The 116,500-nt window shown below is 38.4% G+C and overlaps 9 protein-coding genes and 1 pseudogene across 10 annotated transcripts; 3 read left to right on the top strand and 7 right to left on the bottom strand.

The window, feature by feature from the left end:
- Positions 1–2,162: 2,162 nt before the first annotated feature.
- On the bottom strand, positions 2,163–4,760 carry LOC144632780 (kelch-like protein 40). The gene has a single exon (XM_078491505.1). The coding sequence runs from the start codon at positions 4,489–4,491 to the stop codon at positions 2,554–2,556; it is 1,938 nt and encodes a 645-aa protein (XP_078347631.1). The 5' UTR covers positions 4,492–4,760; the 3' UTR covers positions 2,163–2,553.
- Positions 4,761–11,176: 6,416 nt separating this feature from the next.
- LOC144632072 (kelch-like protein 17) lies at positions 11,177–12,674 on the top strand. The gene has a single exon (XM_078490677.1). It carries the CDS (start codon positions 11,379–11,381, stop codon positions 12,651–12,653), a length of 1,275 nt encoding a protein of 424 aa, XP_078346803.1. The 5' UTR covers positions 11,177–11,378; the 3' UTR covers positions 12,654–12,674.
- Positions 12,675–16,361: 3,687 nt separating this feature from the next.
- LOC144632954 (E3 ubiquitin-protein ligase TRIM71-like) lies at positions 16,362–19,532 on the bottom strand. The gene has a single exon (XM_078491709.1). It carries the CDS (start codon positions 18,443–18,445, stop codon positions 16,859–16,861), a length of 1,587 nt encoding a protein of 528 aa, XP_078347835.1. The 5' UTR covers positions 18,446–19,532; the 3' UTR covers positions 16,362–16,858.
- A 1,285-nt stretch (positions 19,533–20,817) lies between these two features.
- On the bottom strand, positions 20,818–24,479 carry LOC144632228 (kelch-like protein 25). The gene has a single exon (XM_078490823.1). It carries the CDS (start codon positions 24,348–24,350, stop codon positions 21,828–21,830), a length of 2,523 nt encoding a protein of 840 aa, XP_078346949.1. The 5' UTR covers positions 24,351–24,479; the 3' UTR covers positions 20,818–21,827.
- A 6,301-nt stretch (positions 24,480–30,780) lies between these two features.
- Positions 30,781–33,215, bottom strand: LOC144633524 (kelch-like protein 40). The gene has a single exon (XM_078492374.1). The coding sequence runs from the start codon at positions 32,716–32,718 to the stop codon at positions 30,781–30,783; it is 1,938 nt and encodes a 645-aa protein (XP_078348500.1). The 5' UTR covers positions 32,719–33,215.
- Positions 33,216–41,118: 7,903 nt separating this feature from the next.
- LOC144632201 (kelch-like protein 28) lies at positions 41,119–43,120 on the bottom strand. The gene has a single exon (XM_078490796.1). It carries the CDS (start codon positions 43,069–43,071, stop codon positions 41,119–41,121), a length of 1,953 nt encoding a protein of 650 aa, XP_078346922.1. The 5' UTR covers positions 43,072–43,120.
- A 9,902-nt stretch (positions 43,121–53,022) lies between these two features.
- Positions 53,023–55,188, bottom strand: LOC144632200 (kelch-like protein 40; annotated as a pseudogene).
- A 5,417-nt stretch (positions 55,189–60,605) lies between these two features.
- Positions 60,606–66,452, bottom strand: LOC144632198 (kelch-like protein 40). Its single transcript, XM_078490795.1, has 2 exons — positions 66,434–66,452; positions 60,606–63,069 (listed from the first exon to the last, which is right to left on the bottom strand). The coding sequence occupies exons 1-2, from the start codon at positions 66,450–66,452 to the stop codon at positions 60,890–60,892; spliced, it is 2,199 nt and encodes a 732-aa protein (XP_078346921.1). The 3' UTR covers positions 60,606–60,889.
- Positions 66,453–68,535: 2,083 nt separating this feature from the next.
- Positions 68,536–69,772, top strand: LOC144631275 (galanin receptor 2a-like). The gene has a single exon (XM_078489667.1). The coding sequence runs from the start codon at positions 68,536–68,538 to the stop codon at positions 69,469–69,471; it is 936 nt and encodes a 311-aa protein (XP_078345793.1). The 3' UTR covers positions 69,472–69,772.
- Positions 69,773–71,888: 2,116 nt separating this feature from the next.
- Positions 71,889–112,187, top strand: LOC144633912 (allatostatin-A receptor-like). 2 transcript variants are annotated; one of them, XM_078492841.1, is made up of 2 exons: positions 71,889–71,962; positions 111,171–112,187. In XM_078492841.1, the coding sequence occupies exon 2, from the start codon at positions 111,193–111,195 to the stop codon at positions 112,180–112,182; it is 990 nt and encodes a 329-aa protein (XP_078348967.1). In that variant the 5' UTR covers positions 71,889–71,962; positions 111,171–111,192; the 3' UTR covers positions 112,183–112,187. The 2 variants fall into 2 exon arrangements, with proteins under 2 accessions (XP_078348967.1, XP_078348965.1); XM_078492839.1 differs by lacking the exon at positions 71,889–71,962 and adding an exon at positions 74,398–74,468.
- The last annotated feature ends 4,313 nt before the right edge of the window (positions 112,188–116,500 follow it).

Below are 116,500 nucleotides of genomic sequence, written 5' to 3'. Positions count from 1 at the left end.
ATACGGTGTCATTGGTCGTGTAAACAGCAAAACCCCATCAATTTGAAAACGGTCAAGTATTTTGCCACAAATTGACTGGATCGCGAAGAGTAAACATGACGAGCCTCGCACAGAGTGCAGCGCTTGCTTATACAATCACGTTCAAAAACATTTGTAAAACGGTAGGATATGTTTCTTATAAACACTTCGAAACCGTGTCGTTTTCGATGCGGTTTCGAGGTCATGAAACCGTGTTGATTTGATAACCGCGTCCGTGTAAACGATGCTTTTTTTTTATTTGTTTCTTTCGGAGTAAATGAGCAACACCCATCGAATTAACCCTATTCAGACCAGGCTTTTTTGGACCTTCTCAGACCGGGGGGGGGGGCGGTAAGACCCCCCCTCCATGTAGCTTCCAGAATATTTAAGCAATCACCATGAAACTTATAGGATGTATAGTACGTCCGCCGCCATCTTGGATTTCATTTTTTTTTTCCAAGATGCCAGAAAACCATCCAAAATAACTGAAAGTACTCAAAATGAATAAAAATGTGCTTTAAACCCGTAAAAATATAAAACCGATTCCATTTAAGTTGATTTTTAGTAACAGAAACACACAAAATTAAAAATTTGGGAAAACATGCCTGTCAGGCAGCGTTTGGATTAATCTTAAAAAAAGTTATAAAAGTTCAAAATCAGCGCGGGCCTCAAAAGTCCCCCCCCCCCGGTCTGAATAGGGTTAAAGGGGATTTTATTTGTCTGTATGTTTTATTTTTGATAAGCTGTTATGCTCAAGAAAGTCACAAGTATCATTGAGTATTACGCACAATAGAAACGTTCTGATTGATAATGATTTTGCTAAACACAAACGTGAAAATAAGCGAAAATAACCGACGTTTCAGGGTCTTCATGACGCCATTGTCAAGAAATGTTAATGACAAATTGAAGAAAAAATCACACTTGTAATATACCATTGTCTATGCAAGGTATTCGAAAGGATTACTTTTCTGTCAGAAATGGTATATAAAAGGGTAAATGTTTGGACATTAGCTACTCGTATGATTACAGACCGAATTGGACTCCACTCAGTCCTATTACCATTATAAATAGGCGCGCGCAGAACAATGCGGCTGATCAATGTCAATGTCTAGCAGAGTAGCAACATGTCTGTAGTAATGTTGGAAATCTGATAAAAAAACACATCAAACTCTTATCAAATATTAATCATTAATAATAAAAATTAGAAAGTTTAAAATCTTAAAGTTGAAAATTTAAAAAGGTGAAAAAGCTACATAAAATATCAAAAGTGAACAAATTATTGCTTTACTCGAAATTAGTTTTTTTAAGGAAGTCATCGAGTCCCCTTCCTTTAATTAATTTGGACGTTCCTCCAAATATAAATCAGGGTGTAGCTACAGAATAAACCCTTTTTCTGAAAGTGTCTGCGTGGGATCTAGGATAGAGAGACGTCGTTGAACGTGCCAATGTATGGTTTGGATGAAACAGATCGAGTAAGTGAAATAACTATATAGATGGCTCCGCAAATCCGTGGAGTCGTATGTGGCGACAACATAAGAGTAACATTACTTGATAGGGAACTAGTCGATAGCACCAGGTTACCAGGTGACCAGGTTAGGGAGACAATTTAACGTGTTGGTACTAATCGTGCAGCTGAAATAGGTATGTCGGTGCAATGAGCCCGTTGAGTAGTATTGGACGACTACCTAGAAGTAACATTATATATAATTACTTTCCTGGATGGGGAGCCAGTCCAAATTCATCAGGATGTTTGACAGGTTAGGGAGACACTTCAATTTGTTGTTGGCATCAATTCATACTATTGGAACACAGTTTATATATATCCTGGGGTTCAGTCCCTGGGTTCCAGTCTCGGGCAAGATTGAGAAAAATGTCCAGGGTACACGTTATAAGGACCGTGGGCTAAAACGCTGCAAACGAAATAGGCCGATGAATCTTTGCCAGTGACCTAGAATTTCGGACACTAACTGCAACCTAGCTAGAATTTCGTGCTTTAGTTACTTTTAGTGGTGCCGCGCTCTATAGGGAAAACAGCTTTCAAATGAAACTGTCTAAAAGTGAACGAAATATTTCAAACTTGTGTGCTTGCGGTTAGTTTCACCCCGGTTTGCTTGCGGCTGGCTTTTATTTGTTTAGCAAGGGCAGCATTTTTTCAAAATAAATAACTGTGGACCACTCGCATAGTACTTCTTTTGTTTTCGCCATTTTGCGCGTGCATTTAGACAGTTGTTTTCCCTATATAGCGCGGCACCACTAAAAGTAACTAAAGCCGAATTTCGGACACTAACTGCAATACGAAAACCGTTAGGTTACAACGTCTCACACAATGTATAAAGTTCATGATGAATTACCGCGCTAGTTAATAACATACTGAGCAGCATTTGATTCGTCCTCTAAATATCAATATTAGGACTCGACTCACTGAAAGTGGTCGCTGATTGTCAGTGTCATTACTCAGATGCTCAAGATGCGACCTTTGTGAGATGGGTGTCCAAGAAACGCATACGGAATCATGATCGCAGGCTGCAAGCTTGATCACAAGATGAAGCAATTCTGTTGTCTTATCTTCTTTAGAGAGGCATGTTTTCTATTGTCTTGTAAGGGCGATGAAGACAAGTCGTGCGAAGATTGAGCAAAAGGAGATGTCAATTCCTGTGTGTCCTCTTTCTCTGGTTCATTATTGAGAAATCCTTTGAAGATTTTTATTGAACAATAGTTAAGGAAATGATCCATCAAAACGAGAGGAATTTCAGTTTTCTGGTCCCATTCATCTTCTTCAGGATCATAGCAATCGACCTTTCTCCGAACTGGTTCCATGCCAGAAATGCTTGCCATTTTGGCCAGAACATAGAGTCTGTCGTCAACTGACAGAAGTTTGGGTTTCGATCTAAGATGTACGCCAATTATTGTAGTAAACTGCCATTCATTTGTTGTTTCAATAAACATTTCACAATGGAATAGTTCCGGCCTGTTTCCATTAAGATTAGTGCCACCAGCAATGAAAATTTTTCCGTGCGCCACAGCACCGGTAGCACAGCTCCTCGCAATTTGAATGCCAGCTACTTTGTCCCACTGGTTTTTGCGAAGATCATACCTATCAACATCAGTGTGGAATTTGTAACCTGGATCAAGCCATTCTTTGCCGCCAATAAAGTAAATAAAATTGCCTTTGGCTACAATGCAAACATCTTGCCTTAAATTCAAATGATCAAAAGATGAAATGTCTTCCCATGAGTTTGATTCGGGTTTGTACTTTATGATAAAGGAAACATGTTTCTCCTTGCCACAGAGCTCTATCTCTGTCTCTACCGACCGCAGTCCACGACACTTACATGCCCGTCCAGTTACTAAAGCATACATTTCGTCTTCATTTGCAGCAAATATTTGTTTTAAGTCTCTTTGTTCTTTGTATGGTAATCTCATCCAATTGTTAGTGTATGGATTGAAACTCACCATTCGGTGATTACGTTTATAACGAGTCTGTATACCGTAGATTTTCCCACGACAAGAGACAAGATTGCTAACCTTGAAAGAAAGTGGCATCTCGCCTAAAGTATACCACCGATCCTCACGAGGAAAATAACACCGAATCGGTTGACCCATTAATAGACTACTGGCCACTATAACGGGGACCTCAAGGCACTTTCTAGGGGTGACAGGGAGATTATCGTAGTTTCTAGACTCAAACAACCTCATAGCTTCCTCCACAAGTGCCAGACTGTCCTCATTGTCATTCACGAGGTCATTTGTCGAGATATCATTGCACAGAAAGTCACGCGATACATAAACCAGCCGAACTTGACGAAATAACTCGGCAAAATATTTCTTTCGATTGTCTTTGTCATGATCAATCCATGCAAGGATGATCTTGAACACATCTTCTTCGGTGTTAACATTTATTTCATCTGTTGAAATCCACATTTGGATTTGTTTGCTCGTCATATTCAAAACCTTGAATATGTCGCATACGTCGCTGAAATTTTCATGGATGAATTCTGTGGTCTTGGAAAAAAGTTCTGTACATTGATATCTATCGGATAAGTAGTAAGTAGAAATACAATTCGAAATTTCCAACTTCTGTAGTAAAACTCCCTCAGCGAGAGTTTTTAAGTTTTGTAGGAATAAATAATCGGCCATAATGATTAGTTCCCAGGCACTGTCCTCGGTCAATATCTGAACATTACCAGCGTAAATAAACTCCAGTGTATTTCCCATAACGGACTCGGAAAACATCTCCAGCCGAACAATTCCTTCTTTAGATTCTTTCATGTCGCTGTTCAGCAGCTTTTGGAAGAAAGGACTTGCCTCTGAAAGAACTTGTCTGTGCGCTCTGAATTCTTTACCATCTTCGACAACCAAAACAACGTCGCATGGCTGATGGAGTGTGTCTTTCGGGAAAAAGATTGTGCTGGAAACTTCTTTGCTTGGAGTAGCATGCTTAGCAGTGTCTGCAGGTTTTGGCATTGTAGCCATCTTTTGGTCAAAATGATATTTGTTTAGTTCTGGCGACAACGTTTATGGCGTTGCTGCCACAGAGAGCCAAGAGCTAGCGGAACCACACAACACCATAATATTGTTCGACTACCAAAATAACGTCGCATCTTTTAGCAAGAAGACCACTGAATCTTCTTTACTTGTCGAAAGATGACCATAATCTTGAAAAGGCACTAGGAGGGCTGTCATCTCTGTTTGCCAAATGATTTGGTTTACAGTCCTCAGTTTTCTGATGACGAAGTCTTTTATTTTGCTGCTACCAAACAGAGGCTAAAACAGTAGTCACACGATCGATAAGTCATGAGTAGAAAGTTAGAGAAATGAACCATGAAATCCCAGTTGTTTGATTGTCTCTGGGTTACTGAACCTTAAAGTTTTCTTGAATTGAAGAGACGATACAGCGTAAATTAAATTGATTTCTTTAAGTAAAGAATTCCCAATCTTTACACGATAGGAAATGAGTAACTCACTGAGTTGTTCTTCTCTATTTTAGAGAATCTGAGCGGTTTTGCCGAAAACAGAAAAACCAGACAAACAGATGGCCAATTTAGAATTTTATCAAATAGTTTTAATGAGGCTGCCATGTAAATGTCTAAGGACCAATATAGTTGTTTTGATTATGACTCCGATTGCTGACTCATGATGTGCGTCAGAAATAACCCTGAAGTATCTGCTGTCGAGTCATTGGATTGGTACGAATGGGAAAGCAGTAGTTAGCATATTAGTTCCTTCCAATATATACATTTTGCTTTTCTGAAGCGAAAATATACGTTTCTTTAAATGTGCGCAAGGAAATAGCGAAGGGTATTTTTTAATTTCCCCTGCTGTTAGAATGTTCTTCTGGCGGATAAATTTCTTGTATTAATATGTTGAGAATTATCAGCAATCTTTAATAAGGCTGCGACTCGTAATGCCAAAATTATTTATATTTAGTTCTGAAAATTTAATGACGCACTTCAGAGTCATGGTCAGAACTGATATGATGCTTATAATTGTGTTCTTTCTCCGTATGTTGGTCGCTACTTTCAGACATGTTCGGAGGTTTGTTTCCTTTGGAGGCTCGCTACTTTAGTATTACGGCGGCTGTTCAGTCGCCAATTTTTATTTTTATGCAAAATATAAAGGACGAGTTTGCTTGCAGTGCTGTAAAAACGTGGAAGTTATAATTAACCATGAACCACACACGTCTGTTGAAGGCAGTGGTGGATGTGGTTTCGGTCCCAGATTCCCCAAGAATAGATCACGCGACGAACCTTGGCAGCGTTCAAATAGACCGTATTCACGACAGCCGCCATTATGGTTTTCATGTTTGAATGCAAATTAGCCACGTTCCCTTTGAGGCAGCCAACACTGAAATGATGTTTTTTTTTTTTTTCGGAAAATGGGCTGTAGTGAGCTATCTGCGCTACAATCACATTTGCGAACCATGTTTCGACAAAGTCTTGAAAACTCATCAAACGTTAGTCTCAATGCGTGTAACAAATAAAACATTAGTTCAAAATTGAAATGTTTAAAATGTAAAAAATCTAAATCGTAAAAAGGTGACAAAAAGCTATATACAATATACAACGTTAACCAAATTATTGGCCATATTGAAAAACTTCAGCTTTACACGCAATGAATTACTTAATGGAAATTATTTTTGTTCAAAATATAAATCGAGGTGAAGCTACAGAATATGCCCTGCCCCCGAAACTGTCAGCCAGGGTTTGATTTTCGGATGGAGAGAAGTTCGTTTATTCAGTGTATAGCTTGTATAGTATACACCTATACACTGTAAAGTTAGTATAATATAGTATACATTTTATTGATACAATATATACTTTGGATGATGCAAGCGACTGACTGAATAAGTATGTTGGCGCTGCAAGTCTGATGAGTAGTATGAGGCGTCAACCTAGGAGTAACACTACTTTCCCTGGATGAGGAGCTAGTCTATAGCATCCGTAGTTTTTACACGCAGGTTAGCGAGGCAGTTAAATGTGCTGGTACCAATTTATCCTCTTGAAACACAGTCTATACCCTGGGTGCCGAAGGCTTGTCTTACGCAGCTTCCAGTCTCGGTGAAGTTTGATTGACAAAAAAAACCCAAACAAATAAAAACAAACAAACAACAGAAGAAAAGCTGACCGTAGGATGCATAGTATAAGGATTGTGGGCTAAAACGTCTGCAAACGAAGTAGGCCGACTAATCTTAGTCAGGCTCCAACCCAGAATTTTTAACTGCAATGCAATGTATCACAAAATGTAAAACTGAACGTTTACTGTGATTTATCACGCTAGTCCGTAACACACTAAGCAGGGTCTGATTTGTCCTCATATCAATATTAGGATGCAGCTCACTGAATCATTCAATACACCACCTCCCTTTGAAATACCACCTATCACCAGGAATATTATAGAACAGGACCTCAGAAAGGTCTCACTCAACAAAGCAACTGGTCTGGATGAAATAAGTATCCGCCTACTAAAGTCAGCCTTGCCAGCGATATCTCCAAGTCTTGAAAACATCTATAATGCAAGTATTTCAAGTGGTATCTTCTCGGATGCTTTTAAAAAAGCCAAAGTAACTCCTGTTCACAAAAAAGATTCAGCTCACCAAAGAGGCAACTTTCGTCCAATCTCGGTCCTGCCGATACTCTCGAAACCTCTCGAAAGACATGTATCACTAGCATTCCACGAACACTTGAAAACCAATAAGCTGCTTTACATCAACCAATCAGCTTATAGAGCCAATCACTCCTGTGAAACTGCTCTTCTTAACATCACCGACAAATGGCTCAAAGAAATGGATAATAGTAAACTTGTTGAAACTGTCTTTATGGACCTTAAAGTAAGGCCTTTGACCTAGTTAATCACGATATTCTTCGATCCAAGCTTGCTAAATACCATATAAGCTCTAAAGCCCTAGAATGGTTCACTTCATACCTCTGTAACCGCTCACAGCAATGCTCCATGTCATTCATTGTCCAGCCCTCTAGAACTCAAACTAGGGGTCCCACAAGGGTCCATATTAGGGCCTTCTCTCTTCTCCATCTACATCAACGACCTACCACTATCACTTAAGAAAGCCGAAGTAGATATCTACGCAGACGACACAACAATCTGGTCAAGTGGTAATACTTGTGAGGAGATCCAACAGAAATTACAGGATACATTGGATAGTGCAGGAAAGTGGTTCAAAGCTAATGGTATGATGCCAAACACAACAAAGACCAAACAGCTACTAATTGGTACAGCCCAGAAGGTCTGTCATGCAGACAAAGACTCTTTGGATCTGTTCCTGAACAACACCAGGCTAGACGAAGCCTACTGATGAAAAGATTCCTGGAGTAAAGATTGATAAACATTTAAAATTGGACAAACACATTGACTATCTAATTAGTAAACTAAAGTCCAGAATTTGTCTCTTAAAGTGTGCAAGATGTTATTTAACAACTCATTGTAGGAAGTTGCTTCATTGTAGGAAGTTGCTTTATAATGCATAATCAAGCCTATCCTAGAGTACTGTTGCACTGTCTGGGGTTATTGCTCTAATGAGAATTTAATAAGACTACTAAGAATCCAAAAACGGTGTGCGCGATTAATACTTGATGCTAAGTTCTCTGATGACTCTGTGAAATTATTTACTAAATTAGGATGGCTCCCCATAGACAATATTATACGTAGCAGAAAGCTTTATCTATTACATAAGATTAGCTTTGGTCACTGTCCAGATTATTTCATTCCATATATACATTATCTAAAGGACACTCATAGCTACAACACTAAAGCTACAACAAAGAATAACCTAGTTCTTTCTAAATACAAAAGAATTTCGGGTTGCAGAACCTTTCACACTAGCGCAACCCGCCTCTGGAACAATGTTGAGGTTTCCATTCGTAATGCTACATCGCGCAAACAGTTTACAAGAAAACTACACCAAAGGCTACTAAAACAAAATGCTGGACTAAAACATTTTAAAATCAGCAGCACTTTTTAGTTCTTATTGTATTAAATTAAGTTCAAATTTTTATTACTTAAGTATATAATATGTAGTTAGGTTTATATAATATGTAGTTAAGTATATAATATGTAGTTAATTAGGGAGGGCCATATTGTAAACTACTGGGTCACCAGTAAACTATGTTACCTTCGTTAAATATAGTCTTATTATTATTATTATTATTATTATTATTATTATTATTATTATTATTATTATTATTATTATTATTGTTATTATTATTATGAAAGTGGTCGCTGATTGTCAATGTCTTCACCTTGGATGCGGCCTTTGCGAGGCGGGTGTTCACGAAACGCATACGGATTCCATGCAAGCAGGCTACCAGCTTGGTCACAAGATGAAGCATTTGCGCTGCTTTCTCTTCTTTAGACAGGCTTGTTTTCAATTCTCCTTTAAGGGCGACGATGACAAGACGCGCGCAGACCGGGCGGAAGGAGATGTCGAATCCCGCGTGCCCTCTTCCTCTCCTTCATTATAGAGGAATCCTTTGAAAATCCTCATTGAACAAGAATTAAATGCAGATCTCATTTTGGCAGGTATTTTAGTTTTCTGGTTCCATTTATTTTTGTCAGGGTCATAGCATTTGACATTTTTCTGGTATTGATCTGATTTGCTGATGGCATAAATGTTTGCCCACTTGGCCAGAACATACAGCCTGTCGTCAACGGACACGAGTTTGGGTCTCGACTTAGGATGTAGACCAAACGTTGGAATAAACTGCCATTCATTTGTTGTTTCAATGAACACTTCACATTGCCATTTTTCCGGACAGCATCCCGTGAGATTTGCGTCACCACCAGCAATGAAAATTTTTCCGTTCGCCGCAGCACCGGTAGCAGAGCTCCTTGCAATTTGAATGTCAGCTATTTTGTCCCACTTCTCATGTGAATTAAGGCATGGTTCTTGTTTTCATGCGACGTCTTGGTCAATTCTTCTTGATTTGTTCTTTTCCTTAAAAACGTTGCTTCTTTTTGTTTGATTATATATAAAATGAAATTTTCTAATGATTGGCTCAGCTCTAAGTGGTCACGTGACTGACCACGCCCACAATTGTAAAAAATATGTGCATTTAAGTTACGGGAAGTAAATGTACAAGAAAACTCTCGTGTTTTCTCTCAAAACCTTTACCTCACCTAGTCAAACGTCCGGCTAAACGGGGATTCTGAAAAATGTTTATTATTTCTTCAATATTTCCTATTTTTGCCTAGTCCCAGTCCCTCTCCAAAGAAAAGACGTTGTAATTGAAACAAAAGAATTGAATTTGTAAATCCCCGATTATTTCTCTATACTTGGTAGTTACAGCCATTCGCAGAAATCAAAATTAGTCAATCGTTATATTTGCAAGTTCTCGTAAATTTGGTTTGAAATTTATATCAATAATTGGGTGTCGTATGTCACGTGACCAAGCAGGAATAACTTTTAAACCAAAAACTGAAACATTTCGTACAAACATTTCACTTTATGCAAGTTTATAAGCGAAAACTTAAATAACTTTTAGATTAGACCACCCCTCCTCCAAAATTTAGCTTGACCCATTCCTTAATTCACTTGAGTTGTTTTTGCGAAGATCATACCTCTCAACATCAGTGAGGAAGGTGTACCTTGTGCCACGCCATTCTGTACCGCCAATAAAGTAAATAAAATTGTCCTTGGCTACAATGCAAACATTTTTCCTTAAATTCATGTGATCAAATGATGAAATGTCTTCCCATGAGTTTGATTCGGGTTTGTACTTCGTGATAAAGGAAACATGTTTCTCCTTGCCACAGAACTCTATCTCGTGTCGAAAGGGCGGCCCAGGCCCGGCCGCCGTCCATGGTACTCACATGGTTCAGACACAAAGGCGTACATTTCATCTTCATTTGCAACAAATATTTGATTTAAGTCTCTGTCTTCTTTGCATGGTAATAACATCCAATTTCTAGTGTATGGATTGAAAAGAACTATTCGGCATCGGTGGTAAGGAGATGTATTGTGTATACCGTAGATTTTCCCATGACAAGAGACAAGATAGCTACCCTCGAAAGAGAGTTGCATCTCGCCTAAACTGTACCACCGATCCTCGCGAGGAAAATAACAGTGAATATGCTGACCATTTAATGGACTACAGGCTACAATAACAGGGACTTCAAGGCACTTTCTAGGGATGACTGGGAGATTGTCGTAGTTTCTAGACTCAATCAACCTCATAGCGTCCTGATCCTCCACAAGACCCAAACAACCTTCATTGTCTTTCACGTGATCATTTGTCACGACATCACTGCAAAGAAAATCACGCGATACATAAATCAGTCGAACGTGACGAAATGACTCGGGGAAATATTTATCGAGTGTGTCTTTAACATAAAGAAGTCACTTAAAACTATTTACTTTGTCTTAACATGCCACAAGCATGCTCATTGTCACGTTAGAAGTTATGGGTGAACCAGATACTTTTCCATGGCGTTAGATGTTGTTTAAGAAATTTTCCAGTGGAACGAACCGTGTTCCATTTACGTTTATATCCCAACCTGACTTAACGGTATTGGTATTTTTTTGTAAATGGAAAACAGCCAACATCTGACGCCATGTAAAAGTATCTGGTAGACACAGATCCAGTTCCAATGTGCACGCATGCAGTCACCCATAACTTCCTAACGTGACAATGAGCATGCTTCTGGCATGTTTCGACATAGTAAATAATTTTCAGTGACGTCTTTATGTTAAAAGACACACTCGATTACTCATGCCATGTTATTTTCGCGCTCGAAGAATATTTTGTTCATCAGCGTGTATTTTCGCACACAGCCCTGTGTAGTGGCGAAGCCATGAACGTTTTAATCAAAAGACTTTGAGAGCAAAGATCATTTTGGCATATATAAACATGGCAACTTTGCTTCAACCTGCTACTGAGCATGCTTCTCCAAGTAAAGATGCTTTCAGTGAAGTCAATGAAGTCTTTATGCCAAAAGACACACTCGATCAGCCATGCGACGTTGTTTTGGTAGTCAAAGGTGGCAAAGAATTCAAAGCTCACAGACAAGTTCTTTCAGAGGCAAGTCCTTTCTTCGAAAAGCTGCTGAGCAGCGACATGAAAGAGTCAAAAGAGGGAGTAGTTCGGCTGGAGACGTTTTCCGAGTCCGTTGTGGGAAATACACTGGAGTTTATCTACACCGGTAATGTTCAGATATTGACTGAAGACAATGCCCGAGATCTGATCGTCATGGCCGATTATTTGTTTCTTAAAAACTTAAAAACTCTCGCTGACGGAGTTTTAGTACAGAAGTTAAACACTTTAAATTGCATTTCTATTCACTACTTTTCCAAAAGATATCAGTGCACAGAACTTTTCTCCAACACCACAAAGTTCATCCTGGCCAATTTCAGCGCCGTATACGAAGCCAGCCGCGAAGAAATTCTGCAAATGTCGAGTAAAGAAATCCGAATGTGGATTTCAAGTGATGAGATTAATGTTACCGCCGAAGAAGACGTGTTCAACATCATTCTAGCATGGACTGATCATGACAAACGTAAGCGAAAGAAATACTTCCCCGAGTTATTTCGTCAAGTTCGACTGGTTTATGTATCGCGTGACTTTCTATGGAGTAATATCGCGACAAATGACCTTGTGAATGACGATGAGGATTGTTTGGCTCTTGTACGCGTGGCGGACGCGGCTATGAGTTTAATGATGGAGTCTTCAAACTACGGCAATCTCCCAGTCACCCCTAGAAAGTGCCTTTGGATCCCCGTTATAGTAGCCTGTAGGCCATACAAGGGTCATCCTATTCACTGTTATTTTCCTCGCGAGGATCGGTGTGGCACTTTAGGCGAGATGGCATTTGATTTCGTGAATAGCCATTTTATCCCTTGTCATGGTAAAATCTACGGTTTGAGGCCTGGATCCTCTTTCGACCGATGCGAAATGGCGAGTTTCGATCCATACACCAACAATTGGATGCCATTACAATGCAAAGAAGACAGAGTCTTGGAGCAAATATTTGTTGTGAATGGAAATGAAATGTACGCTTACGTATCTTTAGCATGCGCGTACCACGCAGTGAGACCATGGACAGTGGAGATGGATTTCGTGTTTCCCTGCGACAGGGTAAAACATGTTTCCTTAATCACGAAGTACAAACCGGAATCAAACTCATGAGAAGACATTGCATCAATTGATCACATGAATTTAAGGGAAAATGTTTGCATTGTAGCCAAGGACAATTTTGTTTACTTTATTGGCGGCGCAGAATGGCATCGCCGGCGTGGTTGGGATTCAGGATACAACCAGTACAACTACCTCACTATTGTTGAGAGGTATGATCTTCGCAAATACCAGTGGGACAAAGTAGCTGACATTCAGATTGCAAGGGATAATATTACCGGTGCTGTAGCGCATGGAAAAATTTTCATTGCTGGTGGCACCTTTTTCAAATGTGAAGTGTTTATTGAAACAACAAATGAATGGCAGTTTGTATCAACGCCTGATGGTTTTAATCCTAATTCGGAACGCAAACTCCTGTCAGTTGACGACAGGCTATATGTTTTGGCGAAAGTGGTAAACGTAAAAGTTCGTGAAAGAAAAGTTCAACACCGAATAAAAGTCAAATGCTATGACCCTGACAAAAATGAATGGAACCAGAAAACTGAAATACCTGTCACCTTGGTGGATAGTTTTTATAACAATTGGACCTATTGTTCAATAAAAGTTCTCAAAGGATTCTTCAATAATGAACCAAAGAAAGAGGCCACGCGAGAAACGACATCTCCTTCCGCCCAGTCTTCGCGCCACTTGTCCTCGTCGCGCTTACAAGCAGAGAATACAAAACAGGCGGAAATGACATCTCCTTCCACTCAATCTTCGCGCGACTTGTCTTCGTTGCGCTTACAAGCAGAGAATACAAAACAGGCGAAAATGACATCTCCTTCCGTTCAATCTTCGCGCGACGTGTCCTCGTTGCGCTTACAAGCAGAGAATAAAAAACAGGCGGAAATAACATCTTCTTCTGCCCAATGTTCGCTCGACTTGTCCTCGTTGCGCTTAGAAGCAGAGAATACAAAACAGGCATCTTTGAAGGTGCGAAGGCAACGCAAATGCTACAAATGTTTTATCTTGTGACTACACTGGTAGGCTACGAACAGGGATCTGTTTGCATACCTTGGATTCCCGCCATGCAAAGGCCGTATCCGAGGTGAAGACACTGGCAACCAGCGACCACTTTCAGTGAGCTGCGTTCTATTATTGATATGAGGACAAATATGCTGCCCAGTCTGTTATGGACTAGCTTGGTAATTCACCATGAACTTTATACTTTGTGTGAGACGTTGTAGCCTAACGATTTTTGCATTTCAGTAAGTGTCCCAAATTCTAAGTTCGACCCTGGCTAAGATAAGTCGGCCTATTTCGTTTGCAGACGTTTTAGCTCACGTTGCTTATATTGTGTAACTTGAACTTTTTTGTCAAACTTGACAGAGACTTGAACCCAGGGTCTGGAACCCAGGATATAAACTGCGTTCCAAGAGAATGAATTGATACCAACAGAAAAGAATTGTCTTGTCAACCTGTAATTACTCCTGATGCTATCGACTAGCTCCCCATCCAGGGAAGCAATGTTAATCCTAGGTAGTCGTCCAATACTTTAAGGTGCGCATAATTCGCGACACGTAAATTTCGCGATTTTGCGTAAGACAAAATTTACTTTTCCTTGGCTACATTATTTAACATGCCGAATGAACATGCCCTTGAATTAAATAAAACGACTTCATCAAAGGAACCGTAACGTCAAATTAACAACACAACTGTCGCAATAGCAACAACAGAGCAGTTCTCACAATGTCTACAAGTAGCCGTCATGCTTGTACGTGCATGAGTTGAATACGTTGAAAATTCCTTCCTTCATGGGTAGTAAACTTATTTTTCTTGATCAGTTGATTTAATGTAAGTCATTCAATTTTCGCGTTATGTTATGTTCGCGACATTTATTGTTCCCGTCACTTTAATTTCGCGATTTTTTTGGAATCGCGAAATTCGCGAAATTAACGTGTCGCGAAAATTTCATGTAATAAGGTACACGATAAATACCAACACATTAAATTGTCTCGGTAACTTGTCAAAAGTCCTGATGCTTTCGACTAGCTCTCATCCAGGGGAGGTAACTAGATAGGTGCCTTATACTACTTAACGAGCAAACGGGTTTTTGCCCTTGAAAATAAGTATGATAATAAATATATGCGCTGTACGTAAAATCAACTCTAACCCACGTATATACTTCATATTATCTTGTAAAACGCTTCTTTTAGACGTACTTTGTATAGTCTTCAGTTACTGTTTGTTGTAATTTTTTTTTGGCGCGGGGGGGTTTTTTTTTTTTTTGTGGGGGGGGGTTGGGGGGGGTTTTATTTTAAAAAAAAAAAAAAAAAAAAAAAAAAAAAAAAAAAAAAAATTTTTTTAAATTTTAAAAAAAAAATAAAAAAAAAAAAACCAATTTTGGAGGGGGGGGGGGGGGGGCTATCGAGGGGGGGGTTAAAATTTTCTTACCTTCAGGGTGGGCGCTTATTCGAGGGGGGCGCTTATTCGAGGTTGGGCGCTTAATCGAATAAATACGTACTAACACTAATAAAGTATTTAATAAAAAAACTTTACGGGAAAACGGCGCCAACATACTTATTTCGTTAACACGATTAGTAACCTAACCAACACATTAAATTGTCTCGCTTACCTGTCAACTTTGCTGATGACATCAACTAGCTCTTCATCCAGAAGAAGTAACGTTACTCCTTGCATTAGTTGTCGCCACATACAACTCAACGCACTCGCGCAGCCATCTATATAGTTATCTCAGTAACTCGATTTGCTTCATCCAAACCGTACATTGACACGTTCAATGAACGTTTCTCCGTCCCAAGATGAAACAGACACTTTCGGAGGCAGAGCTTATTCTCTAGCTACACCCTGATTTAAATTTGGAAAAACGTCCAGATAAGTTCAAGGAAGGAAAGGGACTCAATGACTCATTGGCAGTAAAACAATAATTTCTTCACTTTTGTTATTTTATATAGCTTTTTCAGTGTCACCTTTAAAATGTTGAACTTTGAGATTTTAAACTTCTTAATTTTTCTAATTTATACAATACTATTTTGTAAGGGCATCGAGACCGTAGTTTGATGCGCTTTTTAGATTTGTTTTCGCAGTTATTTGCATCATACGATATGCATTTCTACGGTACAGAATTTGAAAAATCGTCGCCACCTGATCACGTTTTTTGGAATCCGTGACCGAAACCTACAGTGCGAGATACGGCCTAAAAAAGCCACTCTAGCAGACGGCTGTGATAAACAGTAGGCCATACAAACTTCCACGTTTCTTAGCCTGCAGAATAGGCGGTTTATTTTGCAGGTCGCACGAAGCGCGAAGGAAAAATAAACCGCCTGTTCTGCAGGCTAACCTTTCTAGACTGCAAGCCATATATTATTTTCTTTAATATAGCGGAGGCAAGAAAGCGACTAAACAGGTAACATAAAAAATAAATAATGTTACGTTGGCATTACGAGCAGCAGCCGTGTCACAAATCGCTGATTATTCAGAGTATATTAATCCAAATAAAGACCTGTTTTAAGGAAATTCCTCTGTATTGCATTGCGCATCCCGTACTGCGTATAATTCTACGCGTGATTTGCGTGTGCACATCAAGAAAATGTTGGCTTTTTCTATACGGCTTAGCTCGCAAGAGAGATAAATCAACGTTTTCCCGTTAAGTACCGGGACCTTTCATTTTTTCTACTCTTCTGAACCACCTCCTTTCTATAAAATAAATATGAACAAATTTTTATTGTAGAAAAATGAATAATAAACGGAAATGTGAACTTTAACTTAGAGGTTTAATTTATTTAGGAATTAACACTTATAACCCTTTTTTAGCCTGAATTAACACTTATTACACACTCTGAATGGGCGGCTACCTTTTAATCTTGAAAATTTAGTCTTATTCTGCAAGGCAATAACCTCTTGGAGTTTCTATATTTAGAATATTTGTTAAAGCAATATGTATGTATATGTTTACTAAATTAATTTTACAGCTAATGGCTTTCTACTTCACACACTCTTGGCAGCTGGTGACAGGAAATAATTGTTCTTTGTCTAATTGCAAAAAGACGCCACACAATAAATAATCAAATATATTCGAGTTAAGCGTCCTAGAAACGGAGAAGTTCTGAATACAAGATTTGTTTCCTACTTTGCAGGTAATTTACTGAATTGAACAAAGAAGTTTGTAATGATTTATCACACTTGTTTTGTGAGAAACATACTAGCTGCTTTTCACATAATTTTAACGTTCGACAACGTTCTCTTTCATATTTTGCCAGTTATTTTAGCACATATATTTTTTTCGCTTTGCAATCTGAAACCAAAATGCGACCATCTGGTGTTGTAGCTATGTATAATGGATCTTGTAGACCAGATACAGTTTTGCCAGTAAAACAACCTTCCACTGTAAACTGTTGAATGCGACCATTGTCTCTGTCACATACAAGAAGATTCCGACGGTTGCCATACTTCTCAGCACAAAAACCCCAGGGATTGAAGAACTGTCCGTCAGCCTTGCCTTCTTCTCCAATCTTGTACAAAAACTTTCCTGAACTGTCAAAGACTTTCAAACAATGGTTCAAGTTGTCAGATACAATGAACATGTTTTTGTGAAAAATGCATCCAGTGGGATGGTTGAGTTTTTCTAGGCCGCTGTCTTCAAATTTCATCACAGGTTTGCCATTCTTTGTTAACACCTGGATTCTGTTGTTGCAGAGGTCGGCTACAACAACATGTCCTTCGTAATCCATACAAACGCTTAATGGATTTTTAAACTCGCCCTTTCCTGTCCCGAAATTTCCATAGCTTTTCACAAAGTTCCCTGTCTGTACATTGAACTGTTGAATGCGGTGATTGAGTTCATCGGCCACTAGAATCTCGTCATCATTCAGGTATGTGACGCCCTGTGGAATGTTTAACTGTCCAGGATTCCTTCCATAGCAACCAAGTTTGCGCACAAACTTTCCTTCCCTGTCAAATGTTAAAATGCAGTGTCTGGCACGGTCAGCTACAGCGATCAGCCCTTTCCTATTAACAGCAATCCCATGTGGCTGTTGGGGAATTTCTCCTTTTAAATCTAACTCGCCCACAACATCAAGGCGTAGCTCCCTTACCTGGGCAATGAAAGGACTGTTAGCAAGTTTGTTGCCATTTATCTTTACTGTGATGTTGTAGGTACCTGGTACTTTTGGTATAAATTTCACCTGGAAATTTCCATCTTCTTTTTCACAAATAATCAAACTTTGCACTTTATCAGTGGGTTCAACGAGCACTTCAACGTGAAATTGATGTTGAGCTTCACTATTTAGTTCTTCTTTCGATATTTTAGGACAGATCACAAACTCTGATTCTAAACCAGCTTGGAAATTTTTAGTCAGTCCTTCTACTGTAGACAGACGTACATCTGTTTCGCTGGTCGCTATGAAACCCAGGTTTAAAGTCTCAGGTGTAACAGTGGCGAAAAACTTCACAAATGAACTAACCGGAAGTGCTGGGATTGGGGTCTTGTTAAGTTCTTCAAATCGCTGTTCCAAATACCCCTTGCTTTGCATAAAATCTAGGCTTGAGCTTCCTTGAACCAGGTCAATAGCAAACTCAACTGCTTGTTCGATCCGCTTGGTCGAGGACTCTACTTGTTCCTTGGCACAGTCTAATTTCTCCGTTCTCGATCCGCGTGTATTCTTGAGGGCGGTAATGGCCTCCAGCTCGCTTTCTCGAATCTTAGCGATAATTTGTTCAGCTGCTTGCGAAACTTCACGAATAGCGGTGGTGACATTATCTTCCAGCATGGAATCTGTTTCTTCAAGTTGACGCATCACATCACTGTAAACTTTTCTCCTTTCTTTCATCAACTCAACGCGCGCCATGATGTTAATGATAATGCTTTCTTCCTTTATCTGCTGCTTTTTCACACCTGATCAACATTGTGATCCTGGTGATCCATGTTTATGCAAATAGTGTGTGGGTTCACAAACACAAGTTTGACAAACTAAGACAGAAAATGGGACCTCATTACTTCTTTCTCGTGGTACTGCTGAGAGCAAAGACATTGTCGCTTTAGAAGGACCTCGTAGTCTTGGGCTTGAAACTGTTTAACTGGCGTGATTTTGTGACCTTCGAATGCCATGGCTGCAGCTTGGAACACTTTATGTGCGTTTACACAGTCAGGGCACAACAATTTTTCGCAATCAAAGCAATAGCTGATCTCAGCGCTCTTTTTCTTACAAACACCGCAACTGATCTCTCTTCCATCTCACCATTTACACACTTTGTCGAACAGCGAGAAGACGCAACAAACTGTTGTGAAGAAAACTGGTCGGCAAATTATCAAAACGATTTCCTTCAGGGATGCCAACTTCTTCCTGACAGTCAGGGCAACGAAATTTTCCTTGTCTTTGGCTGGTTGATGCGCATTTCTCCAAGCAGGCACAGCAGAAGGTATGAAGACAAGTTATTGTCTTAGGATTGGTATAAGTATCCAAACAGATCGAACAAGTAACTTGTTTTTTGAGGTTTTTCAAGAGAGACTCCATCGTTAAATACAGATTGCGAAACGACAGTGAAATCGAACACACCCGTCTATTGTGTTTGTGATTCCGAGAAACTTTAGTCTAAGTAAATATAATCCTCTCTTCATTCTATTTTCAGCAACAAACCAGACAGATCGAACCCTCTGACCTCGCGTCAGAGCGGAAGTTGTGTATACATGACAAACATCAGGTGCTAGTTTATGGGAAGTCACGAGTTGTATGGATAAAAACATTTCGGGTGCTCAGTTCATGGAGTTAGTACATTTACAAATCACCTCATTGAAAACATGGTCACGTTTTTCTATACATTTAATATATTTTGCACCAGAGGATCCGGAAAACCAAGTCTTGTGGATGCCTTGCGTTACGACTCATATTTATCTTTTAAAAGGCTCAACTCAAAGAGCAGTCAACTAAATCTACCATACCACAATATACAGTTTATCAATTTATACAGGATAATAACATTATAATCATATTTTTTTATAATTATAAACTACCCAACGGTAGAACCTAATAGAATCAAAGATATTGTTTTGTGTTCTCGCTGTGATTAGAATTACCTCCCCCCCCCCCCCCCCCACAGTCATCATGCTCCACCACAGTTCAATATTAGGATTCTTCTTACTTTTAATTTACAAGTCGCCATTTTGAAAGCCTTCTACCGGAAGTTATACTTTTTAAACACAGCCAATCAGAGCACCACTCTTTCTCTAGGATATTGTTCTTAAACCAATCATAGCCTTCCCGTTGATGACAATAGGAGCGAACTTAGCCTCATTCTTAACAAAGTAGACACGCATCTCTTTACATTTGCTTTCGTTCAATAGGCTTCTTTCGATATATTAAAATTCAGCTTGGTAGCGAGGCCTAGAGGACACACACAAAAGAAATGAATAAACATGCTTGTAAAATTTCTTTTGTTTGTGTCCTGTAGGCCTCGCTAGCAAGTTGAATTTTAATACATCGAAAGGAGCTCGAGCCTATTGAAACTTGTTCTCATCGGACTTGGCGACCAGACCGTTCACCTAGTCCTGAGTCGTACTTGCTTAGTTGTTGGCCACAGACTCGGCGATGGTTGTGTCGTCCAAGCCACGTACTTCGATATTTCTGAATTGCTGTTGTTAACGTCATCAATCTTTAAAATGAACAACCAACAATGGGCCCCAAAAACCTTGAGACAGTTGGTTGAAATTAATACTAAATTAACATTCCCGTTTTTCCACCTTTAATCTTGTGCAGCTTGTGAACCACTCCCCCTCCCCCTTTTCGATGTTGTACACAAACGAGGCAAGTCTTTCAGATAGCAAATCCAACATTGTTTTGGGGGGGAGGGGGTGATATCGAAGGGGTGAGGGGTAAAATTTGTCGAAGGTACTCAAAAAGTGCCGAGTGTCTCGACACTTTTGGCGCCTATTGAAGGTCCAAACTTGGTCCCTTGTAAAAATAATAAAAAAAAAAATATAAAACAGGGCGTAGCTAGAGAATAAGCCCGGCCTCCGAAAGTGTCTGTTTCATCTTGGGATGGAGAGACGTTCGTTGAACATGTCAATGTATGGTTTGTATGAAGCAAATCGAGTAACTGAGATAACTATATAGATAGCTCAGCGAGTCCGTTGCAGTAAGTAGTGTTTGCCGACAACCTAGGAGTAAAACTACTTCTCTTGTATGGGAGAGCTAGTCGATAGCATCAGAAGTTTTGCTAAGTTAGCGAGAAAATTTAATGTACTGGCACTAATCGTGTTACTGAAATAGGTATGTTGGCGCCGTTTGCCCGTTGTTAGTGTTAGTATTTACAACAAACAGTAACTGTAAACTATACAAGGTACGTCTAACAGAAGCGTTTTACAAGATAATATGAAGTATATACGTGAGTTACAATTGATGTTACGTACAGCGCATATATTTATTATCATACTTATTTTCAAGGGAAAAACCCCGTTTGCTCGTTAAGTAGTATAAGGCACCTATCTAGGAGTAACATTACCTCCCCTTGATGGGGAGCTAGTCGATAGCATCAGGAGTGTTGACAAGTTAGCGAGACAATTTAATGTGTTGGTACTAATCATGCAACTGAAATAAGTATGTCGGTGCCATGGGCCCGAGAGTAGTATTGGATGACCACTTAGGAGTAACATTACTTCCCAGAATGGGGAGCTAGTTTATAGCATCAGGTACAGGTTAACGAGACAATTTAATTTGTTGGTATCAATTCACTCTCTTGAAACGCAGTCTTTATTCTGGGTTTCCGAGCCTGGGTTCTAGTCTCTGTAAAGTTTGAGAAAAATTCCAGGCCGGGTCCACAATATAAGCACCTTAAGCTAAAACGCCTACAAACGAAGAGAGCCGACTTGTTTTAGCTAGGGTTGAACCTAGAATTTGGGACACTTTCTGCAATGCAAAAACCGTTAGGCTGCAACGCCTCACACAAAGTATTCAGTTCACTGTGAAATACCACACCAGTCTGTAACACACTGGGCAGCATATTTGTCCTCATGTCAGTATTAGAACGCAGCTCACTGAAAGTGGTCGTTGATTGTCAGTGTCTACACCACGGATACAGCCTTTGCATGGCGGGAATCCAAGGAATGCATACGGATTCCTGTTCGTAGCCTACCAGTGTAGTCACAAGATTAAGCATTTGCAGCATTTGCGTTGCCTTCGCACCTTCAAAGATGCCTGTTTTGTATTCTCTGCTTCCCCGTAAGCGCAACGAGGACTAGTCGCGCGAGGATTGGGCGGAAGGAGATATCATTTCCGCCTGTTTTGTATTCTGTGCTTGTAAGCGCAACGAGGACAAGTCGCGCGAAGATTGGACGGAATGAGATGTCATTTCTGCCTGTTTTGTATTCTCTGCTTGTAAGCCCAACGAAGAAAAGTCGCTCGATGAATGGTTAGAAGGAGATGTCATTTCCGCCTGTTTTGTATTCTCTGCTTGTAAGCGCAACGAAGACAAATCGCGCGAAGATTGGGCGGAAGGACATGCCATTTCCGCCTGTTTTGAATTCTCTGCTTGTAAGCGGAACGAAGGCAAGTCGCGCGAAGATTGGGCGGAAGAAAATGCCATTTCTGCCTGTTTTGTATTCTCTGCTTGTAAGCGCAACGAGGACAAGTCGCGCGGAGATTGGGCGAAAGGAGATGTCATTTCCGCCTGTTTTGTATTCTCTGCTTGTAAGCGCAACGAAGACAAATCGCGCGAAGATTGGGCGGAAGGAGATGTTATTTCCGCCTGTTTTGAATTCTCTGCTTGTAAGCGCAACGAAAACAAGTCGCGCAAAGAATGGGCGGAAGGAGATGTCATTTCTGCCTGTTTTGTATTCTCTGCTTGTAAGCGCAACGAGGACAAGCTGCGCGAAGATTGGGCGGAAGGAGATTTCGTTTCCCGCGTGTCCTCTTTCTCTGGTTCATTATTAAGGAATCCTTTGAAAAGGTTTATTGAACAATAGGTCCAATTGTAATAAAAGAAATCCACGTAGGTGATAGGTATTTCAGTTTTCTGGCTCCATTCATTTTTGTCAGGGTCATAGCACTCGACCTTTATCCGGTGTTGAACTTTTCCTTCATAAACTTTAAAGTTTACCACTTTGGCCAACATATACAGCCTGTCGTCAATTGACAGAAGTCTGCATTCCGCGTTAAGATTAAAAACATCAGGCGTTGAAACAAATTGCCATTCATTTGTTGTTTCAATAAACACTTCACAGAAAAGGCCGTCAGCAATGAAAATTTTTTCATGGGCCGCAGCACCGGTTATATGATTCCTTGCATCTATGTGAATGTCAGCTACTTTATCCCACCGGTTTTTGCAAAGATCATACCTCTCAACATCAGTCAGGTAGCTGTATCTTGAACCCCAGCCACTGTGACGATATACTGCACCGCCAATAAAGTAAACAAAATTGTCATTGACTACAATGCAGACATTTTCCCTTAAATTCATGTGATCAAAAGATGAAATTTCTTCCCATGAGTTTGATTCCGGTTTGTACTTCGTGATAAAGGAAACATGTTTTTCCTTGTCGCAGAACTCTATCATTAGATCAAACAGATCTCTCGCCGCCGCTGTCCATTCTCTCACTGCGTGGTACGCACATGGTTCAGATACCAAAGCGCACATTTCATTTTCATTCACAACAAATATTTGCTCCAAGACTCTGTCTTCTTTGCATTGTAATGGCATCCAATATTTAGAGTATGGATCGAAACTCGCCATTTCGCATCGGTCGAGAGAGGATCCCGGTCTTAAACCGTATATTTTACCATGACAAGAGATAAGATGGCTATTCACGAAATCAAATGACATCTCGCCTAAAGTGCCACACCAATCCTCACGAGGAAAATAACAGTGAATAGGATGACCCTTGAATGGCCTACAGGCTACTATAACGGGGACCCAAAGGCACTTTCTAGGGGTGACAGGAAGATTGTCGTAGTTTCTAGACTCAATCAACCTCATAGCGTCTTCCACAAGACTCAAACAGTCCTCATCGTCGTTCACAAGGTCATTTGTCGCGATATTACTCCATAGAAAGTCACGCGATACATAAACCAGTCGAACTTGACGAAATAACTCGGGGAAGTATTTCTTGCGCTTACGTGTGCCATGATCAATCCATGCTAGAATGATGTTGAACACGTCTTCTTCGGCGGTAACATTTATTTCATCACTTGAAATCCACATTTGGATCTCTTTACTCGACATATTCAGAATTTCTTCGCGGCTGGCTGCGTATACGGCGCTGAAATTGGCCAGGATGAATTTTGTGGCGTTGGAGAAAAGTTCTGTGCACTGATATCTTTCGGAAAAGTAGTGAATAGAAATGCAATTTGAAGTGTTTAACTTCTGTACTAAAACTTCCTCAGCGAGAGTTTTTAAGTTTTTAACAAATAAATAATCGGCCATGACGATCAGATCTCGGGCATTGTCTTCAGTTAATATCTGAACATTACCGTTGTAGATAAACTCCAGTGTATTTCCCACAACGGACTCGGAGAACGTCTCCAACCGAACTATTCCCTCTTTTGACTCTTTCATGTCGCTGTTGAGCAGCTTTTCGAAGAAAGGACTTGCCTCTGAAAGAACTTGTCTGTGAGCTTTGAATTCTTTGCCATCTTTGACTACCAAAACAACGTTGCATGGCTGATCGAGTGTGTCTTTGGGCATAAAGACTTCATTGACTTCACTGAAAGCATCTTTACTTGGAGAAGCATGCTCAGTAGCAGGTTTAAGCAAAGTTGCCATCTTTATGCCAAAATGATCTTTGCTCTCAGTCTTGTGATGAAAACGTTCATGGCTTTGCCACTACACAGAGCTGTGTGCAAAAAAACACGCCGGTGAACAAAAATACTCTTCAACCGCCAAAATAACATGGCATGAGTAATAGAGTGTGTCCTTTTATAGCACGAAGACGTCACTGAAAATTCGTCAATGCGGAACATGCTCATTTTCACGTTAGGAAGGTATGCGTGACCGCACGCGTGCACATTGGAACTGATCTGTCATGACCTTTGGTCTTGTTCGTAAGACGCTAATATATCGACAAGATACTTTTACATGGCGTAAGATGTTTTAACATCTGACAGGTTTTAAAAAACCTGGATAGTTTTCACAAACGTAGTGCCATCAGAGAAAGAAATGTTGGCTCTTGTTTTGGTTGCGAACGCTTTCACGCTTTTAGATCGGTTTCTCAGTTTTCGCCCCTTAAAATTGCGGTTTTTCCGTTTTGGTGTTTTATGCAGATTGTAGGTTTTTCTTCTTTATATGGCATTTGGTTTTCGGTTTTCGGCAAAAATTCAAGCGCTTTTTCGGATTTGGTATTTGTTGTGGTTTTCGGTTTTTCCATTTGGTTTTTTGTTCACAATGCTAGTTTGAATAGTTTGATTTAGCTTGTAAATGAACAGAAATGTCACAAGATATAAGGAAAACCTTTTTTAAAAAATGGCACGCAATGCATGCAAAAGCGATGACGTTTTACTAAGGGTTTTATATATTTTTAGGAAATTTGTCAAAAATTAACGTAAATTAAAGTTCAGTGGAACACCGCTTTACGGCACCCACTTAATACGAACAGTTTTGTTTGTCCATACATTTTCTCTAACATTACGCTAATAAGAGGGTGCTAATGGGGTTAACAGTTAACTGACAATTGGCCAAAAAAATAGTAGTATTTGGCCAATAAATTAGTAGTTAACTGATAAATGAAACGTTAACAGTTAACTGACATTCTATTAACTTTTCTGAATACGATTGTTGTTGTCAATAAAAATCCCAAGTTTTTCCTGATAGGAAGGCTATTTTTGTGACATTTACCTGTCCCGCTGTGTTACCAGGTGAAATATTAACAGATTTTACATGCGAAAGGTAGCAGGGTCGTACCAGGCACATGTTGATCTCCGTGATGGCGTCGAGTGGGGCGTGGTCAAAGTAATTCTGAGTATTTATCGAGATGATGACAAACGATCGGCAATCGAACGACAAAGAGGTCGCGCACCGTTTAACATGGCAAAGCACAATTCAATGGACATGGCTTGTAAACATTTGATGGATTTGAATTCATGGAAATCGAACGACAAGCGGAAAAGTTTGATCTCAGTGCAAACACACCGAGCTGCCATAGGCACTAAAATGGCGGTCAAATTATACGAATAAGTGCTTGACATACGCACCGATTACAAGCCCACTGAAACATTTCAATATACTTATTACTCCTCGTGTCAACCCCCGGGAGTTCATCAAAGGTGAGGCCTTAAGACTGCATGCTGCTTACAGATGTAGGTATCTCAAAGATATACTCGTGAGACCGAAACTATGAATCGAAAATGGCTAATACACGTGCACGAGAGTCGTGCATGCCTGTCATTCTATTTTTTATCACTGACGTGCTGAAGTAAAGAAAATCCAGGTTATGGCGCAATAATTTTCGCTGTAAGAAAATGAAAGTTACTAGATAACTAAAATTAGTAGTTAACTGACAATTGGCCTAAAAATTAGTAGTTAACTGACAATTGGGTACCCCCATTAGCAACCTGTAATAACGGACAACAGACACTTTCTACTGTGAACCAAGTGAAACGCTCTCATACAAAGTTTACCTCGCTTTACGGGTACTTTTCGGTCACTGCTTATATTATCTTTGCACCATACATTTTTCCATTTGTAACGATTGTGTGCTTATTGCACCTCGTTAGATAACCGGCACGCATACATGCATGCACAGGCGATGAAGCTTTACAATGTTGATCCCAGAAATTGCATTTTTTTATTTATTTTAATTTTTGATTTGCTTTAACTACAAAACGAACTTTCAATACATTTCATACGTACATTATAATAAAATAAGCACATTTAATTATTATGAACTTCATTATTTGGCAACAGAAAGGCCCAGGATTGATTTCCACACAAAGTCGATACTGAAGATTGTGTGACATTTTTTCGTATTGAAATGTAATCAAGTCAACACCGCTAACAAGAATCACTTACATGTATTTATGCAACTTATCAAACAAAACATTTTAGATCAGCTAAATCAGCAATTGGGTAGAAATTCTTTTCGAATTCTGGCTTCTCATACAAATAGGAATACGGATACCGTCACTGTTTTGTTTTTAATGGCTTGAGATAAAACAGAAAAAAGAATGGCGAGTCGCGAAGGAAAGGGGAAATAACATTAACCTAAACTGCCTAAACTTACATTATTATCGATAACAATGCACGCCAAAACAAACAAAGAGCAGATAGCTCACCTTTGCAATCTAATCAAGATTATTACTGCTATCGGTTGGCCGGCCTTTTTAAACTGGAACGGTCTCAAAAGTTATGACACTAAACGGCTTTCACTCGTCAAATTCTTATCGCGTATGCCGATTTTGATGAATACACATACAACGGTTAAAAAGTTCTGTAAGCGAGCTCACAATTATCCAGTACATCATTCTCTCCTGACCCCATACCTCCGTTCCACTGTAGAAATCAAATGCCTTTTGCATGATTTATACTCATGACAATCAAAGATGGCGTACCGAAACTGAGTAAACAATCAAAGTGCATAGTTCCCAGTGCTACTCGGTTGGAGTAATCGTAACATTGCCCGTCCACGGGCGACAACATATAGGCGTGCGTCACCGCCTAAAAAATGAAAACTTTCTTCAAGCTATGCGTTTTATTCTAGTTGCGTTACCTTATAGCGTGACATCAAATCTACGATACACGATACCTTTCGCGAGCGACCGGACATGCAAGGTCAAGTTCTGTCTCTGACCGGACCACACAGACCCATTGTATAATTTCGAGCGACTGCGTAGCGCATATAAACAGTGATTTTATATGCTGGTTTTAAATGGTGAACATGGCGCCAGATAAAAGAAATATGTTCCATACGTTTCGGGGTTTCTGTCCCTTCTTTGGTGGAAAAAATCAACTTGCATTTCAATTTATTTCACAGAAGAAGGGGCAGTAACCCCGAAACAAAAGCAACATATTTCTTCTATCTGGCGCATTATTCTCCTTTACACAGGTCAATTGTACATATGTCTGTTTACTGAATCTAATAGAATTTGTCAAATATAATTTGTCTCTTTCGTTCATATCTTTTATTAGTCCTTTTTAACTTCCCATGAGTATTTTGCTTTGTGTTCTTCGCGGCGATTTCTTGTTGTGCTAAACTTAATCTTTGTTCTCCCGTAGTTAGTTCCCAGTCCTATTCGGTTGTTCGAACGAGAACGACAGAACATTTCCAAGGGCATAAAGCTCGACTACGTCATCGCTTAAAAAAATGATAAAAAATCTCTATTTGTCAATAGGTCAAGGTTAGGGTTTGGAAATTTGAATTTTTTGTGTGTGGTTTTCAGTTTTGGTTACCGAATTAGGTAGACTGTTTTTTCGGAGACGCGCGAAACAGTTGCCGTTGTCGAGACAGGTCTTTGAGTTCAGTAAGCCCACGTGATTTACAACTAACGCCACATTGGGATGCACACGTGATCACATTCCCTTACATTCCTGAGGCAGGAGAGATGGCGGGCTTATCCGTTAATAGCAAGGGAAGGTCTTTTATCCGTGGAAAAAATATAGACGACAGCCTACGAGGCAGCATAGTCGATTGCATTATAGCTGAAGGAGGGGATCCTGCATCGGGTTATTTTCGAGGGCTGTTTAAGGAAGTAGCCGATCGGTACCGAGTCACGGGTAGGCTCTAACCGAAAGTGCTAGCACTTTTTTTGGCATTATTTGGCTTTGCGAGCATATTTTTTTTACATTTTATCCCAAAAAGCACTGCTAGCATTATTTTGGATTTTCGACTGACTATTTGTCTAATTTTGTGTTAAAAAGCACAATCTGACTTTATTTATGACGTCCAAAGATGCATTAGCCCTCATTTTAGTCAAAGGAGCCGTGGAGGCCTGGGGAATAGGTTTGATACGTCAGTGGTTGCCTTCTAGAAACCCAGTCCATCACACTCGTTCCAAGATGACGTCATCCACGTTGTCATCGAGGAACAATGGAAGACAGCCAGCCAAGGCAGAGGTAGCTCGAGAGCGTACTCTGACATCAAACATTGATCGTTACATCACAGGGAGACCACAACAGTAAAAATAAATAAATAAATAAAAGAATATTATTCACGTGGTTTCGTTCGTTTTCTGCGTTGTTTTTCTTTATGCGTAGTCGATAGACACGACAGCACTGTTGTCGTATGCTGAGCTGTCTTGTGCGCGAGCGGATTTCAGATATGCAAATTTTCTCTTTTCTTAATAATAATTGACAAGGGTGGCAACTCTTTCACCAAACGATTTGAACACGCTTTACGAAATCGCTTTGAACTCTTTTCTTTCTCGCCTTTTTGCGACCAAAATCGACACCAAAGAATGCTGGATAAATTTTGAATACGCTCACCTGTCTGTTTCCTAAAAAGAAGCGTTTTCCAGAGAGAATTTGAGCTCCCTTTTAGATGTTTTCCTCGGTGTTTTTTTTTCGTCATAGCTGCGGCCAGTTACCTTGGCACATTCGTCAGCGATTTACGCGCCATCAAGTGCGAATCAACTACGCTCCCTCCCTCGCAGAGATTTTTTGCGCGAACACTTACTTTTCCCGCTCGGTTCAAAATTTTACACGATCGAACAAACAATCTATTTAATCGTTTGTTTTGTCCATTGGTAAAATAAATATATAAAAAATAAAAGCTTTGACCGTGTAGTTCTTAAGTTATTAGCCTCGAATGGTTCGCGCAAAAAATCTCTGCGAGGGAGGGAGCGTAGTTGATTCGCACTAGATGGCACGTAAATCGCTGACGAATGTGCCAAGGTAACTGGCCGCAGCTATAACGAAAAAAAAACCCGAGGAAAACATCTAAAAGGGAGCTCAAATTCTCTCTGGAAAACGCTTCTTTTCAGGAAACAGACAGGTGAGCGTATTCAAAATTTATCCAGCATTCTTTTGTGTCGATTTTTGTCGCTAAAAGGCGAGAAAGGAAAGAGTTCAAAGTGATTTTGTAAAGCGTGTTCAAATCGTTTGGTGAAAGAGTTGCCACCCTTGTCAATTATTATTAAGAAAAGAGGAAATTTGCATATCTGAAATCCGCTCGCGCACAAGACAGCTCAGCATACGACAACAGTGCTGTCGTGTCTATCGACTACGCATAAAGAAAAACAACACAGAAAACGAACGAAACCACGTGAATAATATTCTTTTATTTATTTATTTAATTTTTTTTACTGTTGTGGTCTCCCTGTGGTTACATTTTATTGTTGAAAAATGTAACTGAAAATCTGAAAAATTTAATATTCAATGTTTAAAAAATCGGAAAAAAGGGAGCATTTTTATGTTACCCACGAGCAGTTTTTTTTTAAAAAAATAGCATTATTTGAGCACTTTTTGGCAAAAAACCTGCACTTCTTTTAGCATTTAATGCTTTTTTTTCACGAGCTTTTTCGGTAAGAGCCTAGTCACGGGTCCGTTCGTTTCAAAATTGTAGAAAACGTTTTGAGCAAAGGAATGTGCTCACGTGCGTTTACCTTTTCATTTGACAGCTGTTAAAAATTTATATTTTCTAGTCGTCTAGTTCAATCGTTTATTTGTATTGTGCGAAATATATTTATAAATTGAGACCATTATGTCATTAAGTAATAATGCAATCTTGAAAACAATCCAGATATTATGTTCTACACACTAATACTCATGCAGACTGTGACTTACGCAAACCTCCGACTGAGTGCTACCTAAGTGACTGTTTTTCCAGTGATTTTTTCTGTACTGTATCCTGCCTTTCAAGTCAAAGCAGATATTAATTATTAAGCTTCTCAAGCTTCTTGTTTACACTCTTGAAACACAGTCTATACTCCGGGTGCGGAGATTTGTCTTACCCAGCTTCAGGTTTCAGTCAAGTTTGTTAAAGAAAATTAAAGAAAAGACTGAAGAGTGTAGCTAGTATCGTCTGCAAACATTTTCAGAATTTCCGACAGTACCTGCAAAGCACTAAGCAAGCTATAGGCAACAACGGCGCCTCACACAAGTGGCGGCCAGGCTAGTCCGTAACACACTGGGCAGCATCTGAATAGGACGCAGGTCACTTAAAAGTGTTCGCTGATTGTTCATGTCTTAAATTCGATTGCGTTAGTTGCGAGGCGAGTTAACAAGAAATACAGGTACGGATTCCTGTTCGAGGCCACCTGCTTGGTCACAGAATGAAGCATTTGCGTTGCCTTCTCTCGTTCATAGAGGCTTGTTTTCTATTCTTTGCGTGTAAGCGCGACGAAGACAAATTGCACGAAGAATGGACGGAAAGAGATGCCGTTTCCCGCGTGTCGAGGAATCCTTTGAAAATTCTCATTGAACAAAAAGTAATTACTTGATCCACTTTGGTCAGTGGTATGCAAGTGTTTTGGTGCCATTCATCGTTGTCAGGATCATAGCATTCGACCTTTCTTTGGTATAAAACTGACTCCTGAGGTTCTGTGGCCACAACAAACAGCCTGTCATCAACGGACAGGAGTTTGGGTGTAAACTGAGGATGTATACCAAAATTACTAATAAAGTGCCACTCATTTGTTGTTTCATTAAACACTTCACATCGCAACCCTGTTGCGCTCCTTCCCATGTCATAAACTCCACCAGCAATGACAATTTTTCCGTTCGCCGCAGCACCAGTAGCCCAGCTCCTTGCAATTTGAATGTCAGCTACTTTGTCCCATTGGTTTTTTCGAAGATCATACCTCTCAACATCAGTGAGGAATTTGAAATCTGTGCCACTCTTTTCTTCGCCACCAATAAAGTAGATAGAACTGTCATTGGCTACAATGCAAACATTTTCCCTTAAATTCATGTGATCAAAAGAAGAAATGTCTTCCCATGAGTTTGATTCCGGTTTGTACTTCGTGATAAATGAAATATGTTTCTCCTTGCCACAGAATTCTATCTCTTTGTCGAGAGGGCGGCGCATGCTCGATCGCATTCCATGGTACTTATATGGTTCAGTTACTAAAGCATACATTTCATTTTCATTTGCAACAAATATTTGCTTTACGTCTCTGTCTTCTATGCATGGTAATAACGTCCAATTGTTAGTATATGGACTGAAACTTACCATTCGGCATTCTCGGTTAGGAGAGGCAGTCTGTAAAGCGTAGATCTTACCATGACAAGGGGCAAGATAGCTATGGAAGAAATCAGATGGCATCTTACCTAAATCGTACCACCGATCCTCTCGAAGAAAATAACACTGAATAGGACGACCCTTCAATTGACTACAGGCTACGATAACTGGGACATCAAGCCACTTTCTAGGTGCGACCGGGAGATTGTGGTAGTTGCCAGACTCAATCAACCTCATAGCTTTCTCCACAAGAGCCAAACAGTCTTCATTGTCATTCACAAGGTCATTTGTCGCGATATTACTGCATAGAAAGTCAAGCGATACATAAACCAGTCGAACTTCACGAAATAACTCGGCGAAATATTTCTTTCGCTTGCTATTGTCATGATCAATCCATGTTAGGATGATCGTGAACACATCTTCTTCGGCGGCAACATTTATTTCATCACTTGAAATCCACATTTGGACTTGTTTGCTCGACATATTCAAACCCTCTTTCCTGTCGCCTGCGAACAAAGTAGTGAAATTTGCAAGGATGATTTTTTTGGCCTTATAAACAAGTTCATGGGATTGATATCTTTCGGAAAAGTAGAAAATAGAAATGCAATTTGAAGCGTTCAATTTTTGTAGTAGAACTCCCTCAGCAAGAGTTTTTAAGTTTTCAAGGAATAAAAAATCGGCAATAACGATCAAGTCTCGGGCATTGTCTTCAGTCAATATCTGAACATTACTGGTGTAGATAAACTCCAGTGTATTACCCATAACAGACTCAGAAAACATTTCAAGCCGAACAATTCCCTCTCGAGACTCTTTCATGTCGCTGTTCAGCAGCTTTTCAAAGAAAGGACTTGCCTCTGAAAGAACTTGTCTGTGAGCTCTGAATTCGTTTCCATCTTCGACAACCAAAACAACGTCGAATGGCTGATCGATTGTGTCTTTCGGCATAAAGACTTCACTGGAAACGTCTTTACTTGGAGTAGTATGCTCGGCAGTGTTTGCAGGTTTAAGCAAGCTCGCGATCATAATGCCAAAATGATCTTTGTTTAGTTCTCAAAGTCTTGTGATGACAACGTTCATGGCGTTTCTACCACACAGAGGCGAGAGCGGAAAAAACACGAACACATAATATTCTTCGACTACCAAAATAACGTCGCATCTTTAAGCAAGAGGACTTAACTGAAAATTCTTTACTCGTTGAAAGATGCTCACAATCATGAAAAGGTGTCTTTAAAGAGGGTTCCCATCTTTATGAAAAAAACGTGATGCTAAATGATTTCTTTTAAGTCCTCAGTTTTCTGATGATGTTGTTGCTACCAAACAGTGGCGTAAACGGAAATCACATGAATAAACCGCGAGTAGGAAGTTGGAGAAATGAACCATGAAATCCCAGTTGATTGATTACCTCTGGGTAACTGAACCTTGAAAATTTCTTAAATTTAAGGCACGAAACAGCGTAAATTAAATCCATGACCTGAAAGAAATTCCAATCTTTACTCGATAGGTAATGAGTTGTTCACTATTTTACAGCATCTGAGCCCGGGGGGGGGGGGGGGTACTCAAAAAAGTTTTATACGGGGAGGCTCCGCCCCGAGTTCTAACCCCTTACCCTTTTATATACCATTTATGACAGAAATAGTACCCCTTTCGTATACTTTTAACTGAAAAAAGATACCCCTTTCATATACCTTAAAGACGTGGCGTGGACTTAAAACAGAACGTTTTCTTGTCATTTTCATGTAGCGCTTAATAAATTAAAATAATACAGCCATAAATTGCGTCTGTTCGAAATATTTTAATTAAAGGCCCTTTTAAATACCTAAGTGACAGATTTCCATACCCTTTCATATACCTAAACTCGTGAAATCCCTACCCTTTTATATACCTGAAGCCTTAAAAAGGTACCCCCTTTCGGGCGGAGCCTCCCCGTATAGGCCATTATAGGGAGTATCCCCCCGGGCATCTGAGCGGTTTTGCCGAAAACAGACAAACGGATGAACCAACTTAGAATTTTATCGAATGGTTCAAATGATCGAGGCTGCCATGTACGAGGACCAATATAGTTGTTTTGATTATGACTCCGATTGCTGACTCATGATGTGCGTCAGAAATTATCTTGAAGTGTTTGCTGACGAGTTATTTTGTTGGTTGGTTGGTTGCAGTATTGAGCATTTTTGTTCCTTTCAATTGATATTTTTCTTTCGGAAGCGAAACTATGCGTTTCCTTGAGTGTGGGTGAGGAAAAAGCGAAACGTTCTGTTTAATTTCCACTGCCGCATGATCGAATGTTCTTTTGGGAAAAATTCTTTATTAAAACAGGTCTTTACTTGGATTTATATGGTCTGAATAATCAGACATTTGTGATACTGCGGCTCGTTATGCTAACATTATTTATATTTAGTTCTGAAAATTTTCTGACGTACTGCTGAGTCATAGTCAGAACTGGTTATTTATGTACTTTCTGAGTATGTGGTCGCTACTTAAGGACATATTCGGAGGGTCGCCACTTTATGTTACCTGTTGAGTCGCTTTCTTGCCTTTGCTATATTAGCAAAAAACAATATATGGCTTGCAGTCTTGAAACTTGGAAGTTTTGGGCTAAACTGTTTATCACAGCCGTCTGTTGGAGTGGCTTTTTTTAGCCCGTATCTCGCACTGTGGGTTTCGGTCGCGGATTCCAAAAATGTGATGACGTGGCGACGATTTTGCAGCGTTCAAATTCTGTACCGTAAAAATAGATATCGTATGATGCAAATAACTGCGAAAATAACTCATCAAATTTGTAGTGTGAAGCATCTTGGACGTCAGTCCTATGAATTGGCTCGAAAGAGTGGCCCTTGGCGCATTGAATTCCGGACAAATTCTTGAGGTTTCATCGGTCACACGATCATCAAGTTCATCATCACGTCTAGATTGAGTGAAGGTTTATTTAGGAATAAAAATATATAAACTGTTTATTGTGGCTGGTTGATTTAGGTGAATGCTCTTTCATTTGAGCCTTTTAAAAGATGAACTGATGAGTCATAACGCAAGGCCTAGCATCCACAAGATTAGGTTTCCCAGATTCTCTGGTGCAAAATATAATGTATAGAAAAACGTGACCATATGCATGTTTCTATCAGGTGATTTTTAAATGTACTTTCTCTATGAACTAAGTATCCGAAATGTTTTTATCCATTCAACCTGCCACTTTCCATAAACTAGCACCTGATGTTTGTCATGTATACACAACTTCCGCTCCGACGCAAGGTCAGAGGGTTCGATCTGTCTGGTTTGCTGCTGAAAATAGAATGAAGAGAGGAGGATTATATTTATTCAAGATGGCCGCCACTTACGGTCATCTACTGGTAACTAGTAACCAAGGACGATTTAAATTATATTTATTTTTACTGGGCTCTACCAGAGAAATTTGTTTTTGCTTCCGGCAAATATCTTTCTCTCTTACGGCTTCCAAATGTGCTCTCAGTCTACGAAAAAGCGTTGATATTTTAAGTGTAAAAAACAATGCATTGAGGGGGTACTTCAAGTTAAAAATCATTAAAAAATGGATCGTGCAGTCTTTTTACGGTAGGTTTGTGAGAGGGATACCACTATTTATACCATGCCATAAAAAATACATCCAATCAGAGTTAAGGAAAGCCGTTGTATATTCGACAGTTTTCAACCTAACCTTGCCATCGTGCGCTGCGATCTTATTCTCGTCGAAATTTAGTAAGCGTATTTTCTAGGGCATGGTAGAAAATAGTTACACAACACTTTCTCGTGGTATACTATGGAATATCCCACTTGTCACTTGTATTATCTTCGTATACACACTCGCCTAAAGGCTAGTGTATATACCGAGAAAATACAAGTGACTCGTAGGATATTCCGTAGTATACCACTCGAAAGCGTTGCATAACTAGTATCTCTGTAAGGGTTAGTGTTTGGACTCGTGGGTGAAGCTTCGCCGTATAAAAATTTCTTGAGTAATCCTGTGGTCGTGTGGGACTGAAAGGGCGGTGCGATTTCCATGATATGGCCTGAATTCGCCGCGTTCATCTTTCCCCCATCTCTCCACCTCCCACCCTGAAAAGCAAATGGGGGGATAGTCCGGCCCCTTTTCCTTGTTTTGAGAAGGGTGGGGTAGGCGGTGTACATTGGCTGGGGATGAGGCCGGGATGGGACACATGATGAACAATCTCTCAGTTTTTGTTTCCATGCAACTTAACATGGATCACTGTTAGACGATAGACACATACACATGCATATTTTCAAGATGGTGGATAAAGGGCTTGAGGGAGTCTCCTTATGTCACACTGGCCCGGTGGCCTGCGAGAGCGGCCGGTTTTTCGAGCCGAAAAAACCGGCTGCTCTAGTTGGCTACTGGCCAGGTTGCTCAGCTGGTTTGGTACTACTTAGGGTGTGAACGATAAAGTTTCTAAGCAAAGGAAAGGCAGCGACTCTATAGTCTTGAGATGGCGAGGAAATAGATATTAGATCCTTCTGCAGTAACCGGACGAGCCTGTAGGGTGTGTCGTAAGCAAGCTAAAGAGTAAAACTGTGCAGCGGTACATTAATAAGAGATTTATTATCCAACGTTTTTATGTTTTGAAATCCTGAAATGAACTGGGGCCGTGTTTCTCGTCCTCACGCGATCTAAACGAATACAAGGACAACAGGTGAACTGGTCTTCCGGAGTATAGTAAAAAAAACCGCGAGACATTTGTTCTTTCTTCGCACGTTATTTGTGCTCTACTGATAGCCTTTCTCAAAGTCGTTTGTCATTCAAAATTTGTTGTTTCAATAAACACTTCACAGAAAAGGCCGTCAGCAATGAAAATTTTTTCATGGGCCGCAGCACCGGTTATATGATTCCTTGCATCTATGTGAATGTCAGCTACTTTATCCCACCGGTTTTTGCAAAGATCATACTTCTCAACATCGGTCAGGTAGCTGTATCTTGAACCCCAACCACTGTGACGATATACTGCACCGCCAATAAAGTAAACAAAATTGTCCTTGACTACAATGCAGACATTTTCCCTTAAATTCATGTGATCAAAAGATGAAATTTCTTCCCATGAGTTTGATTCCGGTTTGTACTTCGTGATAAAGGAAACATGTTTTTCCTTGTCGCAGAACTCTACCATTATATCAAACAGATCTCTCGCCGCTGTCCATTCTCTCACTGCGTGGTACGCACATGGTTCAGATACCAAAGCGCACATTTCATTTTCATTCACAACAAATATTTGCTTCAAGACTCTGTCTTCTTTGCATTGCAATGGCATCCAATATTTAGTGTATGGATCGAAACTCGCCATTTGGCATCGGTCGAAAGAGGATCCAGGCCTCAAACCGTAGATTTTACCATGACAAGGGATAAGATGGCTATTCACGAAATGAAATGGCATCTCGCCTAAAGTGCCACACCGATCCTCACGAGGAAAATAACAGTGAATAGGATGACCCTTGTATGGGCTACAGGCTACTATAACGGGGACCCAAAGGCATTTTCTAGGGGTGAGTGGGAGATTGCCGTAGTTTTTAGACTCAATCATTAAACTCATAGCCGCGTCCGCCACTCGTACAAGAGCCAAACAATCCTCATCGTCATTCACAAAGTCATTTGTCGCGATATTTAACAATTAGATTATGAGCTCGAGATTTCTATTTAACAATTAGACGGCAAGCTCGAGGTTTCTATCGGCTGATAGTTGGCGAGGGGCAAAGCCCCGAGCCAACTATCAAAGGCCGGTAGAAACCGAGAGCGAGCCGTCTTATTGTGTTAGCATAACCCACTGACCGATCTATTAAACTCATAATATCGCTAGAATTGATTTATTGAAGGTTTTGATTGATAAAATTAAGCGAAAATTAAGCGCGCGCTCCGAGAGCCGTCTACGGATCGATAGTAGGAACCTGTGTAGCCAATCAGATTGTGCGATTACCAATAGTAGGTCAGTGTGGTTATGCTAATTTAACAATAGAGTGTTCCTGTCGAGGAACTATCGGCTGATAGTTGCCCCGCGGAAATTTGATGTTCTTAAAACAAATATTTGCCCGAGAAGCGAAGCTTCGAGGGCAAATATGCTAGTTTTAAGAACATCAAATTTCCAAGGGGCAACTATCAGACCGATAGTTCCGAGACAGAAACGCTCTATTGTCTTTATTGTTCACCACTAAGTTTTCTTCCGCGCGCACATACAAAAACAAGCATCGTGAATTATTTTTACTTTTGAGGATAAAAAACTCAATTGAAAACCGAAATTTAACAAACGAAACAAAACCAGACGAGAAACCCACTAAAAGCAGTGAATTTGGTTGGGTTTTTTTGTCTGCAGGCAGCTTGTTTACAAAAAACAGTCACGGGCGGGCACTATCGATCCGGGCATTTTTCACGGGAGGGCACTATGGGCTGATAGTGCCCTCCGGCGGACGGGCACTATCGCGTCACGTGTTCAATTCAAACCAATCAGAATCGGAGAAAATTTAGTGGTGAACTATAACGTGTGATAGTCCACACATAGAAATCGAGAGCGAATAATCTAATTGTTTTAGTATAAATCTACTAGACGTTCAAAACTTATCAACAAGACAGGCTCTCGTTTTTATTGAATAATGATGTAAATAAGTCACACAACACGCGGATAATTGACAACTGCACCACATTGCATTGGCTTCTGTGTGCGCGTTTGCATTTCATTCACGATTTATTGAAACCGTTATATGCCCGAAACGGAAGGAAAAGCCAAGTTTTTTATTGTAAAATGACGATTGAAAGCTGTACTGACATACAAGGGCCCTTGGAAGTCAAGTTTTTTTAAAATTCGAAAACGTAAAAGATTAAAAAAAAGTTAAGCGAGTTGTTCGCAAGGAAGAAACCACATTGCACTGTTTAGCTTCTGTGCGCGCCTTTGCATTTCATTCACGATTTATTTAAACCGTCGTTTGCTCGAAATTGAACTAAAAGCCGGATTTTCATTGTAAAATGACAATTTAAAGATAGACTGACTTACAAAGGCCCTTTGGAAGTCAAGATGTTTTAAATGTAGGAAACGTGAACGATAAGAAATTTATGAAAAGTTGAACGAGTCGCCCGCAACCTTGAATTCGCTTTCAATTTTGTTGTTTTATTTAAGTCTTATTGATGTACAAAAAAACTTGCAGGTCGAATTTGTTTAGCCTTTCTTTTACTGCTCCTCGATGGGACGATGAAACTGTGTTAGTTTGCAAAGACATTTTAAACTTTATTTCCACAAAATGTCTCGGTGAAACGCTTCTCTGAATGTTATAAAATTATAGATTCGCCCGCTTTTAAAAGCGTAAATGATTAATTGCTTTTCTTACCGTGTAAAATCTTCATTACATATTTCGGTACAGTCTTTATCTTCTCCAACATCGCCTGGAATAGTAAATAATCCAAGTCCTTCTCTACGGTCAATTTAAAAGCGAAAAAGCGGCGACCATTCTGTTGACAACCGCACGCTGTTTCGCTACTCACCTTCTACAACAGAATAGATAGTGAGTAGCGTAGCCAATCAGAGAACAGCATTCGTGATAGAACGCTAGTAGATTTATACTAATACTGCATAGAAAGTCATGCGATACATAAACCAGTCGAACTTGACGAAATAACTCGGCGAAATATTTCTTTCGCTTACGTTTGTCATGATCAATCCATGCTAGAATGATGTTGAACACGTCTTCTTCGGCGGTAACATTAATTTCATCACTTGAAATCCACATTTGGATTTCTTTACTCGACATTTGCAGAATTTCTTCGCGGCTGGCTGCGTATACGGCGCTGAAATTGGCCAGGATGAATTTTGTAGCGTTGGAGAAAAGTTTTGTGCACTGATATCTTTCGAAATACTCGCTCGAGCATCTGACCCAACGGTGAGCCTGCTCGCAGGCTACTCTACTGGCTTCACCACCTGTAACCGGGCGGATGATCAATGTATGTTAAAAAATTTAAAAACGCATCAAACTGTAGTCTCGATGCTCTTAACAAGTATTATTATATTAATTGTAAAAATTAGGAAAGTTAAAATCTTAAAATTCAAAATTCAAAAAGGCGACAAAATATCAAAAGTGAACAAACTATTTTTTTTACACACGCAATGTTTTTTTTGTAAAGGAATGTCACTTTTTATCTGGACTTTTTTTCCAAATATAAATCAGGCTGTAGCTACAGAATAAGCTATGCCTCTAAAAGTGTCTGTGTGGGAACTTGGATGGAGAGACGTTCGTTAAACATGACAGTGTATCGTTTGGATGAAGCAAATCGAGTAACTCAGTTAACTGTATAGTTGGCTCCGCGAGTCCGTTGAGTAAGTAGTATGTGCCGACAACCTAGGAGCAACACTATTTCCCGTGTATGGGGAGCTAGTCGATAGCACCAGGAGTTTTGACAAGTTAGCGAGAAAATGTAATGTGTTGTAACTAATTGTGTTACTGAAATAAGTATGTTGGCACCGTTTGCCCGTTACGTTTTTTTTCATTAAATGTTTTATTAGTGTTAGTACTTACAACAAACAGTAACTGTAAACTATACAAAGAACGTCTAACAGAACCGTTTTACAAGATATTATGAAGTATTGTGTGAGTTACAATTGATGTTACGTACAGTGCATATATATATTATCATTCTCATTTTCAAGGGAAAAACCTGTTTGCTCGTTGTAGTATAATGCACCTATCTAGGAGTTACATTACCTCCCCTGGATGGGGAGCTAGTCGAAAGCATCAGGAGTAATTACAGGTTAACGTGACAATTAAATTTGTCTCTATCAACTCATTCTCTTGGAACGCAGTCTATATCCTGGGTTCCAGACCATGGGTTCCAGTCTCTGTCAAGTTTTAGAAAAAAATCCAGGGTACACACACAATGTATAAAGTTCATGGTGAATTACCACGCCAGTCCGTAACACACTGGACAGCATATTTGTCCTCATATCAATATTAGAACGCAGCTTACTAAAAGTGGTCGCTGGTTGCCAGTGTCTGCACCTCGGACACGGCCTTTGCATGGCGGGAATCCAAGGAATGCATACGGATTCCTGTTCGTAGCCTACCAGTGTAGTCACAAGATTAAGCATTTGCAGCATTTGGGTTGCCTTCGCATCTTCAAAGATGCCTCTTTTGTATTCTCTGCTTGAAAGCGCAACGAAGAAAAGTCGCGCGATGAATGGAGAGAAAATGTCATTTCCGCCTGTTTTGAATTCTCTGCTTGTAAGCGCAACGAAGACAAGCTCAAGTCGCGCGAAGATTGGGCGGAAGGAGATGCCATTTCCGCCTGTTTTGTATTTTCTGCTTGTAAGCGCAAGGAAGACAAGTCGCGCGAAGATTGGGCGGAAGGAGATGTTATTTCCGCCTGTTTTGTATTCTCTGCTTGTAAGCCCAACGAAGACAAGTCGCGCGAAGATTGGGCAGAAGGAAATGTCATTTCCGCCTGTTTTGTATTCTCTGCTTGTAAGCGCAACGAAGACAAGCTGCGCGAAGAATGGGCGTTTCCCGCTTGTCCTCTTTCTCTGGTTCATTATTGAGGAATCCTTTGAAAAGGTGTATTGAACAATAGGTCCGATTGTCATAAAAGAAATCCACCTTGGTGACATTTATTTCAGTTTTATGGCTCCATTCATTTTTGTCAGGGTCATAGCACTTGACCTCTATCCGGTGTTGAATTTTCCCTTCATGAACTTTAAAGATTTCCACTTTGGCCAGAATATACAGCCTGTCGTCAATTGACAGGAGTTTTCTTTCCGATTGAGGATAAAAACTATAAGGCGTTGAAACAAACTGCCATTCATTTGTTGTTTCAATGAACACCTCACAGAAACGGCCGCCAGCAATGAAAATTTTTTCATGCGCCGCAGCACTGGTAATATGATTCCTTGCATCTATGTGAATGTCAGCTACTTTGTCCCACTGGTTTTTGCGAAGGTCATACCTCTCAACATCAGTCAGGTAGTTGTATCGTGAATCCCGATTACAACATTCTGCACAACAACAACATTCTGCACCGCCAATAAAGTAAACAAAATTGTCCTTGGCTACAATGCAAACATTTTCCCTTAAATGCATGTGATCAAATGATGAAATGTCTTCCCATGAGTTTGATTCCGGTTTGTACTTCGTGATGAAGGAAATATGTTTTTCCTTGCGGCAGGACCATTCGTAAAAAAACTGCCCTCCCTCCTCCTCCGTGACACGTTGCACACGTCTTGTGGTGTGACACGTCGCACATGCTTCAGATACCAAAGCGTACATTTCATTTTCATTCACAACAAATATTTGCTTCAAGATTCTGTCTTCTTTGCATTGTAATGGCATCCAATTGTTAGTGTATGGAGCGAAACTCGCCATTTGGCATCGGTCGAAAGAGGATCCAGGCCTCAAACCGTAGATTTTACCATGACAAGGGATAAGATGGCTATTCAAGAAATGAAATGGCATCTCGCCTAAAGTGCCACACCGATCCTCACGAGGAAAATAACAGTGAATAGGATGACCCTTGTATGGGCTACAGGCTACTATAACGGGGACCAAAAGGCACTTTCTGGGGGTGACTGGGAGATTGTCGTAGTTTCTAGACTCAATCAACCTCATAGCTTCCTCCACAAGAGCCAAACGGTCCTCATTGTCATTCACAAGGTCATTTGTTGAGATATTACTGCATAGAAAGTCACGCGATACATAAACCAGTCGAACTTGACGAAATAACTCGGGAAAGTATTTCTTTCGCTTACGTTTGTCATGATCAATCCATGCTAGAATGATGTTGAACACGTCTTCTTCGACGGTAACATTTATTTCATCACTTGAAATCCACATTTGGATTTCTTTACTCGACATATTCAGAATTTCTTCCTGGCTGGCTGCGTATACAACGCTGAAATTGGCCAGGATGAATTTTGTGGCGTTGAAGAAAAGTTCTGTGCACTGATATCTTTCGGAAAAGTAGTGAATAGAAATGCAATTTGAAGTGTTTAACTTCTGTACTAAAACTTCCTTAGCGAGATTTTTTAAGTTTTCAACAAATAAATAATCGGCCATAACGATCAGATCTCGGGAATTGTCTTCAGTCAATACATGAACATTACCGGTGTAAATAAACGTCAGTGTATTTCCCACAACGGACTCGGAAAACGTCTCCAACCGAACTATTCCCTCTTTTGACTCTTTCATGTCATTGTTCAGCAGCTTTTCGAAGAAAGGACTTGCCTCTGAAAGAACTTGTCGGTGAGCTTTGAATTTTTTGCCATCTTTGACTACCAAAACAACGTCGCATGGCTGATCGAGTGTGTCTTTGGGCATAAAGAATTCACTGACTTCACTGAAAACGTCTTTACTTGGAGAAGCATGCTCAGTAGCAGGTTTAAGTAAAGTTGCCATCTTTATGCCAAAATGATCTTTGCTCTCAAAGTCTTTTGATTAGAACGTTCATGGCCTTTGACACTACACAGAGCTGTGTGCGAAAAAACACGCTGATGAACGAAAATATTCTTCGACCGCCAAAGTAACATGGCATGATTAATCGAGTGCGTCTTTTCATAGCATGAAGACGTCACTGTAAATTCTTCAATGCCAAACATGCTCATTTTCACGTTAGGAAGGTATGCGTGACCGCACGCGTGCACATGTCATGAACTTTGGTCTTGTTCGTAAGACACTAATATATTGTAACGCCATAAATTCTCCGATAAACTCAGCGTTATAACTTTGTTTAATCACAACAACTCGAATCTACAACTGAACACATGGTATTGCACCATCAACGGGTCACGTGACTAAATAGTTCTCTAGGGGGGTACCCTAAGGCGCTAGCCTAACATTACACCACTCCCCCTATGAGCACTGTCGCAGTGCGTGTCCACTATGAAAGTCACTTCCGAGTGTTTTGAACCAATTTGAATGTAACACAACAAACTAAAAGTCTCTAACGACTGTTCATGAACATGACAAATGTCCACAGTTCTCAGGCAAACATTAAAACACCTGAACTTGTCAATTTGCTTTATCTGTTTCATAAAGTCTATCAGTTCTTAGTCATCACTGGAAAAATCAGTTAACCAGCCACCGAAGTCCCGTACCAATTTGGTGGCTTTCGCTGTCTTGAGGGTCTTCCATGAGCACTGGAATCTGCCTCAGGTACAACTTGTCCAGTTGGCTCCACGGTTTGACGACTGAAATCCTCTGGATTACTGTTATCTGCACTAGCCATTGGCAATTCCACTTGAGGTTCGGGTTCCCTCACATCATCAGGCTGGTCACGGTTATCACCCCCATTGCAATCACTCTGAGGTCTCGGGGTAGCATCATCATTCTCAGGTCTCAGAGTGGCACCAGTTTCCTCTCCTCCCAACGTTGACTCCGTTTCAACAAGCTCAACTCCCTCTCCATCACTAACTGGAGCTGACTGTCTATCTTCGACAAAAACCGGAGAATCAACATCCGATGCTTCTTTACTCTTCTCTTGCTGATTCGATAACTCTGTCTGCCTTTCTGTAATCCATCCCTCCAGTAGAGGCCCAAGGTAAGGCTTTAATCGGTCTGAGTGAACAACCTTTGGCTTTGCCTTCTTGCTCTTCTGGATTCGGTAAACAACATCTGATAGCACTGATATCACCAGGTAAGGTCCCTCCCAAGGACAGTCAAGTTTAGGGTTTCTCCCTCTCTTTCTCTTCACATTGTGTAGCCAAACAGAATCACCAGTACTGAATGGTCTTCCAGCAAGTCGTTTGTCATAGTTTCTCTTCTGGCGCATGGCTGCCTTGTTCAAATGTCGCCTAGCCAAATCATGTGCACTGGCCAACCTCTTTTGAACAGCCTGGGCATAGTCCATCTTGAGCGGCGACGCATCAGGAGGTGCCTCTGTTATGGCATCCAAGGGAACTTCCAGTTCTCGACCCAGCATTAACAGATTAGGCGAAACCCCTGTCGACTCGTGTACAGCAACTCGATATGCCATCATGCAAGCTGGAAGCTGAAGATCCCAGTCCTTTTGGTCCTCGTTAATCTTTCCACGCAGCATTTCAACAAGAGTCCGGTTAAAACGTTCCACTTGCCCATCAGATTGGGGATGCAGTGGAGTGGTGCGAGTCTTCTCAATGTCTAACAGCTTGCAAATTTCAGCAAACACCTTCGATTCAAAGTTAGTCCCTTGGTCGCTATGAAGTTGACGGGGTACACCGAAGCGACAAATGAACTCGTCCACTAACTTCTCAGCAACAGTAGTGGCCTCCTGGTTTGGTATTGGGTAGCTTTCAGTCCATTTAGTGAAATAATCACTAACCACCAGTATGAACTTGTTCTTCCGTGGAGTTTCTGGCAGTGGGCCAAGAATGTCAATCGCAATACGTTCCATGGGAGCTCCCACCACGTACTGTTTCAACGGAGCACGACGTTTCTTTCCCCATGTTTTCTTTGAAGCGCAGACATGGCACCTGGTAACCAGTGAGTGAACTGCTGAAGTAAGTCCTGGCCAATAATAACGAGACTGAAGAGTACCCATGGTCTTTCGTACACCGCGATGACTAGCTGTCGTGTGACTATGATGAGCTTCAAAAGCAGTCTCTCGGAGACTCTCTGGAAGAACAACCTGGTTAGTCGTCTGATCTCCTGCGTCACTTTCCCATTTCCGACAAAGTACACCATTTCTGAAGAGCAGCCTGTCCCATTGTGCCCACAAGGCCTTTACCCCACGACTCTGAGGTGACACATCCTCCCACAATGGTTTCCTTTCACTGGCTTTCTTCCATCCAATAATGACCTTGAGATCAGAATCTGCTTCCTGCTGCTCCCTCAAGAAGGTGGAAGCCCACGTTGGTTCTAACTTTACGGTCCCACAACGATCACCAACAGGACCCTCACAGTTTGCAGGCTGTTCATTGTCCTGGTTTGGGGCATGTACCTCAGTCTGAACACCCACGTGAACAAAAGTCACTTGCTTCTGTGACTTCCAACCTACACACCACTTACAACGGTCATCACAAGGTCGACGGGAGAGCACATCAGCATTCTGGTGTTGCTGTCCTGATCGATATTGGATCTCAAAGTCAAAAGTACTTAAGAATTCAATCCAACGTGCCAGTTGTCCTTCAGGATCTTTTGCCCTAATGACGGAACGCAAAGGGGCATGGTCAGTTCTTACGCAGAATCTTGCACCCTGTAAGTAATGCCGATGTTGCTTTACAAATTCAACAATTGCCAATAGCTCACGACGAGTCACACAATAGTTCCTTTCAGACTTGGACAATGTCCGGCTCGCAAACGCAATAGGTTTCTCCACCCCATCCTGAAGCTGCGATAACACTGCACCAATTCCATGGTCCGATGCGTCGGTGTCTAACACAAACTTCCCCTCTCTGGTCGGATAGGCCAGGACTCTATCGGACGTAAGTAAACCTTTTAGGCTGTCGAAGGCCAGCTGACATTGTCCTGTCCAAACAAACTCTGTCTTAGCTTCTGTTAGCTTATGCAGTGGTTGAGCTACGGCTGCAAAATTAGGGATGAACCGGCGGTAATACGAGGCGAGTCCAAGGAAACTTTTGACCTCTGTGCTGTTCTCTGGAATGGGCCATGTACGAACTTGTTCCACCTTTCCAGGGTCTGCAGTAATGCCTTCTTCTGTGACCACATGTCCAAGGTACGATACCCTTTTCTGAAAGAGGAAACACTTCTTCGGCTTAAGCTTAAGTCCTGCACACGCTAGTCGCTCAAACACCTGCTTCAACCGCTCTAACTCTTCTTCAAACGTGCGTCCCATAACAATCACATCATCAACAAGCAGATCTTCCAATGAAGGCCCTTCAACGCAAGTTCCATCAATCTGGCAAATGTACTTGGTGCATTGCACAGTCCAAATGGCACGACATTCCACTCATACAACCCGCTTGGAATAACAAATGCTGCCTGTTCCTGTGTGTTCGCATCCATGGCCACTTGCCAGTAGCCAGAAGCAAGATCTAGTGTGGAGAACCATCTTGAGCCGCTTAAAGCAGCGAGTGAATCGTCAACTCGTGGCAAAGGAAAGGCATCCTTTACAGTTGCTGCATTTAATTGGCGGTAGTCGACGCACAGCCTTTGGCTACCATCCTTTTTACTGACCAGCACAACCGGAGAGGACCAAGGACTTGACGATTCTTTCACCTTCCCTTTCTGCAGAAGGTCAGCAACTTGTCGTTTGATTTCATCATGTTTCCAAGGAGAGGTGCGTCGAGGCTGTTGTCGGATTGGGGGCACATTGCCTGTTTCAATTCTGTGCTGTGCCAGATGTGTGGTGCCCAAATCCCCATCTGAGAGAGAGAACACATGTTGGTAATTGTACAACAACTCCTGTAGTCTCTCAGTTTCACTGTTAATCAAGTTCTCAGTACTCCTTTCAAGAAGTTCCTGTAAGGTCTCTGGTAAAGTCGAAGACGTCACTGTAAATTCTTCAATGCCAAACATGCTCATTTTCACGTTAGGAAGGTATGCGTGACCGCACGCGTGCACATGTCATGAACTTTGGTCTTGTTCGTAAGACACTAATATATTGTAACGCCATAAATTCTCCGATAAACTCAGCGTTATAACTTTGTTTAATCACAACAACTCGAATCTACAACTGAACACATGGTATTGCACCATCAACGGGTCACGTGACTAAATAGTTCTCTAGGGGGGTACCCTAAGGCGCTAGCCTAACATTACAATATCGACAAGATACTTTTACGAGGTTAATAAATTTTTTGCATGCAAAAATTTGGTCAAATTTTAGATTTTCCGCATGAAAATACACATTTCACGATTTGTGTGGGGCATAATCTTCAATTTCAAGTCTTCTGCCTTTGTAAGCCGTATGAAACTGGATGGTTTACCCATCCTTATGTAAAATTGATTTTAATCGAAGCCGACGCGACGCGACAGGGAAAATTTGTCAAGACAACATGTTTACGGCTCGCTGAACATCAAATGTTTTGAACCTTTTATATGTTTTTATATTTTATTTTTATGACATTGGTTTCCAACAGTTTAGCGTAGCAAAATCCTTTTTAATAACATAATTACAGAAGATTTTTTAAAATATGCACCAGTTTAAAACAATGCAAGGTTTCTATTGATGTTGGTTTATTTTTTCAAAGTTGAGCTGCAAGAGTCGCTAGGATATTGACACTGTTACCTTGTTTCCTTTAAAATTATCGAGTTCAGATCGCCATGCAGTATTTCTTGTTTCTCCTCAGCTAGCAAACTTGTGAAGTTTAATCGAGCCGAAGTTGGGAACTTTGTATCGACTGTTCGCAATTTGATTCGCAAACTCGCAACGAAATTGACAACTTCGTATCGAAGTTTACAATTTCCCAACGAACTTCGCAAAGTAGGCGGCCAAAGAAAACTGAAATCAACTGTAAATTTTTGCTTGTTTCGGTGATTTCGTTTCATCCTGACTCGAAAATCCTTACTCAAAAATCCAACTCGAAATCCTAACTCGAAAATCCAACTCAAAAATCCAACTCGAAATCCCAACTCGAAATCCAACTCGAAATCCCAACTCGGGAGTAAAGTTTGTCTCTACTTTTACATGGCGTAAGATGTTTTAACATCTGACAGGTTTTAAAACCCTGGATAGTTTTCACAAACGTAGTGTCATCAGAGAAAGAAATGTTGGCTCTTGTTTTGGTTGTGAACGCTTTCACTCTTTTAGATCGGTTTCTCAGTTTTCGCCCCGGAAAATTGCGGTTTTTCGGTTTTGGTGTTTTATGCGGATTGTAGCTTGATCTTCTTATGGCATTTGGTTTTCGGTTTTCGGCAAAAATTCAAGCGCTTTCTCGGATTTGGTATTTGTTGTGGTTTTCGGTTTTTCCATTTGGTTTTCTGTTCCAAATGCTAGTTTGAATAGTTTGATTTAGCTTGTAAATGAACAGAAATGTCAAAATGTATAAGGAAAACTTTTTTTTAAAAAAAAACTTTATTTGTTAATAGGTCAAGGTTAGACTTTGTAAATTTGAATTTTCTGCGTGCGGTTTTCAGTTTTGGTTGAAATTTTCTGCGGTTTTTGATGATTTTTTTGTTCGGTTTTGCGGCTTCTAATAGGGCGCAATGCCCCCCCCCCCCCCTCGATTATTTGTAGGGCCATTGTGAAAGAAGACGAAGGCGGAAGCTCAAGAGAGGGTCACCGGTCAAGGTCCATATCAGTTGTAAGCATGTCGCTACTGCTTGCTTCGACACCTGATACTCCTTACGGCGCAAACATACCACGTGCTCCTGTAGCCAGGCCCATCTAACTCCTCCTGTATTCTGATCGGACTTAATACTTTATTAGGTAAATTATAAATTAAGACGGAATCCACTAGGAAGTCGAGTAATATTTATTAAAGTTGGACAAAAATCAATTTCCAGAATAATTTAAATCCTATTGCGTTATTTCCTACCCTTAATAAAAGGTAAAGATGTAAGTAATTATCCGTGATAACGCCAACAACAATTTCTTATCAGAGTCTGAGAAAATGAATTTCAAAGTTCACAAGGTATGCGCAAAATCTCACGTGTAGCCATTTTGTAAATTCGTCTTAAGCGATTCAGTGGAATTCAGCGGAACTTCAAAATGTGTTTTCGATGTGTGGTGTTGTTAGAAAAGATTTCTTTTGATAAGATATTTGAAGCAGTAACAAAAAAGTTTGCAATAAGGTGAAAATAATTCTGGTACAACAATTTCTTATCAGAGTCTGAGAAAATGATATTTAAAGTTCACAAGCTATGGGCAAAAGCTTACATCTTTTAAGCGATTCAGTGGAATTCAGCGGAACTTCAAAATGTGTTTTCGATGTGTGGTGTTGTTAGAAAAGATTTCTTTCGATAAGATATTTAAAGCAGTAACACAAAAGCTTGCAATCAGGTGTAAATAGTTTTGGTACATAATTTTGTCCAATAACTACTCGAAGTCCTGGCGGATTTCCTCTTAAACACTATTTCGCACTGGAAGGGTGGGGAGGGGGGAGGGTGGGTTTGAGCTTTGTACGAATTTTTTGTTCGCCTACAGATACAGATTTTTTTGTCAGCGCATCTGAGATTAACGCAAAGAGGGAGGGGGAGTGGGGGAGGAGGGCTGGGGCTGAAGGGATTTGATAGATAGTTACTGTTAATTGTAATTTCCTGATCGGAAATTTTTACCCTGGTCCCCCTACAATATCCAAAAAAATTAATATGACCCCCCCCCCCCCCCCCCGAAAAAGATGGCAACTAAAACTTATCAAGCTGAACTTCAGAATATCAAACAAACTGTATTTTTAAGTTATAATAATAATACTGCTAGTGCTTTTGATTTACTGTTTATTGAAAGGACGCGATTGTTAGTGTGGGTCAACTGTGTTTGCAAAAAAAAAAAAAATAGTTGATAGGGTTGAGTTGATGTGTTCGCCCGGACCAGAGCAAATTATGGGGGTCTGTATGCATGCCCCCTGGGAAAAATAATTTTCAGAACCTCAGAAACACTATTTTAGGCATTCTGATAGAAGTTGTGGACTATTTATAGATGCCATCATACAATGACCCACACCCCCTTACACAGCAGAATTTTTCGCATGACCCCCTTTGAAGCCAAATGTTCTTGCCTGCGCCCCGCTTCAAATCCCACCAACCCACCCTACCCCATAAAAAGTAAACGGTTCCTTAAAGCGAGGGTTCACGTGAAAGCCGTTTTCCACCGTTTAATGCGAATATCTCGTTAGCGTTTCAAGCAATCCAAAAACCCTCTGCTCATTTCACAAATCTATGTTTAGCGGTGTTTTGTGACGTTTTGGGATATTTGGACGGAGATAATTTTTCTCAAAGGATTAGTAAAATTTAGAGAAATAAGAAATATTGGAGATTTAGTGTGAATTTAAAATTAGAATTTGAAGTTTAAAATTGGTAGACGGACACCAGTTAGCCCCCCCCCCCCCCCCCCCCTGACAACCTGGAGTACTCTTGCGTGGGGGTCAACTGTCTGGTGGTCTTTCAAAAACAATTTTCTCTCTCCTTTCCTTTCTTTAAACCTCCTCAAATTTCACTCAAATTCACATTTACCCCTGCCTTAAAGTGTTTATGACACGAAATCTTTTATTGGCTATTTTCTTTTGTTGATATGCTTAAATAAAGGATTGATAGTTAAAATTTGTCCAAAAAAAATTTTTCCGTCATTTTTTGCCTCCGAAATGTCGCACTCTCAGCCATCTTTAAAATTCATCAAACAAGTACACGTCACAAAGGTGACGTGACGTACCTTTTGTCATAGCGGCGCGCGGCCAAATGGGTTCGTCACCTCACCTTTGTGACGTCTACTTGTTTGATGAATTTTCAAGATGGCTGAGAGTGCGACATTTCGGAGGCAAAAAGTGACGGAAAAAAATTTTTGGACAAATTTTAATTATGAATCCTTTATCTAAGCATATCAACGAAAGAAAAAAGCCAATAAAAGATTTCGTGTCATATACACTTTAATGGACAATAATGTACATTAAGACGTACATAGCACTCAAAACTCCGAAGGAAAGGTTTAAGTAGGAACTTTGTTAAAAAGACGGGATTGCGACACATTTACAACATTACCGTAGATAAATATCAAACAGCTGTTGCTGTGAAATTAAAGTACTAAGGTAAAATTAAGTATTTTTAATTTTTTTCTTTACCTTATTTCTTTCCAAACTTTGCCCTTTAAAGTCACCCCCACCCCACCCCCCCCCCACCTCAGGTTATTTCCAGTGGTCCGTCCCTTACAACAAGTGTGTGCGTTTCTTTTACGTCCCCTGCTGACCATAACCATGAAGATTAATAAGGTAAGACATTTTTCGAAGCATGAAGGTATTGTTTCTATTCTGACCACCGTTTGCATTGATACGCGACGCGAATCTTGGAAACGTTTCCGCCGGTGTTTTGATTTCTGGCGTCGCCGTATCAATGCAAACGGTGGTAATCTTTGAGTCAAATTCAAAGACAGGTCTCTTTTTCTCCTTTTTCAATATTAACACGGCGGTTTTCAAACAGTTACGTACTGATCATCGAGCATAAATTTATAGATTTATTTTCGGAAAAGATCAAAGTTTTTTTCTTCATATAGCCATGTGATAGTCTTTTTTAATTTGCTTTGTTTTAAGCTACGTTTATAGAATAATAGTTTTTTACCATTTTTCACACCATTACTTAGTTAGTTGCTTATAGCTTTTACAATAACCAGGAAGTAGCCATGATACAGGGTCTCAAAGGGGGGGGGGGTCCCTGGAGCAATGGAGCCCTGGAATTTCTGCTTTGGAGCCCGGAGCCCGATCATTTCACCGACTGGAGCCCTGATCTTTTTTTGGCTGTGGAGGCCGGAGCCCAAAGAAATCTTTCGCGAAGCCAGAGCCCAGCGTTTTGAAATTTGATCATTTGAGTTCCCAGATTCCATTAATTCTTGTTTACTGCTTTTTCGTGTTTGTTTGTGCGTGTTAACTGGCATTAAAAAAATGGAATCTCAAGAGAGGACAGTACAAGTATACGCAAATCCCAATTATCTTAAGTTTATAATGATATGCAACAACTTATTTGAAGATTTCATGAAAACTTTGTAATTGTAGTGAACGCGATAAAAACAATTTTATAGTGTCCGGACGTTCCATTTAGCAGCTTGCTCGCAGGTATCAGTTAAAGCAAACTGTATCATTATTCTAAAACTTGACAGATCACTTTAAAGATACAAATAATTATTGATGAAGATTGATAATTTCATTACGTACCCAGTCGTTAATAGATTATATTGTTTACTGCTCATCTGATTCATGACCCTTTACCATTCTGACTTTAGGGTGTGGATTGTCTGGAGTGTCTAATCATGTTTATTACAGTTTGCAGAAACGAACAATTTTGTTTCCAACACATATTTTAGCGTCTTTTAAATGACACGAAAATTTAAACCAAAACAATGTTATTGTCCTTGACCTGCTTTCTAGCCCTTTTCGATTTGATTTAGCGCTGCAAAAGAATTTTAATATATCAAAATTGCATGTAGACTGGAGTGGAGCCCGGAGCCCTAAAGCAGATGATATGGAGCCCTGGAGCCCTGACATTTTCGTCTTGGAGCCCTGGAGCCCTGCATTTTTTAGCCCGGAGCCCTGGAGCCCTAAACCCCTTTGGGACCCTGATGATACGTAGAGCCTGATTGTAATTCACAGCTGTGAATTACCCCGCTAGTTAATAACACACTGGGCAGTATCTGATTTGTCCTCATATCAATATTAGAACTCAGCTCACTGAAAGTGGTCGCTGATTGTTAGTGTCTTCATCTCGGATGCGACCTTTGCATGGCTGGTATCCAAGAAATGCATAAGGATTCCCAGCAGGCTACCAGCTTAGTCAAAAGATGAAGCATTTGCATTGCCTTCTCTCCTTTAGACAGGCTTGCTCTCTATTGTCTTGTAGGGGCGATGATGACAAGTCGTGCGAAGATTGCACAGAACTTTCTCGTGTGTCCTCTTTCTTTTCTTCATCATCGAGGAATCCTTTGAAAATCCTCATTGAACAAGCGTTATTTACCCAATCCATGTTAGCAGGTATTTCAATTTTTCGATTCCAGAGATATTTGTCAGGGTCAAAGCAAACTATTTGTTTCAAAAATGGATCTGAGAGCTGTACTTCCCTGTCAAACATGGTATGTTTGGCCAGAGCATACAGCCTGTCATCAACGGACAGGAGTTTGGAAATCCTATCGGAACTTGAGCCAAATTTTCTAATATAAAGCCACTCATTTGTTGTTTCTTTGAACATTTCACACTGCAGCCTTTCCATTCGATTAACTCCACCAGCAATGAAAATTTTTCCGTTCGCCACAGCACCGGTAGCACAGCTCCTTGCCATTTGAATGTCAGCTACTTTGTCCCACTGGTTTTTGCGAAGATCATACCTATCAACATCAGCAAGGTACGTGTACCCTGTGCCACTCCATTCTGCGCCGCCAATGAAATAAATGACATTGTCTTTGCCTACAATGCAAAAGTTGTGCCTTAAATTCAAATGGCTAAATGTTGAAATGTCTTCCCATGAGTTTGATTCTGGTTTGTACTTTATGATGAAGGAAACATGATGATCCTTGTCACAGACAATTACCTGTGTCTCAGCAGAGTATGACCCTGGGAGGGTTATCCAGCCCTGACTTCGTTTATAACATCTCCAGCACTCAGCACACGGTTCAGAAACCAAAGCGTACATTTCATCATCATTTACAACAAATATTTGCTTGAAATCTCTGTCCTCTTTGTAAGGTAATGTCATCCAATTGTTAGAGTACGGATTATAGCTCACCATTCGGGGTTCACATAACTGCTTTTCGTTGTAGTATGCAAATTGCTTACCATAGATTTTACCATGACAAGACACAAAATAGCTATTGCGGAAATAAAATGGCTTCTCACCTTTAAAACTATACCACCTATCCTCTTGAGGGAAATAAAACTGAATACCTTCTAATGGACAAATGGCTACTAAAACAGCGGTGGTGAGCGACTTTCTAGGGGTGACAGGAAGATTGTCGTAGTCTTTAGACTCAATCAACCTCATAGCGTCCTTCACAAGACCCAAACAGTCCTCATTGTCATTCACGAGGTCATTTGTCGCGATATTACTGCATAGAAATTCACGGGATACATAAACCAGTCGAACTTGACGAAATAACTCGGCGAAATACTTCTTTCGCTTGCTTTTGTCATGATCAATCCATGCTAGAATGATCTTGAACACATCTTCCTCGGCGGTAACATTTATTTGATCACTTGAAATCCACATTTGGACTTGTTTGCTCGACATATTCAAACCCTCTTTCCTGTCGCCTTCGAACAAGGTAGTGAAATTTGCAAGGATGAAATTTTTGGTCTTATAAACAAGTTCTTGGAATTGGTATCTTTCGGAAAATTAGAAAATAGAAATGCAATTTGAAGCGTTCAATTTCTGTAGTAAAACTCCCTCAGCAAGAGTTTTTAAGTTTTCAAGGAATAAAAAATCGGCAATAACGATCAAGTCTCGGGCATTGTCTTCAGTCAATATCTGATCATTACCGGTGTAAATAAACTCCAGTGTATTTCCCATAACAGACTCAGAAAACATCTCCAGCCGAACAATTCCCTCTTGAGACTCTTTCATGTCGCTGTTCAGTAGCTTTTCAAAGAAAGGACTTGCCTCTGAAAGAACTTGTCTGTGAGCTCTGAATTCGTTGCCATCTTCGACAACCAAAACAACGTCGCATGGCTGATCGATTGTGTCTTTCGGCATAAAGACTTTACTGGAAACTTCTTTAGTTGGAGTAGCACGCTCGGCAGTGTTAGCAGGTTTAAGCAAGGCTGCCATCTTAATGCCAAAATGATCTTTGTTTAGTTCTCAAAGTCTTGTGATGACAACGCTGATGGCGTTGCTACCACACAGCTCAGAGCCGAGAGCGGAAAATACACGAACACATAATATTCTTCGAGTGTCAAAATAAAGTCGCATCGTTTAGCAAAAAGACCAATGAAACTTCTTTTCTTGTCGAAAGATGACCATAATTATGAAAAGGTGCAAGGAGGAGCTGCCATCTTTATGCCAAATGATTTCTTTTTAGTTCTCAGTTTTCTGAGGACGAAGTCTTCACGTTGTTGCTACCACTAACAGAGGCGTAAACGGAAATGACATGAACATAGGCGTACGAGGCGGGGGGGGCGAGGGGGGCTGCAGCCCCCCCAGTGCCAAAATTTTTCGGGCAAAATGCTTAGAATTCGGGCAACGAGCCTAAAGAAAAAATGGAAAATAGTAGCCGACAAATCTCAACATTACGTTCAAAATGAATTATATCAACGGAAAAAGTATTAAAAATATACCGAACTTTGTGGTTCAAAAGTCCTAATTGCACATTCATTTGCTTTCGTTTCCTCTCGCAAGTTGCTATAATAATGTTCGAGTTTTCTCCCAAATTCTGCGTGGCCCCTCAGTTTGATTCAGTTGCAATCAGCTTTTCTATAGCTTGAGCGTTTGTGCAGGGTGGATCCAGCCGTGATGTTTTTGTTTTCTCAGGGCTAGCTCAAAACTTTTAACGAAATGTTTTAACCTATTCTTCCCTGAATGTTTCACACGCTTTTGTATAACTTTCAAGTGGGGATAAACAATATAAATTGGCTGTCCCCTTATACTTTAATTTTTGTTGAACTAGAGCGAATAAATAAAATATTTCCAAAGAAAAAGGATTCAGTGCATTGACACCTCGGGCAACGCGGCCAACTTCACGAAATTAATTTAAGAACTATTGTTTTCTTTAAGCAGGTAGGCAAGGTTTGAACACGACTATTTCAATGCACGTTTTGCTGTCCATTTTATATTCTTCTTTATTCGGCTTTCAACCCAAGCCTTTTTTTTTCGGGCAATAAGGTCTCCGCCCTCCCAGGTCCGAAGGTGCCCGTACGCCTATGGACATGAATAAACCGCGAGTAGGAAGTCAGCGAAATGGACCATGAAATCACAGTTGTTTGATTACCTCTGGGTTACTGAACCTTGAAGATTAAAGGCACGAAACAGCGTCAATTAAATTCATTTCCTCATGCTAAAAAAATCCATGCAATCTTTACTCGATAGGTAATGAGTTGTTCTTCTCTATCTTATACCATCTACATAAATGAAGATAGCTTCGAGTGATTATCTCGAATGTGTCAGTCACGTAAACGTCTAATGACCAATATAGTTGTTTTGATTATGACTTCGATTACTGACTCATGATGCGCGTCATAAATAATCCTGAAGTATCGGCTGTCGTGTTATTGTCTTGCTACCAATGGGAAAGCAGTATTTATCATATTAAGTCCTTTCAATTTATATTTGGTTTATGTCAAGCAAAACTATCAATGCGTTTCACTTAAAGGGAAACTTTCTGCCACCATGGCTGCATGATCGAATGTTCTTTTGGGAAAAATTCTTCCTTGAAACAGTTCTTAACTTGAATGCTCAGTGTAAATAATCACCAATTTGTAATTTATAAGGCTGCAGTTCGTAATGGCAAAATTATTTATATTTAGTTCTGAAAATTTGAGTCACGGTCAGAACTGATGATTTATGTATTTTCCGCGTATGTGGCGCTACGTTCGGACATAACCGGAGGGTCGTTTGTTTTCGAGACTGGCTACTGTACGGTACCTGTCCAGCCGCTATTTCTTTGCTTTGCAAAATATAAAAAGACAAGAGATAAATAAAAACATCTTAATATAAACATCTTAATAAACAAACACATGATCTATTTAAAACAATGGCACCAAAGTGCATGGCATTACCTTTATTAGTGACTTGCTTGATGATGATTTCAGTTTCTTATCGCCTACCACATTTCAACAAACTTTTCAGCTGAAAATCCCTTTCACAACTTATTATGGTCTAATAAACGCAATTCCACCAAGCTGGAGATGCGAAATCAAAGCAGCAAAAGACCAATTTGAAAACGAAAATGCGTCGCAAGAATCCCCTGTACGCAATATTATCAACACTCGTTCTGTTTATGCAGCTATTATGGATCATTACTTCCAACCTCCAACTGCTGAACAAAGACTTCTACGGTATGGTTTCTCCAAAGAAAGCCTAAAAAATGTTTACAACTTCCCTTTTGCAATTACGATCGAAACAAAGCTTCAAATCTTTAAATCAATATAAAATTGTCCATAATATACTTCCTACCAGGTATTCGCTTTTTCGTATGAATTTATGCGACTCTGAAACTTGTCATTTATGTAAAACTCAGCCGCAAACATTGCCTCATCTACTCTACCGATGTCCTAAAATTTCCAATTTCTGGACTGCATTTCAAAAGTGGTGGACCGAAAAACAACAAAAGACAATTACTCTCTCAGAACGCGATATCCTTTACGGCTGGCATGACAACGCCATACAAACAAAAGATATTTTAAATTACATATCACTTGTAGCTAAGTATTATATCTTTTGCACGACCCAAGACTGCGATGATGTACCTTTTGACAGCTTTCCTCCTTTTCTAAAAAACAGATTGGATAATCTACAACAAATTGCAGTTAGAAATAAAACTATTAACAATTTCGAATTAAAGTGGAAAGACTTTATGTAAGCTTATTTCCTTGTTTATTTATTTTTTATGTTTTTTAAATCTATTTATTTATTTATTAATTTATTTATATTTTTTCATGTACTTTATTTTCCTATTTACCTGTACCTTTATTTTCCTATGTAAATTGTAACTAATTGTAAACTATATAACTTAATTGTAACTTACGTCTGCTCTTTTTTTTTTGCCTTTTTATTTTCTTACACTGTAACATTTGTACAATGTTAAAATGGCAATAAAGATACTTCTTATTATTAAAAAAAAATGACAAGAGATTGCTTGCAGTGGTTTAGAAGCGTGGATTCACAATAGACGTCTGTTAAAGTGGTGGCGTTGGTTTCGGACGCAGATTCCGCAAAAAGAGATCACGGGTCGAACTTTGGCAGCGTTCAAATAAAACATATTTCATAATAATCGCCATGATGGCTTTCATGTTTTAATGCATATTATTATATGCATATTACTCAGCCAAAGATAGTGAGCCATCTATATCCTCGTTAAGATTGGTTTGATGTGCGGCAGCTTGACTTGTTAACCGCGCAATGCAAGTCGATTTCCTTTAATGAAGGCAACGAAATCCTGTAAAACGTAGAATATATTTCTACTGCAGGACTGAAAAGTAAGCATGGCATGGAAAGAATTATCACTGACATAATACGAAACCCTCTAAACTGCTGAAATTTGTCATATAGTTAGCCTGTGTGCCCCCTCAAAACTCTCGAACCGAATTTGCATTATAACCAGATAACAAACATGTCGGCAACGTGACTAAGGTCTACTCCTTTCCATTAAAAAAATATACTGTATGGGGGAAATGACTGTGAAGAAAATTTATCAAATTTTTATACTACTGTGAAGCGTCTTCGCCGTCATGAACTGGCTGGACAGAGTGCCCCTTGAGGCATTCAGTCCGGAGCAATTCTTGATTGTATATTGTATATTGTATATTTAACAAATAGATTTCATTTTGCCGTGCGTCTGTTCAGTAATAGATTACAGATGACGTCAAAATGTGGTATGAACAGAGAAGTGGCCCACGAGGCGCTAGCCGAGTGGGTCACTGATGTTCATACCACATTTTGACGTCTTCTGTGATCTATTATTGGGGGGGGACAGGGGGGCGGGAGCCCGGGAGAAAAGGGGCGGGAAGCGGGAGGAGAGAGGGCGGGAAGCGGGTTTCTTAAGGTGGCGGGAACCGGGAGAAAACGAGTGAAATTTCGTAACATTTCATTATATTTCGCAATAGACATGGAACAAACAGGAGAGAACAGCTACGGAAAGGGCCGGGAGGCAGGAGTAAAAGGAATGGGAGGCGGGAGTAAAAGGTACGGGAAGCGGGAGTAAAAGGTGCGGGAGGCGGGAGGTTCAGACCCCCCTGTCCCCCCCCCCCCCCCTATTACTGAACAGACGCACGGCAAAATGAAATCTATTTGTTTTATATAATAACACAAGACTTCAGCACACTTCTGTGTGAGTAATGCTGCCGTACCGATGAGCTAAGTTGTTTTGATTTCACTATTAAGTTTTCGTTAACACGAAGCATTGTTAATCCGATTGAATAAACAGAAAAATGGTCAATTGAAAGTCAATGAAAAAACTAACCTTTATGAGGTTATGAACTCTGATCACGCGGGCGAGTCACACAACCGCGTGACGTCATCCATGTGTCTGTACTCTAATAGATCATAAGTAAGAACCAATCAAAATGCGCGTAGAATTTTTTTTTTTTTTTGTATGTGTATGTAAGTAATTGTGTCTTTTTTTTCTTTGTAAGATGTAAGAAACTTCCAATACTAAATAAAAATATCAAAATACAAAAAAAAAAACAACTATAAATCAAGGTGTAGCAACAGAACAAGCCCTGCCTCCGAACGTTTCTTAAGCTGTGTTCACATTAAATCCGAAACATGTTTAGAATAAACATGTTTAAACGAAATATGTTTCACCTAAACATGCTTGTTATTGCATTGTTCACATTTAATTAGGTGTCAGTTTCAAACACGTTTCATGCCTGGTGTGTAATTCATGCGGTTTTAAGGTACTTGCATAAATCTTGTACAATTTAACAGAAAAATGTAGCTCTGAATTACCATGAAATTTCCATTAATTCAAGCTCTTCGGAGGAAGACGGCAAGCGTTTAGCAAGGAGACAGTATAGTCAGAATTTGCGCTAGCTTCGATACAAGGAGAATTGTTTGTGAAATTTGGTTTTGCATTGCGATGCTGTGCGCTAGTATCCGCCGTCGTTAACTTTCGTGGCGATATTCTCCCAAATAATCTGCTTTCTACCAATCGCCGATAATTCACGTGTATCGCTTCGTCAGCACATATTTTAAAAAGACATTTGGTCTCGTATTAGGTCTAAGTTTGGAGCTTTTAGAGATTCGCCTCCTCTCCGCATGTCCGCCATTTTTAACGCATTTCGTCTGATCCGTGATTGAAACTACCTCGTGAGGTTGTTTCAATCATGTTCAGAATAATCATGTTTCAACCATGATTCGCGCAATGCACTGCCTGATGTGAACACTTTTCATAACGAAACGTGTGTCATTCGTGATCAGACTAATCATATTTCGGCCTAGTTTGAACATAGCTTAAAGTTAGTGGGATCGGAACGTGTCAATATATGGTTTGGATGAAGCAAATCTAGTAACTGAAATAACTATATAGTTGGCGCCGCGAGTCCGTCGAGTAGTATGCCGCGACAACCTAGGAGTAATATTACTTCCCATGTATGGGGAGCTAGTCGATAGCATCAGGAGTTATTATAGACTAACGAGACAATTTAATTTGTTGGTATCAATTCATTCTGTTGCAACGCAGTCTATATCCTGGGTTCCAGACCCTGGGTTCCAGTCTCTGTCAAGTTTGAGAAAAAAATCCAGGGTACACAGTATAAGGATCGTGGGCTTAAACGTCTGCAAACGAAATAGGCCGACTAATCTTAGCCAGGGTCGAGCCTAGAATTTGGGACACTTACTGCAATGCAAAAACCGTTAGGCTACAACGCCTCACACAAAGTATAAAGTTCACGGTGAATTACCAGGCCAGTCCGTAACACACTGGACAGCATATTAATTTTCTCCTCATATCAATACTAGGACTCAGCTCACTGAAAGTGGTCGCTGATTGCTAGTATCTTCATTCAGATGCGACCTTTGTGAGGTGGGTGTCCAGGAAACATTTAAGGGTGCTAAAGGCAGAGTCGAGCGAGGATTGGGCGGAAGGAGATGACATTTCCCGCCTCTGGATCTCCTCTTTCTTTGGTTCATTATCGAGGAATCCTTTGAAGATTTTTGTTGAACAATAGGTATAAAAATCATCCATGTCGTTGATAGGTATTTCAGTTTTCTGCTTCCATTCATTTTTGTCAGGGTCATAGCATTTGACCTTTATCCGCTTTCGAATTTTTCCTTCACGAACGTTTACGTTTAGCACTTTAAAAACAACATACAGCCTGTCGTCAATTGACAGCAGTTTGGGCTCCCTTGCGGTTATAGGATGGAAAACATCTGTTGATGAAATAAACTGCCATTCATTTGTTGTTTCAGTGAACACTTCGCATTGGCATAAGAAATTTCTAGCGCCACCAGCAATGAAAATTTTTCCATTCGCCGCAGCACCAGTAGCACAGCTAGAACTCCTTGCCATTTGAATGTCAGCTATTTTGTCCCACTGGTTTTTGCGAAGATCATACCTCTCAACATCAGTAATGTAGCGGTACGTTGTTGGATACGCTGTCGTATCACAGACTTCTTCGCCGCCTATGAAGTAAATTAAATTTCCCTTGGCTACAATGCAAACATTTTCCCTTAAATCCATGTGATCAAATGATGAGATGTCTTCCCATGAGTTTGATTCCGGTTTGTACTTCGTGATAAAGGAAACATGTTTTTCGTTGACGAGATTGATCTCCACTTTCCATAATGATCTGTATGCAGGTGGGTCGTATTTACGTGGTTCACGTACCAAAGCGTACATTTCATTTTCATTCGCAACAAATATTTGCTTCAAGACTCTGTCTTCTTTGAATGGTAATGACATCCAATTGTTGGTGTTTGGATCGAAACTCGCCATTTGGCGTGGAAGTACAAATTCACCTTCGCCTTCATATCTTAAAGGCCTCATACCGTATATTTTACCATGACAAGGGATAAGATCGCTATGCTCTCTGTCATCTAAAGAAAATGCCATCTTGCCTAAAGTGCACCACTGATCCTCACGAGGAAAATAACACTGGATATTTTTACCCTTTTTTGGCATACAGGCTACTATAACGGGGACCAAAAGGTACTTTCTAGGAGTGACTGGGAGATTGTCGTGGTTTCTAGACTCAATCAACCTCATAGCTTTCTCCACAAGAGCCAAACAGTCCTCATTGTCATTCACAAGGTCATTTGTCACGATATTACTGCATAGAAAGTCAAGCGATACATAAACCAGTCGAACTTGTCGAAATAACTCGGGGAAGTATTTCTTTCGCTTAGGTTTATCATGATTAATCCATGCTAGAATGATGTTGAACACATCTTCTTCGGCGGTTAAATTAATTTCATCACTTGAAATCCACATATGGACTTCTTTTCTTGACATATTCAGAATTTCTTGGCGGCTGGCTACGTATACGGCGCTGAAATTGGCCAGGATGAATTTTTTGGTGTTGGAGAAAAGTTCTGTGCACTGATATCTTTCGGAAAAGTAGTAAATAGAAATGCAATTTGAAGCGTTTAACTTCTGTGTTAAAACTCCCTCAGCGAGAGTTTTTAAGTTTTCAAGAAATAAATAATCGGCCATGACGATCAGATCTCGGGCATTGTCTTCAGTCAATATCTGAACATTACCGGTGTAGATAAACTCCAGTGTATTTCCCACAACAGACTCGGAAAACGTCTCCAATCGAACTATTCCCTCTTTTGACTCTTTCATGTCGCTATTCAGCAGCTTTTCGAAAAAAGGACTTGCTTCTGAAAGAACTTGTCGGTGAGCTTTGAATTCTTTGCCATCTTCCACTATCAAAACAACGTCGCATGGCTGATCGAGTGTGTCTTTCGGCATAAAGACTTCACTGCAAACTTCTCTACCTGGAGTATCCTGCTCATCAGTATTAACAGGCACTTGAGTATCCTGCTCATCAGTATTAACAGGCACTGGAGTAGCCTGCTTATTAGAATAAGCAGGCCTTGGAGTAGCCTGCTCATCATTATGAGCAGGCACTGGAGTAACCTGCTCAACAGTATAAGTAGGACCTGGAGTAGCCTGCTCATCACAATCTCGTTCCCAGGGCTTTTCCCTTGGCCGATTATAAGTGGGAACGAGGTTGCCTGCTCATCAGTGTTAGTATGTTTAGGCAATGTTGCCATCTTACACCCCATCGTAATGCTAAAATGATCTTTGTTTCGTTCTCATAGTCTTGTGATGACAACGTTTATGGTGTTGCTACTTCACTGAAAACGTATTCACTTGGAGAAAGCATGCTCAGTAGCAGGTCTTGTTAAAAAAACAAAAAAAAAAAAAAAAAAAAAACAAACATCATTGTCACGTTAGGAAGGTATGCGTGACCGCACGCGTGCACATTGGAACTGAATCTGTCATGAACTTTGGTCTTGCTCGGCGGCGCTTATACACTCTTTTTATTTTCTATAAAGAATATTGTTTTTCCGACCCAGGCTGAATATTTTTATTTTTCTGCCGATTTTAGGCTGAAAATATTCGTATGAACATTTTTAGATAATATTGTTTGACATTTATGACATTTCCGTTTTAGCATGTATTACATGTGTTTCATCGCTTTTCGTTGCAGCCAGCAATCCTATGTCGCGTCAGGCGACAATTCGCCGTTTTGGCTTAAAAAGGCACTCCTCACAGAGATACAGTCACCTAAATGAAAATATCTGATTTTGTTTCAACTAAAGAAATATTTAATTGTATTTTTGTATTTTATTTACAAATGTGCAACTCAAAGTTATATTTTTTTCAAAATCTCAGCCTCGAGTTTATTTTTGAAATATTCTTAAAAATTCGCAAAATTCAGCCTATATATTCTCATAAGACCTCATAAACTATATTCCTATAAAATAGAAAGAGTGTATATCGACTAGATGCTTTTACATGGCGTCAGATGTTTAAACCTGGATAGTTTTCACAAACCTACTGCCTTGAAAGAAAGAAATGTTGGCTATCGTCTTTGGTTGTTATCGCCTTTACGATTTTGTGCGTGGTGGCCAAGGTGAAAGACGACGAAGGCGAAAGTTCAGGAGAGGAGCAGGTTCCATGTCTTGTATTTCAGTGCATCAGTCAATTTAACCCCCCCCCCCCCCTCCCCCCACCCCGCGACCCCTGGGGCCCAATGGGTCCGTGTGTTCTTTCGGTATAGCGTATTAACATTGCTAAAGTTTTCGAGTAACACCAGATGATTCGTCACGCCAAGTCATAACGACATTTGAAACCTTTAAAGGTCGCACCCCTCGTACATGCAAAACTCAATTCGTGTAGTTTGTGCCACAACGGTTAACGGAAATTGATTTCTGAGTTCGTTTTCAGCATGAATGACGCATCGCGGTCCTAAAAATTAGCAGATCTCGAGTCATACAGGACTGGCAATTCACGGATCACGTTGAGCACGGTCACATTTGAGCTGTGTTTACGTGTCACTCGCCTTTTTTGCTCAAATCATGTGCACGCGTCACGCATAATTCCTTTACCACCTTGCAAAAAAAAGTATCATTAATTGGTCTGAAATGTTAAAATTTGAACGCTCTCTCGATCTGCAGCCCATTTCAGTATATTTTGCTACCGTAAACTGATTTATGAGAACTTTTTTAATATGAATGACGGATCGCGGTCCTAAAAATTAGCAGATCACGCGTCATACTGGACTGGCAATTCACGGATCGCGTTGATCACGGCCAGATTCACGTGAGCCGCGTTCACGTTTCACGCGCTATTTTTTTCTCAAATCACGCGTCACGCATAACCCCTTTAGCACCTTGCAAAAAGAAGGTACAGTCAACTCTCTCTTAACGGACACCCCAACCTTTTCCCCCCCCTTTAAAATTTTTTAAAAAAAAAAACTAAAAACACCAAAAACCGTCCCAATTTAAAAAAAATCCGAAAAAATAAAAATTAAACCCCCCAAAACATAAAAATAAATTTAAAAACCAAAAAATAATTTTTAAAAATTTTTTAGCTTGAATGACGAATTACGGTCCTAAAAAAGGAAAGATCACGCGTCACTGGACTGGCAATTCACGGATCACGGCCAGATTTGAGCAGCATGCGTTCACGTGTCCCTCTCTATTTTTTGCTCAAATCACGCGTAGACAGTATCATTATTAAATTGGTGTGAAATGTTTAAATTTAAAAACGCTTTCTCGAGTCTGAAGCCAATTTCACTATATTTAAATCAGTTGGTTCTTTTCACGCAGACTTAAGGTTTTCGAAGCATAAATGTATTGTTTCTGTACTTAATCTTTGAGTAAAATCCAAATACAGGTCTTTTTTCTCCTTTTTCGATCAGATTAACACGGCGGATGTTAAACGGTTACATAAATCAACGAAACATAAATTTAAAGATTTATGCTCGGAAAAGATAAAAGTTGTTTTTTCTTCATAAAGCCATGTGATACCCTTGTTTAATTTACTTGGTTTTAAGCTACCTTTTTTTAGAATAACAATTTGTTTACAATCTTTGACACCGTTGTTAAGTTAGCCGATTATAGCTTTTCCCATTAACCAGGAATTAACCATGATACGTATAAGCCAGATTGAAGAACTTTCTTCTTGACTACAGCCATCACGATCGTCAATTTTTTTTTCACAGGACTATATTGCTTTTATCTTAAAATATAGTTACTGTTTCATTATATTTATTACATTTAATTAGAATTATTTTTTGGATGTAAACATATCACGAGTATTCCAAAAAGTGTTGGTGCGATTCTATCTTACGCCCAGGGGGGTACTCCGGCTTGATTTTCCGTTGTGTTATATTATTGCCCCTCCTGGCAATTTAGGGGTAATTTGACAAGAGATTTTGTGGGGGGCTATTTTTGGTCCAGGGATTTTTTTGGGTAATGTTGGAAGACTAAGGCATTTTTTTTGGTCCTGAGTTTTGCCTCCATTCGAACATCCCCGTCATTTACAAGCCGGAGAACCCCCCCCCCCCCCCTGGGATCTTACGCCAGGTGCTCGGCGTCGGCGTTTAGCGATGATCGGCATTGTATGTGAGCCGCGGTTCAGATTTAGCGTTCTTCAGTTCCTCTAAAACCTGAATAGCTTCAAACCTGACATCGATCAAACGTAAGTCTTAAAGTATTTAATTATTTATCTTCTCTTTTTTTTAAAAAACGATTCTTTTATAACTAAAAAGAGCATTAGCCATCGTATTCAATTTTTTTTACCTTAATGTGATTAATTTTGGTCTCCCGACGTTGCTCCACACAAAGCTTAAAATAAGATTCTTCGATTTATTCATTTGCCAAAGAACATAATTTTAAGAGCACATTTTATTTTAAATTAAGAGCCTTTTTATAAGAATGTCGAGGCTGAAAAAGGCCAAAATTTAAGAAAATCGCAAGAACGTGCCCAAGGCTGAAATTTGCTAAAGAACGAATTATATTTTTTCCTATTTGTTGTGAGTGAAAAATATATATGTACTAAAGGAATAAATTTTTATTCAATTCTAACCTGAAACCAACATTGTCATCACTCATTGATGAGGTGAACATGTACATATCGATTAGGAATAAATTTACTGCAATACCAGGTTTACGATAAAAAAAAACAAGAACATTTTAAGAATATTTGTAGGCTAAAATCTTCAAGAAAATAAAAAAAACGTTCAGCCTCAGTCGAAAATTAGACGTTCTTTTATAAAAGAGAGACAAACTTTTATCGAAAAAGCGGCATAAATGTTGTTTGCGGTAACCGATAATGGCTCCGTAATTACCTTCATCGACGCTTCCGTAAAACGTGATTTGTGACTTTATTTGTCATGAACACGTTCTACCGTAGGCAGTTGGCTGACAAAGCTGAAGACAAATGCTATAGGAATAATACAAAACCGAAAATCCTTGATTAATTTCATACTAAAAAAAAAAAATTTAAAAGAAACGAGTCGAAGAACAAAACAAAACAAAAAACTGTTTAAACTGTGTAATGAAAAATTGTTTTTAAGCTTCCCCTGAGTGAAAAATACACTTTGTATAAGGAACTCGTTTTATTGAGGAATTGAATAAATTTATGAGAAGATTTGAACGTGGGTAGTCAAGGCCGTCTAAATGTTTTACCAAAAATGAAAAACAAAATATGTTTTAAGCTGCGTTCACGTGTCACTCGCAATTTTTTGCTCAAATCACGAATCACGCATAACCCCATACTCATAAATCAATTTAAATGATATATAAAAAATACCATCTTTATTATTTCTAAAATGTATTTTGTTGGAAAAAACTAGTCTCCAGTTGAACAAGATTGATTTTTCTCAAGGAATACCCAATAAAAAAGTCTCTGAAAGAGATTCATGGCTTCTAGATTTCAAATCTTGCTGGGGCGCATGCCCCCGGAACCCACAGCAAGATCTTGCCTCGTCTATGGCAAAGGTCTGGTAGCCTGCAGAACAGGCGGTTTATTTTTTGCGGGGTTAGTTCTGCAGGCTAAGGTCTTGTCACGGCCCTACGTGGGCTTGTATCGATAGCCAAAATGAGTTTAGGTTTTTTTTTTTTCAATATGATTTACAAGCAAGTAGGCTAAATGGAAACCATAAAACTGATTTTTGTTTATGAAGATTGAGGCTATGTTTTGTCCTGTTGTTTATTCAGTTTGTTGTTTCATCTGTACCACCTGATAACTCTAAGTAAACGCCGCAGGTCTTCAACTCCGCTTAATTTAAGTCCATGAGCCTTTATTCAAAGCGCCTGTTATTATAAGGTTTATTTCGTACGAGATTTGGTAGGACTCTTTTCAAGCGGTGTGCAACAAATGCCTAAGACTTTCAAACTGAGGATGTGTCTTGTTCAATGTTTTTGAAGCCAATGCAAACAACAGCAAAATTACATTGAAGCAAGATAGGGTCAGAATAATCAAATTTACCCAAAGGCAAAATAAAGTCATTACCATTCAAAGCTCACCGTATATAAACGTACAGGCTAACAGGCGCGGTATTGAGACTAACTGGAGTGCAAGTATTCATTCGCACATCGATTTTAAGGGGGAAATTAATGCAAAAACCGAAACTTTTTGTCTCGGTTCGGGACAAGTGCAATAATATGCATATGGTCACTCGACCTGAAAATAGCCTAAGTTAACCCGAAGCTTTCCGAAGCACTGGTAAGCCGAAGATGTATGAAGTGTCCGAAGATCACTCGAATATGTCCGAAGATAACAAAAGATGCAGAAGATCAGCCGATGACTTCCGTTGTCCCGCCAAAACGTTTCCAACACTATCGGAAGGTTTGCGAATTTTTATGGAAACTACTAGTAGGAATTCAGAACAATTTTATAAGGCTCGCTCCCAGTTCTTTACGTAATTATTGTAAAGGGTTTTTAAACAGTCCCTTGCTGTAAATGGCACATGATTTTTCTATAATAGCACTTGTCATTTTTTCAAACTACTAATTGAACTCGCGAATATACTTGTGCGTTTTCATTAATTCCAAATTATACTAGAAATCATGTGTTAACCTAACATTAGTTTTAGCTTTCCAATTCTGATTTCCTGCTTGCAAACCCATAATTATTATTCTACTATCTAATCTATCGATTTACTTTATTTACTAGGGAAAACCAAGATGGAGAATACACTGTACTTTGGCTTGACGCTGACCTACTCATTACTGATAGCTATTAACCTGGTTGGTAATACAATGGTCATACTTGTTGTTCTACTAAACAAGTCCATGCACAGACCAATCAACTACCTGCTCGTGAACCTGGCAACCTCGGACATGACGGTCGCCGTTTTCGCCACCATACAATTTCTCACGGAGCCGACGATTTCTCGTGTTGATTCTTTCACAGCAAGTTTTCTTTGCAAGTTCGTTACGGGTGGAACCCTTGGCTGGGTTGGTGCGGTTTGTTCCATTTTCAATCTGGTTGGTATCAGCATTGAGCGTTACTATGCAGTCATTGTTCCTCATCGACACCGCGGCAAGCTTACCAATGATAAGCTCAGGGTTTTCGTTTTTGTCAGTTGGTCCTTAGCCCTGATTTGGGCCAGTCCTGGTTTCTTCATAACTACTTACATCACAGAATCCCAGATGTGTGGACACCAATGGCCGAATGCGATCTACGCAAAGATCTATACTGTAGGGTGGGGGTTTGTGGCAGGCATAATACCCGTTGGAATCATGGGATTATTGTACTACAGAATAATTTATCGCCTTTGGTTCACGAAAGACAAAACCACGGAAGCTACCCAGAAGGCATTGCTACGCTATAGACGTCGCCTGACGAAAATGGTCATAGCTGTGACGATTGTTTATATCTTGTGCTGGGGCCCTGAACTAATGATCTACTTCCTTGGATTTCTTCACGTTTTCACTTTAGAGGCCATTCATCATGGAGTGGCGTTTGCTCTTGTTGTGTTCAACTCTTGTGTTAATCCCATTGTTTATAGCTTTCAAAGCGCCCAGTTTAGAACACATCTACGGGCTTTAATATGTTGCCGAAGACGTGTTACTCGAGTTTACCCAATGAAAAGTTTTGAAAGTGACGCACAAAATTAACTCTGTCTAAGCACTATCTGAGTCCAGTGAAGACTAACTGTTATGTCTCCTACCTACAATTCTCTTCAGAACTGGTGAAAGTTTTCGATTTTGATACATTATGCCCTACCCCTTTCCCCTATAAAAATTGGAACACAAGTTAATTGTTATCATAATAATTGTCTTTCACTGTTCATGTCATTAACTGGTTTTAGAAGACTCCTGAAATGGATCTCCTTTCATATATGGTGGTATATTTTAAAAAGATGTAAATAGATTTTTAATGTTAATAGATTCCCCCGCCCTTTTTTTCGTTTTCATACTATTTATGTTCTCGAAGATATTAGGCTACTCTGTAATTCGAGTATAATTCTAGTTCATGTATGTATGTATGTATGTATGCATGGCAGCGTCACTGTTAACTGGGACGGAAAAGTAAAGGCCGATTAAATGTATATATTTCCGGACGAAAATGTAACCATTTTTTCTTCTGTTTTGTTCACGGATAATTACAATATCAGACATTATTTAATGTAATAAAAGTAAAACATGAAGCCAAAACAATTGTTAGTATAGCTGGTCCATAGGTGCTTAAAATGGGGGGGGGGGGGGAGAAGAGGAGGGAGGGGTGGGGGAAGTAAGGTTGGCCCTTAATTGCGCAGAAAAGGGGGCAAGTGGCCGGGGGGTGGGGGAGGAGTGAAGAGGAGGGAGCAGTGGCTTTCATAACTGCAGACTTGATATTAAAACATGGCTCTAATTGATGTTGTTGGACGACCCAATGGTTATAATTAGCCGTTGCCTCTCGCCTCCCAGGAGTACACTGAATTGGTTACATCGCCGTATTGTCAAGGCAACTTCGCGGCTACCTGCAGTGTATCCCATGCATTCAGGGATGTGGGACTACTCCTAGTCGCTTCAGGCTGTGGATTCCCCTTGGAGTTTAGCGCTAGCCTGAAGCCACATTTGGCTATGCCAGTCTTGAAAAGTCTCCATCCGAAAGAAAGACATCTTAGGGCACACTCTCTTGGAACTATCCCGGAATAGGAATGCGTTCTTTTGGAACCTATTTCCTTTTCGGAATGAACGGAATACTATTCCGTTTATTCTGCTCCCGATAGCAGAATGAACGGAATGAATGAAATACGGTTTACTCGGAATAGGCAGAATATGCATTCTTTTGGTAGTTTTGGCCGGAAATCAAACGCGTCCGGCCAACCAGGTCGTCCGCAACTCGCGCGTGCTCAGATCATAGTTCTCAGGTCACCTCCGTCACTGATGTTCCGTTTTCAGAATATACGTTCTTTTGGGAATTGATATTTCGTGTATTCTGTAATTCCTAAATCGGAATGAGAATAGCCATCGGAATTTGTTACGGCATAAAATTAATTGCACTTCTTTGATCTACACATGAAGCTTTTGAACGAGGCGGTCATTTCTGTGAGCACATTAATTTTCCTGTAAAAACTGTTGGGTGACATTTGGTGAGCTAGGGTTAAAGGGACTATGTCACGGGGATTTCGCAGATTTTTGGTCTTAACTGTTGTGAAACAAGTAGTAGGCAAGCTAAGTGAACGTTACCCATGAAAAACAATATACTTGAACATTTAACTGAAGATATAACCTTTATTTGGGGATAGAAATCAAACTTCGGCTATAAATATCGATTTTTTTTTAAGGCGCGCGGAAACAACTTGAAAACGTTGGCAAACGTTTTTCTCAAATTGCAATCCATTTCCATCCGAGCCATGCCCAGCCAAACGCGCTTTAAAACAGTTTTCGTGCTCTAAAATAGCAAATGTTAAAAAAAATGGACCATTATTTTTAAGTTTTCTACGACACAACTATAAATTTTGGCTGTTCAAAAATCTGTTAAAATCCGTGACATGGTTCCTTTAAATAAGATTGCACGTGTTGCTTATCACCGTCACGTGGCCGCACACTGAGCTACAAGAGACTCGTGGCGAGCTGGGCCATTTACTAGATTCATATGAAATATGTAAGTATTGTTTGTTTATAAAAGCAATAACAGGCGCGCAATGTATGAGTCCAGCAGGCTAACGTTTAAGTATTATTTTATCAAGCTGATTTATAAATTTAAAGCCTTTTAAAATAACATCCGAAACATCTCCGTCCTTAATCAAAGGGCTTACTAAGTAGGCTTTTTGTATGCACCAATTAAAATTCAAAGAAAGGTGTCGACTGGACTATTTATAAATCAAATTATTGATACACCTGACAGTGGTTATTATTTTTTACTAGGTTTTCCTTGGCTTAGTCCGAATAAATTAACGTATATATTTACACAAGGTATCTATAATATTGGATTTTTTGCTCCGATCAAGCTCCTTAGATTTTGAATAAGTTTCATAAATTTCTCCTTTGTATGTAAACATTCGAGAAATTGCTCACTTCTTTTGATCACGGAAGAAAGTTTCACTTCCTGTCTCTCAAACGATTCCGTCTTTTGTGATATTTTACTGGGGAAGGCAACGAATCATACTCAAACGATTTTGTAAGTATGCGCCATGCTTTGTTTTCGTTCATTTTTTTTTGTAAGTTTAGTTTTTGCTACTATTTGATTATCGTTAAGGCCCTTTTGAGGACTAGATAAATGCATTTTTTTACTTCTCTGTCATTGGACGGAGTCATGCCTCGAATCGAAGCTCGCTAAAAACGACAGTTTCAAGGTTATTTTAAGTGTATCCAATTTAGATTCTTCTAACTCGACAGCACTACTCAACCAAAGGTTTGGCCTAAATATTGAGGGCTCTGTTATTTACAGTTGCGCAAGACATATTGAAAAGAAGAAAAGAAAATGAAGATTTGTTTCATTGCAACAAAAGGACACTCAATTGCTTAGCAAATAAAAGAAACGCGTTTCATTTTGCCGCAAGTTTTCGTATGATTAAATATTGGCTCTAATTTTGTTTAAAAATTAAGACCTTGCGCGCAATTTATTTTTGGACCAAATAAACGATGAAGACCTCGTTTGAAATTGAATTGCTTGTTCTGATCAGCAATGAAGATACTGAGTGGTAAAGGCTATAAAAGGCCTCACCGGATCTCAAGGTCACGGGCCGGGCTTTCAATGTTTTCAGCATTGATTACGGGCGTACAATTGTATGTTTACTTATTTCTTTCTTTTCAAAATTCCCTATTAGTCATTGTCTTATTGCTAAGACATAACCGGGATTAAGAGTGCGTTTTTCTTTAAAGGAAGTTTAGTTTTTAAAGCCATGCGATTCATAAGATCAGAGATAATTAGCTCTAATTCCATACGGTAAAAAAGGCTTAGGATCAATATTCACTTAAAATGGTTTGCACGGACAGGAAAATATACGGTTTAAAAATGAGTGTTGTAAATTATCCCTGAAAAGACCTGAGGGGAGTGTTTAATAAGATATATACGATACTGCTTTCTTTCTCTTTCTTTTCTTTATATACTATTTTCGGTTTCATACTTGTCAATGTCATGCTGATATGTGTGAAAAACAGTAAGCAACAATAACAATGTCAAAAAAGGAAACAAGCTCGCCTTAAATTCAGGCTATTATCACTGACGAACGAAGTTCCAGTCAGTCGGTAGAGAAAACGTAGATTTTAATTAATCAATAATCGAGGAATTCCTTATTTTTTAAATTTTGCCGACTTCACGAAGCAAATTAAAATGGGAAGTTTGCCTAAATTGTTTAATTTCTTTAATAACCTTAAATCGTCCTCAAGTCAAACTTCGGCAAAATAAAATAAGTAATCTCATTCTTGAAGAAAATAAAGTTCATGCCTAAATGATTACATCCATATTAAAACTTAATAGACCCTGATTAAATGTCACTGAAATGTCGCAAGAAAAAAAAATTACATGATTGCATATCAACTCAGAATGTCGCTCTTTAATTATACTTGACACTCTCTGTCAGTGGAGATGACACTCTGAAATTAATGTGAAAAACCAAGTACGCTTTCCATTGATTCTGTTCGCAACGTTTTCGAGATCTTAACTGAACTCTACTTTAGCATTGCGGTTTTATTTGGTGAGGTCTGACATTTAAAGTGAGCGGTGAGGAAAACTTATAATTATATTATATCATTAATTCGATGGAAGTAAATAAGAGAATTAAACTTTGTTGATGTCCAATTTGAACTCAGTGACATCTAGCACCAATGGTTTTTAACATCCTTGTTGATACAAAAGACACAAGCAAACAAAAAAATACATAAATAAAGGCTGGTAGCATACAGAATAAAGAACATCATACATAGCATACAGTGTTCAGGTGACAATACGTTATTATGTACATGAGTTCCTTTATTTTTAACTATTATCGCTAGCGAAATAATCTATACAATACTATAGTGTGCGGAGAGAGGAATCTTTTCAGTTGAATACTGTTTAATAAATATTTTAACCTGATTAAAGATAAAAGGTAGTTTGTTAATAAATTCGTGAATGGAGACGGGCTCACTATTTATCTTGTTTGAATATAATATCATCATTTGCGCATAGATAGGGCGGTGTAGTTAAATTTCCTTTTTATATTTGTTTCGTGGGAGTTCGAGATTATTCCAAACATGACTTTCTCAACTAGAGGAGAGAAATTTAGCACCTATGATGCAATTAGTGCTTGATCCAATAAAATTCAAGAATACTTTGTTCATTTCCGAATGGTCTTCTAATTAATTAACTTTGGACCTTGACAGCAACACTAAAGTATTTGAAAAACATATTTTTCTATTCCTAATCGAAAGAAAAATTGCCAAGTCTGCTCTAAACGAATTCTTATTATCATTTATTAGAGTAGAAATTGTTGATGATTGTTTCCTAAAATCGAGTTAGGAAGTAAATTTCGGTATCAGTTCATCTTTTTTTTTTCTGTACACAAATCATTAGATGACGGTAGGTGTTCAATTTATTCACAATTTGAACTGTAGTCTTAAAAACTGCGGCAAGTCAGGTTTGCTTTTATTACATGATCACCGGCATTCTACGCTTTAACTTATTCGCCGAGCAACACACAGCGGTAGGTCTTTTAGTTTTCGATGCAAGTTACTATTAGAACTCATGTTGCAAAGTGACAGCAATGTTTGTCTATATATTCTAAATCCAACTGGGCTGTTGTCGATGCAGTAATTTAGGCAAAAAAAAATCCTGGATTCATTCCACCAATTCATAGTGGGCCTATATCTTAATTTAAACTCGTGATTCTCTTGGGGCGCTTTAGGCGCCTATGTTTCAGGCAACTGGTGTCTTTTTTAATAGCCATAGTTGTATTTTAAACTTTTTTTCTTTTTCCCCTTTTTGGTGCAAAGAAGCGATTTTCTTAAATGCAGCGCCTGCATAAAATAAACCTTGCCCACACGCAGCCTTGAATTTATATTATAGAAAAGGTTTTCGACGAGGAACTGGAATAAAACTAGATCGTTTTTCGTCTGTTTTAGTTTCAAAATGATTGTTTTTTTTGCTTGCTGTGATTGCTCCTTCTTCAAGGCAGTTTTGATAATCTTAGTTAGCGTTTTTTATACATGCACATATTAATAGACTTGAATCCGTCTTTGTGTATTTGAAGGGGCTCGCTGTTGCAAGTTAAAATGGCAAACTGCTAACTAAAACCATTTTCAAGAAGAGTAGTGTTCACTTATAACGAAATATTTAATTAATCATTTGCAATCACACGAGGGAAGCACTCACTTATGCATTAGTGCTGAATGAAATAAGGTTAAAACTTTAAAATAATATTAAGCCAAGTAGGCAGTAGGATGTAGGATGTGGATGAGTAGGATGTTAATTTCGATGTTGTCAACTTAAATGAAGCGGTAGCGTAAGTAAATAATCTTATACCTGAAAAGTGCCGCAACACTGACGTATAACAAATCACTTATAAACATGTTCAAACAACATTTCAGTGCGTATAGCATGAGCAGGATATAAAAGACAGGTAATCAGCACCGTAATTACTCACACTGTTCTCCTCAAAAAGCAAGGGGAGGTAATGTCACTCCTAGATAGCTACCTTAAACTACTTAACGAGCAAACGGGGTTTTTCCCTTGAAATAATAATGACAATAAATATATGCACTGTACGTAAAATCAATCGTAACCCACGTATATACTTCATAATATCTTGTAAAAGGCTTCTGTTAGACGTACCTTGTATAGGTTACAGTTACTTTTTGTTGCAAATACCAACACTTATAATAACAGGCAAACGGCGCCAAATACCTATTTCAGTAACACGATTAGTACAGTACATTAAATTGGCTCGCTAACTTGGAAATTTCTGATGCTATCGACTAGCTCTCCCATACAAGAGAAGTAGTTTTACTCCTAGGTTGTCGGCAAACACTACTTACTGCAACGGACTCGCTGAGCTATCTATATAGTTATCTCAGTTACTCGATTTGCTTCATACAAACCTACATTGACATCAACGAACGTCTCTCCATCCCAAGATGAAACAGACACTTTCGGAGGCCGGGCTTATTCTCTAAATACGCCCTGTTTTATATATATATATATATATTTTTACAAGGGACCAAGTTTGACCTTCAATAGGCGCCAAAAGTTCGAGACACTTGGCACTTTTTGAGTACCTTCGACAAATTTTACCCCTCACCCCTTCGATATCACCCCCTCCCTCCCAAAAACAATGTTGGATTTGCTATCTGAAAGACTTGCCTCGTTTGTGTACAACATCGAAAAGGGGGAGGGGGAGTGGTTCACAAACTGCACAAGATTTAAGGTGGAAAAACGGGAATGTTAATTTAGTATTAATTTCAACCAAATGTCTCAAGGATTTTTGGGGCCCATTGTTGGTTGTTCATTTTAAAGATTGATGACGTTAACAACAGCGATTCAGAAATATCGAAGTACGTGGCTGGACGACACAACCATCGCCGAGTCTGTGGCCAACAACTAAGCAAGTACGACTCAGGACTGGGTGAACGGTCTGGTCGCCAAGTCCGATGAGAACAAGTTTCAATAGGCTCGAGCTCCTTTCGATATATTAAAATTCAGCTTGCTAGCGAGGCCTACAGGACACAAACAAAAGACATTTTACAAGCATGTTTATTCATTTCTTTTGTTTGTGTCCTCTAGGCCTCGCTACCAAGCTGAATTTTAATATATCGAAAGAAGCCTATTGAACGAAAGCAAATGTAAAGAGATGCGTGTCTACTTTGTTAAGAATGAGGCTGAGTTCGCTCCTATTGTCATCAACGAGAAGGCTATGATTGGTTTAAGAACAATATCCTAGAGAAAGAGTGGTGCTCTGATTGGCTGTGTTTAAAAAGTATAACTTCCGGTAGAAGGCTTTCAAAATGGCGACTAGCTTGTAAAAGTAAGAAGAATCCTGATATTGAACTGTGGTAGATCATGATGACTGTGAGGGGAGGTTATTCTAATCACAACGAGAACAAAAAAACGTCTTTGATTAGGTAGTTTATAATTAAAAAAATATATTATAATTTATAAACTGTATCAATTGTATAACTCTGAATTGGCGGCTACCTTATAATCTTGAAATTTAGTCTTGTTCTGCAAAATAACCTCTTGGAGTTTCTATATTAATTAAGATTTTATTAATTTACCTTATACTCTCTACTTCACCCTCTTCACAGCTGGTGAAGGGAAATAACTGTTCTTTGTCTAATTTGAAAAAAATAAAAATTTTTCGGGTGTAGGGGTTCTTTAGTGAAGGGTTTTCGTAATACTCTTCTTGAGTATTAGCGGCACTAACCGAATCGCGAAAAGTTAAAATTTAAATGCAAATTATTAATTGATCTTACTCTAAATTCCTTTAACACACTAAACTGATTATAAATGTTTAAAATTCTACTTTAGCTTTTTTCATTGAATTGAAAATTGAAAGAGCAGTTGGCGAAGGATCCACCTGAAAGTTTGGATTATACTATGTGTGAGACTGTGGTGAAAACTGGATGCTTAAAACGTTTTCCTGAATATTCGTGGAGGATCTTGGTGAATAAACTTTGTTGCTGCCGATAATCTGCGGTATTCATTTCTCCGTTGCCGGGCGAAGAACGACTTGACGGTAAGCAATTGTTTATCGTTTTAGTACTCGAGTTGTGTGGACATTGTGCTGCAAATTGCGAAATATGTAGTCGTCTCTTACTTTGAAAAATAGGAAATTTCTTAGCCTTTTTTTGTCTTTTCTGGTTCCTCTTCTTGATTCTTATATGCGGAACGGTACGCCGGATCTTCGACTATTCCCCGGGAGTGCACGAAACAATATCCTCCGATTTTTTTATCTTTTCATCTAAACACGCTCCCATCTCTTTATGATTGCGCGCATCTGGTCGGTGCCTTCCCTTTCCCCTTCTCTTGCCGGTTTCCTTCTGCCCCGCGTGCTGCCATCCTTTCCGCCCTACTCCCATTGCTGTTTCTCCTTTTAATTTCGCCCAATGCGGCTCCCTTACCTGGAGTGATGTTTTCATTTTTGTACTACTTATTTCTCTTCTTCTTCTTCCTATTTTCTATCTCTTTGGCTGACTGGTGGGCTTTTTGCTTTCTCCCCTTCTTCTTCTCTTGCTTCCTGTAAACTCTCTTTTCGCTTTCGGATCTTTGCAGTCTATTCCCTTCTCGACCGCGTGATCTGGGCGGTAGCCTCCTGCTCTCTCTTGGCTGCTTGAAACTTACATACAGTGTTTATCTTGCTTGCTGTTTCTTCAGCTTTTCCTTCTTTCACACTCGCCCGCCATGGGCTTTCTCTTCTCCTATTACTCTTTATTTATAATTTCTCTTCTGCTAGGGTGTCGCTTTTCACTTGCTTAACTCTTAATGCGTGATTTTATTGGCTGGCAGCAGCTTGAACACTTTATGTGCGACAATCAGGGACAATTCGGACACCGCTCTTTTCTTACAAACCGCTCTCCCTTTGTATGGTTGCCTTTTCACACCTTTCTCCTGCGAAGTTTCTTGTTTTTTTGGTTTTTTCTTTATTAATTTTTTCTTCAACAACATTGGGGCGACTTATTATTGTGGTGCTAGTGGCGGCGAGTGTTGGAAAAACGATTATTCTGAGAATATATAAAATCATGACCTTTTTCTATCCGTTATATTTTTCACCAAGATCTGACTATCTTGTGGTGCTTTCGTTACGCTATTTTAAGTCAGTACCTAATAAAAAAATAAATTTTATCCTTACTTCCTCACACAACGTAATATAACTTTTATCGTGTGACCGTAAATTCCGGTGCCTAAGGCCACTCTTTCCAGCCAATACCTACGTCCATGCTTCACACTACAAATTTAATATTTATATACGCAGTTATTTGCACATAGCCATTTTACGGAAAGAATTTGAACGCTGCCAAATCGTCGCCACGTATCACATTTTTGGAATCCGCGACCGAAACCCACAGTGCGAGATACGGGCTAAAAAAGCCACTCCAAAGACGGCTGAGGCCACAACTTCCACGTTTCTAGACTGAAGAAAAATATCTTTTACTAATATGCGAAGGCAAGAAAGCGACTCAACAGGTTACATAAAGTGGCGACTCTCCGAATATGTCCTAAAGTAGCGACCACATACTCAGAAAGTACATAAATAATCAGTTCGGACTATGACTCAGAGTGCGTCAGAAAATTTTCAGAACTAAATATAAGTGATGTTGGCATTACGAGCCGCAGCCTTATCACACATCGCTAAATAGTCAGAGAAATCAAGAAATTTTTTAAATTTTCGTCTGCTAATTAAGAACGTTTCACTTTCCTCCCCCTCAACGTTGATTGAATTAACATCGCTCCTATAGAATGGCCTTGCCGGGTCATTGAATAGGATTTAGAGTCTTTTACTTCTTTCTCAACTTTATTGCGGTTTTTACGCCTTGTGAATTAAATGGATTTGCTTTTTTTTTATATGGGGCCTCTTTTTTAGCATTAACGATCCTCTGCTTAGATGCGAGTTATGGTGTCGGTTTGTTCCCCTCTCCTCTTTGGACGCCTGACAACTTAAATAAATTTCATTATTGGCGAGCTGCTAAACCTGCAAACACTGCCGTACTACTCCAACGTTTCATAGTCTTTATGCCGAAATCGCACATGACGTTTTTTGGTTTCGATGAAAGATTCAGAGCTCACAGACAAGTTCTTTCAGAGGCAAGTCCTTTCTTTGAAAAGCTGCTGAACAGCGACATGAAAGAGTCTCGAGAGGGAATTGTTCGGCTTGAAATGTTTTCTGAGTCTGTTATGGGAAATACACTGGAGTTTATCTACACCAGTAATGTTCAGATATTGACTGAAGTCAATGCCCGAGACTTGATCGTTATTGCCGATTTTTTATTCCTTGAAAACTTAAAAACTCTTGCTGAGGGAGTTCTACTACAAAAATTGAACGCTTCAAAGCATTTCTATTTTCTACTTTCCGTATCATCCAAATTGTTTATAGGCCAAAATACCTTGAATCACTACTTTGTTCGCAGGCGACAGGAAAGAGGGTTTGAATATGTCGAGCAAAAAGTCCAAATGTGGATTTCAAGTGATCAAATAAATGTTGCCGCCGAAGAAGATGTGTTCACGATCATCCTAACATGGATTGATATGACAATAGAAGCGAAAGAAATATTTCGCCGAGTTATTTCGTGAAGTTCGACTGGTTTATGTATCGCTTGACTTTCTATGCAGTAATATCGTGACAAATAACCTTGTGAATGACAATGAGGACTGTTTGGCTCTTGTGGAGAAAGCTATGAGGTTGATTGAGTCTAGAAACTACCACAATCTCCCGGTCGCACCTAGAAAGTGGCTTGATGTCCCAGTTATCGTAGCCTGTAGTCAATTGAAGGGTCGTCCTATTCAGTGTTATTTTCTTCGAGAGGATCGGTGGTACGATTTAGGTAAGATGCCATCTGATTTCTTCCATAGCTATCTTGCCCCTTGTCATGGTAAGATCTACGCTTTACAGACTGCCTCTCCTAACCGAGAATGCCGAATGGTAAGTTTCAGTCCATATACTAACAATTGGACGTTATTACCATGCATAAAAGACAGAGACGTAAAGCAGATATTTGTTGCAAATGAAAATGAAATGTATGCTTTAGTAACTGAACCATATAAGTACCATGGAATGCGATCGAGCATGCGCCGACCTCTCGACACAGAGATAGAATTCTGTGGCAAGGAGAAACATATTTCATTTATCACGAAGTACAAACCGGAATCAAACTCATGGGAAGACATTTCTTCTTTTGATCACATGAATTTAAGGGAAAATGTTTGCATTGTAGCCAATGGCAGTTCTATCTACTTTATTGGTGGCGAAGAAAAGAGTAGCACAGATTTCAAATTCCTCACTGATGTTGATAGGTATGATCTTCGCAAAAACCAATGGGACAAAGTAGCTGACATTCAAATTGCAAGGAGCTGGGCTACTGGTGCTGCGGCGAACGGAAAAATTTTCATTGCTGGTGGAGTTTATGACATGGGAAGGAGTGCAACAGGGTTGCGATGTGAAGTGTTTAATGAAACAACAAATGAGTGGCACTTTATTAGTAATTTTGGTATACATCCTCAGTTTACACCCAAACTCCTGTCCGTTGATGACAGGCTGTTTGTTGTGGCCACAGAACCTCAGGAGTCAGTTTTATACCAAAGAAAGGTCGAATGCTATGATCCTGACAACGATGAATGGCACCAAAACACTTGCATACCACTGACCAAAGTGGATCAAGTAATTACTTTTTGTTCAATGAGAATTTTCAAAGGATTCCTCGACACGCGGGAAACGGCATCTCTTTCCGTCCATTCTTCGTGCAATTTGTCTTCGTCGCGCTTACAGGCAAAGAATAGAAAACAAGCCTCTATGAACGAGAGAAGGCAACGCAAATGCTTCATTCTGTGACCAAGCAGGTGGCCTCGAACAGGAATCCGTACCTGTATTTCTTGTTAACTCGCCTCGCAACTAACGCATTCGAATTGAAGACATGAACAATCAGCGAACACTTTTAAGTGACCTGCGTCCTATTCAGATGCTGCCCAGTGTGTTACGGACTAGCCTGGCCGCCACTTGTGTGAGGCGCCGTTGTTGCCTATAGCTTGCTTAGTGCTTTGCAGGTACTGTCGGAAATTCTGAAAATGTTTGCAGACGATACTAGCTACACCCTTCAGTCTTTTCTTTAATTTTCTTTTACAAACTTGACTAAAACCTGAAGCTGGGTAAGACAAATCTCCGCACCCGGAGTATAGACTGTGTTTCAAGAGTGTAAACAAGAAGCTTGAGAAGCTTAATAATTAATATCTGCTTTGACTTGAAAGGCAGGGTACAGTACAGTAAAAATCACTGGAAAAACAGTCACTTAAGTAGCACTCAGTCGGAGGTTTGCGTAAGTCACAGTCTGCATGAGCTGTATTAGTGTGTAGAACATAATATCTGGATTGTTTTCAAGATTGCATTATTACTTAATGACATAATGGTCTCAATTTATAAATATATTTCGCACAATACAAATAAACGATTGAACTAGACGACTAGAAAATATAAATTTTTAAGAGCTGTCAAATGAAAAGGTAAACGCACGTGAGCACATTCCTTTGCTCAAAACGTTTTCTACAATTTTGAAACGAACGGACCCGTGACTAGGCTCTTACCGAAAGTGCTCGTGAAAAAAAAGCATTAAATGCTAAAAGAAGTGCAGGTTTTTTTGCCAAAAAAGTGCTCAAATAATGCTATTTTTTTAAAAAAAAACTGCTCGTGGGTAACATAAAAATGCTCCCTTTTTTCCGATTTTTTAAACATAGAATATTAAATTTTTCAGATTTCAGTTACATTTTTCAACAATAAAATGTAACGATCAATGTTTGAAGTCAGAGTACGCTCTTGAACTATCTCTGCCTTGGCTGGCTGACTTCCATTGTTCCTCGATGACAACGTGGATGACGTCATCTTGGAACGAGTGTGATGGACTGGGGGTGCTTACCATTTAGCCAAAAAATCCGGAAATTTCGGTTTGAAGTCAAATGGTAAGGTAATTTTCCGGAAATTCCATTCGGAAATTGTGGACTACCTCTAGAGGTACTCCACTTTTTCCGTTCGGAACGGAACATCGGAAATTTCCTTACCATTTGAACGAATCTTCCGTTTCCAGGCCCTTTTTAGCACTTTCGCGCGGTTTTAGTCGTGTTTTATACAATATGGCGTCTTTACTGTGACCAATTTAGTACAATTTAGAACGTGTATGTTCACCTCGACCATAGAAATGTCAGCACTTTTTTAACAGGAGATAAAAGCTGCCTGCCTCTGGTATTCCACATTGGAATTGTTCATGTGTTCATATTTTTTCTCGGGACAGGATCTAGCTCGGCCGTGCCAATTTTCACTCGACTGCGAAATTCACTCGGTGCGTAGGTGGGAACAGTTACCTCAAAATAACCTTGTATAATTGTATTCTGTTTAAATCGCGTCTCATGGAACAGCTGACGGCAGTAAACAGCATCAGCCCATCTTATTCGTCGAAAAGTTTGTTTTCTACCTCAAAATATTCAGCTATATCGACAGAAAACAACACTGAATTTGGCACTTGATCGAGCGAGCGGGATGGAACGCCTGGTAGAATAATGGCATGCGAAATCTCATCCAGTTGGTCGGCATATTCGGAAAATCGCTTACCATTATGCAACGGTCGCACCAACCGGATTTTTCTTACAAATGGTAAGCACCCTTGGTTTCTAGAAGGCAACCACTGACGTATCAAACCTATTCCCCAGGCCTCCACGGCTCCTTTGACTAAAATGAGGGCTAATGCATCTTTGGACGCCATAAATAAAGTCAGATTGTGCTTTTTAACACAAAATTAGACAAATAGTCAGTCGAAAATCCAAAATAATGCTAGCAGTGCTTTTTGGGATAAAATGTAAAAAAAAATGCTCGCGAAGCCAAATAATGCCAAAAAAAGTGCTAGCACTTTCGGTAAGAGCTTACCCGTGACTCGGTACCGATCGGCTACTTCCTTAAACTGCCCTCGAAAATAACCCGATGCAGGATCCCCTCCTTCAGCTATAATGCAATCGACTATGCTGCCTCGTAGGCTGTCGTCTATATTTTTTCCACGGATAAAAAGACCTTCCCTTGCTATTAACGGATGAGCCCGCCATCTCTCCTGCCTCAGGAATGTAAGGGAATGTGATCACGTGTGCATCCCAATGTGGCGTTAGTTGTAAATCACGTGGGCTTACTGAACTCAAAGACCTGTCTCGACAACGGCAACTGTTTCGCGCGTCTCCGAAAAAGCAGTCTACCTAATTCGGTAACCAAAACTGAAAACCGCACACAAAAAATTCAAATTTCCAAACCCTAACCTTGACCTATTGACAAATAGAGATTTTTTTTTCATTTTTTTTTAAAAAGGTTTTCCTTATATCTTGTGACATTTCTGTTCATTTACAAGCTAAATCAAACTATTCAAACTAGCATTGTGGACAGAAAACCAAATGGAAAAACCGAAAACCACAACAAATACCAAATCCGAAAAAGCGCTTGAATTTTTGCCGAAAACCGAAAACCAAATGCCATATAAAGAAGAAAAAACCTACAATCCGCATAAAACACCAAAACGGAAAAACCGCAATTTTCCGGAGCGAAAACTGAGAAACCGATCTAAAAGCGTGAAAGCGTTCGCAACCAAAACAAGAGCCAACATTTCTTTCTCTGATGGCACTACGTTTGTGAAAACTATCCAGGTTTTTTTCAAAAGCTGTCAGATGTTAAAACATCTTATGTCATGTAAAAGTATCTTGTCGATATAGCGTCTTACGAACAAGACCAAAGGTCATGACAGATCCAGTTCCAATGTGCACGCGTGCGGTCACGCATACCTTCCTAACGTGAAAATGAGCATGTTCCGCATTGAAGAATTTTCAATGACGTCTTCATGCTATAAAAAGACACACTCTATTACTCATGCCATGTTATTTTGGTGGTCGAAGAGTATTTTGGTTCATCAGCGTGTTTTTTTGCAACACCCCTCTGTAACAGACCTGGTGACACCTAATTTTCCACCAGGTTTTCAACACACAATCGACCAGGGCACTCAAAAATCCACCAGGTTGATTACTTTTTTCACCAGGGAGGGTGATGATATATTAAATCTAACCAATTATTGATGCAAACTCTGTGAGCCAGTATGCAATAAACTTAGCGGGGTTATCGTGCACAATTTTCCGCACCGATGTCGTCTATTAAAGGGCTGTAGATGACACCGTCGTTTTTTTTCGCATTGTACGTAAACAACTAAAGTAACATAGAAACGACAAACGGGCCGTTTTGAGATCCCCGTGAGTTCTTTGTATCGAACAGTGAATACCGCCACTAGATCAGCAATGGGTCAAATTTAGCAAATAATTGTCGCAATGAGCCAGCGAGTCGCCCTACTATTACACTATTGACATGGTTAGTTCACCCTTGGACTAGACTTGCCTACAAGTCGAGCTCAGCAAGCGCAAAGAGAGAGAGAGCACACAGAGCGCGTAAACGAGAAACGAGAAGCGAACGACTTTTAAAATGTCTACCCTTGGGCTTGAAGCAGTCGCCGGGGTTATATTCCTAAAATCCTCTGAAATTCTCGCATGCACGTTTTTGTCCATCAGGGCATCAAACAAGGCACGCAATGCATGCAGAAGCGATGACGAACAGAAGAACAAATTCCGCCAATAACCTTATGATATAAGGTGATGGACTGACATCATCGCCTGAAAATGATTACACTTCCTTTTGATGCATGTTACTTTTCCAGTTCTTAGCAGGATTTAAAACGACGGTTCTGAAAGATGCAAACGACGAAACGACGGATGTAAAAGATTTTTTTTTTTTTTATTAATGCATTTACATAAAACAAGACATTACATAATCGATACGCTACTTCCAAAAAAAAAAGAAGCTTGTACACACACACACACACACACAAAAAAAAAAAATTGCATTGACGATTACAGTGAGTACATTCAAACATAACTACTACTAGTGCTTTTTTTACAGTGTTTTTTCCTTTCTCTTGTTATTTATATTTTTAGATAATAAAACCTACTGGTAACACGGATGTAAAAGATGCAATCGTGTGAACACCGAAGATGTAAGCTACTCGGGAGCTCTTCCGCTCACTTCGCTCGCGTAATCCTTCTCGAGAGCCTATTCACAGGCTTAAGCTACTCGGGGTCCTCCCCGGGAAATTTTGAAAAAAATAGACAGGCTGAAATCACATTTCGTGCGTTTTAAAGGGATTTTTATATGCATATAGGCACCTAAAAGTAAACTTAAATCAAAGTGCCCGTTGGGCTGTCTCGTGTTACAGATCAGTAAAGTAGCACCCGTTGCTAACAATCATATAAGCTCAGAAAAACCATCTCCGGATTCTACAATAATAATTCTCAAATTTCATTCTCAAGCATTTGCAACAGCTTGTCAATGTGCTATACCAGCATCGCACCATGTGCCCTTTCTTCACATTCTACTCAAATAGTCAAACCTGTCCAACTGTCCTTCCAAAAACTCAACAAAATCTTCGCAATGATTTCTAAGGTATTCAACAACTGCAAAACGCACTATCAAATGATTTGCTATTACATACTTAATTACCTACTTCCCTATTCGCCATCGGCCCTGAGGGCAGCAAATGACTTGCTACCGAGTTAAAGATCTGATGACTAACACTTCGAAAAACGAAAACAGTCTCCATTTCCACCACAATCATAGACTGCAAAACAGTTAAAGTCTATCTCTGGAAGTGTGGAAATGTGGAAATCTGGCAGTGAACATTTAAGTGAAAGTGAAAACCTCTCTACAATGTAAATCAAGTTCAAATTCATTTGAATTACTGTACATTGACTTAAATTATTCTCAGTGAAAATAAACTAGAACTGTGCATGAAAAGCCCTCAGTCACATATAATAACCTTGATTAAATTATTAATTCTCAATACGCTTTTTAGAACTTCCAGCGCAACTTGTTGATACAGCTACCTAATTAGTAAGACATAAGTACACTGAACAAAGCAAATTTGTTTCCCGTTTCGCAGATAACGATATTCGCACTTCCCTTAATGGTTTTATTCTGTATCTACCGCGTATTCAATATACTGCTTTCCTATTATGGCCTGAATGAAGTTTAAACAACCTACCAAAACGCAAAATGAGATACCACTTCAATTTTTCTGTTTGCGTGATAACTTCACTTAATATTCTCCTTTTGACACATCATTTGACATATCTGAAAAGTGTTCTGGCGCCAACAACCCTCGACCCGATTGTACACTACCCCCCGACTACCCACTACACAGTATCTTCGACAGATGTTGCCCGAACATTCAGTCTTTGTTAAGCAAGAACGTCACCTGACACTACACTTGAAATCTAAAGCCGAAGTGGTGAAAAGCAAAGCAAATTAGTTTCCTGAGAAGGTTTTTCGACGTAATTTGCTTCTCAATTCTTTCTAATGGGGATCTGTTTTATCTGGAGGCATTATGTATTAAATAGAGCCGTAAGATTGTGGCCAAGGAAATGTCTAGAGGTCATTGCATTTATAGTCTGCGCTGCGTGGTTTCCTGTTTGTTTCACACTTTTGCCACATGTTTTGCTAGTTTAGTTTGTTTTTGCTCAAGTCTATTTGTAAAATACGCTTTAAACTCTCGAAATTTACGCCGTGGAAGGACAAGATATATGTTCCGTGAAAACGTTGATTACTTGCATTTTGTTGATACTGTTGCAAGATGTATTGTGTATTATCACTTAATATATCTTGGTCCGGCTTCGCAAGTGACAACCGGAAATGAATTTGATTGCTTGACGCTTAAAAGACTTTATCCCTGGTCCTCTTCGTGCCAAATTTCGAGTTCAGTGCTCGCCTCATTTCATCCCAGACCTTTCGTGCTTCTCTGCTCTTTAGGCGATCGAAATTATCAGCCCAAAGACGGATTAGCATTTTCTGATCATCGTCGGACCCATTTGTCGTAAGTTCTCTTTGCCGGTCCGGATTCGGGAGAAGATGCTGTAGATGTACTTGCAACAGCAACGGGACTCGTCGGGGAGCTCGTTATATCGCTCGATCCGCTCCCTGGCCTGCTTTCACTGCCTTCACCCACGTTTAACTGCGAATGCAGTTCATTCATAAAAGGGCCAAACTGCTGTTGCTGCTGCTGCTGCTGATCAAAAAAGTAACCGGATAAAATGGTGTTAAACTGAGAAAAAAGCCACCTCCATCCATGATCGAGTGTTCTAGCGAAGTTCCCGCGCTTTGTGATTGCGTGCGATAATGACCTTCAATGTCATTTCCCTGACAGGTTCTGTTATCACTGGAGACGGCTTCCTTTGTTATTAAAGACAAAATTTTGGAAAATCGGTTCGCCTTTTTTTTTAAGTGGAGGTCGCACTTAAAAATCTCGCTTGTTGATAGATTTTCACCGCAAAGTAAACAAATTCTTCCAAAATTTTTTTTAGTGCGACCCGGCCCTAAGAAAAACAAACAAAAAGGAATTATGAATTTGACTTTGTGACCTTAGTGTCTTCAAAATATCATATCACGTTCTGGAAAGCGTATACAATTAACAAAGCAAAGCAAATTAATTTCCTGTTTCTCAGATAACGATAATCGCACTTCCCTTAATCCTTTTATTCTGTTTCTACACTATTCATAATACGCCCTTCCTATTCTTTACTGAATAAAGTTTAAAGAAACGAACAAAGCCGAAGATGAGATACCACATCAATATTTTTGTTTGCGTGGTAACTTCACTTAATATTCTCCTTTTGACACATCATTTGACATATCTGAAAACTGCTCTGACCTCAACAACCCTCGACCCTAACACGCACCGAAATGGCTTTCTTGTAACGCAAACAGAAATTTAACAACAGCTTTTCAGCCAGCCGCATACTTTAACAATACCCACCGCAAATATAATATCAAAACACAAACCTACCGTAAAGATAAATTCATTTTCCATGTAAAAAACTACCTATTTAAGCAACATATGTGAGATAAAATCTCCTTATCAGATTTGGCGGTATTACTAAAGATGATACTTCATGTAATATATTACATTATTCACATACCTTAGTAATCCAAACATTTACACCATGTCTCACACGTGTAAATAAGCACGTTTAAAACTCGACAAGAGAAAACGCGCAATACGAAGAACAGCAGCCCGATGCATCTTATCAGCAAAATGTATCTATGTAAATATGTCTATTTCTTACCTTTTTCCTTGCTACTTTACACTTCGTTACCTTACGAGAGGTCTTACACAAAGCACTATCCTGAGCTACCAAGTCCCCTCGATATCTGTGTAGTCACGGTCACTCGTTCACGATGACCGCGACGTAACACGAGACAAAAACACGATTATTTCTAGACCTTTTCAGTTAAAATCAAAGCGTCTTATTTTTGGAAGGGAAACTGGACGCGCTTCACCAGGCAATCAACTTTGTACTCGACGAATTACATCTGCCAAAAATAATTAACGACTAAAAATTCCTAAATTGCGCGTCGAAGGACTTTGAGAAAGTCTAGGTAAGCGTTTATTCAGCCAGATATTCGATAGTTTTTCAAAGAAATTGGGAGATTTTTTCGTGGAATTTAGTATAATTATTTTCTCGACTCCCTAGTTTGAACGTCAACCTAGCCCTACTAATCTGAATACAAGTTTAATTACTTTTTCAGAAGGAAAATGGCATAAATATTTATTATCAAAAGAGCCTAGCGTCAAGAGACAGAATCAGCGCCTCTCCACTCGCGAGTGCACCAAGATATATTCGCGCGTGCCCCAAGGTGAGCCTGCTCGCAGGCTAAAGACAGATCCAGAGGTAGCCTGAATTTCAGAATCCCTCCTTGGTCGCCTACTCCCAGAAGAGACGTCTGAACAATTTGGCTCTGCCGTCCGGCGTCACTACCCGAAAACCGGGTAGTGATTTTGATTGGTTGATTTAAAAATTATTTGCACAATTATGTGAATTATGACTGAATTTTACCGCGCGAGAATAGTAATTTGAAAACGTTTGGAAAGAGTTCGAAAGATTTCACCTTCCCAGAAATAATTTATAGTCATTTACCTTGAGTTTATTACTTTGTTAGTTTATCTACGGATGAAGAATAGTAATGGAAACCGGTAGGTTTTAAGCTGGCGGCATTCGTCGCTTGACATGAGTGTTTTGCCAAATTTATACGTACATGTATTCTTGTTTTGTCAAAGCACTGACGTATGTCCTGAGCCTCGTGAGCCAGTGATTTCTGAACTCAGTTCCCACGGTCAAGTAGGATATTTTTGTATTGAATTCCGTTTCTTGATGCCTCTGTACCGTCTAAATTGATTCATTTAAGTACTCACTGTGTTGTATTTTCCCTGCGTCACATTTATATTTACGCTAGATAATAATGCAAATCAGTTCAGATTAAATCGGTTCCGTAAAAGAATATAGCTGCAGTCGATTAAAATCTATTCATTTGTCGAGTCTTAATATTTACTATTAAAATTTGTTGCCCTGTAATCCTTTATTGAAGCGATTTTTCTTTCACAATTTCATGGCCTCGACAGAACTTTTCCGCATGAATTAAAACCAAATGTAGTGACGTCACCGGACGGCATTAGAGCCAAATGTGTTCAGACGTCTCTTCTGGGAGTAGGCGACCAAGGAGGGATGTCTGAAATTCAGGCTAATCCAGAGGCTGCCTAGCACGGGCGCACCTGAATTTAAACTGTGTCATCCGTTTACTTTTAAAGTTGAAAAATGTTCAATATGCCGGCCCTTATTCGTTGATCCATTTTTAGAAGGTCAAAGCATAAAAAAATCTAAATACGAGAACCGTTTGCTTATATTTTTTACATGACGAATAAATAATCTCTTTTTTGGATTTAGCGAGCAACGAAAAATATGTGTTAATTAATGACTGCTGTTCTCCAGCCCCGGGCTCCAGCCGTTGGCATCAGTAGTTTCATGTAGGTAAAAGCTACAAAGTTCTATTTAGACAGTACTTACATTTTGAGGCAGCTTAATTAAAATTTACCGTAATACGCCACTTGAATGATCTTGAATGTACTTGAATAACTGGCGTATATTTTACATCACATTGTGCCGGCGGACTGCAAAGTTAAACATGATATTTTATACATCCGCAAGCGCCTCTCAAACTGCTCGAGGCTGCTTAATCGAAGGGAAAAGGCCGCTTAATACTCACCAAGAATTATGTGGGTCAAGCTGATTATCCTCTGCGTAGTTATTCGATAAAACGCTGTAAAAAGCCGGGTCAAAAATACTTCCACACATTTATCTTGGGCCGCGCGCGCTGTTCAAATCGCTCTGTTTCATTCACAAGCTCGTAATACATACAGTAAAGGAAACATATCTGTTTCTTCTCTTCAGTGACGTGCATGACAGCAGAACAAGCGACGAAAACAATCAGTAAAAGTTAACAATTACTTTTTGCTATATTGACATCGAGTTATAGTCAATTATTAAATTTTTTGTTTATTTAAGCCAGCATAAAGATTTGGTTGGTTTTTCCTGACCAGCTTAACAAAATTCTTCACCGGGGAGGAAAAAATCGACCAGGGATTTTTCAATAATCACCAGGTACCAGGGAGGTCAAATTTCCACCAGGGAGGGCAAAATAACCCACCAGGTCGGGTTCCACCAGGTCTGTTACAGAGGGGTGTCTTAAAGTAGTAATGTACTACACTCTGAGGCAAAAATTTTTGCCACAGAGATTTAGTACATACTACTTCCAGTGCTGAATTTTTGCGCTTGATCTAAAACTGAATTTTTGCGCTGGACCTAACCTGGATTACAAGCGGAGCGTTTCATAGTATTTTATTTATAAAATGCATGAAACTTATGATCAAATATAATAAAATATTATATTTGCTCCTTATCTTAACAACTGACACAAGCCTGAAAACATTCTTATAATCTTTTTTATTTTTTTACTGGCCTGAATTCTAATCTGGAAATTAAATCTTGAATACAGTGCTGGCAATACGCGATAGCTTTTTTGGCAGTGAGACGGAGTCGAGCCGGGGATGAAAAAAGCGAGTAATCGCACAGGTGCATGGTGGGAAGAGAGCTTTGCTCGATGGCACCTGTCAGCACTAGAAACAAAACTGAAAAATAGGCCTGATTTTTAAAAATGACTCCAAAACTGTAATCAACACTGGATCCAAGCGGAGCAAAAACCAACCCTAGGTCAACCCTAGAATCAAAATAAAAAAATCTCTTATACTCTTTTTCAAACTTTTTTTATACTGCGTTCGAATGGGATTGTCTTATATGGGTCCACTTGCTACCCAGACTGTACTCTTTTTTACATTGCTCACAAAACCATCGTGTATTTCGCATATAACGGGCTTTTGTGCGCCTTATAGCTTTCATTTTGTCTTCTTTGGTAAACCATCTCTGGTATCGGGCATTAACAATATTATCATTCCAAAACATCAATTGTTATATATTAATAACACAATATATTAATTTCTTATATCATTAATAGTGCGTTTAAACAAGCCTTGATATCATAACTGAAATATCAATCTGGAAAACCAAGCGAAGCCGAGTTTTATGATGTTTTTTGAAATTTATTTCAAAATCTCTTATTCTCTTTTTTAAAAATCTTGGATCTTAGTGCGTTTAAAAATCAAATCTCAGAATCAACCCTAGGTCAACCCAAGGTCAAAAAATGGAAACCAAACCTTGAAGCCAAATCTATAAACTAAACCTTGATTAAATGATAAAAATAATCTTTGATTATTTTTGACAATATTTAAAAAAAACTTCTTATACTCTTTTTAAAAATCTTGCATCTTAGTGCGTTTAATTATTCCTTTTATCAATGGTATCGTTGAGAACTATTTGAAAAAAATCATTTATATCAGTTACATATTTACATTGATTCATGTTGGTTCTCTGTCCAAATTTTCCCCAAAGTGAGTTTAAGGGAAAAACACATATAAAAATAAAATCTCTTTGTAATATATATATGAATAATAAAAGATTTATAATCGGTTTAACCTCGGATAAAAATAATAGATCGAATGATATTAAAATAATTGCTAAAATCTTAGAAGATGAATTTAATTTCAAGCACATGGTATTTAATCAGCCAAACAGTGTAATTGTTATGGATGGCGGGGCTAACCCATGGGCCGATTATATTGAAGCATATTTTGATAATTATAAAGATACTAATTACGTAATATCAAATTTGTTTAATTTAGATATTGTCGAAATGCTTTTTGATAACGGCTGTAGTATTATAAATATTGATACCTTTTTTTATAATGAAAATCAATTAGATGAAAAATTAGTTGTTGATAAATTCAATGTTTTTTTAAAATGAATGTATGTCCTAAAATATTTTTTGTAATCAAATACTGATTTATAAAAATATTATACTTAATATTTTTATTTGCATGTGTAATACTTGATAATTGATTTTAAGGCACTCTTAACATATACTCCATAAATAAAATTAAAAATTGTTTATATATCTTTCAAATCCTTGATTGGAATCCAACTGTTGAAGTCATCACTGTATCCTTTCCACTTAACTAAAGCTTGTTTCTTCTTATAATCTCTACGGATCACTTTATCAATTCTGAATACATCCTGTTTTGCTTTTAATAATTCAGGTTCATAAAAGCTACCTTTTATTTCTTCATCATTCAAATCTTTTATTTTGTATGTAATGGGATTAGTATGTTGGATCTTAGTAATTACGAACATTTCTTCACTCCAATTCGGTGTATAACCCTTATCGAAAACAATTCGTTTATACTTAGATATTCGGACCTTATCACCAACCTTAAATTTGGGTTTTGCTGATAATGGCTCCATATCACCGTATAGGTTAAAGTAAACAGTTCCTTCATTCTTTTTCTTTGAAGCCTCAGTTGGTGTCATCTTTATTGAACCGTGTTTTGTATTATTGTATTCTTTTACCAGTTTGGGTAGCATATCTAAATACTGTGTGTTACCTTGAACAGTGAACTGCTTCCACATTTTATTTTTCAAAGTTCTATTAAATCTCTCAATAACAACAGCTTTACCTTCATTAAAAGTGGAATACATGTTAATATCATTTTGCTTTAGCCATTCCTTGAATGTTTTGTTATAAAATTCAGATCCCTTATCAACCCAGAGATATTCAGGTTTACGCTTGTCATTAATGATAATATTGTTGAAAGCGCTAGTTATTGATGCACCTTTCTTATCTTTCAATTGTATAGCCCAAGCGAATTTACTGAATACGTCAATTATAGTCAATAGATATTTATAACCTTTATTCCATTTTGAAAGTTTATCCATAAAAACTAAATCAGCAGACCATATGTCGTCAATTCCATTTGATATTACTCTTCTAGTTTTAAATTTTCGTCTGATTGGTTTATGTAACTCATCGGCTAATTGTTGAGACCAATCATTTTTACTCAACGCCGTTTTCCGTTTTTTGGCTTTTTTTTTTTTATACCCAATCCGATTTTTCTTTTACTAGCGATTAAAGCTTGTACCCCTGTTGTTCCCCATGGACGGTCTTTAAATGGTATTTTTGATATTCTCTTAAGCATAAGATCATCTGCCTTATGTTTATCAGCTAGTGATTTTGAATTACTGTAATCAATATCATGCTGTTGGCATATGCTATCTAGATTGTTTATTGGATCTCTATATTTAGGATCGTTAGATGCTAATCTTTTTTCTAATTTAGTTCCAGGTCCACAATAATTGTACTTTTTTCCTGTAGGTGTTCTCATGTGTAGTTCTCCAAGTTTTGATAAGTGTTTTTGAATATCAAGACCCTTACCCTTTTTATAGTAATCAACATTGTCTTTTACACCTTTGAGAGCTTGCCCTGCTAAAAGTCTTGCCATTGAAGCAAAGCTAGGTGATGGAGTTACGAAATTTGATGCTACATAGGCTATTTTATCAACAGTAGAAGGGCCTTTTCGTCTTGTGAGAGCTCCACCACTATGACCTTTTATGAATTTACTCTTCTTTTTACCGCAAATATAACAATTTGATTTTTCCATAAGACGGCCATTCTTTGCTTTGACTTTTTTAGAATTCATAGACTCAGTATTCTTTTTACATGAAACACAGTATGACTTACACATATATATATACATTAGATATTTAATCGCAGTATGTGTTTCGCCATTTTTTTGATTTCTTATCCCAAATAGTAGCAGAGCATGACGGATCTTGATGCTCACTTGGGGATGTCCAGAACTTTTTTGAAAATAATCCATTTTTATTGTTAAAAGCCCCTTTAGCAATTTCACCACTCCAGTATTTATCAAACAATTTTTTATCACCTCCGGTAGCGCCCATGATAAAGGATGCTACGTCTTGAGCCTGCTTAAACCCTGGGATCTTATTGCCGATTTTATTGTTGATCGATTCTCCGAGTCCTTTACCAGATTTGTTGCTTACAAAACGGGTTTTAGTGATTTTGCATTCAGCGCATATGCATTTCATCATAGTTCGGCCATTTTTGGTTTTTACATATCGCTCGCTATCAGGTATGCATTCAGTCTTTTTTTTCTGTTTTACACAATACGATTTGACCATTATATATATTGATTATACAATTTCATCAAAATTTTTTTTACAGCTTCTCTTTTCTTTATCAATGAACAAAAATTCGAAGGGCATCAGTTTGTCAAATAAATTGGGATCTATTCTGTTTTCTTTGCCGATCAGATTGGAATGGTTTTTTGTGGCTGGTGGATATAATAACATATGTGAACTGTTCAGTCTTATTTTCTGAGGCACATCATAGTAACTTTGACTCAAATAAATGGGAGTTATATTATGATGTCTTCCGTCAGTGAAATGATTCGCTATTTTGGATTGAATTTTGTCACAACAATTTATCAAATCATCGAAGACCACTATTTTTCTGTTATTGTTGGGATATTCTTCAGTATCCATTATTTTATCAGCAGTCTTAATCTCTAACACATCATAACCAACCTTTTTTGATATGTCATCCATCAATGATTCGAGATCTTTTATTTTGTCTTGATGTCTATTCGGAGTATAAAATATTATCTTGTCATAAAACACGAGCGGTTTTCTCAATATGTGCATCAGAAGGTTTGTTTTACCACAATTGCTTTGACCGCAAATGAGCATTCTGAATTCTTCATTCAAGAAGTTATTTAAGCTTCGTTTTTGGGCTTCTTTTTTGATGTTGTCATAGTTTGGAATCTTCATCAATATATATATTGTGTACATTAAAATATCTGTCTTCCAGCATTTATGTCAATTGATATATTAATTTTGTCATTTATCTAAACTATTATATATGGATATCGAAAAATTCAGAGAGAATCAGAAGAAGCATTATGAGAATAATCTTTTGAAAAGACAAATCAGAAAACAAATAAAAGACACACTGGATGAAAAACAATCAAGACAATTTGAAAGCAAGGAATTATTTAAACCCGTTATAACATCTCAGAAAGAGGTGAAAGAAACCATCGATAAAAAACAAGACAAATTAATTGAAAACTTGAATGAAAAACAAGAAAAATTAATTACAGCTGTTGATATGTTGAATGAAACAATGTCATCATCTGGTTCAAAAAGTGGGGTTCAAAGTTGGTTAAGTGATTTACCATCAAAATTTGAACCTTTAGACATATTACCTGAAGAAGATGAAGAAGAAGATGAAGATGAAGAAGTCCCAAAAAAAGAAGTCGTTGAAGAACATATCTTTAACCAAGGTGAAAAAACCATCATAAGAAAATATGGATTTGATCCTGATTTGAATGATATTCCAGATGAAAAAGAAGTTAGATCAGCAATATCTCATCTTACTGGAAAAAGACGATCTTCAAATCGGATTATTAAAAATAACGCAAGGAAAGATCAAGAGATATTGAGTAAATATCGCACTGTTATAAAAGGAATCAATTTCAGGGAAAAAACAGGCGATGGTATCAGGTCTTACAAACAGCCAAAGCGAAATGCTTACAAGATAAACAATGGACAGTATGGTGGTTTACTCATAAATATGCCAAGATTAATCAATGAAATGGTCATCGAAGCCGTGAAAGATGGCAAAATGGTTTATGAAGACATTGCTGACAAATCACTCGTTGATCTCATTACAAAGAGGTTTGATCCGAAGAAAAAGTATTCATCAAAAGCAATCAAAATATTCAATAATCTCAATTTGTTATCAAACATCCCAAAACATAGATCATCAGGGAAATCAAAACTGATTGGAGGTGCAATGATATACTCAGACCCAAACGATTTGATGAAAAGATTGACTTTGTTGACTGGAAGCAAAAGGGCTGGTAATACAAGTATTGTTCTCAGAAATGAAATGTGGCAGATCATTGATTATTTACTCAAACAAGGTGTGATAGCTAAAACACAATACGATAAATTTGTCAGGACTCAATTAATGTAATCTAATGATATAATGGAAATCCCGATGTTTTTGGATAGCAATGATGGAATAAGAGATTCAATGTCTCATGATTTCACCATCAATCATGTGCCTGAAATAGTCTTAGACAGGAATAAAACATATTATTTGGCTCTTTACAGTGCTGAAATGACTTATAGCTGGTTCAATGTGTCTTCAAAGTATGGAAATAACAAAATAAAATACAGCAAGGATTCTGGAGCGAATTGGGTTGAAATTGTTTTCCGTGATGGTAATTATTCTTATTCAGACATCAATGAGTATATTTCACAAATACTCGAAGTGAATGGCGATTTAAACGATAAGGGGAAAGGTATCTCACTTGAATTTTCATCATCATTATTGAAGGTGTATATTGAATTGGAAGAAAAATATCAATTGGATCTCAGAGAAGGTGATTTCTCAAAACTGATTGGTTTCAATAAAGAAATCATCACATCAACAAAATACGGATCCAATGCTCCAAACATAACTAGAAATGTTGATAACATTTTCATTCATTGCAATCTTCTGAGCGACTCACTTGTTTCTGGGACGCAAGGTGATGTACTTTATCGTTTTAGTGTTGCCAATTTGCAGATATCTTATCCATTTGAAATAAAAGAAACAATACCTCGACCCCTTTTCAACAAAATCAATACCAACATCATCAAAGAATTGAGGATATATATCACTGATGGATTGAACAACCCTATCCATCTCAATAATATACCAATTAACTTGACTTTGCTGTTGAAAGAAGTGTGATATTATATATCGTATTCGTATATGAGCAGAATCAGAAAAGTGAGAGATATGAATACCGGTATGTCATACTACATCGACATTGAAACCGGTGACCCAGTTGATGATCACCAAAAAGGAGGTGGTATTATGAACAGTTTGATTTCCACTGCAAAAAAATCATTGACAAGTAAAACCACCAAAGATTTGGCAAAAAAAGCTGGTAAAAAAGGAGTACAACATGTTGCACATAAAACTGGCAACATCATCAAAAATAGACTGAATAAAGCAACCAAGAAAGAAACAGAAAAACTGAAAAAATACACTGAATCAGAAAATAAGGGAGACATGATCGTCAGCTTATTACAATCACATCCTGAAAACAAAAAATTCCAACCAGAAAGAACGAAAAATACGGAAGAACAATTGAGGAATGATATCCTCAGTCTGGAATTCGACAAATTAACCAACATGTAAAATAATGTAAACCATTATTATATAATGTCTTTCAGAAGTTCGAAATATTGCAAACGATACGAATATGTCTCATTTGAATTACAAAATCCAATAACATTACCTGCAAACAACCAGTCTCAAAAAAAGAGTGGATACAGGTTCGTTATTGATAGCAGTAGTGAGACTCACCCTTTTGACTTGTATAATTCATACCTTTCTGTTGATTTTAAAATCACAAAGATGGATAACACTGGTTATGCTATAGCTGATCGGGTTGCAACCGTCAATTCCGGTTATTCACTTATCAATCAGTTGAAGGTTGAATTAAGCGGAGTTAATGCTCTCGATGCACCAGGGGTTAATCATGCTATCAATGTGAAAAATCTGACTGAATTATCATCAAGTTACACTGAAACAGTCGGACCAAGCATGTTTAATTACCCTGATACAGCCGTCGGAGCCGTTATTCAAAAATACACAACATTAGTACTGGATGGAAATGCTCAGAATATTGCACCAACAGATATGGCAACATATAATGAAGGTTTTGCAAAAAGAAAAGCATTACTCACGCAAGCTGTTGAAAATAACATCATACTACCATTGAACAGATATGGTTTCTTCAACTCTTTTGAGACAGAAATAGCACCGAATGGTAAAGTCACCATTGATGTCAGTCTTGAAACTGATAACAATGTGATATTTCGTGCTGGGGGTGACCCAGGAAGGTTTATTGTCACTAGGCTTGTTTTATGGGTACCGAAAATGATATTCAATGCTGAGGGTGAGCAGATTTTTCTTCAAACATATTTAAAGCCACATACATGGTCATATCTCAAAGAGAGAATTGAGATTTCTCCATCAACAACAGCACGTCAAGGTACATTCAGGATTACTTCTTCAATTCGAAAACCGAGGCATGTTTTTATATGGGCTCTTAATGATGCAAAAATGAATGATCAAACACAGAATCCGTTTCTATTTAATACATATAACATCGCGAATAACCGAACATTTTCAAATGCAAGGCTTGAACTAAGCAACGGTATTTTTTATCCAAACGAAGAACTGAAACCAGATACAGAGATCGTACAAGCATACAGGACATTGATGGAATATCAAAAAGATTTTAATGCTTATTACAGTTCTCCAACAATAACACTGAAATCATTTCAAGAGTTATATGGGCTCATCTATTTTGATCTGAGAAACCAGGAAGAAGAAATCAAAAGTGGATCGACCAAAATCCAGTTCAGTTATAAACTATCTGGGATTCCAAATGCAAATTACAGTCTTTATGCTCTCATTCTCCATGAAGAAGAGCTTGGTGTTGATATCGTCAATGGTAAAGTTCTCCTCAAAGCTTGATTCGTTAATCAAATGTATTTTATGTAACGTTAATATATATGACTGAATACAAACCATACACTATATCACTCAGCGGAAACCAGAAATTGAAGCTTACAAAAGCCATCATGAACAAATCTCCAATAACACTGAGATTGTCATCTGCTGATTTATCTGGAAGTGACAGAATCTTCCTGACTAAAACGCAGATAAATAAGATCAAAAAATCCAAAAGCCTCAATAAGGGTGTTGACATTAACATTTCAAAAACGCTAATATCCAAAATGAGATCGATGACAGGCCTGGGTCTTCAAAACAGACCACCGACTCCAATCAAAAAAATAGGCCAAGGGCTACGAAATAGACCTTTTAATATACATGATTATGCACAGTACAGGCCACCTCCTTTCATCGGAAGTTGGCAAGATCAGAAAGGCTTGGGAATTAAAAAAAAAAGAAAAGTGAAAAGAAAAGTAAAAGAACCAAGAATTCCCATAATCGGTATGAAACTATGAAATTCCTCAATGAACCTTTGAACAGCATTGATTTGATGAGATGGTGTGAATTACTTGGCATAAACATAATTGGAATTTTCAGCAGAGATGAACATATGCCGAAGAAACATAGTCCTTGTATCATCAATCTTGATGATTTGGAAGGTGCTGGTACTCATTGGGTTGCGTGTGTAAATGGTCATAAGAAAGGAACGCTATGGTACTTTGATTCTTTTGGGATGAGTTACCCCCAGGAGTTTAAAATGAGAGCAAAAAGAGATGGTATCACCAATATTCTTTTCAATAATTCTCAATATCAAGACCTCAAGTCTGTTTTATGTGGTTATTATTGTCTTTATTTTTTACACCAAGCACTTGTATTCAAAAAAGGATATTTTGACATCTTGAAACCATTATCAATGACAAACACCAATCACAATGAAAAATTCATCAAGAACTATTTTGAAAATATATAACATAATTACATATGGGATTTTTTGACGGCAATCATACTGCGAATGCAATAACTGGAAGTGTTGGAAAAGAAGGACCAGCTGGGGTTGGTTTTAAACTGACGGACGATGGCAATTATGATATGGAGAATAAAAAAATATTCAAATTGAAGACGCCCAATGACGTTGCAGTAGATGCTGATTACGATTCGTATGCTCTTGATTTGTCTTCAGGTGTCAACAAAGGATATCTTAAATTGAATTGTTTGACAAAAGATGTTGCTGGAAACGATTTCGATGCCAACCAAGCAACGATAAACAACAGTGCACCGTACTATGATGGATTGTACCAAAAAACCAGTCTAGTATCGAAAGAATACGTTGATTTAATGGAAACCAACCTTGAACAAAAAATAGATAGTAAAATACAAAATAAAGCTGATCTAGATACCCACGATGAACAAACGTTTAACAGCATAATAAATGTTCCGAATTTTGATCAAGGATACAGCAATATGTCAAACGTAATGAATAAAGAATATATTGACTCCAGAGACGCGCTTAATAAAACATATGCCGACAATACTTTTCTAACGAAGAAAACAGGTGCTATTTTAACTAATACCCTTCAGAGCAAGGCTTCTAAAATATATGCCGACAGTACTTTTTTAACAAGAACTCAAGGAAATGTCTTGGCGAATAGTCTTCATACAAAGCTTGATATTAACGGTAAAAATCATATGAATGCAAATCTTAACATGGCCAATAACAAAATAATTAATATAAAGGAACCATCTAGTTTAAATGATGTTGTTACTCTCAAATACATGCAAGATCACGTAAGTCAAAGCCATGTTCAATCTGTTAATAGTGAAAACAAATTCAAATATATAATGGAAAAACCCAGTGAACAAGTAAGTCAAGAAAACGATATCGAATTAGGAGATGAAGTATACCTTGACAAATCACCGCATCAGATTAACAAAAAGGTGATTGACATGAAATTACTACTTGATGCTTCAAAACGGTATTATAGTTCAAGAGTTGGATTAAACCTCTATCTTCTTTCCAATGATCAATATACCTTATGTTTTGAGTTGATATGGACAAATAATGATATTGATCCTAGTTCTATACATATCGATGGTATATCTTCAATTGAAACAATTCATAACATAAGCACAAAGGTATTCGGAACGCAACTATATGCTCGATTAATATGCCAATTCACCAAATCTCAGCAAATCGGTAACAATTATATCTATATTGATATCGTTATGAAGATGAAACCTGATCAAAATTATGATCAAAAACTACAAACTTACTTCACAGTGTATGGAATATCTTCACATCAATCCAATATCTCACCAAGCATATATGACCAACTATATCGCGTGGAGAATGATCAAATATATATCGAGGGAGCTGTAAATATGTCCAATTATTCCATCACTGGCTTAAAAGAAGCTTTAAATAACAACGATGCAATCAATCTAGGCCAGTTGACAAGCTTGAATAATGCTCTCAAACTAACTCTTGAAAACCAGATCAAAACATTGCAACCCAAAAGCTATTATTATGAATTGTTTGGGAAATATTATTTCGATTTAATGGATCCATCTAAATTCATCATGTCAGATAGCAACGGCGCTGTTGTTTCAGGATTAGATAATCTTGTTTTTAATCCAACAAAATTGTTAGCAGATTTTGATATAACAAAGGGTTTTAAAAATAGTTTCATAATTAATTTAAATGAAAACATCACTGGATCTGACGACTTTACCTTTTATCTGACATTTAAATATGAGGCAGGGCCTAATAAAAGAATTCTTATAAAATTGGGCGATGATAGTAGTTTTCATTACCCTTGGATTAAAATTGAAAATAAAAAAATTAAAATTGAATATGATTTAGATGAATATATAGAGCAGATTAGAACTGCTTATATAGGGAAATATCTGAATCTATGGTATACTAAAATAGGGTCCCTATTTAGAATCGCTGTATGCAATAATGGTATGAGTATTAATCGAGCATTTTCTGGTTTTAATATCAATGCATCCAACATTAAAATCAGTTCAGATTACTTTGTACAAAGAATCGGTTTTAGTAAAACTGCGTATCCGATAAATGGTAAAGAGTATCATAAAATTCAATTTTTAGATAAAACAAAGGGTGTATTCTTCGAATAAATTATCTAACTCCAACGATTTTATCTAATTAAATTATATGAAAACAGTGAAATTGGTTAGCAATATTATTGATTCTATTGAGAGATTAATTCAAAACATAAGGAAGCTGTATTACACAATAAAGAACAAGCGCAATGCTAAAATGACAAAATGATAAAACAAAAAAAATCATATATAACTAATATATATGACTAAACATCTAAAATGCATATTTACATGGAACCATATATCAAGCGAACTGACTGAAGAACAAATTATAGAATTGAAAGCTTATTATCAAACATATCATCGAAAATGTTGGGCTTATAAGCAGGCTGTTAAACGTTTCAAAAAATGGAAATTATTAGGGAATTCATTGTCTATTCTCTTTGCATCCGGCTCCATTTCATCAAGTATTGCTACAGGAGGTGTTAGTTTGGTTGCAATTAGTACAATAGCGCTTTTAATACAAGGCTGGATGCATCATCAAAATCTCGATTTAAAAATTCAAAATAGTACATATGCATATCAGAGCTACCAGCATTTACTCAACTCAATTAAAAACACGATGAGATGCGGTGATTACAATCCGTCTAGCGTCATAATTTCAATGAAGAACATTGACGATTATGTGACGGATACCTGTCCGATAATCGACAAGTACCTACGAAAATATGATAAGAAATTTATTGGATGATCCGATTTATTTCGCCAAAATTTAATGACAAAATCTCATTCCAATACAATCGATAATAGGCTAACGTTTTCTTGCTTTTGCTAATTTTGATAAATTCACAAGGTAGATTCATCATCAAAAAAAGCTGTTTAATTATGAATTTGGTTGATATAAGTCTTTTTCTACCTTTGTTTACAACAGGAATAGCGCCGGATTCGATAATATCAAACACTTTATAAATTCGATTCCTTTGATCACTAGTCAATTGTACCCTATTTTTAATACATAAATCGTTTAAAACAGCCTCGATGTGATATTTACGATGATATACCGATTCTCGCCGTATTCTATGCATATTTTCATAAAAATCAATATACTCACTGACATAATCATAACTATGAACCAAACCGCAATTTAGACAGACATCCATACCATTTATATTTTCTATATCCTGCTTACTACAGCATTGCTCAGCATCCTTGATACCTTTTATCAATAGTTGATCACAGAAAGGGCATATAGGTTCTTTTAAATTTTTTAATTCATCGTGGATTTCAGAATTACAAACCATTATATATATAACACACATAACTTCACGGCACAGCTGTGTTTGGCAGTAAATTTCAGAATAAACTTTTTGAGTAAACTTTTGAGTAAACTTTTGTGTAAACTTTTATGTAAACTTTTGAGTAAACTTTTTGAGTAAAATTTGTTGAAATATGATTGGTCAATAGAAATCACGTCATTAAAAACATTGTACTCATTAATCATTTATAACTTATGGCTAAAACCGTAAACTGAATAATTATGTATTTAATGTTGATCCTTACGAGGCCTTCCCCGTCGTCGTTTCTGGTCTTCAGGTATACACTTTAAACGTACATGATTTTTGTCTTCATTTGATATGTCTGAAGATAGCATTTTAATAATACAAATATTTGTTTTAAGGATGCTCTGAATACAATACATTTTATTAATGAAGGCTATATCATTCGAGCTTTGATCAGATTCTAAAAGGTGTTTGATATTTAATGTTATATCAGTCATTCTATATATATATTAAAGAAAATAATTATCTGTTTATATCTAAACGCACTATAACAGTCACATATATAAAGACAAGTTATGTAACATATATTGAAGAAGGCTATAAGGCTGGTTACACAGTATTGATATGATACTGTTATTGTTGTTGATGACAACCAATAATATTTTATTACTGGTTATTTTTAAACGCACAATATATTTATAGTAAAAGATATAAAGAAATATCATTTATAGTATAATAAGAGAAAATGGGAAGAAATTTAAAGTATGATAACGACGCTGATAGAATAAACGCTATCAAAAATTCAAAGACTAAGTATATGTTAAATAAACGATGGAAATGCGATATATGTAATTACGATAGTTCATTAGCAGCTAAATGGACACATTTGAAGTCAAAAAAACATATCAAAAATGCTGTTATCAAAGCAATAGAAGATGATGATAGATTTGAAATAATTGATAATAACAATACACAATAAAACACTTTCATGCACTTTAACAATGACTAAATATATAAATATATCTAGTTATTCAAAAACATGAAATTAAAAAAAATAAAAAAAATAATTTTACTATAAACACTTAAAGAAATACTAATTTCATATAGTATAAAAAAAATGAAAACAAAAAAATTATCAAAACCCGCTCTCAAAAAACGCTCTCAAAACCCGCTAAAAAATAATACGATCTCACCAGAACTCGTATTATTTAAAAATATATTCTCTAATAATATTAATATGAATAAAACAAATCAAAGCTATTTGAAAAAATTATCATCTCAATATTTAAAAGATGCCAAAGCTTTAGGCCATAAATGGAAAGATTTATTAAATAAAAAAACACGTCAGAATGTAATAAACGATATCAAATATCACAGAAAGATAAAACAAACTATCGAAACAGAACTAAAATTAAGTAAAATATACAAAAAACGAAATACTCTTTTTAACAAGAAATACAATGAAATTATCGAAAAAGAAAAACAACACAGAGATTACATACCTACACCAAAGCCAATGACTAATGTCTCAAATGAATTTAATTTCGATGACAGTATTTTTGATACAACAAGCAATGACCAACCTCTATTCAAAATCACTGAAATCGGAAATACGGTAAATAAAAAGTACAATGCTTACACAAATGAATTTAAAATAATTGTACGCAAAAATTTCATAGGTAATAAAAATGACGTTTTCAGTGTCTTTGAAAAAATGGTTGAAATGACAATAAAAAAAAGACATTTAAAACCAAATGATAGGTTCAGATTGTTAATTTTAAATAATGAATTAACACATCCGATTTCAACAAAAATGTTAAAAGTTTCTGATTACAAGTTAAATCAACTTGAAGATATAATCAATACGTTGGAGTATAAAGAAATAGATTTAGAAAATTGCAAAATAATCATTCAATCTGTTAAAATTCCTTCAGGAGAAGGACGGTTATATTTATCAAAACAAACAGTGAATAGGAAACAATGCATTATCACAATAAAAAACACCGACTCAATATGCCTTGCTAGGGGAATAGTAACAGGTTATGCTAATTTGTTTCCTGAGAATTACACCATAAGCCAGTTAAAAGACGGATTCAATAAATCACGGAAACTACAAGAAATTAAAGCCAAAGAGCTACATAACAATGCTAATGTTGAAATTAATGATTTTGGAAATTCTTTAGATGATGCCAATAAATTTGCTACATATTTAGATGTAGAGATTAATATCATAGATTCTGAACAGTTCAATGAAATCATATATACAGCCAATAATGGTAAAACAGACAAAATTTATTTATACAAAACACGGAATCATTTTGATGTCATAAAATCAATGACAGCTTTTCTAAATGTTGCATATTACTGTCATAGTTGCAAAAAAGCTTATACAAGACGTGATAAACATAAATGCCCCCAAAAATGCCTTTCTTGCTTTAAATATTTCCCAGACGGTAATAAATGCAATGGTAAAGTCGTTACCTGTAAACACTGCAATCGTGTTTTTCATGGTAAAAGTTGCTTTAAAACCCATACAAGAAATCGATCGAAAAAAGATGATGATGATTCAGTGTGTAAAAGTGTAGCAAAATGTTTAAAATGCAATCAAATCATCCTAAAACCATATATTAAAATACATAAATGTGGTTTCAAGATGTGTAATAATTGCAATAAATATTGTAAAAGCAAACATAAATGTTTCATGAAAAAGATCAAGTGTAAGGGTGGAAATTGCATCAAAAATAGCAAAAACCCTTGCAGATTAAATAAAAACATACCTCGAAAAGATTATTGCTACTCATGTAAAACGTATAATGAAAAATATTTATTTTTCGATTTCGAATGTACACAAAACACAAGAGTACATGAAGTCAATTTAGCTATCTGTCATGATTTCGATGGTAATGAATCAATCTTCAATGATATTAATAGTTTTTGTAGTGGTATTCTTAATGAAAAATATAAAGGATACACACTTCTGGCTCACAATTCCAAAGGGTACGACTCCCATTTTATTCTTAAATGGTGTATTGATAATGGTTTTAAACCTTACTGTATTTACAATGGTGCAAAAATTATGATGATGGAAATTCCACAATTAAGAATCAAGATAATCGACAGCTTAAATTTTATTCAGCAACCATTATCATCGTTTCCTAAAACGTTTGGTTTAAACGAGCTGAAAAAAGGATATTTCCCACATTATTTCAACAAAATTTGTAATCAAAACTATATAGGAAAAATACCTTCTAAAAAGCATTATGGGTATAATCAAATGAAAACCCATGATAGACAAAAATTTTTACAATGGTATAATGATGGTGTTAATGAAAATTATGTTTTCGATTTCAAAAAAGAATTAATTGAATACTGTAGGTCAGATGTTGATATATTAAGAAGATGTATGTTAAAATTCAGACAAGATTTCATAAACCAAGAAAATATTGATCCACTAAAATACATCACAATAGCTGGTGTTTGTATGGCTATTTATAGAGGAAATTATATGCCAAAAAATACCATAGCTGTGGCTGATAATGTTGTTCAAACAGAAAATCATAGTGCAGTCAGTATTGCATGGCTTGATTACATAAGCAAGAAAAATAATATTAAGATCCAGCATGCTTTGGCAGGAGGTGAAAAACTCATCAATAACAAATTAAAAGTTGATGGCTTTTGTTCATCTACAAATACTATTTATGAATTCCAAGGTTGCTTTTGGCATGGTTGTCCAGATTGTTACAAGCCTGATGTAATCAATAATAAGAATCAATGCGATATGGGTACTTTATATAATAAAACAAAAGCTAAAAACAACAAAATAACGAGTGCTGGTTACAATCTTATTGAGATGTGGGAATGTAAATTAAAAAAGGATAAAAGTTTTCAGAAATATTATAAAAATAATTGGAATAGAGAAGTGGTTAGCCCACTAAACCCGCAAAATGCTTTCTTTGGCGGTCGGACTAATGCTACCAAATTATTGTATAATTTCAAAGAAGGTGAATGTGGTAAATATGTTGATTTTTGTTCCCTGTATCCAACAGTTCAGTTCTACAAGAAATATCCCATAGGTCATCCTGAAAAAATTATAGCGCCAGAAAAATACGAAAAGAAATGGTATGGATTCATAAAATGCAAAATTTTGGCACCAAAAAAATTATACCATGCGGTTTTACCTCAGAGAATCAAATGTGAAAAGGCTGAAAAGCTAATGTTCCCTCTGTGTATATCATGTTCAAAAACAAAGCAACAAGAAAAATGCCAACATAGTGAAAATGAACGATCATTCATAGGCACATGGACAACCGATGAAGTCAACAAAGCCATTGAAAAAGGGTATAGAATTACAAAAATATATGAAGTTTGGCATTTTGAAAACTCATCCGACGATCTATTCAAGGGATATATAAAAAAATTTATGAAACTCAAACTTGAATCAACGAAATATAATTTTAAAAATAACAATGACGAGATGAATTTCAGAAATAAAGTCAAAAAGAATTTAGATATTGATTTAGGTGAATTAAATGAAAATTCAGGTTTACGAGCCATTGCAAAAATGTGTTTAAACTCACTTTGGGGGAAATTTGGTCAACGAAATAACATGAATCAGTGCAAATACGTAACTGATATAAATGAATTTTATCAAGTAGTTCTCGACGATACTATAGGTAATTTAAACATGAATTTCATAACCGATGAGATGGTACAGATGAGTTACACTTATAAGGATCAGTTTGTTGATAATTCCTATAATACAAATATCTATGTAGCCTGTTTCACGACTAGCAGTGCACGGTTAATGTTGTATGAAAAACTAGACTATTTAGATAAACAGGTATTATATTTTGATACAGATAGTATTGTGTATATCGAATCTCAAAATAGTAAGGTGATAGAAACAGGTGATATGTTAGGTGATTTAACAGATGAATTAGGGGGTGAAGCTATAAATAATACATTCGTTTCTGGAGGTCCAAAGAATTACAGTTTCACATATGGAAATAATAAACAGAAATGTGTTATTAAAGGTTTCAGGTTAAACCATGAAAATTCCCAGATACTGAATCACGCAAATATGATTAAAATTGTAAAGAACGAAATCAAAGAACTCACATTAGTAAATGAAAATAAAATTACCAGACAAAATAAACAAATTGTAAACAAATATGAAGAAAAGGTATACACCTTTGGATATGACAAGCGCGCAATAAAATACATATCAGATACCAATATAGAAACATATCCATATGGATATTAATTTGACCTAGGGTTTGAGCAGAGCAAGCGATTTGATTTTTAAACGCACTAAGATCCAAGATTTTTAAAAAAGAGAATAAGAGATTTTGAAATAAATTTCAAAAAACATCATAAAACTCGGCTTCGCTTGGTTTTCCAGATTGATATTTCAGTTATGATATCAAGGCTTGTTTAAACGCACTATTAATGATATAAGAAATTAATATATTGTGTTATTAATATATAACAATTGATGTTTTGGAATGATAATATTGTTAATGCCCGATACCAGAGATGGTTTACCAAAGAAGACAAAATGAAAGCTATAAGGCGCACAAAAGCCCGTTATATGCGAAATACACGATGGTTTTGTGAGCAATGTAAAAAAGAGTACAGTCTGGGTAGCAAGTGGACCCATATAAGACAATCCCATTCGAACGCAGTATAAAAAAAGTTTGAAAAAGAGTATAAGAGATTTTTTTATTTTGATTCTAGGGTTGACCTAGGGTTGGTTTTTGCTCCGCTTGGATCCAGTGTTGATTACAGTTTTGGAGTCATTTTTAAAAATCAGGCCTATTTTTCAGTTTTGTTTCTAGTGCTGACAGGTGCCATCGAGCAAAGCTCTCTTCCCACCATGCACCTGTGCGATTACTCGCTTTTTTCATCCCCGGCTCGACTCCGTCTCACTGCCAAAAAAGCTATCGCGTATTGCCAGCACTGTATTCAAGATTTAATTTCCAGATTAGAATTCAGGCCAGTAAAAAAATAAAAAAGATTATAAGAATGTTTTCAGGCTTGTGTCAGTTGTTAAGATAAGGAGCAAATATAATATTTTATTATATTTGATCATAAGTTTCATGCATTTTATAAATAAAATACTATGAAACGCTCCGCTTGTAATCCAGGTTAGGTCCAGCGCAAAAATTCAGTTTTAGATCAAGCGCAAAAATTCAGCACTGGAAGTAGTATGTACTAAATCTCTGTGGCAAAAATTTTTGCCTCAGAGTGTAGTACATTACTACTGCTTAAATCGCGAAGTTGTCGTACTAAGTCAATGTTTTTCTTTTTTATAATTGTTTTGTTTTGTGGGTGGTACTTACTAAAAGCTCAAGAAACATTTTGGAATATTAACAAAACGTAGCTACTGAAATCAGTAACGATAGCAATAAATTATGTTAAAATTCTTTAAATTTATATCAGCATATTATACAACAGGCAAAACAGTCAACTGCAGTCGATAGCTTGACGTAACAAGTTTTACATGTAAATCATGCGATACCAGAACGCCACATAGAGAACAAAGGAGACTGAAAAATGTTGAACCCCAAATACAAAACTTTGAATTATTTAATTAGTATCTTTTTATAATATTTTTACTAGCTTTGTAGAAACTACAGTATAGTAAGTCAAAATTGAATCAAGACCCTGAGAATCAAGATCGAACACGATTTTGACACAAAAGACAACCGTCTTGTGACAGCCAACCTACAGCTTCTTTTGATACATCACATCGTGTCTCTTAAACTAGAAAACGGCAAATGAACATATATGTCATAAGCTGTAGGTTTCGTTTTTCATTAACAATTGATGTGACATTTAATGACGGTGCCGCGTTTTGTTCGCGCATAGTTGACACTCACACGTAGATACTAACACAGGGACACCGCCCGGGTGGGAGACCCCCATATGAAAGGGGCGGGGATGCTCGTCGTCTCGCTTAGGGGTGTGAATTTCGGATTTTTGGTCTCATTTAGGGAGTTCTGGGGAAAATGCCAGTATTTTTAGTCGTCGGGGTCTCGTTTAGGGTTGCACACGAAGAAATATACAAATATTTTATTCTATTTTTAGAATTTTGGTATCTTTTTATAGGGGTCCAGAAAGCTTCTGCAGCCCCGACCAGATTGGTCTCTTTTAAGGGTTACTTTTCACAATTCTCGCCGAATATCCCCGTACTTCATATATAGGAGTCCCTTTTCCCCGGGAGACACTGTCCTTCACTTTTCTTACCTGGAAAACAAAATAGAAAACGACTGCGAATGATCGATGTGTATTGGTTTGAGATTGGGAAAAATGTCAGGTGGGAGTACAGTGGTTTAATTTTAGGCCGCCTTTGATCTTTTATATTGTTATTCCAAAATGCTACTGAAGGACAACATCCAAAGATAACTGTTTTGTTTTCTCACAGGTGGCAGAATCTAGAAAGAAACATGATATCAACGATGTACATTGGATTTTCAGTGCTCTTCTCTATAATGATGATAATTAACCTGGTTGGCAATACCTTAGTCATCCTAGTGGTTCTGCTAAACAGATCCATGAAGACACCCACCAACTATCTGCTCGTAAATCTTGCAAGTGCTGACATGGTGGTAGCCATTTTCATTGGAGTACAGTTCATAGCTACTCCAACTTTCACCCACCCCCAAGGGACCTTAGGAATTGTGTTGTGTAAGACAGTAACAGCTGGTACCCCAGGTTGGGTCGGTGCAGTCGCCTCTGTATTCTCTCTGGTTGCTATTTCAATTGAACGCTACTGGGCCGTTTTACATCCTCACAGCCAGAAAATCAAGCTCACAAAGAGAAAGATAATAATACTTGCTCTCCTTTCCTGGATTGTGTCAATCATCTGGGCGATTCCCGGTTTCTGGGCCACTACATACATCAAAGAAATTAACGGATGTGCACACAGCTTTGCCAAACCAATTTACGCCAAAGTGTACACAGTTGGTTGGTCTGTGGTGGCAGGGGTCATTCCTATCAGCATCATGGGAGTCCTGTATTCCAGAGTGGTGTATCGTCTTTGGTTTGTGAACAACGACGCCGCCGAAGCCACACAGCGAGCACTACTCCGCTACAGAAAACGCGTTACCAAGATGGTTATATTTGTGACAGTTGTATATGTATTGTGTTGGGTGCCTGAGTTGCTAATCTATTTTTTGGGCTTTACTGGTACCATTACTTTAGAAGCCATTCACCATGCTATTGCATCTGCTTTGATTGTGTTTAATTCAAGCATTAACCCGGTCGTCTACAGTCTACAGAGCAGCAAGTTCAGGAAGCACCTGGGAGAGTTGATTTGCTGCCGGAAGCGAAACGTCGTTACTCCATTGAACAACAGTGGGTTCACGGGTGACGGCAGAACAGATGAACTTGAAATGAGACAGGAGATGCCATCAGTTGCATGTAATGGCAGATGATTCACATTGGAGATTCTAAGACTTCTCGGATCGTGAAACATTCTTGCCGAAAAAATGACCAACCAAATTGCCAGCACGCGAGCCAGTCAGCCAACCAACCAGCCAATCAAGTAACTATCCAACAAACCAGTCAACCAACCAAGCAACCGACCAACCGACCCACGGACCGACCAACCAAGTAACCAAGCAATCAACCAAGTAAACAACCAATCAACCGAACAACCGACCGACCGATCGACGGACCGACCGACCAACAAAGTAACCAAACAATCAACCAAGCAACCAATAAACTGAACTGAACTGAACTTTATTTTCCCTCGCAAATTTTTACAAAAAAATAATACAACCTTCTTTATGTTTACAATTATGTACGCAAGCAAGCAACTAACCAATCAGACAACTAGTTAGGTAGACAGGTGGGCGGGTAGGCAGACAGGCGAGCAATCGAGTGATCGATTGATCGATCAGTCAGTCATTCAGTCAGTCAGTCAGTCAGTCAGTCAGTCAGCCAATCGGCTGGTCGGTCGGTCGGTCGGTCTTTCAATTCAACTTTGTTTTACCACCAGATGAAATATAGCTTGTCAAACGCTTACGGAAACCGTGACAACAAATTGAACGGTACATTTGTATGAAAGTTGTACATATCTTTATTTGAATTAAGTATATAACAAAACAACAAATGACTGCATGACAATCCGTGTCGATGTGTTTAGCTCTGTAATTGGCTTTGTAGCTTCAATAAGCATGAGTAAGCAGTAATGGCTAGTTTCGATTCAGTGTTCATACAGGGGGTACTTATACACCATTTTAATAAGTCGAGGGCCATTTCAAAGTTTTATTTTTCCGCAAATGGGGTCTTTTATAAAATATTCAAAATGACACCTCAGCTTATTACAATGGTAGATACTTCATTTTAATACGTCGAGGCGCAGATGAATATTTCATTAACAACGTCATTCGCGGAAAGTTAAATATTCAAAATGGTGTCTCGACTTATTAAAATGGTGTATAATGTGGGGTACTTATATTGTGTCTTTACAGTGTACATAACTATGGTAACATGCAGGGGGGGCTGGCAGCTATCTTTGATCTTACCGCTTTTCCGCTTTCGATGATCGCCCCAGTTAAGAAATCTGTCAATCATTCGAGAACCGTACGGAGCATGGGCACAATGCCTTGGCAAAAAAGGAAACAACATGGCGTCGCGTGTCGAGTTGACTGTAGAAAACGAATTTGCTGTTGGTTATTGCCGTTTACTTCCCGTTATAATTTTTTGTGGCAGTTCTGAGACAATCAAGACTAATGTAATGAAGGATCAGCCCTGTTTTAGGTTAGTAGAGCAGTTAAAAATTTAAATGAGCAAGGAGCGAGTAACATGTTTCGGGACAAGTTTCTGTGTATACGTATACTGCATGGGCTGAGATTCCCCAGTCAAGTGTTATTTTATCTTCACGCCTGCACAGCAAAAGAAATTATTTCGACCGCGATTCTCCTTCACTTAACAGAAAATTCAGTAACAGTGTCCTTTATTGGCGTCGAAGTCTTTCACGGCTTCCCCTGTCAAGTAGGGTTGACCTGCTAAGCTTTATTAAAGTTTACATTTTAGATCATTTTATATACAGTACCTGTCTCAAGTTCTGTGTCTTTATACAAGCTTACACATGTAGTTTGCGTATAAAACATAGAAGTTATTTTTATAAATTCATCTTCTGATTGAACGTTTATAGTAGCATCTACTTCTAGAACCGAAATATATTGCATGTAATGCACCTATCAATGTTAAGCCGCTGGGGGGGGAGGCCGGGATTAGGCGGGGGATTTGACAGCAATTGTTTGCCCATGGTGGGGACTTTTGACCGTTTTAATGGACTTTCTTACAGCATTTTATTGAAGTTAAGTGACTCTTTTGAACATCCACACATGCCCTGGGGTTGGGCATTTGATCAGAAAGTCTCAGCTAAGTTCAAATGCCCGGCCTATGCCCGGCCTCCCCCCCCCCAGCAGCTTAACATTGATAGGTGCATAAAGTGCCGAGTTGCTTTTGGTTGAAAATCGAATTTTAAAGCATTTTCCATCATGTCCATGCGAATGGGCCCACAGGAGAATAAACGTTTTCTAAGGTAATCTTAAAGAGATATTAAATTTCGATTTTCCTTTTTTTTCCTTTGCCGGTACAAGATCAAGCTGAAGTCAACAAGGCAAAGAAATATAATCCAAAAAGAATAAATTTCTTCACTTAAATTTAAATGTAAAAAATAATAATAATTGCAGAGGATATGGCTTCAATTACCTAAACTGTGCAATCTGAAGTGCCTTGCTGTCACACAGAAACCGTTAATTATGTTTTGGGTAAATACTTTGGTTGAACAGGGTCAGAGGGATCACAATTTAATTACAGCATTTAAAGGTGGTAAAGTAAATGCTTGTCTTATGTACTGGAAACACTTCAGCACTGGAAAAATGATAAATTTGGCCATCAACAATGGAATGTCTGTTGCAAACAAGTACATTGACCTACCATACTTACCAGGTAATTTTGTCTCCCAGGGTTTATTTCACATCTCCAAATGAGCTACTCATGGGGATGAACCCCTTGCCGGTAATAAAAAAATTCTACAATATTATTATTGCAATACTGCTTTCCCCCACCCTAAAATTTCTCATCTATCATCTATCACTACTTTCAGGAGACAGTGTAGCCAAGTTGTTTTGGGTACTGGTGTTGTAATTCTAAGATCCCAGGTCAAAATCCTCTACCCAGCAACAAGCTGAATTTGTTCTCGGTTGTCCTGAGATCAAATCTTTGGTCATGCTTTGTAGATAGAGAACTGGTCTGCCTCCTGCTAGTTGGAATTTGTAACTGTTATGTTCATTTAAAATTTTTGTTTCCCTTGAAGTTAAGGGCATGACCACTGTAAACAACTTTAATTTTACATATTTTTTTACATTAACATCTGAAACTTTTTCCTGGTCAGCAGGAAGATTATTCAACTGGATGCGAGTAGAAATTGACTTTTTTCTTTGGACAGGTAGGGCAGTTAAGAATCAACAGGTTAAGTAAGTCTCAATAGGATTTTTAAAAGTGTCAGATCCCATGCAGTGTCTCAATTATTTCTCTACCAGGGTACACACATGTACATTTGAGGAGCAGATCCTTTGCAAACTCCACCATGGTATAATTATTTTATTTGTAAAAGCACTTCAAGATAATGCATTGCTAAAAACATTTTAAGCCCCCTCAGAACTCAAGTTTCATTTTTTTTCCTCAAGGAAATTCAGCAAACCGTGGTCACTAAGTTTTAGGTGACTGACCATGACTGGAGCATTCTACAACCAACCAGCCTCCTGCAAGTTTCAATTCTCACCCCACAGGCAAAGTCTAAATGCAAGGTTACCCCACCAGCTTTCTCAGTGAGCGCCATTATCAGTTCAAAAGTTTAAAACACTAATTGAACATGAAAAAATGTTATTGTAACTGGTGCAAAACATAAAATAAAAAATACTGGTAGGCCAATTAAATTTTGATATATTTTATTTTGATAAACTGTATTTCAGTTCCATGTTACTCTAGATATTATATTCTTATATTCAAATTCTAACCAGGCTCTGAGGCTTAATTGGTAAATAAAACAAAACGAGTCATATCAAACCAACTGCACTTTCTCAATAACAACTACGTCAACTACGGTTTGATCTAAGTCTTACCGAAGAAAAAACTGTCCGAAAATGGCTACCCTTACCGTCATGGCGTCTAGTCCAGAAAAAAAGATCGTTCAGCTTATCCAGTGTATGAAACAATTTATACTAAAAATATTCTGCTGTGAGATTTCGTGGTTGTCTTCACTGGGATGTAAAAACGCAGTGGTGGTCCCGTTCGCCGGTTTGCGGCGTAAATTTCACTTGTGATACTTCTTAAAAATCGAAATTTAGATAAAAAGTGCTTAAACGAACCCCTGGATGTTCGAACGTGGAAACAGTTCTCGAAACGTTTATGAAAACGACCGTCCGCCATAAACTTCCGCCATCTTTGTTTTCAATTAAAGTACTTAGTCCCACTCGGCCATATTTCTTAACTGGGGCGATCATCGAAACTCGTCCCAGACCTCGCTGCCAGCCCCCCTGGTAACATGACAAATGCTTTGAGGGCAAATGCAAGTTTGATGTGCGACCCTCTTGATCGGGAAGCAAAGCATTTGTGGACTGTGTGGAACAACCTCAGTCAAAAAAAAAAAAAAAAAAAAAACTCAGTGATGTATTCTAAATAGAACATAGACCATTTGGCCACTGCGCAAAAGGCCATGGCGTAACCTCGATTCGC

The sequence above is a fragment of the Oculina patagonica genome, chromosome 12 (genome assembly GCF_052425735.1).
Source record: "Oculina patagonica isolate OP01 chromosome 12, crgOcupat, whole genome shotgun sequence".
In the NCBI taxonomy this organism is placed as follows: Eukaryota; Metazoa; Cnidaria; class Anthozoa; order Scleractinia; family Oculinidae; genus Oculina; species Oculina patagonica.
Note: the sequence above shows the minus strand (reverse complement) of the source record. Positions and strands in the feature narration are given on the sequence as shown.

Coding starts and splice junctions, on each gene's coding strand:
- LOC144632780 (XM_078491505.1), bottom strand. CDS start 4,491: ATGGCTACAATGCCAAAACCTGCAGACACTGCTAAGCATGCTACTCCA.
- LOC144632072 (XM_078490677.1), top strand. CDS start 11,379: ATGGCAACTTTGCTTCAACCTGCTACTGAGCATGCTTCTCCAAGTAAA.
- LOC144632954 (XM_078491709.1), bottom strand. CDS start 18,445: ATGGCGCGCGTTGAGTTGATGAAAGAAAGGAGAAAAGTTTACAGTGAT.
- LOC144632228 (XM_078490823.1), bottom strand. CDS start 24,350: ATGGCAACTTTGCTTAAACCTGCTACTGAGCATGCTTCTCCAAGTAAA.
- LOC144633524 (XM_078492374.1), bottom strand. CDS start 32,718: ATGATCGCGAGCTTGCTTAAACCTGCAAACACTGCCGAGCATACTACT.
- LOC144632201 (XM_078490796.1), bottom strand. CDS start 43,071: ATGGCAACTTTACTTAAACCTGCTACTGAGCATGCTTCTCCAAGTAAA.
- LOC144631275 (XM_078489667.1), top strand. CDS start 68,536: ATGGAGAATACACTGTACTTTGGCTTGACGCTGACCTACTCATTACTG.
- LOC144633912 (XM_078492841.1), top strand. CDS start 111,193: ATGATATCAACGATGTACATTGGATTTTCAGTGCTCTTCTCTATAATG.